At 40.2% G+C, this 123,931-nt stretch overlaps 2 protein-coding genes across 2 annotated transcripts; one reads left to right on the forward strand and one right to left on the reverse strand.

Moving 5' to 3' along the window:
* Window positions 1-18,874: 18,874 nt before the first annotated feature.
* Tsr2 (TSR2 ribosome maturation factor) lies at window positions 18,875-23,642 on the forward strand. Its single transcript, XM_003462336.5, has 5 exons — window positions 18,875-19,033; window positions 19,165-19,255; window positions 21,690-21,781; window positions 22,497-22,673; window positions 22,882-23,642. The coding sequence occupies exons 1-5, from the start codon at window positions 18,953-18,955 to the stop codon at window positions 22,999-23,001; spliced, it is 561 nt and encodes a 186-aa protein (XP_003462384.1). The 5' UTR covers window positions 18,875-18,952; the 3' UTR covers window positions 23,002-23,642.
* Window positions 23,643-23,760: 118 nt separating this feature from the next.
* Fgd1 (FYVE, RhoGEF and PH domain containing 1) lies at window positions 23,761-72,097 on the reverse strand. The gene is made up of 18 exons (XM_003462332.5): window positions 71,018-72,097; window positions 51,280-51,453; window positions 50,680-50,857; window positions 50,126-50,552; window positions 47,712-47,801; window positions 46,850-46,998; window positions 44,871-45,027; window positions 44,619-44,757; window positions 36,064-36,122; window positions 35,723-35,869; window positions 35,248-35,340; window positions 35,011-35,090; window positions 28,801-28,831; window positions 28,215-28,316; window positions 27,158-27,283; window positions 26,822-26,983; window positions 25,181-25,324; window positions 23,761-24,679 (listed from the first exon to the last, which is right to left on the reverse strand). The coding sequence occupies exons 1-18, from the start codon at window positions 71,322-71,324 to the stop codon at window positions 24,386-24,388; spliced, it is 2,859 nt and encodes a 952-aa protein (XP_003462380.2). The 5' UTR covers window positions 71,325-72,097; the 3' UTR covers window positions 23,761-24,385.
* Between the last annotated feature and the right edge of the window lie 51,834 nt (window positions 72,098-123,931).

Below are 123,931 nucleotides of genomic sequence, written 5' to 3' on the forward strand. Positions count from 1 at the left end.
TATAAAGTGGACATTAAAAAAAGTGGACATTCATACAGTGAGATTGCAGACAGTTCCATTCAATGATCCAAGAAGAGCTCAGTAATATGGTTTTCCATCCTACACACTCAAACATACATGCAGTTATATCCCTTAGTCCACTTTCCTTTCCTCTCTTTTTTACAATAACAATTACACTTTTTGTTTTTTTTTACTCCCACAGTTATTACTCTTTTTTTTTTTGAAGAGAATAAAACTTAATGTGACTACACAAAACAGAGTCGGTTAGAACAGAAGGATGAGCATAGTACATGATGCAAAAATAGAATATCAGGTGATCAAAAATGGTTACCATTGTGCCTCTTGCTATTTTTTTTAAAAAGTTGCCTATATCAGAGCTGGGGATTTAGCTCAGCGGCATAAGCACCTGCCTTGCAAGCAGGCAGTCGTGAGTTTGACCCCTGGTACCGATAAAAAGGAAAAAGACAAAAAAAAGTTGCCTATATCATCAGGTATAATAGAACTGATCAAAACAGTTCAGAACAGAACCAATAAAACCTACACTGGAGACCTTACAGGACTTCAAAAGAAGATAATAGTCAAGCCATAATGGGCATCACTGTAAATCTTATTGCCTTCAAAGTGGTTGCCTATACCCTCAAGCTTGATGCTATCAAACAAAATAGAATATTGTATAGTCAGACAGAATGAGATGGAGAGAGCAATACTGGAGTTCAAATCAGGTTAGTAGGAAAACAAAAAAGTTACTATAGTATATCCCACTGTATTTAATTTAGTTTTCCCTTAATTAAAAAAATGAGAAAAAATAGATTAATTAAAAAAGGGGGGAGATTGAGATAAAAGAGGACATTGTAACAGAACAATGCAGGTCAGAACTGAACAATTTAAGCATCATTGTGTTTCACCACCAGATAATCTAACATAATAGTAGTTACCATAGTGACTCTTTCCTTGAAATATTTGCGTATAACTTCATATACTATAGTATCAAGCATATCAAAACAGTGTGAAGCCATTCAAGAGAATGAAAGAATTACAGGTTATTTAGAATCAGTTAACAGAAAACGAACAACGGTTTCTATAATATCTCGTCTCCTATAAAAAATTTTGTTTATACTATCACATATAGTAAATTATAGTAAGATAGGACATGTTAAAACCAGTGGAAACTGATGTACTACAGCTTGATGGGACTTCAAAACAAGATGATATTAAATCAGCACTAGCTTTTATGACGTGTTGTTTTCTTCAAAATAGCTATTCGTACCATCACAGACACTAAAATTGAACAAAGCAGGTTAAAGCCATTGCAGTTAATGAGTGAAAACATTATATGGCTTCAAACCAATATGATTGGGAATCATGATTACCACATACTTTTATGTATTCTTATCATTTCTTACCCTAGGGAAATTATTTGGTATTTATACATGTGAGTTTGGTTTATTTCACTTATGAGTATGGTTTCAAGCTGCGTCCATTTATTTATAAATATCTCAATGTGATCATTCTTTATAGCTGAGTAGTACTGCATTGTATAAAAATACCACAACTTTTTTATCCATTCTTCAGGTGATGGACACTTACACTGTTTCCAAGATCTGACTATTACAAACTGTGCTGTTATAAACATGGATGGACATATATCACTGTGGTACGATGCTTTCAGTTCTTCTGGGAATATGCCTAGAAGTGGAATAGCTGGGTCAAATGGGGCTTCCAGTCCCAGCTTTCTGAGAAATCTCCAGATTGACCTCCACAATGGTTGCACTAGTCTACACTCCCACCAACAGTACAGGAGAGATCCTTTTTCCCCACAGCCTCTCCAGCATTTGTTGTTGTTGGTTTTCTTGATCTTGGCGATTCTTTCAGGAGTGAGATGAAATCTCAGTGTGGTTTTAATTTGCATTTCTCTAATGACTAATGACGCTGAACATTTTTTCATATATTTATTTGCTGTTTGTATTTCTTCATCTGAAAATTGTTTATTCATCTCAGATGCCCATTTTTGGGTTGGGTCTTTGAATTTTGGGGGTCTGAGTTTTAAAAATTCTTTATATGTTTTAGACAGAAGTCCTTTGTCTGAGGGGCAGTTCACTAAGATTTTTTTCCCATTTTGTGGGTTTTCTTTTCACTCTGCTGGAGATTTCTTTTGACGTGCAGAAACTTTTTAATAAGAGGCAATCCCAGTTATTGATTCTGGGAAGTATTTCCCGTGTGGTTTGAGTCCTGTTCATAAATTCTCTACCTACTCCTATATCTTCAAGGTTTTTACCCAATTTTTCTTCCAATAGATTTAGTGTTTTTGTTTTAATATTTAGATCTTTGATCCATTTAGATTTTATTTTAGTGCATGGAGATAGGCATGGGTCTAGTTTTAGTTTTCAGCATATGAAGAGTCAGTTTTTCCAACACCATTTATTAAAGAGACTGTCGTACTTCCAGTGAACATGTTTGGCCCCTTTATCAAAGATAAGGTGGCTGAGTGTGTTTGTAGTTGTGGTTGTATCTTCTAATCTATTCCATTGATCTTCGGCTCTGTTTTGTTGATTTTACTACAGTTGCTTTGTAGTATAACTTCAAGTCAGGGATTGTGATACCTCCTGCCTTGCCTTTGCTGCTTAGAACTGTCCTTGCTATTCTAGGTCTCTCATCGCTCCAGATGAATTTTAGGAGAGATTTCTCGAGTTCTATGAGGTATGTTGATGGTATTTTTATTGGGATTGCAGTGAATCTGTATAAGAGTTTTGGGAGAATGGCCATTTTCACAATATTTATTCTTCTTATCCATGAGCAAGGGATGTCTTTCTATTTTCTGAGATCATCTTCAGTTTCATTTTTCAGTATATTGTAATTTTTCCTGTATAGGTCTTTCACTTCTTTCGTGAGAGTAATTCCTAAATATTTCATTTTTTTGGTTGCTAGTGTGAAGGGTGTGTCTTCTCTTATTTCTCTCTCTGTGACTTTGTTGTTAGTGTATAGGAATGCTACTGATTTTTGAGTATTGATTTTGTATCCAGCTAAATTGCTGAATTTATTCATTATATCTAGGAGTCTTTCAATGGAGTTTTGGAGATATTCTATGTAGAGTAGCATGTCATCTGCAAATAATGATAATTTAAATTCTTCTTTTCCTATCTTTATGCCTTTTGTTTCTCTCTCGTCTAATTGCTCTGGCCAGTATTTCTAGAACTATATTAAATAGGATCGGTGGTAAGGGACATCCTTGTCCTGTGCCTGATTTTAAAGTATAGGGCTTCAATTTTTTGTCATTTAGTATGCTGTTGGCTGATCATATATCATAGATGGCCTTAATTATATTGAGGTAAAGACCATCTATTCCAATTTTCTGCAAGGTTCTTATCATAAATGAATGCTGGACCTCATCAAAACCTTTTTCTGCATCTATAGAAATCATCATGTGGTTCTTACTTTTGGTTCTATTGATATGGTGTATTATTACATTTATTGATTTACGTATATTGAACCATCCCTGAAGCCTGGGCTGAATCCCACTTGGCCATGCTGTATGATCATCTTGATGACTTGCTGTATCCTATTTGCCAATATTTAATTGAAGATTTTTGCATCTATGTTCATTAGGGAGATTGGCCTGTAGTTCTCTTTTTCGGATGGGTCCTTCTCTGGTTTTGGTATTAGAGTAATATTTGTTTCTAGGAAGGATTTAGGAAGAATTGCTTCACTTTCAATTTAATTGAAGAGTTTGAAGAGTGTTGGCATTAGGTCTTCTTTGTATTTCTTGTAGAATTCTGCAGTGAATCGGTCTGGGCCTGGGCTTTTCTTTATAGGTAAAGATTTAATTATGTTTTCAATTTCATTAATAGAAATTGGGTCCCTATACTTTTACATCTTCATGACTTAGCTTTGGTACTTCGTATGCTTCTAGGAATCTGTCTATTTCCTGTGTTATCAAACCTTTGAGAGTAGAGGTTTTGAAATAGGTGTTGATGATCTTCTGTATTTTTATAGGGTTTGCAGTAATTTTGCCTCTTTCATTCCTTATTGCATGAATTTGAGCTTTTTCACCCCTTTTTAAAATAAGGTTGGCTAGGGTCTTGTCAAGTTTATTTATTCTTTCAAGGAACCAACTCTTTGATTCATTGATTTTTTGGATTTTTTTTTTTTTAGTTTCTATTGCATTGATTTCTGCTGTGATTTTTATAATTTCTTCTCTTCTTTTGGCTTTTGGCTTGACTTGCTCTTCTTTTTCTAGATGTTTAACATCAGGTTATTTATTTGTATTCACTCTGTTTTCCTAATGTGAGAAGTCAGTGCAATAAATTTTCCTCTAAGGACAGCTTTCATTGCATCCCACAGATTCCGGTAAGTTGTATTTGTGTTTTAATTTGTTTGTACGTATTTTTTAATTTCTTCTTTAATTTCCTCCGTGACCCTCTGATTACTCAAGAGTGTGCTATTCAGTTTCCATGTGTTTCTGGGATTTTTGCAGTATCTTTTATCAATAATTTCTAATTTCTTAGCGCTATGGTCCTATAGCATGCAAGAGATAATTTCAACCCTTTTGCATTTATTTAAATGTTTTCTGTGAGTTAATATATAGTCTATTTTAGAGAATGACCCATGTACTGCTCAGAAGAATGAGAATTCTGTTGTTGTTGGGTGGAATACTCTGTATATGTCTATTAAGTCCATTTGTTCACAGGTGCAATTCAGTTCTTTTATTTCTTTGCTGATTTTCTGTCTGGTTGATCTGTCCATTAGTGTCAATGGTGTATTAAAATCTCCTGTTAGAATTGTGTTACTGCTAATGTGGCTTTTCATTTCTGTTAGTATTTGTTTTATATAACTGGGTGCTCCGGAATTTGGTGCATATATACTTAAGATAGTTATCTCTTCCTCTTGGAGTTTTCCCCTAACCAGTATGTAGTGATCTTCTTTATCCCTTCTGATCACTATTGGCTTGAAGTTCACTTTGTCTGCAAATAGAATAGCTACCCCTGCTTTTTTTGGGTTCCCGTTGCATGAAGTATTGTTTTCCATCCTTTGACTTTCAGTCTGTGAGTATCCTTTTGGGTTAGATGGGTTTCTTGTAGACAGCATATGGTTGGATTTTGTTTCTTGATCCATTCTGCCAGTCTGTTTCTTTTAATTGGTGCATTGAGACCAGTTACATTAATGGTTAGAACTGTTATGTATTGGTTTATTGTTGACATGTTATCTTTCTGCTGTTGTATCTTTATCTTTCTGCTTTGTTTAATTGTCTGCTTTGTTTAGTGGTTTTTTCCTAATTGTATCTAGGCTGTCTTTCTGTATTCTTTGCAGGGTTGGCTTGGTGATCACGAAGTTTTTCAGCTGATCTTTGTCATGTCAGTATCTTATTTCTCCATCCATTTTGAAGGACAGTTTTGCCCCTGCAAAACTACATCAGCCTAGGTTGGAAATCATTTTCCTTTAGGATCTGAAATACTTCACTCCATGCTCTTCTTGACTTTATTGTTTGTGCTGAGAAGTCTGCTGTGATTCTGATAGGTTTTCCTTTATATGTGATCCGTCTTTTCTCTCTGACAGCTTTAATATTCTATTCTTTTGTTCAATTTCTGTGATGGTCATTATTATATGTCTGGGTATAGATTTATTTTGGTTATGGCTATTTGTAATTCTGTAATATGCTTCATTGATGTTAATATCAGTTTCCAATCTTGTGTTTGGGAAATTTTCAGCTATTACATCTCTAAATATCCTCTTGACATCCTTTATGTTTTCCCCTTCTTTTTCATTTATCCCTACCTTATGTTGTTCCTCTTTGCGTCATCTTGCAGGTATTGAATTGTTATTTCCTGATTTCTTGTTATTTTTAAAAGATCTTTCCTTTCCTGTTCACTGCCTGCAATCTTGTCTTCAATGTCTGAGATTCTATCTTCACATTCATTGAGGTGGTTTTTACAACTTTCAATGGAGTTTTTGATTTCCCGTATATCTCTTTGCATCTCCTTTATGTATTCTGTTTGTTTCTTGTATTGTTCATACAGGGATTCTATCTTTTTGTTTAGTTCCTCCAATTTTTTACTGTGTCTTCTTTAGATATGTTCAGCATCTCCTTCATTTCTTTTATCATTTCTTCTTTTACCTGAGAGATTATTTCTAGGTTGAATTCTGTTAAGGCTTCCCAGAGTTGCTTCTTTATTTCAGTTACTATTATTTCAGGTATTTCAGTTATGTGCCATGTGTTTTCTTCTATGCACATGGTTCCTAGGCTTTCTTGCGATGGGCTGGATGTTTGAGATTGCATTTTGGTCTTTCATTTTGTCATTTTCCTATATTTTTGAGCTTCCAATGTTGTTCCAAGTGTGGGGGAGAGTTCCACCAGCCTGGGATGGGATTCCATGCGGCAGCCCCACTCACTGGACCCGGCAGGGAACCATGGCCTGGCCCCTAGGCGAGGAAGAGAGTTCCCCCAGACTGGGACAGGATTCGCACCTTGGCGCCCCACTTACTGGTCCTGGCAGGGAACTGTGGCCTGGCCCCAGGCGGGGAAGAGAGTTCCACCAGACTGGTATGGGATGCCGAGCCACTGCTCCACTCACCGCTCCCGGCAGGAAACCCAGGAAAGTGTTTCTTGCATGAGAATTGAATAAATATCATTCCAAGTATCTTAGTTTTTGTAATTATCTTTATAAAACAAGTCATCTGACAGCTGCCAGCTTTCAAATTTCACTGAGCATAGCAAAACATGGTAAGCTTCTCATTGGTGGGGATTTTATCAAAATGGAAGTGTTCTTGAAGTAATTTCCATTTTCATGATTTTTAAGAAATGATAGGGAAGACTTCCAGGAAGATGGAGCAAATCTTTGAGATTTGCTGTCAAAACACTGGAATATAGCAATGCAAGGAAGAGAAGGAGGGAAATATGTCCCCCATATCAAGGAAGGTTCTGAAATGAGAAATGAAGACCACAGAGAGAGCAAAGAGAGAAACTTCAACAGAGAACAAGAAGGTGGCAGGTGATGCCTTTTCTCTGAGACAGGGCTCACTGCATGGGTGAAGCAGTTAAAACTTTTAAGTACACAGTGACTGCTGGCAACCCCAGAGGCTTCTACATAGACATCCAGCAGTGCAAAGGAGGAGTGAATACCATTGGCCACTGAGTGAAGTAGATTTGGTTTCCTGTGGGTAAGAGTGATTGCCTGGGAGCCATCTTTAAGAGGGACCAATTGAGCTCAGAACTCAGAACAATCATTGAATTCATCTAGTGGCTCTCAGCTGACTTGAAGCCCACAGAAAGTGCACTAACCGCTGCATGCTGAACAGAGCTTGTTCCATCCTCATAGCTGGAAACTAACCTGAACTTCAGAGGAAATAAAGGAATAGCCTCACCGAGATTATCCACTACCCTGCCATAAAACTACTACTAGATTCTTGGGATAAATTGTCATGAATCTCAACTCTGTTTCCACATGTTGACTACCAGCGACAGCAGAGACAAGCCTTGAAGTGGACGTTTTCTCTCTTCCTCTTGTTCTTTTGTTGTTGTTTGGTTTTGGTGTTATTCCTCATTGCTTGATCTTGTTATTATGAGTGTGAATGTGGTCTCCAGTTGTTTTTTTGTTTGTTTGATGCTCTGTTCCTCCTTTTATTTCCTTTTTTATTTTAAAGAAGATAAAACCAAAGAAAATAAAACACAATAAAATCTATCAAAATGAACCAGTATAAGTGATACAGGGCTTCACATCCTTACAAAATCAACAATCGTTACCAAAGATGCCTTTTGTTTTCTTCAAAATAGCTGCAGATCCTTAGGACATAGTAAAAATTGAACAGAACAGAGTAGAATAGAAACAATAAAAACAATGCAATAAAGACTTCAAAACCAGCCAACAGTAAAACAAAAATGGCTACCATAATATGTCTTGCTATCTTTTAAACAGCTGCTCATGCCATCAGATTCAACATAATCAAACAAAACAAAAAGAGAATAAAACTCAACCAACCAAACAATGAAAATGATATGGTTTCCAGGTGGGGAGCGTTTCTTGATGAGACTTTGTTCTCCCCTTTGCAGAATATGAATGGCGCTGACTCATGGAGAGAGGCTTTGGTGTGGCTGTCTCCATTCTGGCAGCAGCCTGTGCATGGTGCTGATTTTGAAATGGGGATCACCTCCTGGTGAGGCCTTATTCTCTTCCCCTGCAGTCCACAAATGGCACTGACTCATGGAGAGAGACTCGGGTCTCACTGTTTCTACTCTGGCAGTAGGCTGCACATGGCACTGGTTTGTAGGCAGGGATCACCTCTTGGGAGGCCTGGTTCTTTCCTCTTGCAGTCTGCAAATGGCACTGACTCATAGAGAGAGGCTTGGGTCTGGCTGTCCCCACTCTGGCAGTGGCCTGTGCATTCTTCCTTTTATTTTTCTCTCTATTATTCCTGTTTTCTGTGCCAGCTTCCCAAAGTTTGTGGAATCTTCCTTTGTCCTCCAGCCTTGCTTGTAATCTCTTCCTCCTCTTCTATTTCTTTATTATTCCTCTAACCCCTTTAATATTTTCTCCTCTGAGGATAAAATAGGCAAAATGAGGGCTGATTTACTACACACAATTTTATGGTTTGTTTTAGATTTTGCTATATAACCACAGATCTATTTCATATGAATAAGGTGGCAAATTAATGGTCACCTCAGTTTTTCATTTTCTAGACTGTGTTTAATGGTATTAGTATTGCCAATTGGATTACTTTAACCAAAGTGACATAACTTTTCTAAATAGTTGTTCTTCTTAGTATACCAAGACTGAGACTGCCTAAGGTACATAGAAAATATAGTGAACCTGTGCCAAAGAACCACAGGTTGTGCTAAACAAGGAGGAACTTCTCATACTCAATAAATAGAAGAGGTAGGTTCTTGCAACACATTCAAAACCCAATAACAATAACCAGCTAAACCTCTAAGAAGTAGCTATTTCCTAAGGGTTTTTAATACGAGCAGTAAAACAACTCATCATAGCCAGTGTATAAGCATCAACTCAGGAATTAAACTAAAAAATAGAAAATGAAAAGACACTTAAACAAGATGCAATCACAACATCCAGTTCACCAAAGGCAAGCCAAGGGCACAATGAGGTGGATCAGTTCATTCACTTGGCTTCTTTGAAGTGGTAGCAACAAAGCAAATGGATGAGGCTCTATTAAAAAACCAAAGAATAAAAAGAAATAATTTCTCTTTCTAGGCATATTCCCCGAAGAAGTGAAAACATAATACCACAGTGATATATGTGCACCCATGTTTATAGCAACACAATATGTAATAGCCAGATCTTGGAAACAACCTAAGTGTCCATCAGCTGAGGAATGGATAAAAAAATTGTGGTATTTTTATACAATGGAGGACTACTCAGCTATAAAGAATGATCACATTGAGATATTTATAAATAAGTGGATGGATGCAACTTGAGACCATACTCATAAGCGAAATAAATCAAACTCACATGTATAAATACCATATAGTCTCCCTAGCATAAGAAATGGTAAGAGTACATAAGAGTTTATATTAATCATGATTCCCCATTACATTGCTTTGAAGCCTTATAATGTTTGCATTCATTAGTTAGAATGAATTTATCCTGGTTTACTTGATTTTATTATGTGGGATGGTATAAACAGCTATTTTGAAGAAAACAAGACATTATAATAGCCAGTGCTGATTTAATATCATCTTACTCTGAAGTCCTACCATGCTTTTGTTCTTCTGTTTCCATTGGTTCTATCATCTTATATCTTATTGGATTTTATTATGTGTGATAGTATAAACAAATTTTCTTTTGTTTTTAATTTTATTTAAGAGGAAAAAGAGAGAAACACAAAACAAAACAAAGCGGTATAAGGGTACACGTAATACAGAACTACAAAAAAATTTTTCTATGGAAAATTGAGATAATATAGTAGCCATTGTTCATTCTCTGTTATTTGGTTCTGAATGTCCTGTAATACTTTCATTCTCTTGAATGGCTTTATACTATTTTGTTATGTTTGATACTATTGTATATGAAGCTATGCTCAACTATTTCAAAGAAAAACACATTATGGTAGTTGCTGTTAATTATGGGTTGTCATGTGGTAAAATGCTGTGTTGCCTACATTGTTCTAATCTGATCTGCTGTTATGTCTCTTTTGTCTTAATCTCTTTAAAATAAAAAATAAAAAATAGAAAAAACAGAAATAATTTCTCAGATAACTACAGAGATGGGTACCATAATGAAAGATGTACTTAATGACTATAGAGCAGATCAAATAAAAATAGAGGAGCTTTGGTAAATGATATAAACCATGAATGTCCAACACAGAAAAGAAATGAAATCAGTAAAACAGATTGAAGCAGATATTAAAGAGACTAAAAATTCCACTGAAAGTATATGCAGTAGAATAAATCAACGTGAGCACAGAATCTAAAACATAGAAGACAGTTTTGCTGTTAATGATCATGTAAAGAAATATTCCTTTAAAAGCAAGGGACCATGACAAATCAATCCAGCAGCTTCTCAATGATGCAAATAACAATAACATAAGATTGATTGGATTGAATTAAGAAGCAGGGATAAGCACAAATGATATTTTTTTTAAAAAAAAAAAAAACCTGTTTACAGACATTGGTAGAAAACTTTAATGTCAGGGAAATATAATGTGACATACAGGTAAGTGAGGCATATAGATATCCAAGTAGCCATGATAAAACACACACACGCACACACACATACACACACACACACACACACACACAACTAGAGCAAGGCATATAATAGTCAGGATTCTAGAAACTCAATATAAGAACAGAATATTAAAGGCTGTTTGAGAAAAGAAAGAAATAGTCTATAAAGGAAAGTCCATCAGAATCACTGTTGACTTCTCAACACAAACCTTCAAGTCAAGGAGAGTTTGGAGTGAAGCATTTGAAGCCGTAGAAGAAAACAACTTCCAATCCAAATTATTGTAAACTGAAAAAATATCTTTCAGGCTGAGGCCATAGTTCAGCAGCCCAGTGAATGCCTGGCAAGTGTGAGGTCCCGAGTTTGATTCCCAGTACAAAAATATCTTTCAAAATTGATGGCAAAATATTCCATGACAAAGAACACCTGAAGTAATTCACGAACACCAAACCATCACTCCAATGTGTTCTGAAGGACATTATAGGAAAAGGTAACAAGGACTACTACTCCACATATCCCAACAGAATGAATCCACGTGGCAAGACAAACATTGAAACACAATTGGGAAAAAGGAAGCCAATGACAGGAAAATAACATAACAAGGATAAGCCAATACATATCAGTTATAGCCATCAGTGTTAATGGTCTCAATTCACCAATAGAAAAACCCAAACTGGCAGAATGGAGCAAGAAACAAGATTCAATAGTATGCTATATATAAGAAACATTTTTTAAATGAAAAAGAAATTCACAAACCAAAAAGGTACAAAATAATGTAACACATCTCTGAGATACTACATAGCAGAAATACTGTTAAAGTTCAAGTCATGTGCATAGCAGATGATGTTAGTAAGCAGGTTACCACTGACCTACAAAAGACAGCCTGTTACTTTATATGCTTGGATGAAAACACAGATGTAAATAATCATACAAAGCTAGTAGTAATTTTATGTTATGTTATTGGTGGCATCATGAGAGAAGAGCTGGTGAAACTGGTGTCTTTGCCTTGAAAAAGACAAAAATAGATATGTACAATACTGTGGATGTGGATTTTTATCAGAAGACAAAACCATAAATGACGTCTTTGATTACTAGTAATTGGGTACCTTACATAGTGGAGGCAATATCTAGTTTCATATCATTTTTGCTAATGAACCAAAACATTCAGTCATTCAGTTTCATTGTATTATACATCGAGAAGCTTATTTTGCCAGGTAAATTAGCAAAAGGTTAGATAGTATTTTTAAAGATGTCACAAAAATGGTGTGTTACATTATGGCTCATGGTCTTAATTTTTAACAGTTTCAGGCACTTGATGAAGTTCAGGCACAGGATAATATTTTACTTATATCTAGTGGCTCAGCAGAGGATGACCCTGAAGGGATTTGTATTCCACTTGGATGAAATTAGAATTTTATGAATAAAAAGGGTGGGAATATCCACAGCTATCTTATATGGTCTAGTTTAACATACTCATACTTTTTTCAGATTTTATATTACACTTCAATATAATGAATAAAAAAATTATAAGGTGCAGGGAAAACAGCAGAAAGGATGTTTTGTGATATCAAAACATTTGAGAGAAAAGTGCAGATTTTTTAAAGAGATCTTGAGAGCAGGCAGTTGAAATATTTTCAAAATCCAAAAATACATTTAGAAAATTCTACAACAGTTGCAGACAATCCTACATGCCACCAGAAAATCTACCAGAAATTTCTAGCATTGTAGCAACCACAAAGGAGAATTTTAGAAACAGATTTTTACAGTTCCATAAGATGGAGACAACCCTGGATTTTCTTACTTTTCTAGATAAAGAAAAATTTGAAGAACTTGTCCTTCCCTGATTACACTGGTTAGATATTGGAAGTAAGAGATTGAGCTATTCAAATTTCAAGAAAGCTCCATCTGGAAAAATAAATTCTAGAACCCATGTGCAACACTTAAGAATACAGAATGTGCAGGGATGACAAACGACATGACAGTTGGTAGTTCTGAACATGAAATCCTTAAAGTGTGGAATTCTCTGCCAAATAATTTTATGTTGATAAAAGCATTTGGTATTACTTTTCTTACTTTGTTTGGATCATCTCCTGTTTGTGAGTAGCTGTTTTCAGCTTTGAATTATATCAAATCTGATATAAGAAACTAACAGGTTATCTGAGAACTGCATGTGTTTTTCTCTAACTAACAAAGCATAAGCTGTGGTGTGACAAATTATTAGCATGCATAAAACAGTAGAGACCATATTAATTATGAAAAAGCATGTCAAATGCAAACTTCTACCTTTGGATAAAAAGTTTTGCATCATTGAAAACTCTGTTATTATGGTTTTTTTTCAAGACAAAAGATGTTCATGTTGTTTTTTCTAAACTAAGACCTCAGTATTCAGGTTTAACTGCAGTGTTGGCACTCTGCTATAAACACATGGGTTTTTGTGTTGCCCTTTGAGCACTTGGTCTCTAAAAGGGTCACAACCCCTGCTACAGAGGGTTCTAACCAATGAGAATAGAGTATATGTTTTTCTCAGAAGTACGTAAAACTTTCTCCAAAATAGACCACATAGTAGCCAATAAAGCATGCCTAACTAAATGTAAAACAATAGAAAATCTGCTATGCATATTATCAGATCACACATCAAGAAAACTAGAACTCAATGGTGTAATAAGCCACAGAGATTATGCAAATGAATGTAAATTAAACAATGCACTCTTGAATAATCAATGGGTCACAAAGAAATTGAAGACTAAGACAGTTCTCATAATTAAGTGATTAATGCCAGTACAATACACTAGAAGGTATGAAACACGATGAAACCAATCCTAAGACAGTAGTTTGTAGCTGAATGTCTAGATCAGAGAAATAGAATGAGCCCAAACAATTAACCTATTGATGCTCTTCTAAGTCCCAGAAAAATAAGAACAATCCAAACTCAAAGTTAGTACATAAAAAGAAATTATAAAGATCAGAACAGAAATCAGTGAAATCAAAGCTAAAAAATACAAAGAATTAATGAATTGAAAAGCTAAGTTTTCAAAAGAATCAGCAAAATGGACAAACCCTTAGCCACTCTCACAAAAAAGAAAAGACCCAAATAGATGTAATTAGAAATAAAAAAGTTGAAATCACAACAGACATTTCAGAAATTCAGAAGATTATTAGCAACTATTTCACAAATCTATACACCTTAAATTGGAGAATTAAGAAAAATAGATAGATTCCTGGATACATATGAATTCAAATCTAAAATTCAACCAAGAAGATATAAAAAGCCCACATAATCCAATAACAGGAAGTGAAATTGAAGCAGTAATGAAAACCTACCAACTAACAAAAATGCAGGTCTTGATGGGTTCACTGATAAACTGGGTAACAACATCAAGAAAGATCTAATGCAAATATTCCTCAAACTCTTAATTTTTTGAGATGGGGTGTCACTATGTAGTTCAGGTTGGGCTTGAATTCACTATATCGCCCAGGCTGGCCTCAAACTCAAGCTGATCCTCCTGTCTCAGTCTCCTGAGTTCTAGAGTTATAGGCATGCACCACCATGTGTGGCTGTCCTCAAAATTTTAAAGAAATCAAAAGGGAATGTGTATTCCCAAAGTCATTTTTTGAAGCTAGCATTATTCCAGTTCCAAAACTAGACAAGCATCCAACCAAAAAAGAGAACTATTGGTTGATCTCTTTAATATAAACATAGATGCAAAAATCTTCAACAAGGTACTGACAAACAGAATGCAACAAATTATTAAAGAGGTCATACATTATAAGCAAGGAGCCTTTATCCCAGAAGTGCAAGGATGGTTCAACATAAGCTACTCAGTAAACAGAAGCAAGAACAAAAATCACATGATCATCTCAATGGATACAAGAAAAAATCTTTGACAAATTCAACATCCATTTATGACAAAAACCCTGAAGAAAAAAGGTATAGAAAGAACTTATCTCAACTTGGTAAAAAGCCATTTATGTCAGAACTTTTAAAAACAGGAACAAAATCCCTGTCAAATCAGGAATAACACACAGATTTTCACTGTCAGCACTTCTGTTCAATATTGTACTCAAAACATTAACCAGAGCAATCAAGGTAGAGAAATAAATAAAAAGGATATATGTAGAGAAAGAAAAAAGTCAAAATACCATTATTTGCAAATGACATGATCCTCTACTGTCTCGGTTAATTTTCTCTCGCTGTTGAGACAAAATACCTCACACCTAACATGAAGGAAGGAAAGGCTTATTTCTTACAGTTTTTGGAGGTTTCAATCCTTACTCAGCTGGCTCCAAGGCAGAGTGGCATTGCTGAGGGGCAGTTATTCATGGCAGCTGCAAGCTGCAAGAGTGAAAGGGCAACAAGGAAAGTGTACCTCCTTCCTACCCTAACATTTTTTGTTGGCTCTCCACCTCTTGGCGGGTACAGCACTCACACCACCAATCCCAGTGCTAGAAAATGAACCAATCACAAATGTTGGATTCAGCACCCTCCAGGATTGCATGAGGCTTGTGGGGGTAGGGAGGGGGAAGTGCATCTGAATACAAACCATAACTTCTACATAGATGATCATAAATTCACTAGTGTAGCAAATACAAAGTCAACACACACAAAACATCATTGTTCCTATACACTAATAATGAACTCACTGAAAGAGAAATTAGGGAAATAATACCTTTCACAATAGCATCAAAAGAAAGAAAATACTTAGGAATTAACCTAACCAAGGAAGTGAAACACCTCTATAAGGAAAACTATAGTATTCTGAAAAAGGAGATCAAAGAGGAAATAAGAAAATGGAAAGATATAACATTTTCCTGGACAGATAGCACCAACAGAGGCAAAATAACCATAATTCTAAACCAGACATATAGAATTAATTCAATCTCAATCAAAATACCAACAGCACTCCTCACAGAACTGAAGAAAAGTATTCTAAAATTCATATGGAACCAGAAGAGACCCAGAATAGCAAAGGCAAGTCTAGATAATGAGAGCAAAACAGGAGGCATCACAATTCTCAGATCTGATGTTGTATTCCAAAGCTATGTGATACAATCAGCTGATCCTAGCACAAAAACATATATGAGAATCAATGGAATAGAACAAAAGATGCAGAAACAACCCCAAGTGCATTTGGCTATTTGATCTTTGACAAAGGGACCAGAAATATACACTGAAGAAAAGATAGCCTCCTTAATTAATGGCTCTGGGAAAACTGGCTATCTACAGGCAGAACAGTGAATATAGATGCATATATCCCCCATGTACTAGACTAAAAATGGATAAAAGTTCTAAATGTTAAAACAGAAACATCTACCGTACTAGAAGATAAAATTCTTGAAGACACACTGGCATATGGTTCTGAACAGAACCTCATATTGCACAAGAAATAGTACCAAGAATCAACAAATGGGATCATAATACTAACAAAATACCACACAGCAGAGCACAGCACAGCAATGGAAATAACCAACAGAGAGAGGAGACAATCTACAGAGTGAGAAAGTGTTTTTCCAGTTATTCCTCAGACATAAGACTAGTATCTAGAATACATAAATAACTCAAAAATTAAACCACCCGAAAATGAATAGGCAGTTTTAATAACAAATACAAATGGTTAATAAATGAAAAATATTCAACATCACTGGTTATCAGAGAGATGCAAATTACTACAACATTGGAAATCTATCCCATTCCAGAAATAATGGCCATCATCAAGAAATGAAATAATAACCAATATTTGTGAGGTTGCATGGAGAAAGAAACCTTTCTGCATTGTTTATGGAAATGTAAACTGATGGCAACCACTATAGAACTTAGTATGGAGATTCATCAAAAACCTAAAACAAGAAATTCCATTTGACCCAGGTATTTTCCTTCTAGGTATCTTCCTGAAAGAGATAAAGTATAATAATAGTTACATAGGCATACTCATGTTTATAGCAGAACAATTTATCTTAGATGCAGCCTATCTGTCCATAAACTGATGAATGGATAAAAATATGTTGTTATTTACACACAGTAGAGAATTACTTTGTCACAAAAGATAAATGTGAGTGGCTTGTAGGAAAATGGGTGCACCCTGAGACATTAATGTTAAATGAAATAAATTGGATCTGCAAGTTTAAATACTACATTCTCCTATACATGAGTATATGACAAACCCAAAATATAAATAGAGAGCAAAATAAATGATAGTAGGAAGGAGGGAGATAGACTTTGTTCAAATGGGAAGGGGATCAAGAGATGGAGGCAAGTGGGAGAGATGGGAAAGAGGATGAAAAAGATAATTGAGATCTTTATGTATATGCACCAGCTCCCAACAAGAAATGTAATCAGTATATAATGCAAACATGTACTACTAAAAACTCAAAACTGAAAAAAATTGACATTGTTTTGTAACTATTTTATAGCAAATAATCACATCTATAGTAATTGTAATTTCTGTGACAGTTTTTTTTTAAAGAAAAACTGTTTATTGGTTTTCAAACCATTTTTAAGGTGGAAAAGAAAGCTTATTGACTTTACAAGCACATGGTTTTCCACTATTGCATAACATAATTTAGCCAAGAATAGTGACACACTGCAATGGAATTCTTTGGGGGGGGGGACACAGGTGTACAAGATCTAGCCACATAGTTCAGACTTAAATTCACTGTGTAGTGCAGGCTGGCCTGGAATTCACAGCAACCTTTCTGCTTTAGCCTCCCAAGTGCAGGGATTATAGGTGTGCACCACCATGACCACCTTGCAATGCTTTTTATTATAGTAAAAATCTGGAAGCAGTTTAAGCATCCAAAATTTGGCCAAGTTTTAAAAAATCATGGCTTATTAGTACTAAAGAGACCATTAATTATATAGAAAACTTATACTATGTTTAGCGAAAAGAACATTACAAAATATACCTAAGATTCTATCTTGTTTAAAAATATTTATGTGATAGCTGGGCATAGTGGTACATATCTGTCATCACAATACTTTGAGAGTCTGAGGCCAGAAGATTGAAAACTGAGCACAACCTGGGCAACTTAGCAATTTAGTGAGAGTCTGTCTCAAACTAAAATAAATAAATAAATTAGTAAATGGCTGTGAATGTTGCTCAGTGCTTAGTGCTTAATGCAGAAGACCTTGAGTTCAATTCCCAGTACTGCGTAAAATAAAAATATAAATATAAATATAAAATGAGCTAGTTATGGCGGTACATGACTTCAGAGTACTCTGGGAGGTTGAGGCAGGAAGATCGAAAGTTCCAGCCCAGGCTGAGCAATTTTAGACTTAGGGAGACCCTGTCTCAAAACAAACAAACAAACAAACCAAACATCAAAAAACACATAATTTAACCTTTTCGTAAGAAGTATCCTTTACAGTTCTGTGAAAGGGCTTTTCATTTTATAATTATTAATTTAAAAATATGTTAATCTCATTTACAACAACTTATTTTAATTTTTAGTACATATGTTTTTATTTTTGAAAGGGAGATACTCTTTTGAATGGAGCTAAAGCTTTTAGACATATTCCAAAATATTTATAAAACTACTCACTGTTGAAATCACTTCAAAAATGGTGGTTAACAACTGTTAATTTTAAAGCAATGTATCACATATTCTGTTAATCTGTGAATTTAACTATGATCTTTAATTGAAGTATCAGAATTGGTTTTTTTTAAATATTAATTTTGCTGGGCGTGGTGGCACACACCTGCAATCCCAGCACTCAGGAGTCGGAGTAAGGAGGATCCTTGCGAGTTTGAGACCAGCCTGGACTAGAAAGACCTTCCCAAACTGCATAGCGAGTCCCTGTCTCAAATACGAAAGCTTCCATGGAATCTATAAATAGTTTAGTTGTGGAACAGCGTCTTATTTCTTTGATGAAGTTCAATAAATCATCTTTGCGACCAAAAGATATGTACTCTGTGGTTAGTTGCCATATTTTATAGATGTTAGCACTTTTGTTTAAAATTAGATTTTTTTTTAGGTTTATGCTCCTGCGTCCTCTGCCCTGCAACTGAAACCCGTATATATAATAAATTCCCCACATCTGTCTTGCCTAGCTTCCACGGATCCTGAAGTCACTGCCTCCCATGTCCTTCATGTATAGCGTCCTTGAAAGACAAGTAACTGTGGTGTCAATCGATCACTCTGATACACTTTTCTATTATTCTAGTCTTGCTGCCTGGTCTGCTGAAAAGCGAATCTGAGTTCTCAGGCTCGGCTTTTGTTTCATTATGCCTGAATCAGACTGCTGAGGGATTGGGTCGCCAGAATTGCACGTGGGTTTAGGCTGGATAATGGCGGGCGCTGGGGAGGATACGCTAGGGCTCTTTAGAGCTGGGGTTCGCGTGGCGCTGGAGGCCTGGCCCGCTTTGCAGGTGAGTGAAGCCTTGGTAGTATCAAGGTTAGGGCCCGGGGCAAAATAAAAATTGGGCGGTTTAAGCCACAGACACTCAGGCCACCCTCAGCCGCTTACCACACTGATATAGGTGCGGACCTATGTTTGTAGATCGCTGTGGAGAATGGTTTCGGAGGCGTACACAGCCGGGAGAAAGCCGAGTGGCTGGGGAGTGCAGTGGAGGATTACTTCATCCGCAATGGTGAGTGCGTGTGAGAAGTTGTGATCTGTGTGCATTGGGGCGTGGAGTGGAAAAACAATCTGGAGACATAGCGCTTCCGCCTGAGCAGTTTTGGTTGGTACCTGAAGGCCAGGTGAGTTGAAGACACACTTTGGAGTCATAATTCTGGCCTTAAAAACCATAAGGTTGGGCCACTATTTCATGCTATCGCCCTGGACAAGGCGTTTTATTTTCCCGAGATTCAGTTTCATAATTTCTAACGCGAACATTGAAGTGTCCACCTCAGTGCTGTACAGTAAAGTGTGTCATATCATGTAACTTAAAAATTGTTGGGGCAGGTTGTAGCTCGGGGGTAGAGTGTTTGCCTTAAAATGCTCAAGGCCGTGGGTTCCATCTCCTGCACCACAAAATAAATAGGAAGCATTCACTTTTAATAAAGTAAAAGTAAGCCAATGAGACTAATGTTATTGAACTCATAGCCAAATGTTTCAAGATGTCATACATGTAAAATATTGAAATATTTTACTTTAGTGTTTTCAAAATCTATCATTTTACAGTTTTAGCATATCTGAATTTGGCCTAGCCACAGTTCAGTTGCTCTGCAACCACATGTGGCTATTTGGGTAGTAAAGGTCTACACCTTATGCTTGTCTTGAAGGTTATTCAGAACAAGGAGTCAAGCGAGTACTATGGAAGGCCTGTTGCCTATTATGGTTTTTACAGTGTTCTTCATTTTCTGGCCTTGTAGATGTTACTTCTCAGTAACAGATTCAGAAAAAAAAAGGATAGTTACGACACTGGGTTATAAATATGATTAAAAGGACCTAAGAGTTCTTGAGGTAACCTGAGCTTGAGGAGGTGGCTTCTTAGAGGAAGTATTAGGGCTGGGTCTTAAGGGGTGAAAAGGAATTAACTGGATTGGGAGGCAGATAAAGCAACATTCAGTGACTTAGTGGTATGAAGAAATAATGTATTTGGAAAGTGGTGGAAGGCTGTATTGTAAGGGTGTCAAGGTGGGGGAGGAAGAGTAGTAGAGAATGTAGCTGGGGGAGTAGGGAGACCCTCCCCCAAAAAAGGTAAGACATGGAAGGCCTTATGTGCCTTTGATTTTATTCTTTGGGCCAGTCTTTGCCAAAATTCATACTATATAAGACTTGTATAGTTAGATGTTAAGTGAAGAAAAAGCTTTCTTCAGTTAAATTATGTAAGCTTTTTTTTTAGCTCCAACTTAAGAGTTACACAACACATGAACAAAGCATGAATAAGGATAAGAAGCAACAAAGAGAAACCTGTTTGTCTTTGTTTCTTTCTATGGATAGCTTCCCTTAAAACCCAGTAGAACACATATTTTCCAAAGCAAACTATGAAACACTACACTAAGTGATAAAAATTCATGGGTAGATTCTCGAGTGAGTAATAGGATGGAATTTGCTGACTAAAAGGTTCAGAGAGTAATCAGTGTAGAGCATGTAGTGAGGAGAGAAAAAGTGATGTGAAGACTGTTTTGGTGTTGAAAATGAAAACTAAAATAGGGCAATGGGTCATGGAAAAGAAGGTGGATTAAGGCATTGAAGAGTGCTTGGCTGTAGAGGAGGGAAGGAAAAAGAGGCCAGTTCCTGGTTTGAGTGGCTGTGTGAAGTGGTGCTTTTCATGGAATAGAAGAACTCTGAAGTGTAAGACGCAGGTTTTTAGTGTAAAGTGTTAATTGACTTTAGGTATGGTAAAAGGAAGGCTGAGGCCCTTGGGAAACATCTGGGCACACAAATAGTCTCACAATTAGCTGGAGACTGATTAGGTTTGAGTGGTAGGGAATAAGAAGTAGATGTATAAACTCTGTCAAGGAGAGAATATAGCAGGAAGAGAGGGTTAAAAATTTCATAGACTTTCTTGAGTTATTCTCTAATTCAGAAAAGGTCAAAACCATGGGACTACAAGGTAACTAAAGCTGAGGCAGGAGGTCTATACCAGAGCCACACAGTACAATGTTGGTGTCAAGGTTTGTGATGATTTCATTATTGGAAATAACCAATCTATTTCTTATCTATTCCATTCGTCTGTGGAAACCTATGTCAGTGGAACCATACTTGTAAATGGTCTTCAAAATGTCTCAGAACTTTCAGCCCAACGAAATTAACATGCATAAAGGATCTTCCTGTCCCAGGCACTGTGCTGGGTGACAGCTTGTAATAGACCTTCAAGGAAGCTATTATTAGTTCTACTTTACAAATAAGAAAACAGGACCAGAGATGTGTAAATAGCTTGTTCAAGATCACAAAGAGGGGCAGCCAGTCAGAATGGTCCAGATAAAAAAGAGTTCTCTAGTGAATAAAAGATTCATTGTTTGGGATTTTTACCACAAACCAGGTGGGGGCCCAAGTAGGTATTGAAGAGTAGTGGGCAGGAGTGATGAAATTTGCTGGTCTTTGACAAAAAGGTCCTGTTCTCTCCTACTCAGCTGACTTGGATCTAGATGAGATAGAAGACTTCCTTGGGGAGCTGATGACCACTGAGTTTGATACCGTTGTGGATGATGGGAGTCTGCCCCAGGTAAGCTTACATGGCCCAACTGCTATTTCCCTATTGTCTTTATTTTCTTTGGCTGTCTGTTTTAAACAAAGTCTCTTGGCTATACCAATGCTCTTGGGTCCCACAAAAGACTCTTCTAAGACTCCCTATTGCTAGAAGAAATCTAAACCTTTCCTTCCTTTTATTTCTGTCCATACATCCATCCCATCTAGACTTGTTACCTACTCCTTTCCCACTGGCAGTTTGGGCCAGGTATATTCGCCCACTTCTCTGGTTGACATTGTTTCCCCTGATGAAATCACTTTCCTTTTTACATTGTCTGTCTTTCAAAGCCAAGTTCTAGTGCCTTCCCTGCTAGGAGGCTCTCAGTCAATGCTTTAGGCCCTCAACTGAACCCTTCATATGTAGTTGCTTGACTGGTGAACTTTTTTTCTATTTCAGACTGTTATTTAGGAATGTTAATTTCAGACAGGGTCTCGCTGTGTGGTTCAGGCTGGCCTTGGGCTCACTTTATACCCCAGACTGGTCTTGAACTTGCAACAATCCTCCTACCTGAGCCTCTTGAGTGCTGGGATTATAGGAGTGTGCCACCACACCTGGTGTGATTGGTGAACTTCTTAGGAAAGAACTCCATATTCATCTGGAAAATTGCAGTTCCCTACTTGTGCTATAAATACAAGCTAGTTATATAGTAGATTCTATGGAAAATTCAAGTTTTTGAATGTTTTCTTGGTAGGTGAGCCAGCAGCTACAAACCATGTTTCACCACTTCCAGAGGGATGATGGGGCTGCTCTGAAGGAGATGGCCTCCCACATCACCCAACGAAAGTGCAAAGTCACAGCCACTGCACTTAAGACAGCCAGAGAGACTGATGAGGATGAAGATGATGCAGACAGTGTGGAAGAGATGGAGGTGAAGGGAATGCCCCTTGGTTGAGGGGATACAGATGTTTTCATTTCTTGGGAGAACAGCTAGATTCACAGGGAAATGATGAGTGGTTATTCTTGGTGGTATTATCTAAAGAAGAACAGGTCATATAGCCAATTTGGGAAGAGGTGGGAGCAGAGGCTGGGTCTCCACTGGCCAATGTACTTAGCAGTCTCCTGTATTTCCCCTCCAGGTTACAGCTACGAATGATGTGGCTGCTGTGCAGCCTGAAACTTGTGATCCAAACTCTCAGACTATTAAGGAAGAGGATATAGTAGAAGATGGCTGGACCATTGTCCGGAGAAAGAAATGAGTGGGGCCAGAAATGGTTTGGTCTCTTGTTGACTGATGTTCTAAGACTTATTTTAGGAGCTTTTTTGGAGGACTGTAGATGTCTGGACTGGTTATCCTACACCCATCTCCTGTCTTGTTCCTGTTTAGCTCCCTCCAGAGGAGAAAAAACCCTGCAGTCTTGGTTGTAGGGGTGTTCAGACCTGTCTACCACACCTTCTCAGGCCACTGGTTACCATAGGTTTCCCAGTACAGTCCTGTTGGATATAGTCAGTGTAAGAAGGAGGGATGAGTAAGTATGATGTGGCTGGAGGAGGAGCTAGAGTGCTAGGCAGTAGGTAGGGGCATATGTGGAGAAGCCCAGTATTTGGGCACTAGGAGGCTGGCTGGTTCAGGAATGGTGAGGCAGAATGCAGACATAAGAGAATATGTGAAGATGTAAACAAAAGTAGCTGTTCCTACCCCACCACACATATGCAGCAATTCCTTTCTCTGCCCAGAATTGGAAGCTCCAAGGAATGTTAAGAATCAGCTAGGTGGTGAGGTCAAGAGAGTTGAGCTATTTTTATGTTTCCTCCAAACTCTTTCTTCTTTCTTTCTCCCATCCCATTTAAGTCCAGGGATGAGGCTTATCATCTTAATAAATAATACCTTCTTGTTTAATCTGTAGTTTGACCTGTTGCATGGAATCAGTTTTCTGGAAGCTAAGTTCCAGTTACCCTAGTGGCCTGGCAGTTTGGACAAACACAGATGGACAAATGGAGCACAGTAGTGCTCTGAGTTACTGTAAGCCTGAAATAAACTGTATTTTTTTAAAAAACAAAACAAAGAGTATCCATTGTCCCCCATTCCCCTGTCCTGCCCAGTGGCCCTGCCATGGGTCTGGACAATAAAATACTGGGTAGCCTTGGGGCTGAGTAGAAGCTATAGACAGGCTCTAGTTACCACCCTGTGTGGGGTCATACATGGGAAGACACTGGCTGAGGAGACAGGGATAAGTCGGGGCCACAGGATCAGTGGCTTAGCTGGCACTTGAATCCAGGTCTTCTGCCTCTTTTGCTTTTGGGGAGAATTGGGTAGAGGCAGGATCTGTGGAGTGTTGGGGATGGGATAAAAAAGCCTAATTCAGGTGACTCTAGCAGTGGCTCCCACTTTCCCTAGGGACAGGATTTTTAAAAAGTTAACACCACTGTATGAGTACTTTTTAAAAGCCCACATTTTGTGAAAAGATGAATTAAAAAACCTAAGACCCAGCATTCAGGATTAAAAGTGCCTGTGATGGGAGTTCAAGTATTGTTTGAGTTGGGAGGGAGGGGTCTGGAACCCCCTTCTAGACAATGGGCAGCAAGAATGTGGAATTGGGGCTCCCAGTCCCCTTGCCCCCAGCCAGCCCTCTAGGTCTTATCTCAGGTCTGGGGGTTCTCAGGCTGCTCAGCAGTGACACCTGAAGCTGCCACTGTGGCTTCTTCCATCTCCTTGTCCTCAGACAGTGTGGGCCCTGGGCAGAACGTGTCCCCACGGCCTGCCCGGCCAAGCACAGCCATCCAGCGCCGCTGAAGCTCTTCTGTCTCAGGGCTGAAGTACCAGATGAGGTGGCTCTGGGTGATCTTAAAGACGTGCCTTCTGTCGGGTCTCTCCCCTGCCTCTGGAGGGCCCACCTCGAAGCCAATGAGGGGCAGGCTGCGCTGGGCTTTCACATCCTAAGAAGGAGGGAGAGTTGTCACTTTCCCTTCTGCCCCTGCTTCTAAATGATTTTGCATTTGCTCCCCTTTTTTCCTTTCTCTGCTTAAAAACATTCTTTGGCTTAATTAATAAGAAAATGTCTGAACTGGGGCTAGAATGCAGGCTGGTTCAAATCCCATCTCCTCCCATATCCAAAACTAGGTGAGCCAGTCTACTGTAATGCTTTCAGTCCTTTTCTCTAGGCTACTGCCCCTGTTCTTCCCTACTCAAAATTAGACCTAGCTGCGCCCTGCTTCCATCCTGTTTTCTTCAAAAAGTCAGCTCTCCCAACTCATATGTTTTCCCCTGAACAATTAGTACTTGTCTCTAGTCTTTATCATACAAAGGTAGTGGTTCTAATTTCCCTTGAGTTAGAGCTAGGCTATCCCTGTCCCCCAGAGTCAAGAAAGGATCAAGGACTGGAGAGAAATGAGGCTTTGCCAAGTGGCTGAAAGGACCCAAAGGAGTAGAATCCATACCTGAGGGGCACCATAGATGTACAGCACCAAAGGTTCATTCTCGGGGACCACAAACCATGCCTTGTGCCATCCTTTCCCGCCCTTCTCCATGTAGTGTAGGAAGCTGCAGATGATGCTGTTCTCTGCAGCCACAGAGGCCTGTTTCTGTGGCCAGAGACATAGAGAAGGTCAATACTGAGAGAAGGCTAGCCTACCTCCTCTTGGCTTAACTAGTATCTTCATATATGCATAGCTATTTCCATGTCTCAGGTGAAAACAATGAAATTGAGGTTGCAGGAATGATCTGCACAGGGTATTATGGTAGAGTCGAGATTCAAAGCTAGGCTTGTCTGTTTGACTTGGGCCATGGCTGCTGCCTCTACAAGCCAGAGAAAGTGGTGTACAGATTTCAGTGGGAGCATCCAATTATAGCCAGACATCTTCAGTCAGCCTATTTCTCAGGTCATTCACCCTTCACCTTTTTTCATCTTTCATCACACATCCATTGCCTACACCCAGTGAAAGGCAATGTAGCATTGTTTTAAAGGGTAGGGTGGTAGTTAATGCAGTCTAGTTCAGAACCCCAGTTATAAGTGAAAATGTGAAAACTTGGAGAGCACAGAAGGCTGCTGTGAAGATAAAATGAATTATATCCAAAGCATTTAGAATAGTTTTTGGCACAGAGTAAGCACTCTTAAAGAGTTAAATAAATATCTACATTTATTGAAAATAAACCTCAAATTGTGTGCATGCACATGTTCCTGGAAAGAGGAAGGAAACCTGTTACAGTGGTAACTTCTAGGCAGAAGGAATATAAAGTTGTATTATTTTTTGTTTGTTATCCTACTTAGCCTACTTGGTAATAAAAAAGCAATTTGTTAATTTAAAAATAGCCAAGGCAGTGTAGTCCCCGCTACTAGGGGGCTGCAGTAGGAGGACTGCTGAAGCCCGGGAATTGAAGACCAATCTGGGAAACCTAGCAAGACCTGGTATCAAAAATAAACTAGTTGAGCATAGTGGTGTATGCCTATAATCCTAGTGCTCTGAGAAGTTGAGGTAGGAGTTTCCAAGTTTGAGCCCAGCCTGGACAACTTAGTGAGACCCTGTGTCAAAGTAAGAACAATTTTTTTTCAAGTGCTGGGGCATAGCTCAATACAGAGGCCCTGGGTTCATTCTCCAGCACTAGTGGGGGCATTTTTAGGGTTTTTTTGAGGCCAGGTCTCACTGTGTAGTTCAGGTGGGCTTTGAACTTGTGGCAATTTTGCCTCAGTCTCTTGAGTGCTGGGATTTATAGCCATGTGCCACCATGCACAGCAAATAAAAGTTAAAAAACAAAAAACCCTTAACTTTGTCACTCATTGACTGCGTAACTTAGGCAAATAACCTCTCTGAACATCATTTTCCTGACTGATAAACTATGGAAAATAATAACATGGGTATAGTACTTACTGTGAAGATTACCGGAGGAAAGCACTTAAATTAAATTATTACCTTTCATTCTTACACTCATTACACTTACACTCTTTCACTCTTACACTCATTTTACTCCCAAGTCTGGTTCAAAGCATCAATCAGTGGACATACATAGTATCCCAGGTTTCCTCACAGTAGGTAGGCGGCTTGGGTAGGTGTGGGGTAGTTGGTTGGGGGTCTGGCTCTTACCTCCAGGATGGATCTCCGGCGTTGGGGTGTATGCTGGCTGCAGGCTGGACTGCTTCCGGGTACCCCATGCAAGGCCACGTAGCAGTCAGTACATACACGGTTGGATCGATTGTTGTCATAGACGAGGCGGGCCCGGAACTCGGAGCACTTCCCACAAACCACCTGGGGTGGCAAGTGGGCAAGAACACCCTGATTCTAGCAGGCATTTCCCTTCAGTGTACCAACTCCCACAACAGACTTGCAGCCTCCTCCTCTTAGGGGTTCACCACTTAGAAATAGGCCTTTGGGCTGTCAGCCTGTCCCCTCCTTGGCTGTGACCCACCTCCCAACACTCACATGCCCACAGGCCTTGCAGTGGTGTCTGCGTTTGGTGATGGAATTGAAGGGCTCCTGGCAGCGCATGCACATGGTGACTTCCTTTTCCCGGATGGGTGTAGGTGCCCGCTTCCCAAGATCCACGTTCTAGGGAAAGAGCCACATCCCAGGTCAAAGACAGCTCCTTAGCCCAGTTCAGGCTGCCCTTCCATCTGCCCAAAGGCTTAGATTATCCTTGGTGTTTGTGGGGCAGCAGACACATTCAGAAAACATGCCTTTGAATCTGGCTCTGCTCCTACCTCGATGTGTTAACACTGGCTTTTAAAATACTAATCATCATTAGTACAGTACTGGGGATTTCAATCAGGGCCTTTACACTAAGCTATTTATATCCTTAGCCCTATCTTCCATTTTTTTGGTTGTTGTTTTTAGGGACAGGGTCTTACTGTGGAGCCCAGGCTGGCCTCGAATTCATAGCAGTCCTCCTACCTCAGCCTCCCAAGTGCTGTGATTTGAAGCATGCGCCACCATGCTCAGCTCTCAGACATTTATTGATTTATTTGTTTATGAGACAGGGCTAAGTCACTGTGTTTCGCAGGCTGTACTTGAACTTGTCATCCTCCTGCCTCAGCCTTCTGGAGTGCTAGGGTTACAGGCATGGACTGCCATATCAAGCCTAACTCTGCGGAGGAGGGAATATGTTTATTTTCAGTTTTTTGAGACTGGGTCTTGCTATATAGTCCAGGCTGGTGTTGGACTCACTAGCCCAAGCTGGCCTCGAACTCATGACAATCCTCCTGCCTTAGCCTTCTAGAGTGCTGGGGTTACAGGAAGTACAGGCGTGTGCCATCATGCCCACCAACTCTGTGTTATTGAAGATAAGTCATTTCTGCTTTTTTGGTCTTGGTTCCCCAATGATTTTTCTGTGACCTCACCAACAAAAGATTGTGGTTCAGAGGGCAAGCATTGCCCCTCTCATCTTAATTTTCCACAAAGCAGAGAGGATCATTTCTTAGAAAGGTGAGAACTTAAGAGGCCTGGAAGGGGTCCCACTGCAAAAGATGATGGGGATACTTACTGGAGAGTTAGGAGGGGTTTCTTCATCTTCTCTGTTTGTTGAGTTCAACAGTTTGAAGGTCTCCAGCGTCTGTTCATGTTTCAGGAGGGTAGAGTTGATGGCCTGGTTCAAGTTGTAAGAAATGAGAGGTCAGATCACCCTACAAACCACCCATTTCCACCCTCACCTCATCTTCCTATGCCCTATTCTGGAGTCAGAAAAGTTGAGTTCTTGGCCCCTGCAGGACATATGACCTTGAGCAAGTTCCTCTCATACCAGGCTTGAAATGGTAACACGAAGTAGGGGAAAATGTTGGAAAAATCTCAGGCAGCCTTCCTTGTGGCAGTCAGAGCTTATTACAGGGCTTGACTCACTGGGATTATACCTTCACAGAAACCACCTTTCTAAAAGAACTTGTGAGTTTTCATGTAAACTTTGGACCTCAGTTTGCTTTGCTTATCTATAAAATGGAGATGTTAAAGTTTGTTGGAAGGTAGGTGTCCAGGCTCATTCAGGTCATACATGTTTTGAGGGGCAGTTCACCAACCCCTAGAAGACCCGTTTATACTTTTCCAGCCCTCTACCACAAAGTTGTCTTTGATGTTACCTGGACCCAGTCTTTCTTCTCCTCCTCAGTCCTTGGTGTGGGGAAAAAAAAGAAAGATATTAGGTTAGGCAGGCCAACAAAAAGCCATTGGCATGGTAAAGAGCAGGTGCTTTAGAATTAAGACAGATTTGAATTTAACATTCTGCTTCTTCATTTATTACTTGTGACCTTTGATACATCATTTAATCTATCTGGGCTTATTTATTCAGCAATTACTAATACCTTCCAGACTCTGCTAGGAACGTGGGCCTCAGAGAAGACTTTCCCTCAAGGGGCTCATGGTCCAGCAGAGACAGGGACAATTCAGGGAGATCAGTGGTGTGACAAGGTGACAGTAGGGCTGAGAAACCCAAAGGAGGAGACCTGCTCCAACATGAAGTTTGGGTAGGGGTTTCAAGGAAGGTTTCCTCTGGGCGATGCTAGGCCTCAGGTATAAGAGTAAGGGTATGGTGTATGTGGGAATAAGAAACCGTATCAATAAATTTCCAGCTACTAGGATGTCAAGTTTGAGAAAAAAGGGCAGTTCATTTTTAAAATTTATATTATGGAGATGATGATTATCTTTCTCTGGGTTATTCTGAGCTTTGCAGAGGTGACACATATAGAATGCCCAGCACAATGTCTGGTACATGAGATGCTCAAATCAATGTGATTTCTCCTTCCTTTTGCTTTTTTCCCCCTGACCCTTCTGTCTATCCTACATTTTCTAAGACCTTTACCTCATCAGCTATTCAACTGAGAATAGGACCTCAGCTTCTCTGCTGCCTCCTATTTAGCATTTTTGTTGAGATAGGAGCTCCTTGTTTAGTCCAGACTTGCCTTGAACTTGTGATTTTCCTGCCTCAGCTTCATGAATAGCTGGTATTACACATGTGTGCTATCATGCCAGATGCAATCTGGCCTCTTCTATTTGCCTTCTATATCCATAATCCAGACATCAGAAGTATTTCTCTAATATGAAAGTATAACTATATCCTTAGAACTACTGAATGAAAAAAGCAGGGATGTGAGTCATTATTTAGCTGTAAAACTGTCCACTACAGTGGGGCCTAGATATAATTCAGTGGTAGAGCACTTGCCTTGCATGCATATGGTTTTGAGTTCAATTCCCAGAAATTTAAAAGTAAATGTGGATAATTTATAATATATGCCAGGTGTGGTGGCACATGCCTGTAATCCTAGCACTTGGGAGGCCAAGTCAAGAGGATCATGAGTTCAAGGCCACCCCAAACTATATAGCAATAGTATACAGAACTCAGGAGGCTCAGGTAGGAAGATGTGAATTTGAGGCCAGCTTGGTCTACAAAGTGAGTTCAAGGCCAATCTGAACTGCATAGTGAAACTCTGTCTCAAAAAAGATAAAAATTTTAAATAAAACACCAAAAAATTCCTATAGCAATGCTTTTTATTATAGTGAAAAACTGGAAGCAGCTTAAGTATCCAACAATAGGCCAGGTTAAAAAAATCATGGTATATTATTACTATGAGAGAACACTAACAATATAGGAGGTTTATAATGTTTAGAGAAAAATATATATGTGTGTATTACACTATATATATATATAATACACTATATATATATATAATTATATATATATATAATATATAATATATATATATTACACTATATATATATATATATATATTAGTCTAATAGTCTTATTTAAAAATATAGATATGATAGATGGGCATAGTGGCACACATCTGTATTTTGGGTGACTGAGTCCAGAAGATTAAAAAGTTTGAGCCCAGCCTGGCCAACTTAACAATTTATTGAGACCCTGTCTCAAAATAATCAATGAATCAATATATAAATAAAGGGCTATGGATGTAGCTTAGTGCATAAGCCTCTGTGTTCAGGTCCCAGTACTACCCTATATACATGAAAAAATAAGCCAGTTTATGGTGGTGCATGCCTTTACAAAGAGCACTCTGAGAGGCTAAGGCAGGATCAAAACGTTCCAGCCTGGACAATTTTAGACCTAGGAAGACCCTCTCTCAAAGGCGGCACCGGGGATTGAACTCGTGAACTCACACTTGCCAGATAGGCCCTTATGCCACTGAGCTAAATCCCTGGCCCCCTCTCAAAGTTTTAAAAAAGTGCTTGGATATAACAGTGTGAAGGTTCTGGGTTCAATCACCAGTACCTAAAAGGTATAAACAAATAAATAAATGTGACACAGATATTTACATTTGTCAGAATTCATCCATGATACATTTAAGACCTGAGCACTTTACTATGCACATTTTTCCCCAAGAAAAAGGAAGGGAGGTTTAAATAAATATTGAAGTTTAGTTAATGATTTGCATGCCACACTCTTAAAGGATGATATGTAGGGATTTTTGCAACTTAGTATGAAATATTATAAAAATCACTTAGTTTCATGGATGGATGAAAGTAAATATAGAATAATGCTAACATTTGTAGAATCTAAATCATGGGTTTATGAGTGTTCACTCCATAATTCTTTCAACTTTTCTTTTTTCTGGAAATCTTTCATAACAAAACATGGAAATAAAAGGCCCCAAAGGTGTTCTGACAATACAGTAGCATAAATTATTTCTGGGATTTTACTTTATTCTAATTGTGTTATTTTGAAAATTATTTCCTATTTTCTGATTTATAATTTATTTGTAGTAAACAAGTGTTGCTTTTGATGTTTAAGAATCACAATAGAAGCCAGGCTTGGTGATCCATGCCTGTGATCCCAGCACTCTGGGAGGCTAAGGCAAGAGTATTGCAAACTTGAGCCCAATCTGGGAAATTTAGCAAAATGCTCAAACTAAAAGATAAAAAGGGCTTGGGATATACAGCTCAGTGTGAAGACCCTTAGTTCAATCTCCAGTATTGAAAGATAACAAGAAAGGGGAGAGGGAGGGAGGGAAGGAGGAAGACAAGCAGAAAGGAAAGAAAGATAGCAATAGTGTTTTTGGCTCTTCATATTGAAATACATAGGAATGAAGTGTCATATTTGTAATTTACTTTAAAATGGTTCCACAAAAGACATGTAACAGGCTGGCCATAGTGCATGTGCCTGTTGTCCTGACTACTTAGTAAGCTTAGGCAGGAGGATCACTTGAGCCCAAGAGCTTCAAGCCAGCCTGGGCAATGTAGTGAGATTCTGATTCAAAAAACAATTCAAAACCAAACCAAAAGAGACATAATATGGCAAAATGTCAATAGCTTTCAACTTTCTCTTTTTTTTATGGTGTATGGGATGGAATTTAGGGCTTCACATGTGCTAGGCAAGTGCTCTGCACATTCCGGCCCTAGCTGTTGACTCCTAAATCAGTGATTCTAAATGCTGGTCTATGCATTAAGATCACCTGGAAAGGTGCTCTTAAAACTGTCCATGATAGATGGGTTTGGTTGTGCATGCCTGTAATCCTAGAACTCTGGGAGGCTGAGGCAGGATCACTGCAAATTCCAGCCCAGCCTGGGCAATTTAGCAAGATCTCGTCTGAAAATATAAAAATTAAAAAAGAGCTAGGATGCAGCTCAGTGGGAAAGCCATAGTTTCAATGCCCAACAGAATTTTAGATTTTTTTTTAAATGAAACAAAACTCCCCATGTTGAAACTCTACCCCAGATCAATTAATTCAGAATCTCTGATAGTGGGGTCCAGGCATCATTGTGTTTTAGAAGCTCCCCAGTTGATTCCAAGGGTTATCAAGTTTTCAAACTTGTCTGCATTGTGGGAATATGGCTGTTTGTGCTACTACTTTTCTAGATATTTGATGATTTTCATTAAAAATATTTTAAGATGGATGTGGTGGTGCATGCTTATAATCCTAGCACTCAGGAGCTGGGGCACAGCTTCAAGTTCAAAGCCAGCCTGTCTCAAAAAAGAAAAAGGAAAACAAATTAAGGGCAGCAAAAGTGACTGCAAAACAAAATATCCATGCCTTTCAGCTGCAACTAGAAGGGAACCCTACACTGCTTAACAAGTCCCTTCTAGACCCATAATTCTGTAGCCACCTTCCTCTCTGCAGACTATAAGATCACGAATTCAAAGCCAGCATGGAAAACTCAGCAAGAACCTCTTTCTTTTCTTTTCTCTTTTTCTCTATTTCTCTCTTTGTGTCTCTGTCTTTGTCTCTCTATCTGCTCTCTTTCAGTACTGGGAATTGAACCCAGAGCCTTCACAATGAGCTACCTCCCCAGCACCATCCCCTTTTAATTTTAAGATATGGTCTTTCTAAGCTGCTAAAGTGACTTAAACTTGTAATGCCTTAGCCTTTCAGTATGCTCAGATTATAGGCACATACTATCACATCTGGCTTGAGAGACCCCATTTCAAAAAAAAAATTTCAAAACAGCTGGGGACACAATTCAGTGCAAAGATCCTAGGCTCAATGCCTAATAGCACAAAAAAAGTTAAAATAGTACCTGGCACAAGCAAAAGTTTTTATGATACATGATTTACTATAATTGTCCAAATAGATAGATATGAAAGCCCCTCTGTTAAATGGATGAGCATTTTATCCATCCTATAATTTTTTTGAGCCAGGGTCTCTCTGTGGAGTCTAGGCTGGCCTCAAAATCAAGGATCCTCCTGCCTTGGCCACTCGAGTGCTAGAATTACAGACATGTGCCACCACGTCTGGTTCCATGCTATACTTTTTAAAAAAGTTTTATTTGTAGTACTAGATATCGAAACCAGGGACAATCTACTACTGAGCTACACATCAGACTTTTTTTTACCCTGAGACAGAGTCTTGCTATGTATAGCACAAGCTGACCCTAACTTGCAATCCTCCTCTCTCAGCCTTGAAAGTGTTGGGATTACAGGTGTGCCCCAGCATATCCAACATACAATACCAACTCTTTTAAAATGTTTCTTTTTATTTTAAGATCGGATCTTGTGCTGGGGTATAGTGGCAGACACTTGTAGTTTCAGCACTCAGGAGGCAGAGGCAGGAGGATCATCAAGAGTTTGAAGCTGGCTAGACTACATAGTGAGATCTGGTCTTAAAAAAAGACAAGAGATCTTGCTTACTTGCTCATTTCGGACTCAAACTTAAGAAGTTCCTGCTTCAGCCTCCTAAGTGGCTGAGATTACTGGTGTGTGCCATCGTGGTCAACATTTAAAATTTTTTTATTGTGAAAAATTTTACGCATACGGAAAAGTAGACAGGCTAACACAAGATGACCAAGTATCTATATGTCCATTATATATATGCAATTTCTGGGGCTCAGCAGCATAAGCGCCTGCCTTGTAAGCACGCAGTCATGAGTTTGATCCCCGGTACAAAAAAAAAATCTGTATATGCAATTTCAAAAAATATTTGTTAAGCCAGGAATGTAATTCAGTGGTAGAACACTTGTGTAGTATGTATGAAGCCCTAGGTTCAATCCCCAGCACTGAAAAAAAGCCATAATTAATGCATATGTGTATATAAACCATACTTAATGCATGTTTATATATAACATAGATGTGTGTGTTGAGTAATGAGCCATTTTAAGATAAATTACAGAAGTGGGTGCAGTTGTGTACATCTGTAGTCCCAGCTACTTGGGAGGCTGAAGCATAAGGATCATTTGAGCCCAGCAGTTCAAGACCAGCCTGGGCAACACAGTGAGATTGCATCTCAAGAAAATAAAATTTAAAAATATATTTTTAAAAAAACTGAATTAAACTGCAGACACCATGATACTAAATCCTTAGCATGTATCTCTGAAAAGGCCATTCTTCCTATTCAATTATCATACCATTATTGTACCTCATAAGTTAGCAAAGATTCCCTGAAATGTGATGTTCAATTCAATTCATATTTTTCCTATCTTCCACCAAATGCCTTTTATGGCTGTTTTTTCCCCAAGTCAGGCTCCTATCATGGACTAACCATTGTATTTACTGTCATTTCTCTTAAACCTCCAGATCTACTTGTGGTACTGTTACTCAGGTTAGGATTAGTATCCTACTCTTTCCTTTTCCTATGGCGAAATCTACTAGAAGAAACTCTGGTTTTAATAAGGGAGATATTTATTCTCCAAGTTCCTCCTAGCAGGAGTACTACCTTTTCACACACCATGAAGTACTTACCCTGCGTCCAAATGGCATGTAGCCCTCAGGGATCACCCCCACTGCTGAAGCCTGCATCTTTGGGAAAAGGTGTCCACACTTTCTTTGGACCAATCTCAGCCTGAAATGTCTAAGCATATCTGAAGAAAACGGGAGGGGAGGTGTTCTAGGCAAGGGCAGGTACCTGGCCTGGAGCTCCAGCGAGCGTTGTTTTCCTGACACCAGGAAGGTCCGAGGCAGATTGAGGTTGGAACTCTCCTTTAGCTGAACAGAAAGAGAAAGGGTTATAATAAGGCCTGTTGAGCTCTACAGGCCCTAGTCCTCTGCACACAGAGATTTAGGATCAAAGCCAACATGGCTTTGTTTCTCCCAGTATCAATCCCCCACTGCAAGTTCCCATTTCCCACCTCCTGGTGCTCACCTCCATGCCATCTACATCAATGCGTGCCCGCACACTAAACTTCTGGCCAAGGAGCCGCAGTCTGGGCACACAGTAAAGGAGGCGGTCATTGAACTAGAAAGGAAAAAGTTTGGGATGTATGAGGACCTATGAGGATATGGCCTGGCTTCCTATCCTTATGGGACTCCTGAAGCTTTCTTTCTGAGGACTCAAGGCAACAAATGGAAGAAAAACAGCCCAGATTGGACACAGGGGTTTGTAAGGAAAGAGTCTAGAGATGGGAGTCACTTCCTAGTGGGTAACTTTGGACAAGTCTCTTAGTTACAACATAAGTAAAGAAGGGAAAAATTCATAGTACAGATAGTTAAAATACAGCCAATCAGTTACTAGAAGAAAGAGAGGCTGGCATCAGGTATAGCCTTGAAATAGTACCAGGTCAATGTGTGTGTGGAGAGTTTGGGACATGCCCACTCATGGCCCCACACCTGGAACTTACTAGTATGAGGTATCGGTCTTGAGTGGTCCCGTTCTTCGCTGATAGCTTAAGGATGTGGCCTTCTTTTATGAGCTCTTTGGTGGGGCTAACAATGTCCTCCTCACCTCCTAGCAGCTCATATACCTTCAAAAGTTTGTGCATTCGCTCCTGGAAGGAGACAATGAGTAAAAGGCAGCGTTTGGGATGTCAACCTCAGGGGCTGGGGATTTAGCTCAGTGGCATAAGCACCTGCCTAGGGTACCAACCTCCCCTCAGATGTCCATTAGTTTCAAGCCCCCCAATTATAGGACAGAGACACTACAGGTAGTAAAGAAAGGGCAGCAGCTAAAAAGGCCACTCACCATTTTGCGGATGGCAGCATTAGAGTGCTCTGCTGCTGTGGCTATCAGCTCCAGAGACTCTGTGGCAGAGAGTTCAGATGGGGGGTTAGCAAAGAGTAAGTTCTTGGGGGTTTATTTCCTCCTGAATACTTCCTCCTGACCTGACCACACCCTCCTCATTCCAGAAAGGGCAACCTCAAGTGTCCATAGCAACACCATTGGAAATGAGAAACTCTCAACTAATGCAAAAACAGCAGAGTCATGGTATACAGCATAGCTGTATAAAATACAAGCTTGGCAAGACCACTATCATTAATAAGAATAATATTTACATATGCTACTATTATGTAATTGGAAGGAAACATATCTATATTTAGCAAGCTTTCTCTGGATGGTGGAACTGTGGGTGAGTTTTTGTTTTGTTTTTGTCTTTTTGAGACAGGGTTTCACTATGCAGTTTAGGCTGGCCTTGAACTCACTTTGTAGCCCAGGATGGCATGGAACTCTCAGGATCCTCTTGCCTCAGCCTCCTGAATGCTGGGATTATAGGCGTATGCCACCACACCCAGCCTGCGTGAGTTTTTGTTGTTTTTTCAGACAGGGTCTCACTATATATGTAGTTCAATTTTTCCCTGAACTGACTATGTAGCACCAGGCTGGCCTTGAACTTGTGGTGATCTTCCTGCCTCAGGATCCTGGGTACTGGGGTTACAGGCAGGGGCTACCAGGCCTGGCTTTATTTTCTTTTAAGTTTTTCTGTATTTTCCATATTATTGAGACAAGCTCTGGCTATATTATGTCACTGTAACTGGCTCTTTCATATTTTTTTGAGATAGGGTTATACTATGTAGTGTAGGCTGGCCTAGAACTCACTTGTATAGCCCAGGCTGGCCTTGAACTCATGGTGATCCTCCTGCCTCAGCCTCCAGAGTGCTGCAATTACCTGTGTGAGCCACCACTCCTGGCTCTTCTGTATGTTTGACAAAGAACATGTATTACTTTTATAATTGAAAAAATATAAACAAACAAATAAGGACTGGAGGTGTAGCTAATTGCTAGAGCACTTGTCTAAGATATGTGAAGTATTGAGTTCCATCCCTAGCAAAAATGAGAGAAAAAGAGAGGAAGGAGGAGGGGAAAGAGGGAGAGAGGAAAGAGGAGGATGAGGAGGAGAAAGAAACAGAAGAAAAAAGGAGGAGGAGGAAAAAATAGAAGAGAAGAAAATAGATGATCTTGGTGTATGTTGTATGGGGGTGATTCTGGAAATTAAACCCATAGCCTTAGCCCTGAGCACTGAGATAAGGTCTAAAGTGTCCAGACTGGGTATAAACTTGTGATCCTCCTGAATTAGCCTCTCAGAATGCTAAAATTACAAGTTTGTACCACCATCTCCAGTATGCTTCTATTTTTTGTTTCAATAATTCTGATTATAGATATACATTCTATGCACAAATACATTTTCATTGCAGTGGTGTTTACAACAGTGCGAAATTGGACACAAAAATGTCCAATATAGGGGTTCAGTTAAATATATTATGGTGCACTCATGTAATGGAATATCAAATAATCTTTACAAATTACTTATGGAGGATTTTTAATAATCTGAGAAATACTCAAGGTACTTTAAAAATACAAACTGGTATATACAGAACAATCTCATTTTTGAAATATACATGCTTAAAATAACACCAGGAAGAATATATGCTGAAATGTTTATTCTGTGGGAGTTGACATCACTGGTGGTCTCCCACCTACTTTTTTCTTTCATCTTTTCTATAATTTTATAACCATGTATTATCAAGGAAAAAAATTGAAGTAAGTCACCCTAGACTGCTACATACTAAATAAATCCTACCCCTACCTACAGCCTGGCCCCAGCTTCACTGGCCCTCACTCTGCATTCTAGGTTTCCCCATTGAGAATATATGCCTGTACTGGAGTAGCACAGGTGTTTCTGAAAAGTGTCCATGTGGTTGGAAAACCAATCTTGTTCTCCTAGGCCAATGATGGTGAACCTTGTAGAGCTTTCAATGATGATGGCTGGATGTGGCACATGTGCCATAGGTTTGCCACTTCTGTCCTAATCTCCATGATTAAGTTTTTTTTGTATTTTTGTATTTTTACCAGTACCAGGGATCGAACTCATGACTGCCTGCTTGCAAAGGCAGGTGCTTATGCCGCTAAGCTAAATCCCCAGCCCCCATGATTAAGTTTTGATGCTTAGGCAGCTCTCTGGCCCCCATCCGGGCTTAGGCCTCCATATACCTTTCAGGTGCTGGGCTATCTCTAACCCCCTTTCCACTCTGGCTGCCACAAACAGTTTTCTTACACACAGGTCCATGTCAATTTCTGCTCAGATCTATCATTTACTGTCATGTGTCTGTAGGACAAAGGTCCAGCCTTTTGGCCTGGGAGTCAAAGTTCTTAATGATTTGGCTTCTTCTGACTGATATAACTTCCTCCCCTGCATCTCTTTGAACATGTCCTGTCTTGCTTCATCCAGCCATTCAGTCTTCCAGATTCATATTACCACCTCTGGTAAGCCTGCCCAGAGTTCCCAGGCTGGGTTAGGACTCTGTCTGATTTCCACTATCCCCTTTTCCCCCTTCTGTCCCACATCTATGTCTATGTCCCTCAGTAGAGTGGGAGCTCCTTAGGATAGAGTCAATGTCCCACTAGCCTCTCTAGGGCTCTCCAACCTGCATAAACTGGCTACTTAAACCTTCATAGCAACCCTGCCAAATAGGTGTGACTGGGCCCTATTTGTCCAGTGACAAAACCAAGGCTCAAAGAGAAGACAATCACCTTAAATTTCTAACTAGAAGGTAGCAGTTGGCATCAAAGCCGGGGCTTATCCTCTAGGTATCTCTTCTACATATTTGGCATCTCCCACATCCCAAGGCAGGGGGCAGGCAAACAGAGGTAGGGGGAGCCCAGGAAAAGCCACAGGAAGACGACTCTGGCAAGCTGTGTGTACATAAGCTTAGGCCTATATAGGCTGTTGGGTGCAGATTAGAGGCTTTGCTTGCTATTAGGAAGGAGTACAGATTAACTTTTCCAGGAGTCCAACATGTGAAGACTACGTCTAGGGCTTCAGTGTCGTGATGTCAGTCTAGGATTTCACCTGGGGGTTCAGGCTAGGGAGTAATAATTTATGGTATTTGATGTATGAGCTTGGTCTGGAAGATCTAGTATGGCCTGGTCTGGGCTTGAAAGATTGGGCTCTTATTTTGAAGTTCATCTTAGGTTAATGTAGGTAGCTGACATCAGCAGTTTCCAGCTATCTTGGTTTGGAAGTTCAATCTAGGTTCCAAGTGCCAAGAGTTCAGTATGGCATCTAGAAAGCAGGCAAATCTATGTGTGAAACCAGAGAGATGATTCAGTGGCTCAGCTTGGAGATTTTAGTCTGAGGGGTAAAAAATGAGGAGCTCATTTTGGCTGGCTCTCTGAGATTCTCATTCTGAGCAGCTCAGAAAATCAGACGGGGAAGTTCTTTCTGGGACTTTTATTTTTAAACTCAGTGGGAGTTGGCCAAAATCTAGCTGTGAGGTTCATGCTGGGGACTCATGGGATTGGGATTGGTATAAAACAAGAAGCTAAACTTGATAAACTCAATCTGGAACTAATTTTAATTATTGTTTATTTATTTGTTTGCTTTTTGAGAAGGGGTCTTAATATTTATTTTATGCTGGCCTTGAACTCACTATGTAGTCGAGGCTGGCTTTGAACTTGCAGTGACCCTCCTGCCTTGGCCTCCGAGTACTGAGATTACAGGCATGCCCAATTGGGGCTGATTTTACCAGGATTTGTTATGGATGACATTAGCTGGGGCACTTAATAATAAAAGCAGTTAACATTTATTGAGCCTTTAACATGTGCCAGACACTTGTGAAATATCTTTTTTTCCTTAAAACAACCCTATGAGGTGGGTATATTTATCATTGCCATTTTATGTGAGAAAACAAACTTAGGGGCTTCAGTAGTGAGCCAAAGAATACACTTGATGAAACGGATTCAACTTAGGTCAAGTCTAGGGAGCTTAAATTGGCAGCTCATTTTGAGAATTCAGTTTAGTGAGTTCATTTAGGCATTTCCACCTTGGACTGTCATGCTAGAGGTTCAGTTTAGAAGTAAAATTACGGAAATGACTCCTGGATACTTGTAACAGTTAAGGTGAAATATCAACTTGATTGACTTGGGAGCTTCCCAGGAGATTGGTAGGTATGTCTGGATAAATCATGGAAATGTGTGTGTGACCATATGGTATATATCTGGTCCCTGGCTCCTTCCACCCTGGCACTGCTCCTCTCATTTCCTGATCCTCATAAACTGAGCAGTTTTGCTCTGCCACACCCTTCCACCATGTTTCTGCCATAAAGGCAGGTGACCATGGACAGAATTCTCTGAAATCATGAGTCAAATTAAACTTCTCCTCCTTTAAATTGTGGGTGTTAGGTATTGTGTTCCAGTGATAGAAAATCTAATACATGAAACTAATACCAGAAGTGTGGTTGTTGTTATGAGTATACCTGACCATAGAGTTCAGAAGTCTTTGGAACTACTTTATAGGAGAAAATTGTTTTGTTTGTGTTGGGTTTTTTATTCAGGGTGTCACTATGCAGTTCAGATTAGCTTTGAACTCACTGTGTAGCCCAGGCTGGCCTCAAACTCACAGTGATCCTCCTGCCTCAGCCCCCCAAATGCCGGGATTACAGGCATGTACTACCATGGCTGGCTACAGGAGGAATGTGGAAAGGTTTGGAGATATATGCTAGATATCCTAGAATGCTATAAGCAGAGTTTTAGTGGGAAATACTGGTGAGAGTTTAGAAGACCCAAATGGTGATAGCAAAGTTGATAGTAAAGGCTAGGTTCAGGAGACTTTAAGGGGGAATAAGAGTTCATTTATGATTTAACCATGCATGTTACACTCTGGCAAAAAATGTATCTACATTTTACCCATGTCCTAAGACTTTGCAGGAGGCTGAGTCTAAGGGGTATGGACGAATTGATCTGGCGAGAGAAAGTTCAAGGCAGCCTAACATTGAGGCTGGGGCATGAATACTGCTGGTACTTTCAGATAAATTTATAATGAGAATCGGGGGTAAAAAGCAGAGCAGAAAAACTTCAATAACTTAAATTTTGGCCCTGAAGGAACCATGTGTAAAACTGGGGCTAAAGAAGGTATGGCTGTTGAAGATAGAAGCATAATTAGAAAGAAACCAAGTCCTTTGACAGGGACAAAAAAGATTCCTCAAGAGCATCTCAGGAATCGGCAAGACCCCACCCATCATAGGCTCAAAGATGCAAAAAAGTATAAACTTTTTATTCCAGAAGCTGGGGTCCCTGCTTGGGAAGGGGGAATTGGTTCTCTAGGATTCATTTCACCATTCTTGGTCATTCAGACATTCAGAGGCTGCTGCTGTCATGGTCCGGGAGGCCTTGTTACTGCTTATACCGGTGGCAGAACTTGGTGTTGTCCAAGTCAAGCTGGCCACATCTTTCCACCATGTTTTTGCATTGCAGCCAGCTGACCTTGGACCAAATCCCCTGAAGCGATGAGCTAAATTGAGCCTGAACTGCTTTAAATTGTGTCAAGTATTATGTCCTAGTGATGGGAAAGCTAATGCAAGTATCATTGTAAACATATAATTCCATGATGCTCGGGGGAGAAATAAGATGGGGAGGGGCCTTCTTCTGGGGACCCCAGTTGGATGGGTATGGAATATGCAGTCAATATGGCAGTGGCCCTTCTTGGGTGCTGATACAGAGACCTGTCTGGAGATGAGGGAATCTCAATCCATGATTCTAAGTCTGGAGGGGAAAAAATAGAGAGCTCAGTCTAGAAGAAAAGTCATTTTGGAAGTTGAGAGTAAAGATGAGAACAAGTGCTTAGCCTAATTGGCTTAATTTGGGGGACAACTTAGGGCATTAACCTGAGCAGTCTGTAAGGAACTCTCAATCCGGTTGATGAAAAACAAGAGTCAAGTCAAAAGATTAGGGAAGACACAGTCTCCCAATATTTGGAGCTCAGAGCCACTATGTATTAGGGTTCTGGGTTTTACCCTGGGGAACTGTGGGAATCCAGTCTGAAGCTCTGTGAGGTTTCAGTGTGTTGGGGTGAACTAGGAGAATCTTTTGGGCTTGGAGAGGAAGTTTCAGCCTAAAAGATAGTAAATGGGAAATTACTGTGTAGAGAATGGTGGCTAAGGAGATGAGATATGGGAGGCTGTTTTGGGAAAATATAACTCTGGGACGTCATGTTGAAGGCTCCAAGAACCCACTCTTAGGGATCTGGGTGGAGAGTACATTCCTGAGGCCCAGTCTGGGAATCTTAGTTTGAGAAAACAGCACAGGAATCTAAAACTGGGACCTTAGACTGAGTCTAGCCTCAAGGCTCATATTAAGTCCATAGGGCTCATACCAGGGAACCAGTCTGGAAAGTTCTCTCTGGGGCCTTAGGTTATGTAGCTCATCCTCAGTGGGGCTTCTATTTGGTGGGGTTGGAATGAGGTATTTAGTATATATATGACTGTTTGGAGAGCTCAGCTACTAAACATTCCAGAGGTTTAGGGTTGATAGCAAAATACTGTATATGTTGGGGTGAAGAGAGCCTAGTTTGGGAAGTGAACATTAACACAGGGCTCACCTGTCCACTTTCTATTCTTGTAGGTTCCACACTCCTTTTTTCCCTCCTAGTTTCATGGCTGCAACTTTTAAGTCTCCTTTAGTGATCCTGCTTCTCTGAGCTTTGTCTTTAACCTTCTTTCTTTTCTCTTTATACTCACTACATTTGGTGATCTTGGCCAGTCCTGTGGCTTTTACTACTATCTGTATACTAATGACATCCAAATCTCTCCTGGATTCTAGCCTCATTTAATTGCCTAAACTGGCAGCTAACATTGAACATGTCCAAAATCAAACTCTTGAGCTCATCTCAACAGCCATCATTCTTGACTTCTCCCCAGTTCCACATTCACTCCATCCTAGGCTTTTAAGTGCTACTTCCAAATACAGTATGTCCTAAATCAAACCATTTCTCACCATTTCCACTGCTACTGTCCTTATTCAAGTCATTTTTTTCTCATGTTCTAACTTAGGTTATCATAAAAGTCTTCTAATTAATTTCTTGGTTCCCTTTCTTGCTCCCAATATAATCCAAATCAAAAACTTGCCATGACTCTGAATAAATACTTTCCCTTATCTTGGCCTTTAAATTTTTGCTTCTCTCTTACACCCAAATTCTATAATCCCACACTCCCTTACAATGGAATCACAGTGGCATTTTTTTTTTTTTTTTGGTCTGAGACAGGATCTCACTATGTAGTCCAGGCTGGCCTGGAACTCATGATCCTTTTGCCTCAGTCTCCTGAGTGCTGGGATTACAGGTGTGTGCCACCATGCATGGTTTAGAGTGACCCTCTTATTGGTCCAGATATATACAAACTACTCACCTTCCTCCTCCAGCTTCCTCAATAACACACGCCTTAGGGGGTTTCTGTACCTGTTACCTCTGCCAGTTATATGTTCCTCCCATTGGCCTGTAGCTACCTTTTTGTTATTTGGGAACTGACTCAAATATCTTCCACTTAGAGAAGATACCTAATCTAAATTAGATTACTCAGTTACTGTTACTTCATTCTCTTCTAATTCTCTGAATTACACTTATATTATCTAATATTCCCTTGTTTATTACTTAAGGACTTTGTTTATCTCTATATCTCCAGTACCTAGAAAAATGCATGGAACATTGAGGTGCTCAGTGAATAGCTATTAAATTAATGTATAAATAGAAAACAATCTGGCAAGAGAAACTGTGGTAGACATTGGGGAGCTTTATCTGGGTATGACCCCATGGGGTCAGGCAGAAACTGGGAAAATTAGAAATAAATACTTGTCTAGTACTACAGGGTATAGGGACATAGTCTGGAAAGGAGATATCTCAGCCTAGAGCTCTAAATCTGAGAGGTAGAAAATATGGGGACCAGTTAAGGGGACTTAGTTTTAGAGAGATGATTCTGTAGAGTTCTCAGACTTGGAGGTTTGGGGGGAAGTTCATTCTGGGGAATGGGCAGTGGACATGGAGTGGAGCTTTAACTCTGGAAGATAGAAAATCAACAGCTTGATGATACAGGGCTTTTTCTGGAGAGGTTACCATGGAGACTTAGGCCTTGGTCTGTGGGGTGGCTGAGTCTCTGGGAGTTGAGGCTCAGTTTAATTTGGCACTTGGTACAACTTCACCTGGGGACAAATATGGGGGCTAGCCTAAGAAATGTATGGCTTCATTCAGGGGATCATTCTGTGCATGCCTCTCAAACTCTGGTGCTCTAGTTTGGAAGTTCTAACTGAGGGACTCTTTCTGAGTACCCAAGCAGTGATTTCAACTTGGAGGTTCAGCATGAATTTTCACATTAGATCCTCAATGTGGATCTTTTAGCTTGGAAGCCCTATTCTGAGATCAGTCATGTGTCTATGGAAAGCTGATTCTGAATTAAGTTTTGGGTTCCTGCCTCAAACGTCTGACCTAAGATTATCAATGTCAGAGAACAAGGCAGGACCTGGGTGTACACACTCACTTTGGGCATCCTTGCTGTCCGGGGAGCCATGAGGCAGCTTTAACAGATAGTCCTTGAGAAGTAGCTCATAGCGGGGGATGCGCTGCACAGGCTCCAGCATGTGGTGCTGCAATGTCAGGTTGCCACAGGCTTCCTCTTTCTGTGACAGGCAGAAGCAGAGGAACTCAGGTCTTGTTGCTGACCACTCCCGTACTCCCAGGTATCTGTAGCCCTCTCCTCCCCTAGTCTGTTCCATCCAGCTTCACCACTTACTTGCACCTCATGGATGATGACTTTAAACTGGGTAGAGCGCTCTGTCCAGGTGTTGACCAGCTCAACAGCCCGGTCAAAGTTCTTCACATACTCGCCATACATCTTGAGGAAGGGTGCCAGCTTCTGCAGAATGTCCCCAATGCGAGGGTAGCGGTCCCTGAGTTTGAAGTAGGGGCTGAAGTGGTCATAATGATCCTTACCCATCAGGATCCTCCCCCATAGGTCTCCAGCCCCAAGCAGACCACTCTCATTTTGGTGCTGGAAACCCCTTCTCAGCCAGTCTGATTCTTTGGAAATGTTGCTTACTTATAGGCCAATTAGGCTCAGAGGCTTGGTTTGACATGAGACCATGGCCCAGGATGCCACCAGCTCCAAATCTGTCCTGCTCAAGGATCAAGAACATGTCCTGGAACACCCTCCCTGACCTTACTCCAAGGGCTACTTCATATACTAAAAACTGATTCTGTGCCCAGCCTTGTGCTAGGTCATGCTGGGGAAAGAAGCCATACCTAGTCAAGCCCTGAAAGCCTCACTGTCTAGTAGGGCCAAAAAGAAATCAGACCTAGACACACTCTTCATTAATCACAACTGGGTGCAGGAAACAAACCAGGCTTGCATTTACAGGCTGATTGTAGACATCAGAGCTAGGCTTCACACCAGCCCTCTGTGTTCATAGTCTAGAATGAGGGACACATTTTATCCTGTGAGTGTGGGGAACCTGGACATGATTTTGGGATGGGACTGACATAGACTTATTGTTGTTTAAAGACACTCAGCCAGATAGTGTAGTCCCTAAAGGCTGAATTAGAATAGGAGAATCTGCCGATAAACTCACCTTCTCAGGCATTAATTCTTCCCTGAATCCTCTGATGCCCAGACTAGGAATAGTCCATTTGTCTAGATACTTACACCCTCCCATTCTTACCTTTATAATAGCACTGATAAAAATAACAGCTTATACCAAAAGAATAAAATAAATTAAAAAATAACAGCTTAGAATCACTGAGAACTCATATACTGGGTACCATTCTAAGGTCTCTACATGTATCAATCCTTAAAACAGTACAAAGTAGGTCATTATTATTATCCTCATCTTGAAGATGAAGAAACTGAGGTGCAGCAATTTAAGAAATTTGCTCAAGCTGAGTGTGTGAGACCCTGTCTCCAAAAAATCAGAACAAAACAAAACCAAAAAAGAAACCCAGCTAATTTAACTCTTCACTTCATTTTTTATTCCCCTACTTCATACTCTTTTTATACTTATTTTTATTAGTATATGTTTGCATACATAATGAATATATTCATCATGGGAGATTTGTACATGTACATAAAACATGTCAATTCTTCTCCCACCTCATACTTTTTTGTCTTTTTGAGACAGGGTCTCATTGTGTAGTTCAGGCTGGGTTTGAGCTCATTTTGTAGCCCAGGCTGGTCTCAAACTTGCAACGGTCCTTCTGCCTCAGACTCCTGAGAGCTGGGATTACAGCCATGTGCCACTGTGCCTGGAACCTTTTTATTTTTGAAACAGGGTCTCACAATGTAGTTTAGGCTGTCCTTGAACTCACTATATGGCCCAGGCTGGCCTTGAACTCACAGTGATATTCCTGCCTCAGCCTCCAAAGTGCTGGGATTACAGGCATATGCCACAATGCCCACCCCACCTCATACTTTTAAGGGCTCTACTATTCTGTTGTAATTTTCCCAGTCCTGGTCTGGATTCCACATTAGATTGGGAGGGCCTGGAAGATGGAGCTTAGGCTTGATTGTTTTTCAGAAGTCCGTAAGAGGAAAGGAAAGACAGACTGAACTTTTTGGGATGCTGGGGATGGAATGGGGAGAGGCTTGTGTATGCTAGGCAAGTGTTCTAACACTGGGCCACACCCCAAGTCCAGAAATAAACATGTATGTATATCTGGGTCTGAACTCCAAAAGCAAGTGGACAGGAGAGCACAGAGCCTGGGTTTGGAGTCCCTTACCATTCCTCCATACGCTTCTCTAGTTCTGGCAGTAGGAACTGCTGGTGGAAGCAATAGATGGAACAGATGTTAGAGAAGATGCCATGGACAACATCAGCTGGGAAGGAACTGCGGTTCCGAGCTTCTTCCAGCAGCCGAGCACAGAATACCTGTGAAGCAGGACAAAAGAACTCAGCCTCACTAGGCCTAAGGCTTCACCTGGAAGGGGAAGCTTGCAGGTGAGGGCAGTATTTACAGGCAGTTTTGTGGAGCTTTGGGATCAGCACTGGTCCAGTGAGAGGGAACAGGGTTAGGTTTATATATGGAGAATAGTTTGGATTATATGCTTCAGGTTGCCAAGGTTAGGATCTGGAGTTAGGAATCACAACAATGTAGAGAGAGGAAAAGATTCAAGGTCAATGTCAGAAGTGGATTAGTTGGAATTAGATCCATTCATTTTACAAATATTTCTGAGTCCTTACTATGTGCCAGGCACTGTACTGCAGGCTGGGATGGAGCAGTGAACAAAGCAGACAAAAATCCCTACCCTTGGGGATTCTAGTGGATTTGAGGTCCTGAACAGGGCCAGAGTTAGAATGAGATTCACAGTGAGGGGTAAATTTATAGAGTCTGAGGAAAGTAGGCATTAGTGTTAGTGCTTTAATCAAGGCTGGTATACCTATCCAGGATTAGGATTAAAGGTTGGTAAGAAGATCAAACTTGAGATCATAATCAGAGTTAGCTTCAGGGACAAGTTGGTTTCAAGTTCAGAAAGGGGCTTTACCACCTCTAGATTTTAGCCCCAATGGTAGGCCCTACCATTTCCTCTTATGAACCCATCTTCTAGGTCCTAGGAGCCCAGGACCCCTAAGGGGCCATTCACCTGATCTAGGAGATGCAGTCTGGAAACATAGGCCTTCTCAGTTTGTAGGAGCTCATTGGCAATGTGGAATACCTTCTGTTGCACGGTCAACTGGAAAGGAAAAGAGGTGACCCAAGATATATCATCTTCTACCTTAAGCCAAGCCCCTAGCCCAAGCCCCTAGGTTTTTTTTTTCTTCTTTTTTTTTTGTCTCTTTCTCTCTTTCTTTCTTATTTAGCAGTTTTGAAATGGGGTCTTGCTGTGTTGCCTGTGCTGGCCTTGAACTCCTGGGCTCAAGCGATCCTCCTGCTTCAGCCTCAGAAGAAGCTGGGACTATAGGTGTGCATCACTTTGTCTGACTTCCCTGGAATTCTAACAATAGCTCAAATATTGTTTTAAGCCTAGGGCCACTGAGATAATTCTGACTCCCTTCTCTATCCCAACTTCATACCTGACCCCCAGTCAATCTTAAAGCCTACCCCTTAATTCTAATGACACCTATCCCCTCATTTAGCCACTTAACTCACTCATTCATCTGCTGTCACTCTGCACTGAGAATAGTGAGATGATCAAATATGGGACGGGGAAGTCAGATTTCCTGGGTTCATATCCTAGCTCTGCCATTCATAAACTTCTGTAAGTTCTTTAACTGCTCTGTATTTAAAATTCCTCATCTATAAACACCACTAATATAGAACCTAGGACCATTTGTATTGGACAATTAAATGACTTCTTATAAATAAAATAACAGACTACAGATCAAATGATATATAAATGTTTTTTGTTCATCCACTCAGTTCATTATCATCAAAAGGCTTTCTGAGTACCTGTGGTGTGAGAAAAACATAAAAATGTACAAACGTCTAAAACTTATTGCCTATGAGTATCCTATTTATTAGACATGTTTTCTGAGTACCATTCATCACAGCAGTACCTAACAGCCCCCCATTTAAGTTTGGTCCTGGTAGAACAGATATTCTGACTGAAACCTAGCTGAAGTGCAAGGATATCTTTTGAAGAAATGTTTGGCTGCCAGAGCACACAAAGGGTCCCTGTTGCCAAAAGGCTTTATCTCCAGTCTTAGGTTCCTGAGGGGCTCTAGCTCTTGTGCCTCTCCTCCAGCTGTTGGGAAGTTTTTGGGATGTGAGAGACTTTATACAAATAAGGAAACCTTGAGGCTCTATGTAGGGGAGTAGAGAGGGAAGAGACGTGCCCATTGTCACACAACTGCTAAGTCATGGGACTTTTTTTCCCCTCACTTTACTTTTGTTGTGGTTCTGGGGATTGAACCCATGGCCTCAAACATGCTAGATAAACATGCTACCACTGAGCTCTATCCCTAGCCCTGTTTTACTTTTAATATTGTGATGCCCATAGTGAATAAAAAGTTGGCACATATTTAAAAATTAAAATTTTGAGACAGACTGACCTTAAACTTGTAATTATCCTACCTCAGCTTCCCAAATAACTGGAATTACAGGTGGATACCACCATGGTTAGCTCATGGGATTGTCCTGTTGCACAAGATTTTAAAATTTCCCAACAAGGCATAGTGGCATACAGCTTCAATCTCAGCAATCTGGGAAGCTAAGACAGGAAGATTACAAGTTCCAGCTTAGTCTGGGAAACTCAGCAACTTAGTATGACCCTGCCTCAAAGATTTATAAAAAAATTCCAGATGTGGTGGCATATACCTGTAATCATGTGTGGCACATCAGAGACTGAGGTAGTAGGATCATCACAAGTTCGAGGCCAGCCTATGCTACATAGTGAGTTCAAGGCCAAATGAGTTCCTGTCTCAAAAAACAAAAACAAAAAAAGCAAAAAAAAAAAAAAAAATAGGGCTCGGGATGCAGCTCAGTGCAAGGACTCTGGGTTTGATCTCTAGTACCACAAACATGAACAAATGACTGAATGAATCCATCCATCTATAACCAGGATGCCCGTTTTCAAGATGGAAAAACAGGTGGTTTTCTGGTGAGGGTAGGAGCACATTCCTAGTGGGCATTTGGAGTAGTGCATAATTATTTTGGTGGTCACAATGACTGTGGGTTGAGCCAGGTGTGGTAGCACACTTCTGTAATCCCCAGTGCTCTGGAGGCTGAGGCAGTAGGATCACTGTAAGTTTGAGGCCACCCTGGGCTCCGTACTGAATTCAAGACCAGCTTGGACTCCATAGTGAGACCTTGTCTCAAAAGAAAAAAAAAAGGGAAGGAAAGGAAAGGAAAGGAAAGGAAAGGAAAGAGAAAGATTGAGGGGAGAAGCAGCATTTGCTACTGGTACTATATTTAGTACCAGGAGATCAGGGAAGATAAATATCCCAAATGGAAACAATGTCCTATTTTGAGAAATATGGTATGGGAAGAATCAAGCACAAAAGCCAGGCTCTTGATTTCTCCATAAGGTCCTGCTTCTTGGTGAACATGGGTCAGTACCTCCATAGACTCCTGTCTCTCCATCGGGGGAACTGGGATTTCTCTGTCCTTCTCATCCTCCTCCTCATCGTCTTCCTCCTCCAGGTCACTGTCAACTTCCTGGGAGACGGGCCGGTGGGAGTCGGCCAAAGCCACAGGTACACTGGCCAGGGCAGGAGGCCCAAGACAGAGGCTGTGGCTGGGGGGACCATCATCACTGACGAAACAGGTCTCTTCACTGTTGGATGGCGAGCTGATGCTGTCAATACCGCTGTCCCGGTTGGGGACCTTCTCACCATCCCGAGGCCCAGGAGCCAGCAGGAACAGGCAGCGGGAGGCCTCACCCTCTGGGAGCTGGGATACTGGTGGCTGTAGCAACATGGCTGGCTCTGGGGGACCTGGACAGGGGCCAGGGGCTGGCCTATCCGAGGCGACAATCACAGGCTCTCTGAGGTGGGTGGTGGATACACATGGAGGCAGGATATGAGCTTGACTGAGAAGCCTCTCCTACAACTATCCCTTCCTGTCCCAGATCCATCCTTCCCTCCATAGGGTTCTAGAGGGACCAGACTCACCTTTCAAACTTCTCAATCAGTGAGGATACTGCTGCAGTACTAGGGCTGGCCTCTACCCTGGGAGCCAGACCCTTAGCCACGCGGGGGTCAGCAGGCAGTGGGCGTGATGGTGGAGGAGGGATAGGCTCAGGTGGGGGGGGCATCCGGGGCATCTGCAGATAGCTGGGCTTTGGTGGGACTACAGAGACAGATAGGAGAGAAAAGAGACCTTAATGAGCTGGGTTTAGAAGTGGCTATCATGGCCAGGCTATACCCACCCCACAAACTCCAGCTTTTTGGTATTGTTTTATTTTTTGATTGATTAATTGATTGATTGTTGCGGTACCAAGGATTGAACTCACAACCTTACGCTTGTCAGGCAGGCACTTATGCTGCTGAGCTAAATCCCTGGCCCTATTTATTATTTATTTATTTGCACAGGCCAGCCTGAGTTGAGACCCCAAGTCACAACCTGCAGTCTAGGTAGCACAGCTTCTGAGACCATGGAGCCTTACTGTTCTTCTAATAAGCCCACTCCTCTACCACCAGTTAACTTCTCCCTTTTCCTCTTCTCTGTCCCCTCCCCTGGGCTGCTTCTCTATTCTTTCTGGAATCACTTACCCTGTGGCTTTGGGCCTGGTGCCCGCTTCAGTGGTGAAGGACGCTGGCTGGGGGTTTCAGTGGGGGAACCTGGGTCTGAGCGAAGCCACTGGGGGCCTTCTGGATGAGGCTCAAGGCTCTGGCCAGGGTCAAGGGACAAACTTTTAATCAGGATCCGATTTCCCTGTTGCAGCCCTGCAGAAAGGGAGAAACTGTGAAGTTACTGACTTTCCTCAAAGGAGACTAGAGAAATGTGTGTCTTCATGGGGTATCTGGATTGTTGCGCTTCCCTGAGCCCCTTTATTGGCCACATTGCTTTTCTGGGAAGCATCTACCCCACACCTCAGATGAGGAGGTAGGCTCAGATGAGACTGGCGGTTTTCATAAGAGTTCTTGGTGATTAATACATTGAATCCATGTACATCTGCAGGTATTATTACTATGGAGTTTACCCAGGATAGGGGTGGAAGCACTGTGAAGTTTGTGTATGTATTTGCAGCCTTTGTTTACATAGCCACAATGGAAATGTTCAGCACAAACCATTCTTCATCTTACTTTTTAAGGCCCTGAGAATATATGAAATTTCCTATCTGTAATTTTATACAGTGGACTATAATTAAAAATAATGAAACAGGTTGAGTGCAGAGTAGTATACCTGTTATCCCAGCTACTTGGGAGACAAAGGCAGGAGAATTGAAAGTTCCAGGCCAAGGATCAAGAAAACTACCAACAACAAATGCTGAAAAGTCTGTGGGGATAAAGGAAGTCTCCTGCACTGTTGGTGGGAGTGGAGATTGGTGCAACCAATGTGGAGGTCAGTCTGGAAATTTCTCAGAAAGCTGGAATTGGAAGCCCCATTTGATCCAGCTGTTCTTATTTTAGGCATATTCCCAGAAGAACTGAAAACTCATACCACAGTGATATATGTGTACCTATGTTTATAGCAGTACAATTTGTAATAGCCAGATCATGGAAACAACCTAAGTGTCCATCAGCTGAGGAATGGATAAAAAAGTCGTAGTATTTTTATACAGTGGAGTACTACTCAGCTATAAAGAATGATCACATTGAGATATTTATAAATAAATGGATGCAACTTGAGACCATACTCATAAGCGAAATAAATCAAACTCATATGTATAAATACCATATAGTATCCCTAGTGTAAGAAATGGTAAGAGTACATAAGAGTTTATGGTAATCATGATATTCCATTACATTGCTTTGAAGCCTTATAATTTTTGCATTCATTAGTTGGAATGATTTTATCCTGGTTTGTTTGATTTTATTATTTGTGATAGTGTGAACAACTATTTTGAAGAAAACAAGACATTATAATAGCCAGTGCTGACTTAATATCATCTTACTCTGAAGTCCTACCATGTTTTTGTTCTTCTGTTTCCACTGGTTCTATCATATTGTTATCTATTTGGATTTTATTATGTGTGATAGTATAAACAAATTTTCTATGGAAAATGAGATAATATAGTAGCCATTATTCATTCTCTGTTATTTGGTTCTGAATGCCCTGTAATACTTTCATTCTCTTTAATGGCTTTATACTATTTTGTTATGTTTGATACTATTGTATATGAAGTTATGCTCAACTATTTCAAAGAAAGAGACATTATGGTAGTTACTGTTAATTACGGGTTGTCTTGTGGTGAAATACTGTGTTGCTTACGTTGTTCTGTTCTGATCTGCTTTGTTATGTCCTCTTTTGTCTTAATTGCTTTAAAATTAAAAAAAAAAATTAAAAAAAGAAAGTTCCAGGCCAGCTTGGGAAATTTAGTGGAAACCTAATTCAAAATAAAAAGTAAAAAGGGGTGGGGATGTAGCTTAAGTGCAAAGGCCCTGGGTTCAACCTACAGTAAAAAAAAATGATAAAACTCATAATTCACAAGTTTTCTTTCTCTCTTTCTCTCTTTCTCTCTTTCTTTCTTTCTTTCTCTTTCTTTGTTTTACTTCTTAACATATCAACTTATTGAACATGGTAGCACATGCCTATAATCCCAGAACTCTGAGAGGCCGACGCAGAATTGCAAGTTTGAGGCCAGCCAGAGCAAGACTCTGTCTCAAATTAAAAATTAAAAAGGGATGGGGATGTAGATCAGTGTAAAAGCCCCAAATTCAATCTCTAGTACACCCCACACACACACCTAAATCCCACCTTCTCACCAATCCATACTACCCTCCTCTACTTCCACATCCATATTCTGTACACCCACCCACGAGCAAATCACTCTTAACGCACACACTCAGAATTCCATAGTTAATTAACAGAAACAACCTTAAAATAGCAACAGTAAACTCAGAAAAACAAGAAAAGCCTATTGGTACTGTCCCTCTTCCCTTATTATAAGTCCCATGTAAAGCCACCCATTTTGGGTCCTTGAGGAGGTTATGGTGACTATTAGGAGAGAAGATTCAGTCTAGGAGGCAGTGAGGGAAGCCCCCTAAGAGTTGACATGTGAGGAAAATGGGACAGGGCTTAGATGGCGCACGCTGGGATAGGGCTGTAGGAGTGCCTTAGGTGACATGGAAGTCATGTAAAGAGAGAGAAAGAGAAGAAAGAAAACTTTGAATTCCAGGTTGAGGAGTTGGATATCCATCCTGTGGCAGAAGAAAACCACAAAATCCCTTGTTTAGGGTGGGATGCAGGCAAGCAAGCTTGAGGACAAGAGAGTGAGCATTACTTAAAGAGTTCTCAGAGTCACCAATGGTCCATGCTGTCAATTATACTGTGCTGCAGCCACATGGCCTCTGATAACCACAAAGGGTCTGTTACCTTCTGTCATAGTTTCATAAATAACCAATCCTAAATGGCACCACTCAGTTACAAAAGCACATGGTGTAATTTACAGTTTCATACAACAGCATGCAAAGACTACACAAATTCAAACATCCAAATATATGTCATAACACCCCTGAAAGTAAAGTCACAAAGGCCTGCAATACAACCTTACATATAATCACAGTGCTGTGGTATCACACGTACCCTCAAATATGGTCACAAACAGTCATGAAAATACACATAGTAACACAACAAGATTTCTGTCATCTTATACACAAATCACATACCCATACACCATCATATATCTTGTTAATATATATCTCTTAAATGTGGTTCCACTGAGTTACAGAGATATACAGTGTAATTTACACTGTATCTCAAATTGCAGAATCATGGAGTATCATACACACTATAATGTACTTTTTGAGGGGGGAGGTTGAGATAGAGTCTTGGTATATAGTTAGGGCTAGCCACAAACTTGAGATCCTCCAGCCTCAGCCACTTTCAGGGGGGTTATGACATGTATTTGGATGTTTGACTTTGTGTGGCCTTGTACACAGTTGTGTGAAACAGTATAAATTGTGCTTTTATAACTGAGTGGACCATTTATGGTTGTGTACACCTGCAAACATGGTTACACCCAAAGACTTGAGCCAGAGAGGGTTAATTATACCAGGTCAGACACAACCTCACACAATAGCAAAACATAATAAAGTCACATGTTGTCATCTAATCAGAAGCACAGAGACAGAGTCAGACAGGTAGCATAATTTAATGTCATACTCATGAAAGAAACATGTTTATGATAAAAAAAAACTCTAACCAATCAACCAACCAAACAAAAAAACAAACAAAAAACATGGCCACAGTATCACAGGATCTTGGTTCAGAGATACACAGACATAGCACACTTATCTCCTAATCTAAATAGTCACAGTGTCACATGCTGCCTCTGTTGCAAAAACATACAGTATACACAGAGACATCTGTACTCTCTCTTACACAGTCACACAGGCATAAAAAGTCCAAGGGAATTGTAAATCTTCCTGTCTTAGAAGAAAGGAATAACTCTAGTCTTGGAGTTCTAGAAGCTTCCCGAGGCCTCTCACCTGACCCGCTCTAAGGCCAGTTGGGCAGGGTCAGGAAACTCAAATCAGGGGCTTTGCCCAGCCCCAAGAGAACATGGTGCCCCAGATCCTAGGGCAAGTACTCCTCTCTTTATATATACCTTACTTTGGGTGCAGTTTTGTCACTTCCCCACCTGAGCCGTCGAGGCCTGGCTAGGATGGAGGAGGTACTTCTCTTTGCTTCGCTGGGCTACTCACCCTGCCTTGCTCAGCACATTCTGGCTGGTTCTGCCCTGGGCTTGAGGTTTGGGAGGATGAATCACCTGGAGGCAGCACAGGTGGAGACACAGTTGGAAAGACACACAGCCAGAAAAGTTAAGAGACACAGAGAGTAACTGATAGGCCAAAGAGGCAGTGAGAAGAGCCAGCCACCCTGCCTGCCATGCAAACACAGCACTCCCTCAGACATACACACAGGTGCCAGAAGCCCCTTGTCAACTGTCTGGGCCTGTGGCACCTACCTGACCCTTCTCACTCCTGAAAGCAGGCAGGACCCGCCACAGTCTATAGCAGGGCAAAAGGGTTCCCATGTGCCTTCTTTGCTTCTGCTCCACTACTGATCCTCAGGGTAAAGTGACCAAACCATCTTCCATGGCCTTGTGCTAACACCCTCTGCTACCTCACCTAGAAGTCCAGAGGTGGGCCTAGCTCTCCATTCTTTCTGCCTCCCTGAAGGTAGTCTTACAGGATAGTAGGCTGAATGAAATTCCCAGATAGTGGGACACCCATAATGTCCCACATGAGGGGTTCAGGCACTGTCACTTCAGCTTTAGTGTGGAAATGAAATCAGAGAGAGAAAGAGGCAGTGACTAGCCCAAAGATTCAAGGCAAGTCAATGGCAGATAATCAGGCAGACTGGTTCTGGACACTGGCATCTTTTCTTAACTCTGCTCTCCAAAGGGAAGCTGAAAAGCGAGAAACCAGGGGGGACAAGTATGGACCCTAATGCTTTAGAAAATCATATAAAACCCTGCAGTGTGGCTAGTAAGAGGGATATCCCCAACACTGCCTATAGGGAGATGAACAATGGGTTCTAGTTTAGGAGTCTAGCTCTGACCAAGAACCAAGCTAGTTTCTACCTAGGGGGAAAAGATTCAAGATCATTCCTCTAACTCCTATTTCAGTTTCTATCCCTTCCCTTTGCCTACACTTCCTGGTTTCCTCCAGGAAAGTTTTCCAGTATTGGTTCCCTTCTCCCAGGGCTTGCTCCCTCAGAGTGACTGATTGTATTTTATCATAATAGGTTTTTTTGGGAGGGGTGATGATGGTGATACTGGAGATCGAATACATGCTAGGCAAGTACTCTATCACTGAGCTGTATCCTCAGCCCTTTGTATAGTCAAGCTCAATCATAATGATTTACCTGGATGAGAACTCTCCACAGCTCCATAGCTCTCTGTTGCCCATTGGAAAACAAAAACTCATGCAGGCCTTAGTGGCCTCTCAGGGCCCTACTGAACTCTCTGGTTTTCCTCAGTTTAGTTTGGTCCCACAAATATTTCTGAGCCTCGTAGACTCAGTGTTAGGGTATAAGAAAATTCCATTCCTGCCCTCAGGGAGCTCTCAGAGTAGAAGAATTCCCTTTCCCCTTTCTAGAAGCCACAGCTTTTCCTACTGACACAAACTATTCACTCCCCCAGAACTACCACAAAACTACCAGGTCTTGCACTAGTTTTTTCCAGTCCATTTTCCTTATGTTTGATTATCTATAACTTTCTTTCACACACATATACCTTTATTCACATCCCTTGATAAGATCCTTCACCAGCACTGCTCCTTCCACCACTGGGCTTACCAGAGCAAAGGCCACCAAGGAAGCTTCCTCATACACACAGTCACACCACCAAATTCTACAACATTACAACCACATACCAACTGTGCACATCACTCAAAGACCCAGAGATAACATCACAGCTATCCCATATGTCCATATGCAATGCAGTTGGCACACTGGTGTATACACACAAGTATTACCACCACTCAGACAACTCCCAGCACTGACAGAAAGCACACACTGGGAAATTCAGAAATGTCTGAGAACTCCCCAGTTCTGTTGTAAGGGTGGAGAAGAGGAGTTCCCTCTCCTTGCTCCACCTCTAACCTCTGTAGTCCCTCAGCAGGCCAGAAGAGCAGTCTTTTTAGGACACAGCACAGGGGCTTGCATGCTAGGCAAGCACTCTTACCCCTGAGCTACACCCCAGCATAAGGAAGGGCAATGTTGATCCCTACTTTCAGAAACCTCCCAATCTAAAAGACAATAGATACCCATTCAGGAAAAGCTAAGTGGTAACTCAGGAGGTTCCCACTGGGTGGGGGATGGGAAGTAGCTTGTTGGGATGGGTAAGTTCAGGTGAGGGAAAGGTCAGAGAAAGGGAATTCGTATAAAATACAAGACACTCAGTGTTATGGCTTAGATTTAAAATGGACCCAAAGCCCCACCTGTTTGGAAGATGACTAGATTATGGGGTAATATAGGTGACTCACTGTTAGAAGGTAGGATCTGGTTGAAGAGGTGGGCTACTGTGGGCATGACCTGGAATAATATACCTTCCTTCCCAGCTCCTCCCTTCACTGTTTCCTGTCTGCCAAGCTTGAGCAGCTCTTTGCCAAGCCCTTCTGCCATGCTGTCCTGTTTTGAAGTCTGCAACTATGGTCTGAAATGTGAGCCAAAATAAACCTCTTTTTCCTTAAGTTGTGACTGTCAGGTATTTTGTTCCAATGATGAGGCAAGTAACTAAGATAACCAGTTATATTTGAAATTTCAGATAAACAATCTCCCACCCAGGGTCTCATACAGGGTAGAACTGGGTTATATCCCCCGCCCTTTTTTATTTTGATAATGAAGTCTCCTGCTTCATAACAACATTTTTTAAAAGACTAGGAGCCAGGCATAGTGGATGCTATGGCTTATGTTTAGATGTCCCCTCGAAGCCTTATGTGGTCACATAGGTGGGGCTTTTTCAGAGGTGGCTGGATCTAAAGTGTGGGATTGATTCATAATGCAATGCTGGGAATAAAAGTGGTGATTACTAAACCAGTCCACTGATTGGTTTGGCACTGCCCTAATCTTGGTAGCCTAGACAGAATATAAAAGGGACAGAAAAAAAACATACTAAGGTCCTTTCCTTGTTTTTGCTCTCTTCTGCCTGCAATGAACTCTTTCTCCTCTGTGATACTTTTTACCATGAACCACTCTGCCTTGGAGCCAGCCCACCAAGAACTGAAAACTCTATGAAACATAAGCCAAATAACCCTCTCCTTCTCCTTTAAGTGTTTTGTCTCAGCAATGAGAAAAGTAAAGATAATAACTCATGACTGTAATCACAGCATTCTGGGAGGAGAGGCAGGAGGACTGCAAGTTCCAGTCTTCCAGGCCAACTTAATGAGGCTGCATCTCAAAACAAAAAACATCTTTTTAAAAGGGCTGGGATGTAGCTTAGTGATAGAGTACTTGGATTCAATCCCCATTACCACAAACCCACACAAAACTTATTTGGAAACAGGGTCTCACTAAATTGCCCAGGCAGGCCACAAACTTATGATCTTTCTGCCTCAGCTTTATGAGTAACTGTGAGTACAAGTGTGTGCCACTAAACCTAACTAATGAATAATTTGTTTATGTATAACTATGTCTTATGCATATTTATACTAAGAAGTTATTATGCTACACAGATTGAGTGTTCCTTTATCTAAAATGCTTTGGAGCAGAAATGTTTTATTTATTTTTCTTCCAAATTCATTGTATTTCAAGAATAAAAACAAAAAAAGAAGAAGAAAATGAACAACAACAACTACAACAACATTTCAAGACACATCAATCAGAAAGTGTTTTAGATTTTGTGAATTTTTGGACTTTAGAACATTTGTATAGATTTTATCATTTGAGCATCCCAAATCTGCAAGTTGAAAACCCAAATTTCAGAGCATTTTGGATTTCAGATTAGAGATGCTCTACCTGTACTAAAAAAGTATTTGTTATATATCTTAAATCCAAATCTAATTGTACCTTTTGGGAACAAATTTTAGAAACTCTATTGAGGGATGGCTTCTGAGTGCAGAAGGCAGAGGCAGGCCTACAAAGCATACCTGGCAACCAAGACCCACCAGACTCCCCACCCATTTAAGCTTTGGGCAGGCTGGATGCTTTACCCAGTTTTCCCTACAGTGGGCACCTGAATGTTTTGACAGTGACATTAGTTCAGTGATATCTTTGCATCTAGTCTCATTTGTTTAAAAATAGAGTTGGGACTGGAGGTGTAACTCAGTGTAGCACACTTCCTTAGCATGTGTCAGGCCCTAGGTTCTATCCCTGGCATTGTGAAAGATGAAGGAGTGAACAGCAGAGGAAGGGAGTAATTTAAAAATCAGGATGATTGACTATTTCAAACAAGACTGATATCATCATAATCACCGACTGCACTGCCTGGATTAAAGTATTACCCATGTATGGTGGCACATACCTGTAATCCCTTGGGAGGCTGAGGCAGGAAGGTCATTTCGAGTTTGAGGCCAACCTGAGCTACACAGTAAATTTTAATTGCATGCACAAAAAAAGGAAAAACAAAACAAAGAAAAGGAATGGCTGGTTTTGGAGTCATACAGATCCCAGGTTAAACCCAATACCACCATTCACTAGTGATTTGACCCTGTGTCCTTATCTTATCTGAGCCTCAGTTCCCTTGTCTAAAATCAAAATATTTTTTTAAAAAATTCAGATGTGGTGGCACATGTCTGTAATCCTAGCACTCAGAAGGCTGACACAGGAGGATCACCACAAGTTTGAGGCCAGTCTGGGCTACACAGTGAACTCAAGGCCAACCCGTATTACACAGTGAGATCTTATCTCAAAAAAAAAAAAAAAAGAACAAACCAAAATAATAATTTTAGCTCGCTGATTTGGTGGTGTCTATGAGACAATGAAAAACAATGCAGTGCCCCCAACATATACACATATACATATATGGTGATATGGGATAAACTTAAACAAGAATCATATAACCATAAAGCACAAAACTTCACATAGAGATACATAAACACACAGGCTACAGGCTACAGCTTGACATAAAATTACTATTAAAGCTGGGCATGGTGGCACATGTCTGTAATCCCAGCCCTCTGGATAGCTGAGGCAGGAGGATTATAAATTTGAGCCGAGCCTGGCAATTTAGTAAGACCCTGTCTTAAAAGAATAATATAAATAAATAAATAGAAAGGGCTGGGGATGTAGCTCAGGGTAAAGACCCGAGGTTCTCCTAGTACCACACGCACAAAATACTGCTGAGAGACTGAGAAACATAAGCAAATTCAGCCTGTGAGAATCCATCCTCACTCATCAGGAGAGCTCTGGAGATCAGGACCAGATTCCTACTAGAAGTGGCTGGACAGTGAAAAGACAATGGTCTCATCTCCCCTATTCAAATACAAACCATACAAAAGTGAAAATGTATGTCAAGAAGTATAGCTGAGTTTCGAATTTTCTTATAATTTATTGTTATTGAAATAGAAAAATCATTCCAAAAATTGTTTCTGGTTGCTGCACGCCCCTGCTTGGCAGGTGCTCTGAGTACATGCTTCCGAGTTTACTGGCAGAGCAAGTCCAGCTTCTAGCTGAGTTTTAGGACAAGGACTCCTCCTTTGGACCATTCCCACTGGAACTGGATCCTGTTTCTCCCTTACTTCTTTTTGGAAATTTCAGCTGCCAGCCTTCCCACTCCCTGGCTGGGTGTAGCCTTGGCTTAATCTCAACCCAGCTATTAGGACCCCAGACTGGATGTTGGCCATTAACTCCCTGGTGACCTGAGGCAAGTGGCTTCATGTATCTGGACCCCAGTTTCCCTACATGAAAAAAGGAGAAAATACGTATATGCTTCTCATTTTGACAACTGTTGAGATGCTAGGGTGGGCAGAAGATGGCCCTAGGATTCAGGCCTACTCACAACTTATGCAAATTTCTGGTAACAGGCCCCACATGTTGGCCTTTCCTGGCTGAGAGGTAGGCAGGAGCAGGTGGTATACCTGGGGTTGGGGTGGGGTAGGGAAAGGAAACAGAGAGAGTGGAGAAGAAAGAACATCATCAGAAAGTGCCTTGTGAGACCAGGCATGGTGGTGCATGCCTGTAATCCCAGCACTCAGGAGACTGAGGTAGGAGAATCACCATGTTTGAGGTCAGCCCTAGCTACAGAGTGAATTAGCCCACCCTGCACTACAAAGTAAGATCCTATCATAAAACAAAACAAAACAAAAGTGCCTTTTGGAAAGTCAGCTGCAGAAGAATCTCTTAGGTTGGAAAAAAAAAAGGAGATAAAGCCATAACTGCCCCACCTCTTCCCATGTACCCCTTGAAGTTAAGCTTCAGCCCAGCTTTCCTAGTCCATCTTCAAGGCCAGACTGCATCCAGGCCTTGCTTGGCCTGGCAGATGTTCTTTATGGAAATTTAAACACAAAACTGTGTCAAATCTGGAATGTGCAGGAGGACCTGTTTACAGGACCCCTGGGTGGTAGTCAGGTGGTTCTTCCCTAAAATCTATTGGGCTTCTGAATATAAGGATTACAAAACTGGGTGTGATGGTACACACCTATAATTCCAGCGCTCCAGGTCATGAGGTAGGTGAATGTGAATTTGAGCCCAGCCTAAGGCACTTAATGATTTAGCAAAATGGGCTCAAAAAAAAAGGCTGGGGATGTAGCTCAATGCAAAGGTCCTGGCTTCAATCCAATTCCACTACCACAAAGAAGGGGAAAGCAAGCAAGCAAACAAACAAACAAACAAACAAACACAATAGTGAGCAGACTAAGTGAAATTTCTGAGTCAAATTCAACTTGTCAGCTTTCACGTTGCAATATGCAAATTAAGTGGCCAGTAAAGCCCCTTTTACCCTTTTATCTCACTATTTACATTTTTTTGCCCCATACAACATGCTCTGACAGCCTTGGAGGTCCTATGTCCCAACCTGTGGAAGGACTGTGTCCTCTGGGCCTGAGAAAACTCAGGAAGCTAGCTCATGTAATACTTGTCAGGAATTCTCAGACCGAAACCTGCCTTTTGTTTTATCTGGCCCAGTTCATCTTCTGCCCTATGCAGGATGTCTAGAGAAGAGAACAGAGAATTGTAAGAATATTGAAAATTCTCTGGAATTCAAACTGTTAATTATTTAGTATATAAGGATATAAGGTATAGGAATTCAAGTGTTTGTTGAACACCTATCTAGGCCAGGCATTGTGTGGATACTTTTCTGTGTGGCATTCTCCTAACAATTCTGTGTGAACTATTGGTTCTATTTTGCATATAAGGAACTGAGGCACAAGGAAGCAAAATGACTAGCTTGAGTATACATAGCTTGATCCCAAGAATGTTGGTGTTCAAAGTTACAGAGCACATCTTCACTGAATGTTTGCTGACTTGGAAAAGGAATCACAGTTGGAGGAGGGAAGGAAGAAGGGAGAAGACTTTCTAATGGAGGTGGGATTTAGTCAACCATTTGACTGTGTTTTTTTATATATGGAACTAGGGATGATCCTTCAGACAAGAGCAAGGTATCTGTGTGGTGGGATGAAGTGTATGTCTGAAGACAATGGCGTGCCTTTTGAGGGGCACAGCAGTCCACCCAGGGTGGCACATTTTTAGGGTGGTATTTAAATAGGTTAACATATTCTGATATGTTAGAGAGTGGCACGAACTCTAGCTATGCCACTGTCTGAACAATAGAGCTCTGCGTTTGCAAGAAGGTTCCAGAGCAGGAAAAAGAGGTGGTGAAGGACACAGAAGCAGGAGGCCACCTCCACCCCTCAAACACCATTATCAAGATATAGACCTAGGGGTCATAGAAACAAATACAGGCATGGAAACAGACACATTCAGAAATAGGAAGGTACACAAAATCTACAGAACACCCTATGTAGAAACATCTCAAAACCTCCACGGGCTTAGATACAGCGTGATATGTAATCTGGAATACATACACAGACACACATGCAAACATACACAAGGACATACAGAAACAAGAACATTTAACACACATAGAACAGATGCATGAGAAGAAAAACAGCCAGGCAGATGCACATGTGTGTATACACACACACACATACAAACTACACAGCCACATGAGAGCCTAAGCAGTTCATTTCCCTTATTTGATTGCTGGAAAGGTCTGGTCACCTTCTCCCACTTTCTCCAGACTAGAGGCCAGAGAAAGATGGGGCGGGGTGGTGGTGGTGGTAACTCCACCCCAGGGAGGAGCTGGGGACTTCAGAGGACAGGAAGAAAAGGGAGTGGAATTGCAGCTGGGAGCATTGGGGGCAGTAATTACCCAGTGTCTGGGCTGCCACGCTGGCTGGGATTCCCCTCCCTATAAGGACAAAGCCACTAGAGAGATGGTCCCTTTGACTTCTGCCTCATTCCAGGGACCCCAGCATCCATGCATATCCCCTCCCATCTAGCAGAAGTTTGGTCAAATCTGAGAGCCGAAGACAGAGCAATTATGAAAGAAAAAGACTTGATAAAGACTCTGGGACAAGACAAGGAGGGAAAAGACAGGAAAACTTCATATATATATATATTATATATATATATATATATATATTATATATATATAATATATATATATATATATATTCCCCCCCCCCTTTTCAGAAGGGAGAGAAAAATGTCCACATAGGGAATGGGAGTCAGTAAGGTATGCAGGCCCAGAGAGACAAAGGGGCAGAATAGAAAGGGCAGGAGGCTAGGGCCATTTGTTGAATGGCTACAGTGTGCTATGCCAAGGGCTCTGGGCTTTGCCTGTAGTGTTTAATCCTCCTAACAGGCCTAGGAGGTGAGACTTACAGCCCCATTTTACAGATGACAAAGCCAAGCCTCAGAGAAGTGAAGTGACTTGCCCAAGGTTAGAGAAAACTGGTAGAACTGAGTCTGAGGGCTCTCCCTATTGCCAGATCCTGCCAGAGACAGGGACCTAAAAGACCCTTTAAGAGTTCTGCAGAAAGGGAAGTGATCAATAAAACTGAGCGACTCACCCCAAGAAATCCTTAGTAAAAGAAAGACCTAAGCCTTCCCTGCCCTCCTTGGGTGGGGGCGGGGCCACGTCTACACCTGGAATAAATTAGGTGGCCTGGCAAGGAGGAGCCAGGACAAAGCTGGAGGGGGAGCAGAAAAGAAGACAAACACTAAAGCAAAGGCAGTGGCGTGATCGCCAGCGGCTGCTTAACGGACCTAACTGGCCAGGGGCGGAAGGGTTTCTATGCCAGCTGTAGCTCCCAGGGACTAGCTCTGCCAGTCCCGCCGCCTTTCCCGCTTTCCACCAGTGACTTCCCTCGATGATTTAACCCTTTCCCTCCAGAGGGCCATTGGGAAGCTGTACTGAGGACTTAAAAGTCACTGGCATCAGAAAGAGTCTACTGTTCCCTAGAAGCTTCATCCACACACTTGTGTCCCACAGCTTCCTGTCCTAACTCCGGGGCCCAGACAGACACAGCTCATTCATTTGGGGCACTGTCGCCTAGAAATCCAGTATAGAAACACTGTTTTCCTGCTCTGAGTCAGTGTATCTTAAACAAACCACACCTCCCCATTCCAGCTGATCTGCTCCTTGGCCTGCCTTCCAAAATCATACCAGGAACAGTGCCTCCATGCAGTAATTCACCTTAGTCTGAGACCGGGCTTTCTCCACCACTCTTCCTTTGCCCTCAACTCACACATGCAGACTGTCCTTAAGACCAGAAGACCAAGATTCTTAATAGCTCTGTAATTCATATACTACCCTCCATCTCCTATCTTCAAGGCCCTCTCCAAGGCCATTCTCCACATCACAGCAAGGTTTTGGAAAACAGAGTCACCTTCAATCCTTCAGCTTTGTGCAGAGCTCCCCTTGCCTTTGGGGTGAACTCCAATTCCTGAGCACAGAGACTAGGAAAGCCTAAAGAACACTTCCCTGCCCCCACTATCCAGCCACAATGGCCTCTTGTCTGTTCCTCAAAAGTGCTCTCTTTCTCCTAGGACTTTGGCACATGTCATTCCCACAGCTTGATTCACTTTTCTGCTTCTCCTTACCTCAAGACTCCTGTTTATCCTTCAGGTCTTATCCCAAGTATCCTCTTTTCCCTACCTCTTCCCCATGTATTCCTGCAGCATCTGTGTTGGAATTACTTGTAGTGTCTTTCCTGCTAGATGTGAGCTCCATGAGAACAGGGACACCCAGCACCTAGCCCAGAGTCCAGCACATAGTAGGCACTCAATACACACATTAACACTCTCCTTCTTTTCCTCTCTCCCTTATTTTCTGACCAAGTATTTGTGGCTGCCATATTATATGCCAGACAAATGCCACTAGTAGGTCTGTGATGTTACAAATGGGGTCACTAAAGCCCTGTGTGGGGAAAGGAAGCCTGGAGGCACAAAGAACCAATGGCAGAACTATAAGTGCTTAAGCTCCTTTAGCTGCTGCCCTGCAGCCTTGTCTCCAGTCCTCTGTGTCCTTTGGAGGTGTGATGCCTTCCAGGTTCAAGGAAATAGATACTGGATCCCAAAGAAGTTGGTTTTGCTGCTCCAAAGATGTGTGTTCTTTTCAGATGAGGTAAATTTATATCTGAAGGGCTAGTCAGTAGCAGAATGCTCTTTCTGCCCTCATTCCAGACAGGTCCTAGCCCCACCCAGCCAAGTGTCTGGCCAGCTTCACATCTGCCTAAGGCATTTAGCTAACTGGTCCCCCAAAAGACATAGCTTATGGCTTTTTGGGGTATTATTAGCTGAGATTGAACTTTGAGAGAACAGGTAGCTCCAGATGGCCTCTCCCCTAGAGACAGGACACCTGAAAAGGCCACGGAGTAGAACTGCCAACAATCCTCACTTGAAAACTTCAGTAATTTAAGTCTTATCTGAAGAAGTCCTTTGTCCACCTACCCAGAGGGTGTACATTTTGTTGTGTTTGTTTGGAAGGCCCTAACTGACTAGGAACCACATCTGGGTCTTTCCCTAAACGCTTTAGAAATCTCAACTACTGCTTTCCAAAAAAATCCTCACACAGCTCGCCAGAGCCTCTTGTACTCAGCCTCCTCTTCTGCATTCCATGAATAAACCTCCTCTGGGGCCTCTTAGATGCCCTGAGCAGGAACAGCATTGAAAGAGCCACATGAATTCACCAATGTTTGATTTGGCTTTTAGGAGTACTACCTCAGTTCTTGTAAAAGTCAGCTACCCTGCATGGATATATGTGAAGTGAGTCTCAACACTGCACAAATATACTTTAAAAACTACTGTACTCTCCCCAAAATAGCGGCATTTCTAAGGCAAATAATCCATTTGAATGTGACTGTGCTGACCTCAAGGATAGAACTGTCTCTCAGAAACATGCACACTTTCCATATGAGCTACACACAGGCCATGGCATGTGTTGGTGGTGAAAAATGCTCAACATCTCTGGCCCACAACTATTTCCTGAAATTTCTAATCCCACATCCAAATGCCTGCTAGCTATCTCTGCCTTGATGTTTTCCCATGCCTCTCAAATCCATGTCTCAAAAATGACTCACTATTTTTCTCTAAAACTGCTCCTTCTGTTGCATGTAGATGGCCCCACTCTCATCCATCAGATCACTCTAGTTGGTATCAGAAAACCCACAATGATCTGGACATTTTACTCTTTCTTGGTCTCTATATCTAAGCCACTACCAAAGTCTGTCCATATTAGCACTGCAGTATCTCTCAGACCTTCTTTTCCCTACCAGCCACCACTCTAACCTGAGCTACCATCACCTCTTACTAGAATGACTGCTATACCTGCCTGCCTGTTTCTCTGCTTCCACTCCAGTACCCTTTCCATCCATTCTTCATATGTAGCTATAGGGAACACATCTGAACACACACATCATTCCTCCGTTGATAACCCCTCCCCTCAATGGTTCCTATTTGCAATCAGGAGAAAGTCCTTCGCCACTCATGCATATACCAGCTCCATGCTCCATATCTCCATGCCTTTGCTTCCACTAAACTTACCCGAACTGCCTGGTGTCACTATAGAGCCCTTCCTTTATGTTAGGGTCATGTTGGTGCCAGGATTTACTCTGCTTAATGTTCCAGGGCTGTAGCTGCCTTCTAACTTAGAACTACTAAGTGGCAGCCGTTTACTAGCTAGGGCTAGAGGCAAAATGAGGCAGTCAATGTTTGGGTGCATATGGATGAGAGACTAACTCCCTTTTTCTTAGATCCCATACCTCTCTTCTGGGCTGAGACTGACTAGAGAATCTTACACAGGGCTCTGGGGAGAGAACCTCACAGGAGAAGGCAGGTGCATTCTGCTGGCCCTAATGATACTGACTCATTGTAAGATGATGGCTAAATCACTGCCTCTTGAAAATCAGTTAGTCGATCAATCATCAGCTTTCTGGCTCTCTACTACCTCAACTCAAAAATCGGTTTTTCCAGTAGCTTCCATTCTAGGATATGTAACAGGGTTACTTGGAACCTTTTAAAACTTGATATCTGGGTTCTGACCTCGAGATTCTGGAACTTCAAGTATAACCTGGGAGTAATATTTTTTAAGGTCAATAAGTGTTTCTGATGTTCATTCAGTTTGGGAAACTCTAAACAAGACAGCATCTAGGGACTCCCACCTTCCAACTTAGAAAGCATTTTTAACTCTTATTTTAGAGTGTTTGAAGATGCTCCACGGTCCAAATCAGGAGACAGCCCATCCTACTATCGCCCAAATTGGCTCAGTTTCTCCCACTACCACACAAAAAGGCTCTAATATCAGGTACAATTCCTTTGACTGAGTTAGGGTCAGGTCTCAACCCCTACCCCAACTCCCAGTATCTGGCCTCAATCCTGGGGAATAAGGTAGGGTAAAATCAAATCCCTGTGTGCTAATTTGTACTTTGAAACCCCTTTCCAACCTTCTCAAAGCCCTCTCTGATACCTCACTGGGTATTCCCAGTAACCCAATAAAAGCCTTAGGTTTCATCAACTTGGAAAATGGGCATAATAGCAATGGTCCTTCCCTTTACCAGGAAGTTGATAGGACAACTAAAAAAGAAAGGAGTTGGAAGCCACTCAAGGCTCTTTACGCGAATAAGATATAATTATTATTCTGAAAAATCTCCCCTCAAGCAAAGGCAACTAGGTCCTAAGGATGATGATTCAATAAAGGCTTCAACAGTCTTGAAAATCTTAACATGAAGACTAAAATGTTTCAACCCTTTAATTGAAGTTCAGGAAATCCTCCCTCCCTGTTTCTTTCCCTTTAGTGTATGCATGTACACACACACACACACACACACACACACACACACACACACAACACACACACACACACCCTACAACCACCAACCCTGCCTTGTTTGGGCCAATTATAGGTAAATCCTTTGGAGAGAAGCAAGTCACTTGTGCCTATCCCTAGGCTGATTGGGTAGTGGGGAAAGTAGGCCTCTCACAACCCAAGCTGCTGTGAATCACATGGCCCACTGCCCGCCTTGCCAAGGCTTGAGTAATTCTTCCGCCTCCTCTTCAGGTTTTTCTCTCTTCTCTTTTATTTTTTAAACTCCTAGTTGTTGAAGGTTTTATACTATGCCATAGGCTTTGTATCCAATACTATATCTCATAGACTCCTCATAGCATTCTCTAGATCAGGAACTTGGCACTCAGAAGTCATTCACTCACCTGGAGTCATAGTGAGTCAGTTACAAATGGGCAAGAGGAGACCAGGTCCTTCCCTGACACACTTATTTCCAATTCTCATTTTGGATTTTAAAAAAAGATATCTACCATGCAATTACAGAGACACAAGATTCACTGGGGAAATGTATCCTGGAAATATTTTCTGGGAGAGAAGGGAGCAGTTTGGGAAGGATGTTGTGATTTATAATTTGGAAGGACTGGTGGAGGAGGAGGGAATACTGAGAAACACCACCATGTATTGACCAGAGAAGGCAGAGACCAGAGGTCTAGACACTCCTGGGTACTGACTCTCAGATCAAGAATATCTGAAGGGCAGGAATTCAGAGTCTCTCAGGCAACAGTTACTAAGGACCTACATTTGCTTCCTTAGTATCTGTTCAGGCATTTGTTCAACAAGGATTTATTGAGTACCTACTTTGTGCCAGATAGTATGCTATTGACTGGGAATACAACAGTAAAAAAAAAACCAGACACAACCATGCTTTCAAGGCGCTCATATTCTATTGAAGGAAGATGGACAATAAACAAGTAGACACATACAACAAGGTAATTTCAGATTGTATTAAATGCAAAGATGGAAGCACACTGGCAGCTGTGATAAAGATTCACAAGTGGCCCTACTTAATGTGGTCAGGGAAGGTCTCTGAGAAGTGACATTTGAGCTAAGACCTGAAAGATGAGGAGCAAGCCAGGTGGAGGGCTAAGGGAAGAGCTACCAGACAAAAGGCTAAACAAATGCAAAGACCCTGTGATGGAAGTGTTTGTGGGTGTCTTAGGATACAAAAGAAGGCACTATAGGTAAAACAAGTATAAGTAGCCCCCTCTACAGAGTGTATGTCAAGGGAAGTTTGGCAACCCAGCAGAAGAAACAAGAAGAATAGGGCGTTAAGGATCAGTTAGCTATCTCCTGCCCGCAGGGGAGCTCCTTGAAATCTTTCAGAAGTTCCACAACTAGCCCAAGGTCACAACAGCAGCAATGGACACATCTTGCCCATGTTTATGTTTCACTATTGCTACCTAGTGCTAGACCATAGTCCCAAAGACCTGTAGAGCCTGAAATGTGAGCCCAAAAAGTCCTCAGAGGCTTAAACAACTCCTTTGGTACCAGTAGAAGGAGGGCACATGTGTATTGGTCTTCTTCCATGGCTCACATAAAAATGTGCCCAGATGGAGGTGTACTGCTGCGCTTCTGAGACATTCAGGGCTATGCAGTGCAAAAGGTTCTCCGACAGTGGTCTCTGGCTTGTCTTAAATAGAAGCAGGATTTGAGCTATCCTGATTTATCCTCACAAACCATCTTTGAGGTCCTTGAAGCACTTCTGCTCTGCTACAATTGGCTTTTATGCCCCCTCTGATCTTTCTGCTCTCTTCCCTCTCTACTGGCCACTCAAGCCTGATTCTCACCTTTCTCTCTCATCAGCACCTATGACTCTTTCCTTCTCTTGTCCTCCTGCCACATCCACCTGGCGAAATCCCAATCTTGGATCAATCTACCATCCCACTATTTTTTTTTTTCTATTCATACTGCAGGGCTGATGAATAGGACAGGAGAAAATCACATAAGCAGAAGGTTTGGCATTACTTTCATGGTCTCCAGTCTCAGTTTGGGGAAGTGGAAAGACCACAGACTTTTGGACTCAAATAGGTCTAGTTTTGAATCTAGGCTCCACATTGAACATATGACCTTGGTCAAGTTACTTAACTTCGCTCAGCCACAGTTTCCTCACCTGCAAAATGTGATTAGTAATATCTACTTCACTGAGGAATACTGAACCTGAAATGAGAATCCATGTAAAACACTGAGTAGAGGGCCTTGCACAGTATAGGTACTCGGCTAATGTGAGACTCCTTTCTCCTGTTCCCACCAGTTACACATCCTATTCTCCCAAACATCCCCACGGATGCTTTGCAAGCCTACTCCTTTTTCTCAGTGCTTCCTCTCCCATTAGCCTCAGCAGATAGAAGAGGGTCTGAAAGGCTGAGGGACACGGGACAGAGAAAGGGTAAAGGGGACAGAGGCTAAAAGGACTGGACAGCAGGCAGAGGGATGAGTGAGAGGAGAGGCTAGGGTGAGCGGGCCGGCCCCAAGGTGGGGTTAAGAGGGCCCTAGAACAAGAACCCCCTCCCAGTTCCAGTCCCGGGGCCCAAGCTCCCATGCTGTCTCAAATAACTCACCAAGCCGAGGCTGTGAGCCCTCCAGGTGGTAGGAAAAGCGCAAGGCCCGGTGGTGCTGTGGACTGGGGCCGCAGGGCAAGACCCGGGGGCCTGCAGCAGCACCCAGGCTGGTGTCCGAGTGTCCGGCAAACTGGAGCTCCGGGGGGCCGCTGAGAGCAGAGCCTGAGCCCCTGCGCACCGGCAGTCCCGGCTCGGAGACTGCAGGGTCTGAGTCGGCACAGGCCGGTGGAGCGGCACCAGAGGGGTTCGTGGTCGGGTGTTCAGGATCAGAAGGCCCGGCGTTCCCCGGGATTCTGTGGCCATGCATGGTGTGGGCCTGGGTGCGGGGCCCGGGCTCCCTGCTTGGCTCCAGCTCCTGGGGCGGAGGCGCAGACGGAGGAGGCCCGGCGCCCGGTGGAGCAGCGGCCTCAGGCTTAGGGGGGGCGGGGCTGCGGACTCAGCCCGACTGAGGAGACTCGTGCCCCAGGCCCGGGCCGGGACCAACAGCCGTGGCAGTAGCAGCAGCAGCCGCGGCCACCAAAGCTGCTGTGCCAGGCATCGCCGGCCCTGGCCCCAGGCGGGGAGTAGGCTCGGCCGAGCCAGGGGCCGGCTGGAGAGCGCTGTCTATGCGGCTGCGGTTGACCAGCTGCACTCGGTGCTGGCTCTGCGGTGGACGGCGAGTCACTTCCGTGGCCTCGAGGCGAGCGCCCAGTCGGATCCCAGTACAGAGTCTGTTCTTTCTCTCGGAATGGGAACCTATCTAGGCTGGTCCGAAAGGGTTCTTCCTCCCTCCGCAACAGAGGCTGGGGGTGGAGGAGAGGGAGGGGAGGGGAAGGGAGGGAATAGAGGAAGGCGCTGGCCTGGGGGAGCGCGTGTATGCCGCGCCCTCGGGCTGCGGGGCTAGCCTTTTAGCTTGTCCTCCTAGATGAGTCTCCAGCCACTGGAGCAAGGGAATCGCCTGGGCCGGACTCAGCCATCCTCCAAGCTCAGCCTGGGTCTCCGCCGCTGCGAGCGGGAAGAAACCTTGGGAAAAGGAGGGGCAGGGAAATGGGAGCCGCCGTTAAGTCTGCCGCAGCCACAGCGGCGCTGGGACCCAGTTACCCGGGGCTCCGCCCCTTTGCCCGGGATTTGTGCTTGACCACGCCCCCTCGCTTTGACCCGCCTCACTACTCCCTGAGGTCGCCCTCCAGGGCCTCTTTCTGCCTCATAAAATTTGTCTCTGTGTTGCAGGACGTGATGGCACTTGCCCATAAATCCCAGCACTCAGGAAGGCTGAGGCAGGAGGATCGCCTTGAGCAAGAGGCAAATCGGAACTACATAGCGAGACCCTGACTCATAAAACAAACAAACAAATCGCTCAGCCTACCTTCCCAATCCCTTCCTGGTTCCACACAGGCACATCTCTGAACTCAATTCTCCAAGTCTGCCTTAATCTCATCTCAAAATTTTCTTTCCTTTCCCTGCTTGCCCATCGCCTCTTTTTTCCCAGAAGACTTTCCACACATTTCTGAGTTTCCCTAGGGCTTGGGTAATGGCAGACCTGTATTTGATATCTAGGAGTTTGCTCAGACCAGACCTCCTGCTCCTTTACTTTTCCACTCTCTTACCAATAGCTTCAGTTCTCTGGTTTGTCTCATCCCCCTGGCAACATCCCAACCTTGGATCAGTTCTACTATCTACCTTTTCCCTGCTTGTGCAGAGGCTGTTAAACATTGCAGAAGAAAACTATTCAACTTCATAGATTTGTGTCGTGTAAACCCATGTTTCTCAGCTCCTATGGGGCTCAGAATGCTAATCTACAACCCTATAGTCTGCTCTCTCCTGTTCTCCCCATCCCTCACTAATCAGTCCTCTTTCCCTCTCCTATTCTCCGCAGTGGCCATTTTAAACTTTCTTCCCTCCAGTCCAACTCCATGTGCCTCCTAATCCTCAGCAGATGACTCCACCTCCTACTTCACAAAGTAAACAGAACCCACCACAGGTAGCACTTGATTTCTTTTCACCAAGCCTAGGAATTTGTCCCTTGCTCTTTCCCATCCAACTCTAAATATACTCAGATCCCTTCCATCTAAAAACAATTGCCTCCCCCCCAAATTTACCCTCTCCAAACACCTCTTTTTTTTACTACAAACTTTCCCTAAGTATTGCCTATACTAAGCTGTGTTCATTTTCTTACTCCCACTTGTTTTTCGATCCACTCCAACTTGCCTCCACTACTTAAACTTGCCTGAAACTGCTCTGCTATCAAGGTTCACCATGACTTATGTTACCAAGTCCAATAGAATCTTTTCAGAGGTTATCCTACTTGGATTCTGAATAGCATTTTGCACTGGTGAACACTCTCCTCCTTAAGCCACTTCCAAGACATCCCATTCTCATTTTTTTTTTCTCATTTCATTGGTAATTCCTTTTTACTTTCCAGGCTCCTTCTTGACCATTCTCTAATATTGTGGCTTGGGTAGTGGGGAGGCTGTACTGGGGGTTGAACCACCCAGGGCTTTTTCACTGAGCTACATTTCCAGCCTGTTTTGTTTTGGGGCAAGGGCTTACTAAATTGCCCAGGTGCGGCTTAAAATTTGAATCCTGCTTCAGCCTCCCATAGTGCTGGGATGACAGGAGTGTGTCAGAGATGTGGCCTGAACTCTTGTCTTCTTTCTTTGCTTTGTGCTTTCCTTCAGTGATCTCATTTACTCCCATGGCTTTGGTTATCATTTCTTTGCTAAAGACAAACTGACACCCTGCGGTGGATTGAAAACTGATGGTCAACTTAAACACCACCTGGACTGAATCACCGTAGTGCTAAGTGTAGATGGCCCACCTGAGGATTGTTGCCAGCATACCTGTGGAGGAAGAGTTAGTGTTGTTGTTTGGTGCTGTTGGTTCTGTTGCTGTAAGTTCTGTTGGAGGAGCTTGTCAAACTTCTTTACTGATATGACCTCGGCTGTTCTAATTGTCAGAGGAGCTCAGAACCTTGTTGTCACTAAGAATGACTGGGGTTCGCTTTGGGAGAGGTCTTTACCTCTTCCTTGCTCAATAGGGTAAGATGGTGTGCTGTTCACTCTCCTGGAGAAGCTTGTTACACAGATGTCCTGATATGAACATGGCTGTTCTCACCATTGGAGGAGCTCAGGACCTTGTTGTCACTGAGGATGGCTGTGGTACTTTTCAGGGGAGCTTTGGTCCTTACTTTGCGTGTTGCTTCTTGGCTTCAGTGCAGAACCCTTGACCTACTGGCACAGACTTTCTAGCTTCCACCATTGACCTTTGGGTCTTCCCAGTGCAGATCCATGAAACAGACTTGCATGAGTCATTGTCGTGGGCTCTAGGCCTCCAGTTGAACTCATGAGAGGTATTGTCACAGGCTCTAGGTCTTCAGCTGGACACATGCAGAACATTTCTGTGGGATCCAGGCCCTCATCTGGATTTTTGGGGATCTTTAGTGTGTTTTTCCTGCACTTTATTTGTATTTGACTCCTTGAGTGACCATTATAAATAATACTACAAATTATGTGTCTTGTATGTAATTGTTTTCCTAGGGTACCCCGACTGCAACACACCCCAAGTTCATGTTCCTCTTGACCCATATATACAGCTGGTTATTTGACAGCTTTACCTTAATACCTAAGCCAGGGACATCCTAAATGTCTCTGCTCTCCTCCAACTCAAGCCATTCTCTTCCCAACTAATTTGTCCTTTACACCTTACCTTAGTGAATGACTCCAGTCAACTCGAGTTATACCCCTGGCTCTTTTCTCTTCTCCATCTCACAGGCAATTACCAAATGCTGTCACCTCCTGAATATCTCCCAAATCTATTGTTGTCTTTTGTTACTACAGCTACTTCTTTAGCTTAGTTTATCATAGTTTTCCCTCTTCCTTTCTTCCTCTCTCTCTTTCTTTCTTTCTTTCTTTCTTTTTTTCATTTTGCTTTTTGAGACAGTCTCACTATGTAGTCCAGGCTGACTTTGAACTCCCAATCATCCAGCCTCAACATCCCTGTTCTGGATTTAAAGGCTGATGTCACCACACCCAGCTGGCCAGCACCTTTCCTAAACTGCAGTACTTTCAACTTCCTCATTTCATTCTTGTTCCTTGGAATCTATTCTCTACACTGTAGGCAGGCAGTGTGTATCTCTTGAAAAGGCAAATCAAATCACATTCTCTTGTTTAGAATCCTTCAATGAATCCCCACTGCCTCAAAAGGAAAATGACCTTCCTTTACAGCGATGGTTAAGCAGGCCTGTTCATAATTTGGCTCCCTGCCAGCATTTCCAGATTTATGGATGAGTTAAAACTGAAATTCTTAGGCTGTTCCTTAGTCTCTGTAGCCTCTGATTGTTTGCATATGCTGATGCTTCTACATGCAGCTTTCTCCATCTTTCCCTAATTCCATTTTATTTGTTCTCCAAATCTCAGCTCATTCAATGAATGTCTTTTGAGCACACGCTGTGGTCTAGGCTCCAGGTGAAGCACTAGCTATCTAATACTAAGACCTGGATAAGACAGTAGTGAACAAACTGCCCTAAAGTTTACAGTCTAGTATCAAAGAGAATGTGCATAAACACAGAAGTACAATACATAGATACATAATTACAAATTGTGATAAGTCTATAAAAGGACAGAAGAATGATAGAAAAATAATGAGTCTGTAAATTATTTAGCCTCAGGGGCCAGGCAAAACTGACATTTAAGATGAGACTGGAGGAATGAAAGTCCATGGATGAAGAATGGAGGCAAAAGTGCTCGGGGTAGGAGACAAAGAAAGTGGGAAGACCCTAAGAAGGGAAATGGTATAGCTACCCTTCTGTCACATCCACTGATTCAATCAATTTTAGATCAAAAAAATATTTGAAAAAATCATACCTATTCTGAACATGTACAGACTTTTTGATTGTCATTAGCCCTTTATGACAACCATTTCTATGTTATTTGCAAATATTCTGCCTTTTTTCTTGGCAGTACTGGGAATTGAACCCAGGGAGTTCACACTGACCTATATCCCCAATGCTTTATTTCTTTATTTTGAAACAACATCTGCCTAAATTGCTAAACTGTCTAGGCTGGACTGGAATTTGCAGTCTTTTTGCCTCAGCCTTCCAGAGTATGGGAATTATAAGTGTGTACCATCTAACCTTGCCAATATAGTACACGTATTTTTTAAAATATGTTTTTCCTGGGTGTGGTACTACATGCCTATAATCCCAGAACTCGAGGTTGAAGCAGGAGGGTAGATATGAATTCAAGGCCAGCCTGAACTACGTAGTGAAACCCTGTCTCAAAAACACTAAAATTGGGGGCTAGGGATTTAGCTCAGTGGCATAAGCGCCTGCCTTGCAAGCAGGCAGTCGTGAGTTTGATCCCCAGTAACTGATAAAAAAGAAAAAGACAAAAAACAAAAACACTAAAATAAATAAAAAGATGAGGTCTCACCATATTGACTTGATTGTGCCATTTTGTATAAAGGACTGTAAGCATTTGTGGATTTGGGTGTCCATTTCTGCCTCTGGGTCTTGGAACCAGTAATTTCAAGGACACCAAGGGACAACTGTGTTTAGGAGCTATAGGAAGACTAATGTGACTGGAGCATAGTAAGCAAATGGCAAGTGGGGTGACATACACAGTTGGAGAGGCAGGTAGGAACCAGATTGTATAGGACTTTCTAGGCAACTGTAAACATAATAGATTTTATTTTACAAACAATGCAAAGGTATTGAAGAAGTGATTTTAAGTGTAGATCAAATTGGAAAAGGTACTGAAGTCAATCTGAGAAAAGGATAGAAAATGTAACAGTGTTTCAGAGGATCATGTACAAAATATGTTGCCTAAAATTTTTCAATTTGTATCATATGTGAACTATATCATAATGAAAAAGTGTGTCTTTTGCAGATACTTCCTGTTCAAAAAATGTTGAAGTATTAAACGATTTTAGGTTTGAACTGATGTGTAATATTTAACATTTAAAAATGACAACTTCGGTTGCATAGATTGGATTGGACGTGGACAAGATTGGAACCTACTGCAGTCAGAGATGATGAGGTGACTGAAATGAAAGCAGTGGAGATTGAGAGAGGTAGACAGATTTAAGAGATAATGTAGAATTGAAAGAGTTTAGTGTGCAGGCCTTGAAAGGGGGAAAAAGGGAAGAATCAAGGATGACCTTAATGGATCTAGTCATGGTGGAACCAGTTGATTCACTGAGATGAGAAAGATAGAAAGAGGATCAGGTTTTATTTAGGAAAGATCAGGAGTTCAATTTTTGATATGTTAAACTGAATATACTCTCTTCAAGTAGAGAATTCTAGTAAGTGATGGGATATATACTCAAGGGGAGATATTTGGGTTTCATTAGCACAGAAATGGCATTAAGTCACAAGACATAGATATGGTGGCCCACGGTAATCTAAGCACTCTTGGAGACTGAGGCAAGAGGATCACAAGTTTGAACCCTGCCTAAGCAACTTAGCAAGACTATGGCTCAAAAACAAAACAAAACAAAAACAAAAAAAAACTTTTATGCTAATAAAATGAAAATAATTTGAGAGAGGTTTTGTTTTGTTTTGTTTGAGACAGGGTCTTGCTATGCAGTTCAGACTGGCCTTAAACTCACGGTGGTACTCCTCCCTCACCCTCCCAAGTGCTGGGAAAAATAAAATTTAAAAGAAATACAAGTAAGGACTGGCAATATAGCTCAGTACAAAGATCACAGGTTCAATCCCTAATACTAGAAAAAAAGAAAAAGTCACAAGAGTAGAAAAGATCAGCTTGAAGCACAGCAAAGCAATGACTGAGGATGGAAGAGCACTGATCTTTAAGAAACTCCAAATTTATATGTTGGTTGAAGGTGTATATATGAGTTGGTAAACAGAAAAATAAAAGGTAAAGAAATAGGTAGAGATAGCAGAGGTGGAGGCAACATCCTTACTAGGAGTGTGTCTCATCTCAGATGTTTGAAGAATGCTGAGAACATGAGTAAATCAAGGATTGAAATGGGTCCAATGGGGATGGCAACATGGATACTGTCAGTAACCTTAATGTTAGTTTTGGAGTGGTGAAGGCAAATGCCAGAATGGATTAATTATGAATGGATATACCATTGATGAGTGTGTAAATTGATACAAGTACTCTAGAAAAATTTGGGCATTTTCTAGTAAACCTGCATGATACACATACATATTCGATGACCCTGCAATTCCAGGTATAGACCCCAGAGTAGTAGTTCTAACAATGTGGCCTGGGAATACTGTGGACTTGGAAGGGGCCAGAACCATAATATTGGTAATATTTTTTTAAACTCTTATTCTCTCAGGAATGTAGAGTGGAGTTTTCCAGAGGCTATATGATATGTGATATCATAACAGATTGAATATAGAAGTAGATATGAGACTCCAGCTATTTTCTATTAAGCCACACAGTAAAGAGAGTTACAAAAATGTAAAACAGTGCCACTCTTCTCACTATTTGTGTTCTGAAAATATACCTATTTTTAATAAAAATATGCTGCTTATACAACTGTTAAAGTAACTGTTGTTACTTTAAAATTGATACAAACTTTTGTTTATTTGAGACAAGATCTTACTAATATAGTCTAAACTGGCCATGAACTATGCAGTCCATACAATCTTCTTGCCTTGACTGAGTGCAAGGATTACAGTCCTGTACCATCACACCCAGTCTGTCAATTTGTTATGTGTGTGGATTTTTTGTTTGTTTTGATTTTTCCATCTATCCCTGGATAGGAACCCAAGGGAATTCCACCATGAAATACATCTGCAGCCCTTTTTATTTTTTGAGAGGGGCTTTCATTACATTGTCCAGGCAGGTTTCAAACTCAATCCTCCTACCTCTACATCCTGAGTAGCTGAGATTACAAGTATGGGCTACTATATCCAGCCAGTTTTAATTTCTAATACAGCAAATATCAGTTGATATATTCCACATAAACCCAAGTTCTTTGGGGCCTGCACTACTTTTAAGAATGTAAGTCAGTATAGTGCCACACACTTATTATAGTCCCAGCTACTTGAGAGGTTGAGGCAGGAGGATTGCTTCAGTCCAGAAGTTCAAGGCCAGCCTGGACAACACAGTGAGTGAGACCTTGTTTAAAAAAAAGTTTAGAGCAATCCTTGTATGTGAATACTGAAAGACACTATAGAAATGTTCACAAAAGCCTGTTTATAATAGCTAGAAGCTGGAAACAGAAGGATGGGATGACTATATTGAGCCATTTATACAATAGAGTATTATAAGAAAATTTTTAAAAATGAACTCATACTTACTTGGAATCTCAGCACTTGCACAGGCAGGAAGATTGCAAATTAAGGTCCAGCCTGAGAAATTTATCAAGACCCTATCTAAAAATATAAAGGAGGGAATGGGGACTGGGGTTTAATCCCTCATGTATGGGTGGGAGGGGTTGATAAAACAATTGTAGGTATACATATCAACATTGATAAGATTCAGAAAACCTATTGCTAATTCAAAAAAGTCACTGGAATCATGTTTCTATAAATCTGAAAAAAGATGTAAAATTAAACAATAAATGGATGCAGTAATATGTTGTAAAATCATGTAGAAAAGCAATGAAAAAGGAAAAACTCAGGACAGTGGTTCCTTTCAGGTAGGGGAAGAGATATGACTGGGGAAACTTCCATGAGGGCTTTGTCATTAGTAAATTATTTTTTTCTAGTTTTTTTGCAGTAGGATCTCACTATAAATGATCTTTTTTTGGAAGCTAAGTGATAGAGTACACATTTCATTTTATTAAATAATAAGTGTATGAGTTAATACTGAATAAATAGTAAATGTTTTATTTTATTATATAATAAATACTTTTATTTTATTAAATAATAAATACTGAATAAACATTTAAAATTTGTACAATTTATATTCTAAAATTTATAATATATATCATGAAAACTAATACATTAATTTTTAGCAAACAGGACTAGTTGGCTAGAGTGCTAGCGGGCATGCAGATTGTTAAAGGATCTTTACTGAGGTCAGAAGGAACAGAACACCTTCTTTCACCCCATTAAAGTGGGGCTAGGTGTATAGACAATTTCCTTGAGTCACTTCTTTTCAAGGAGAACAGAGCTCAGAGAGACAATTTGATAGTAGGGGAAGGGTAAAAAATAAATTTTAAAGGTGGGAGATACTGGAATATGTTGCTTGGACAGATGTGATAGTGAGGAGGAGCAAGGAGGAAGGGAGCAAAAGGAAGGGTGAAGTGGGGTGAGGCAGGGTAGGGAGGGGAGGACAAGGTAAGAGAAAGGAAGGGAAGGGAAGAGGGAGAAGGAAAAAAAGGAGGAAGGGGGAGAGGAAGAAGGGAGAGAGGGAGGGAGGAAGAGAGGGGAGAGAATAATAGGAGGGAAAAGAGGGGTGTGCATTAAGATCTGTAGCATCAGGAAGCTGGGGATTTAGCTCAGCGGCATAAGTACCTGCCTTACAAACAGCAGTCGTGAGTTCGATCCCCGGTACCGATAAGAAAGGAAAAAAAAAAAAGATCTGTGGCATCTTGTCTTGCCCGGGTCCTCTCATTTAATAGGAAAAGACAAGAAAAGGATGAACACAGACACTACTGGTAGGTTGAGAAATTTATGGTGGGAAAATGAGGCTCCTGTAACAATTTTTAATGACTTATGTCTTCTGTTTTGTCACTGAAGCATGAGATAAGGTCGTTGTCTACATAAATCTCTCCTCATTAGAAAAAAAAAGCCAGGTGTGGTGGTACATGCCTGTAATTCCAGCATTTGGGAGACTGGGCAGGTGGATTACTGTGAGTTTGAGGCCAGTTTGGGCTACAAGTGAGTTCAAGGCCAGCCTGAACTGTATAGTGAGACCATGTCTCAAAAAGGCCAAGATAAATAAAATAAACAGGAGGAGGGAAATTTTTCTGTAGAGAAAATAGGAAAATGAGTTAAGTCTTTCTTAATGGTATGGTTGACAGAAGTTTGCTTCTTACTATTGGTATTTTAGAAAAGTTTTAACTTCTTAATAATAATATCTTACATATTTTTAGGACTCCTGTCAAATTTAGGGGAACTTTTATCTAGTTTCTTTCACATGCATTGTAAAATTTCAGAATATTTCAGTTTTCTTACAGAATGGCAAAATTTCAGAACCAGGGGTGTGGCGGACACCTATTATTCCATATTTGGATGGCTGAGGCAGGAGAATCACCACAAATTTGAGGCTAGCCTGGGCTACACAGTGAGCTCAAGTCCAGCCTGAACTACTAACCAAGACCTGTATCAAAATAAAACAAAGACAAATTTTCATTATGAGCAAGGCCCTGAAGGGACCTATGCAAAAGAGCCTTCTGAAGCTTGAGATTCATCGATTTTGTTTTTTGGGTTTTTTTGAGACAAGGTCCTATCGGATCCCATCATCCATTTCTATTTTGCTTTTACTTGTCTGTTTGCATCTGGCTATTTCTTTTTCCTGTCTCTCCCAGTCTCTTTCCCAAATTTCCCTTCTTGCTGTTGTTTTCTTACCCTCTGTATGTGAGTTATGTTGGGGGCCACCTGGTTTTCATTCTGCACCTAATTTATAGATCTCATCTCAGTTTGTGTCTAAGTTCTTATGTATGTGACCATGTTTCTCTACCTGTTCTATCTGAAGTGTTTTATGCTCTAAAATTTCTGTCTTTTTGTTTCTTTTTCATTTTCCCTTGGACTTTTTTTGTCTGTCTGTCCCTGTTACTCTGTATTATTTATCTTATCCATGGCTGTATCCCATTCCTCATCTTTCTAATTGTATTGCTGCATTTATTTGTCCTTTTTTCCTACTTGTCATTCCTTGTTCTTGCTGTTCCAATCCATATCTCTGTCTCCATGTTCATTCTACCCCATGCTCACTCTTTGTCTCTATCACTCTGATACTGGCAGAATTAGTTTACAGTATGGTCTCTGGTGCCAGAGTATTTGGATTCCAGTCCTAGCAGTGCTATTGAATTTCTGTGCCTCAGTGTCCTTGTCTGTAGAATAGGGCTAGCTACAGTACCTATACTTCATTGTATTACTGTAAGGATTGAATAAGTTAGCATATGAACAGTTCATAAAATGATACCTTAGATGAACAAATGCTCAGCAGTGTTTCAGCATCAACATCTTCTCCCCTGACATCATTGTGTCTATTTCCATTTTATCTAATCCTCTCGTTGCTCCTCCTGATATCCTTGGTTTGTTATTATGCTTGTGTGTTTCTCTTTGCTTTCATTTTGTTGTTGCTGTTGTTTGTTTTTTTGAGACAGGATCTCATTATGTATTCCAGGCTGGCTTTGAACTCACTATGTAGCCCAGGCTCGCCTTGAACTGAAGGTGATCCTTTTGTCTCAGTCTCCTGAGTGCCGGGGTTATAATCATGCATCACTATGCCTGGCTCTGCCTTCATTTTTTAATGTAGCTGCTCCTGTGATCCCAAAATCTTTCCATCTCTGCCTCCATTTCTCTATTACTCTCCTATTCTTGCCTCATTTTGGCTAGACTTTTTCCCACCCAGCTTACTTCATCATTCTGTGTATCTTATCCAACCTCTGCTCCTTTAATTTGATTTTTGACTGTCTTCTCCGTCCTTTCAAACTCTCTCTCTCTCTCTCTCTCTCTCTCTCTCTCTCTCTCTCTCTTTCTCTTTCCAGCACTGGAGATTGAACCAGGGCTACTTGAATGCTTGGTAAGTGCTCAACCACTGAGCTACATCCCTAGGCTTTTTTAAAAAATATTTTGAACCAGAAATGGTGTCACACACTTGTTAACCCAGCCCTTGAGAGGTTGAGCCAGGAGGATCACCATGAATTTCAAGCCATTCAAAATACATAGTGAGTTCAAGGCCAGTCTAAACTACCTAGTAAGGCCCTGTCTCATGATCCCCCCCACCAATTTATTTTGCAACAGTGTCTTGCTAAATTGCCTAGGTTGGCCCTGAATTTGGTGATCCTCCTACCTCAGCTTCCAGAATAGCTGAGATTATTGGCATGTGCCACCAAACCCAGTATCTCTCTTTGTCTTTATCTGTTCCTGTCTCTGTGTCTATCTTTATTTATTGATTTACTTTAAAAATTTCATGCAGTTTCTTTGTCCCCATATCCCTGTGTCTTCCTCTAGCCTCTTGGAACAAGTTAGATTGAAATTGGTCTAGTAGATAGTATGGAGCTATAAAAGGGTTCAGGAGGAAGAAGTAAGCCTGGCAAGAGGCGAGCAGGAGGGTGTGGAATTTCATGGCTCTGCCAAAGCCTCCTGAAAGACTTGGCCTCCGGGGTCAAGGTTAACATAAACCCCTCAACTCAGCCACTTGAAGAAGGACAAAGAATGCTGCATTTATTGGGAGGACCAGGAAGGGGTATTTTTCTGAGTGAAATTCCATCCGGAAACTGGAATCCAGAGCATTTCCTGTTGTAATGTTTCTTCCAGATTTGGAGAGTCTGAACTTGCCACGTAGCATGTGCACTCCACACATATATTTCTACAATGAAACACACAGATGCATATATAATCCTCCCCTTGGAGACCTAGACACATGCAGAAACAAAGAAAGATACACAGAGAACTACAGACTCTCACAAATGTAGATATTGAAAGATGTGGAAAAGCACAAAAAATGAATCACGCACTGGCAGAGATGTAGGCATACACAGTGATATCAAGAGGCCCACAGAGTTATACCCATGCAGTTTAGGACCCATGTAAATAGATAGAGAATAGCTGCACAGAGAATCATCCAGCCTATTTCCCTTTGAAATCTGTTCTCTTTCAGGCTTATATTTTCATATAAACAGTAACATAGCAGACTATCATTATAAACACAATCACACATACATTTTTAAAAAAATTTTGCTGGAAGAGCAAAGGGAGCTAAATTCCTTTTTACCCCCAAATGACAGGCATGCTGCTCTTCTGGCACTCTCCTCTCTGTGGAGGCACTGCCAGGTATTCAAGCCAGAAATCTGACTGTTAGGAACTATACAAAAATAATCTGAAAATTTGGGTAAGACATTTTCCTAGAGATGTATAAAATGATAAAAATGATATCTGAAGAAGTATAAAACTTGAATAGACCACGAAGTGTTAAAATGGTAGTCAAAGGCCTCCCTTTCCCATGCCATAGTTAAGGCTCAGATGATTTTGTAGGTACATTGTACTAGCCTTTCAAGAAACAGTTACTACCCCCTTCGTTCTCTTCCTCCTCCCTGTCCTTTTTCTCTTCTTTTTTATGGTGCTAGGGATCAAACTCAGGGCTACCACTGAGCTATACTCCTGGCCATTTCTCTTTTTATATAACTTATCCCAGAAAATAGGAACATAAAGAAAGATACTCAGCTCATTTTATTAGTCTAGTACAATCCTGAAATCTTTGCTTGTTTTGAGACAGGGTCTTTCTATATAGTTCAGACTGGCATGGAAATCACTATAATCACTACATAGTCCAGGATGGCCTCAAACTCATGCTCATCCTCTTGCCTCAGTTTCTCAAGTGGGAGGATTAAAGAAGTGCACCATCACACTCAGCACAATTTTAAAATTTCGACTCTAAAACCAGATAAAGATAATACAAGAAAAGAAAATTATGGGCTCATTTTATTTAAAAGTATAGAAGCAAAATTTCAAGTTAAGTATTAGTTAATAAAATCCAACAGTATATTAAAACACACTGTGATCAAATGAAACTTATTCCAAGAATAGAATATATAGAGAATTAGTTTAATCTCAGAAAATCTATCAATGAAATTCATGACATTAAGACTAAAGGAGAGTAATAATATGATTATTTCAATGTAAAAAAAGCATATTACACACCTCCAAACATCTCTTAGCAAACTAGAAATAGGAAGAAAATTTCTTAACTTAGTTAAGGTTACATACCAAAAGTTTACATCATGATTTATACTAAACAGAGAAATAAGCTGAGCAAAGTGTCAAGCCTGTGTAATCTCAGCACTTGGGAAGCTAAGGCAGGAGGATTTCTGTGAGTCTGAGGCCCACCTGGGCTATATAGCAAGTTCAAGTTCAGCTTGAACTACATAGTGAAACCCTATCTCAAAAACAAAACAAAAAATAGAAAAATATAACATATATTTCCTTTGTTATGACTGTGTCTAGATTTCCCCCCAAAGCTTCATGCAGTCATAGATGTGTGCTTTCCAGAGGGAGCTAGATTTAGAGTGTGTGGTGCTGGGATCAAGGTGACTGTTTATTCAATCAGTCCACTGATCACTGTGGCATAGTTCTGGCTAGGATTAAGGGTGTGAGTGCTACATCCACCCTAGTGTGCATAGCCTCTATAAAATATAATGGACAGAAAAAGGGCTAATGGGCTCCCCTGCCTGCTCCTGTGGACTATCTCTTCTATGTTGTGCTTATCTGCAATGCCATCCTTCCTGGGAACCAGCCAACTGTGGACTAGAACCTCTATAAACTGAGCTAAATAAACCTTTTCTCCTTTAACTTAAGGAGTCAGGTATTTTGCCTTAGCAATGAGAAAAGTAAGATATCCTTTAAGGTTAAGAATAGGACTATATATTTTCAACAACTACTACTTAATATAAAACTGCAAATCTTGGTTAAGACTATAAAGGGATGAAAAGAAATGAGACAGACAACAAACTCTTTCATAAAACTGTTGGATAACTATATTTTACAGAGGTATAGAAAGTTTACAAAACATTATCTAAATCTAGTTATCATTAGTTACATTTGATTGAATGTGATGTTATATTTTTTTTGCTTTTTTATTTTATTTTTTTATCGGTACCGGGGATCGAACTCACAACTGCCTGCTTGCAAGGCAGGCACTGAGCTAAATCCCCAGCCCCGATGTTATACTTTTTGCAATTTATTCTGTAAATAAAATGATTACAATAAAATATTTGTATTAAAAAGAATGAAAATATACTTGTAACCTTTAGATAACGTACTGGTACTTTACTGGAATGAATCCTTCCAGCCCAGTCAGATTTGAAATGAGTCTAGGAAAATGGAAAGGATTAAGAAGAGGTTAAACATACTGGCCTTAGACGATATGTCAACCCACTGCAATTATTTTCCTTTGGCTAATGCCTACATACTGAGTATTCATGTTTTCTTATCCACAGATAATTTTCTTCCCCCAAGCAAAAGAAAAGAAAAATTAACCTTTCACTCTATTTTCTACTTAGTCAATTACTTGCACTGTGTTACAAATCTGAAAAATATTGGTGATCTGAGGTTTTTGTTCAATGAACAGAACAACAGAACATGATGTTTCAGTGGAGTTCAGGACTCCTCATTTGCAGTAGAGAAGAATTATTGCAGCATTTGGTTTGGAATTTCTGAAGGGGCAGTGGGATCAAGAAGAGGAAAAAAGGAGAAAGTAAAGAGTAAGTAAAAGTAAGAAAGCAAAATGAGGAAGAGGAAAGATATATTTTCCACTTGTTCAATTCATCAGCTGATTTGTACACTTGTACATCAGTGTCAATTGCTATGAGAAAATTTTAGTTGAACTGAATTGGTTCTTCTGTAAAATCATGCTGGGCTATCTTTAAGCTTATTGGTTGTTCAATTTAAATACTTCACTAGTATTTAGTCCAGGTTGTACAGATGGTGTATTTGGCTTATTGTCATTTTTCATTTATAGACTCAAAATATAACCATTTTAAAGTACCTTGGGAGTGTGTAAATCTAACTATAACAGCCTTATTATTTTGATATTTTTTAAAAATAATAATGTTGGATCTTCAATGTTTGCTATGATCCACACAGCTCTCAAACTTCCCAGGGTAAGGATCATGAAGGGCAGTGAGAAGGTAAAGAAATAAAGACAAGTCACAGAAAGCTGGATTCAGGTGGAGCCCTCTCTCTGGATGGGAGGAAAGGAACTGGTTAACCATCATGGGGGTGTTTATTTATACATTTAGCATGTTAATGTCACATGACATCCCTTTGCCTAGCAACCCATTGTTTGGATTATTTTGGGGGTTAGTGTTCCTATCGGTTTACCTCAGGTGCTCTTTGTTCCCTGAATAGCCTTGCTCCAGCCCTGCACATGTGATTGATCTCCAGCTTCAGTGGCTCCCAAAACATGTTATAACAAAAAAAAAATTTAAAAGTGGAAAAATATTAAAATATTATGGAAAAAAGGTAATAAAAGATGTAAGGATTAGAAGAAAGTAAAGTTACAAACAAGTGTATGATTAGAATTAAAGAAGATTGCTAGATAAGAAACTAACATAAATATCAATAATAGTGGCACAGTGGCACTTGAAATCCCAGCAGTCTGGGAGGATAAGGCAGGTGGGTTGCAAGTGTGAGCCCAGCCTGGGTAACTTGGCAACTTAGTTCTTGAGTTTAGACTCAAGAACTAAATATGGGGTATGGATGTTGCAGAGTGCAAAGGCCCTGTGTTCAATCTCAAGTGCTCAAGAACAAAAAGTCAGTAACAAGGATCAGTCTGTTTGGTCCATAGCACCATAAAACATACAAATGAACAAATCAGAAACCAAAACCAAAAAAAAATCCCAATAACATTTCTTTACCTTAGTAATTAGAAATTAGGAAAAGCTGGATGTGGTAGAGGATGTCTGTAATCCAAGCACTCAGGAAGCTGAGGCACTATGGTTGCCACAAATTTGAGGCCAGCCTGGGGCTGCATAATCGAGTGCAAGGGCAGCCTGCATTACATAGTGAGATGCTGTCTCAAAACAAAAAGGATGTTATCTAAATTGGACCTGGAGATTAAAAAATCGATACTGATGAAAAAAAAACCTAGTAAAATCTGAAAAAAATGTCTGAAGTTTAGTAAAGAATAATATACCAATATTATGATCCAGGCATTGTGGCACACCCAGTGGCAAAGACAAGAGGACAGACAAGAGTTCAAGGCCAGCTTGGTGATACCCTGACTCCAAAACCAAAATCAAAATAAACCTATATATATATATATATATATATATATATATATATATATATAAAATATCAATATTGATGATATATATATTTTTGTTTTTTAAATTTTATTTAAAGAAAAAAAGAAAAAAACAGTATAAGGATACAAGTAATACAGAATTACAAACAAAAGGTAAGAAATCACTAGTTAATAGATTACATATTGTCATCTTAGAAATAGTTGTTCAAGTTACAGGATTAGAGCATACAAAGTGGACATTCAAACAGTGAGACTGCAAACAGTTGTGTTCAATGATCCAACAAAAACTCAGTAGTATGGTAATCTGTCTTAACACACCTAAATACACTTGCAGTTATATCCTTTAGAGCACTTCTTTTTCCTCTCTTTTTTACAACAAAACTTACACATTTTGGGTTTTATTACTCCCATAATTCTTACTACTTTTTTTGGAAGAGAATAAAACCAAATGTGACAAAACAAAGCAGTCAGTCAAAACAAAGGATAGACATAGCACATGATGTAAAAACAGAATACAGGGTTATCAACAATGGTTACCATAATGCCTCTGCTTCCTTAAAAAGAATTGTCTATCTCATTAGGTACTATAAAGTTGAACAAAACAGTAGAGAACAAGACCAATAAAACCTAAACATTGGAGACATTACAGGACTTCAAAAGAAGATAATAGTCAAACCGGAATGGGCATCATAGTGAATCTTATCACCTTCAAAGTAGTTGCCTATACCCTAAAACTTGATACTATCAAACAGAGCTAAACAGAGTCTAATCAGTCAAAATAAGATAGTGGGAGTAATACAGGGCTTCAAATCATGTTAATAGGAAATCAAAAAAGTTACTATAATATATCCTGCTAATTTTGTTTGACATTTTTCCCTTAATTAAAAAAATACAAGGGGCTGGGGATTTAGCTCGGCGGCATAAGTGCCTGCCTTGCAAGCAGGCAGTTGTGACTTCGATCCCTGGTACCGATAAAAAAGGAAAAAGACATATATATATATAATAAAAATAAATAAACAAATAATTTTTTAACGAATAAGGGGGAGATTGAGATAAAAGAGGACATAACAACGTAACAATACAGGTCAAAGCATGACAATTTCCGCAACCTAGTGCTTCAACCAATTAACCTGACCTAATAGCAGTTACCATAGTGTCTCTTTCCTTGAAATATTTGAATATAACTTCGTATACTATAGCATCAAACATATCGAGGCAGTGTAAAACCATTCAAGGGGATGAAAGTATCACAGGGTATTTAGAACCAGCTAACGGAAAACGAACAATGGTTTCTATATTATCTCTTTGCCCATAAAAACTTTTGTTTATACTATCACATATAATAAAATCCAGTATGATACAACATGATAAAACCAATGGAGACAGTAGAGCAACAGTTTGGTGGGACTTCAAAACAAGATGATATTAAATCAGCACTAGCTATTATGATGTCTTGTTTTCTTCAAAATAGCTGTTCACTTCATCACAGGTAATAATATCAAGCAGCCCAGAATAAAGCCATTTTAATTAATGAGTGAAAACTTTATAAGGCTTCAAAGCCACATAATGGGGAATTATGATTACCACATATTTTTATATATTTGAATCATTTCTTACAATAGGGAAACTATTGGATATTCATACATGTGAGTTAGATTTATTTCACTTATGAGTATGGTCTCAAGCTGCGCCCATTTATTTATAAATATCTCAATGTGATCCTTCTTTATAGCTGAGTAATACTCCATTATATCAAAATACCACAACTTTTTTATCCATTCCTCATTTGATGGACACTTGGGTTGTTTCCAAGATCGGGCGATTACAAATTGTGCTGCTATAAACATAGGTGCACATATAACACTGTGGTATGATGCTTTCAGTTCTTCTGGGAATATGCCTAGAAGTGGAATATCTGGAACAGATGGGACTTCCAATCCTAGCTTTTTGAGAAATCTCCAGACTGACTTCCACAATGGTTGTACCACTCTACACTCCCACCCACTGTGCAGGAGAGTTCCTTTTTCCCCACAGCCTCTCAAGCATTTGTTGTTGTTGGTTTTCTTGATCCTGGCCATTCTTTGAGGAGTGAGATGAAATCTCAGTGTGGTTTTAATTTGCATTTCTCTAATGACCAATGATGATGAACATTTTTTCATGTATTTATTTGCCATTTGTATTTCTTCATCTGAGAATTGTGTATTCACCACAGATGCCCAGTTTTAGATTGGATCTTTGAATTTTGGGGGTCTGATTTTTTAAAATTATTTATGTTTTAGACAGAAGTCCCTTGTCTGAGAGAGAGAGTTCACTAAGATTTTTTCCCAGTTTGTGGGTTTTCTTTTCATTATTGGCATGGCTTATGTGTGTGGCCCCCAGGCCTCATGTGTTTGCATTGTGCATTTGTGATTAGTTCATTGTCTAGTGCTTGGATTGATGGTTTCAGTGCTACACCCACATAGGGGTGGAGCCAGGATGTGATGTAATGGCAGGAAGAAGGTGTGTCTTGCTCTTTGCTGGTTCCTGCTTGCTGTTTGCAGCCGCCATGAACTGTGGCCCAGCCATGCCTGCCTGCCTTGGAGCCAACTGAGTGTGGACTGAAACCTCCAAAAACTGTAAGAAATAACCTTTCCTTTACCAGCTTTGGGCTTCGGGTATTTTGTCTCAGCGATGAGTAAAGAGTAACTAAGACAATTATGCTGGATATTTCTTTTGATATGCAGAAACTTTTTAATAAGAGGTGGTCCCAATTATTGATTCTGGGAAGTATTTCCCATGTGGTTTGAGTCCTGTTCATGAATACCCTACCTACCCCTATGTCTTCAAGGTTTCTACCGAATTTGTCTTCTAATAGATTTAGTGTTTCTGTTTTAATATTCAGATCTTTGATCCATTTAGATTTTAATTTAGTACATGGTGATAGGCATGGGTCTAGTTTTAGTTTTCAGCAAATGGAGAGCCAGTTTTTCCAACAACATTTATTAAAGAGACTGTCATTCCTCCAGTGAACCTGTTTGGCTCCTTTATCAAAGATAAGGTGGTTGAATGTGTTTGTAGTTATGGTTGTATCTTCTAATCTATTCCATTAATCTTTGGCTCTGTTTTGATTCCAGTACCATGTTGATTTTACTACCATTGCTTTGTAGTATAACTTCAAGTCAGGGATTGTGATGCCTCCTGCCTTGCCTTTGTTGCTTAAAACTGTCTTTGCTATTCTAGGTCTCTTCTCACTCTAGACGAATTTTAGGAGTGATTTTTCTAGATCTATGAAGTATGTTGATGGTATTTTTATTGAGGTTGCATTAAATCTGTATAAGAGTTTTGGGAGAATGGCCATTTTCACAATATTTATTCTTGATTTCCATGAGCAAGGGGTATCTTTCTATTTTCTGAGATCCTCTTGAATTTCTTTTTCCAGTATATTATAATTTTCCTTGTATAGGTCTTTCACTCCTTTCATAAGAGTAATTCCTAAATATTTCATTTTTTTGGTTGCTAGTATGAAGGGTGTGACTTCTCTTATTTCTCTCTCTGTGATTTGTTGTTAGTGTATAAGAATGCTATTGATTTCTGAGTATTGATTTTTATCCAGCTACATTACTAAATTTATTTATTATATCTAAGAATCTTTCAATGGAGTTTAGGGGGTCTTCTATGTAGAGTATCATGTCATCTGCAAACAATGATAATTTAACTTCTTCTTTTCCTATCTTTACCCCTTTTATTTCTCTTTATTGTCTAATTGCTCTGGAGAGTATTTCCAGCATTATATTAAATAGAGTGGTGATAAAGGACATCCTTGTCTTGTGCCTGATTTTAAAGTAAAGCCCTTCAATTTTTGGCCATTTCGTACGATACAGGCTGTTGGTTTGTCATAGATGCCTTTATTATATTGAGGTAAAGACCATCTATTCCAATTTTCTGTAAAGTTCTTATCATGAATGAATGTTGGACCTTATCAAAAGCTTTTCCTGCATCTATAGAAATGATCATGTGATTCTTACATTTGGCTTTATTGATATGGTAGATTACATTTGTTGATTTTCGTATGTTGAACCATCCCTGCATGCCTGGGATGAATCCCACTTGGTCATGGTGTATAATCTTCTTGATGATTTGCTGGATCCTATTTGCCAATATTTTATTGAGGATTTTTGCATCTGTGTTCATTAGGGAGATTGGTCTATAGTTCTCTTTTTTAGTTGGGTCTTTCTCAGGTTTTGGTACTAGAGTAATATTTCCTTCCAGGAATGGCTTAGGAAGGATTGCTTCCCTTTAAATTTCATTGAATAGTTTGAGGAGTGTCGGCATTAGGTCTTCTTTGTATTTCTTGTAGAATTCTTCAGTGAATCCTTCTGGGCCTGGCCTCTTGTTTGTAGGTAAGGACTTACTTACATTTTCAATTTCATTAATAGAAATTGGGTTATTCAGCAGTTTTACATCCTCTTGACCATATGTTTCTAGGAATATGTCTATTTCTTCTGTATTATCAAACCTTTGAGAGTAGAGGTTTTTGAAATAGGTGTTGATGATCTGTATTTCTATAGAGTCAGTAGTGATTTCACCTTTTTCATTTCTTATTGCATGAATTTGAGCTTTTTCTTCTCTTTTTTAATTAAGGTTGGCTAGGGGCTTATCAATTTTATTTATTCTTTGAAAGAACCAATTCTTTGTTTCATTGATTTTTTGGATTGTTTTCTTAATCTCTATTGCATTGATTTCTGGTCTGGGTTTTATAATTTCCTCTCTTCTTTTGGCTTTTGGCTTGACTTCCTCCTCTTCTTTTCCTAGATGTTTGAGGTGTAGCATCAGGTTATGTATTTGTATTCATTCTGTTTTCCTGATATGGGAACTCAGTGCAATAAATTTTCCTCTGAGGACAGCTTTCATTGCATCCCACAGATTCCGGTAAGTTCTATCTGTATTTTCATTTTCTTGTAGGTATTGTTTAATTTCCTCTTTAATTTCCCTTGTGACCCACTGATTACTCAAGAGTGTGTTATTCAGCTTCCATGTGTTTGTGAGATTTGTGCAGTGTCTTTTATTCTTAATTTCTAATTTCAAAGCGCTATCATCTGATAACATGCAAGGGATAATTTCAACTCTTTTGCATTTATTTAAATATGTTCTGTGAGCTAATATATGGTCTATTTTAGAAAATGACCCATGTACTGCTGAGAAGAATGTGTATTCTGATGTTGTTGGATGAAACACTCTGTATAAGTCTATCAAGTCCATTTGTTCACAGTGTGATTCAGTTCTGTTATTTCTTTGCTGATTTTCTGTCTGGTTGATCTGTCCCTTGGTGTCAATGGTGTGTTAAGGTCTCCTGTTACAATTCTGTTACTGAAAATTTGATTTTTCATTTCTGTTAATACTTGTTTGATATAACTGGGTGCTTTGGAATTTGGTGCATATATGTTTAGGATAGTTTTCTCTTCTTTTTGGTGTTTTCCCCTAACGAGTATGTATTGACCTTCTTTGTCCTTTATGGTCATTATTGGTTTAAAGTTCACATTGTCTGCAAACAGAATGGCTACTCCTGCTTTTTTTTTGATTCCGTTGCATTAAGTATTATTTTCCATCCTTTGACTTTCAGTCTGTGAGTATCCTGGGTTAGATGGGTTTCCTGTAAACAGCATATGGTTGGATTTTGTTTCTTGATCCATTCTTCCAGTCTGTTTCTTTTGATTGGTGCATTGAGACCATTTACATTAATGGTTAAAACTGTTATATGCTGGTTTATTGTTGACATGCTATCTTTCTGCTGTTGCATTTTTATCTTTCTGTTCTGTTTAATTATCTGCTTTGCTTGGTGGCTTTTTCGTTTGTGTATCTAAACTGTCTTTCAGTATTTTTTGCAGTTTTGTCTTGGTTATCATGAAATTCTTCACCTATTCTTTGTCATGGAAATATCTTATTTCACCATCGATTTTGAATGATAGTTTTGCAGAGTACATAAGTCTAGGTTGGAAATCATTTTCCTTTAGGATCTGAAATACTTCACTCCATGCTCTTCTTGACTTTATTGTTTGTGCCTAGAAGTCTGCTGTGATTCTGATAGGTTTTCCTTTAGAAGTGATCTGTCTTTTCTCTCTGACAGCTTTTAACAATCTATTCTTGTGTTGGATTTCTGGGATGGTGATTATTATATGTCTGGGTGTAGTTTGGAGTGAAGTATCCCGGATCCTAAAGCAAAATGATTTCCAACCTAGAGTGATATATCCTGCAAAACTATCATTCAAAATAGATGGTGAAATACGATACTTCCATGACAAAGAACAGCTGAAGAACTTCATGAACACCAAACCAACCCTGCAAAAAATATTGAAAGACAGTTTAGATACACAAAGGAAAAAACCACTAAGCAAAGCAAATAATTAAACAGAACAGAAAGATAAAGATGCAACAGCAGAGAGATAACATTCCTACAATTAACCAGCATTTAACAGTAATAACCATTAATGTAAATGGTCTCAATGCACCAATCAAAAGAAACAGACTAGCAGAATGGATCAAGAAACAAAATCCAACCATATGCTGTTTACAGGAAACCCATCTAACCCAGAAGGATACTCACAGACTGAAAGTCAAAGGATGGAAAACAATTCTTCATGCAGCAGCAATCCAAAAAAAGGCAGGAGTAGCCATTCTGTTTGCAGACAATGTGAACTTTAAACCAACAATGACCATAAAGGACAAAGAAGGTCACTACATACTCGTAAGGGGAAAACTCCAAGAGGAAGAGATAACTATCTTAAATATATCCGCACCAAACTCCAGAGCACCCTGTTATATAAAACAATTATTAACAGAAATGAAAACTCAAATTATCAGTAACACAATTGTAACAGGAGACCTTAATACTCCATTGACACCAAGGGACAGATCAACCAGACAGAAAATGAGCAAAGAAATAACAGAACTGAATCACACCTGTGAACAAATGGGTTTGATAGACATATACACAATGTTCCAACCAACAACATCAGAATACACATTCTTCTCAGCAGTACATGGATCATTTTCTAAAATAGACCATATATTAGCTCACAGAACACATTTAAACAAATGCAAAAGAGTTGAAATCATCCCTTGCATGTTATCGGATCATAGAGCTCTGAAATTAGAACTTAATGATAAAAGATACTGCAAAAATCCCGCAAACACATGGAAACTGAATAACACAGTCTTGAGTAATCAGTGGGTCACAGAAGAAATTAAAGAAGAAATTAAACAATACCTAAAAGAAAATGAAAATGCAGATACAACTTACCGGAATCTGTGGGATGCAATGAAAGCCGTCCTGAGAGGAAAATTTATTGCACTGAGTTCCCACATCAGGAAAACAGAACGAATACAAATAAATAACTTGATGCTACACCTCAAACAGCTAGAAAAAGAAGAGCAAGTCAAGCCCAAAGCCAAAAGAAGAGAGGAAATTATAAAAATCAGAGCAGAAATCAATGCAATAGAGACTAAGAAAACAATCCAAAGAATCAACGAATCAAAGAATTGGTTCTTTGAAAGAATAAATAAAATTGATAAGCCCCTAGCCAACCTTATTAAAAAAAAGGGAAGAAAAAGCTCAAATTCATGCAATAAGAAATGAAAAAGGTGAAATCACTACAGACCCAATAGAAATACAGAAGATCATCAACACCTATTTCGAAAACCTCTACTCTCAAAAGTTTGATAACACAGAAGAAATAGACAGATTCTTAGAAGCACATGAAGTACCAAAGCTAGATCAAGTGGATGTAAACTGTTGAATAACCCAATCTCTGTTAATGAAATTGAAAATGTAATTAAGTCCTTACCCACCAAGAAGAGCCCAGGCCCAGATGGATTCACTGCAGAATTCTACAAGAAATACAAAGAAGACCTAATGCCGACACTCCTCAAACTATTCAATGAAATTGAAAGGGAAGCAATCCTTCCTAAGTCATTCCTGGAAGCAAATATTACTCTAGTACCAAAACCTGAGAAAGACCCAACTAAAAAAGAGAACTGTAGACCAATCTCCCTAATGAACACAGATGCAAAAATCCTCAATAAAATATTGGCAAATAGGATCCAGCAAATCATCAAGAAGATTATATACCATGACCAAGTGGGATTCATCCCAGGAATGCAAGGATGGTTCAACATATGCAAATCAATAAATGTAATCCACCATATCAATAAAGCCAAAAATAAGAATCACATGATCATTTCTATAGATGCAGAAAAAGCCTTCGATAAGGTCCAACATTTATTCATGATAAGAACTTTACAGAAAATTGGAATAGATGGTCTTTACCTCAATATAATAAAGGCATCTATGACAAACCAACAGCCAGCATCATACTAAATGGCCAAAAATTGAAAGCCTTTACTTTAAAATCGGGCACAAGACAAGGATGTCCTTTATCACCACTCCTATTTAATATAGTACTGGAAGTACTAGCCGGAGCAATTAGGCAAGAAAGAGAAATAAAAGGGGTAAAGATAGGAAAAGAAGTTAAATTATCATTGTTTGTAGATGACATGATACTCTACATAGAAGACCCCTTAAACTCCATTGAAAGACTGTTAGATACAATAAATAAATTCAGTAATGTGGCTGGATACAAAATCAATACTCAGAAATCAATAGCATTCCTATACATGAACAACAAAATCACAGAGAGGGAAATAAGATAAACTGCACTCTTCACATTAGCAAGCAAAAAAATGAAATATTTAGGAATTACTCTTACGAAAGAAGTGAAAGACTTATACAGTGAAAATTATAATACACTGAAAAAGGAAACTGAAGATGATCTCAGAAAATGGAAAGATATCCCTTGCTCATGGATAGGAAGAACAAACATTGTGAAGATGGCCATTCTCCCAAAACTGTTATACAGATTCAATGCAATCCGAATAGAAATACCATCAACATACCTTATAGATCTAGAGAAATCACTCCTAAATTTCATCTGGAACCAGAAGAGACCTAGAATCGCAAAGGCAATTCTAAGCAGCAAAGACAAAGCAGGAGGCATCACAATCCCTGACTTGAAGTTATACTACAAAGCAACAGTAGTAAAATCAACATGGTATTGGGATCAAAACAGAGCTGAAGATCAATGGAATAGATTAGAAGATACAACCACAACTACAAACACACTCAACCACCTTATCTTTGATAAAGGAGCCAAGCAGGTTCACTGGAAGAACGACAGTCTCTTTAATAAATGGTGCTGGAAAAACTGGCTCTCCCTTTGCCGAAAACTAAAGCTAGACCCATGTCTATCACCATGTACTAAATTAAAATCTAAATGGGTTAAAGATCTGAATATTAAAACAGAAACACTAAATCTATTGGAAGACAAATTGGGTAGAAAACTTGGAGACATAGGAGTAGGTAAAGAATTCATGAACAGGACTCAAACCGCACAGGAAATACTTCCCAGAATCCTTAACTGGGACCACTTCTTATTAAAAAGTTTCTGCATGTCAAAAGAAATCTCCAGCATAGTGAAAAGAAAAGCCACAAACTGGGAAAAGATTTTAGTGAACTCTCTCTCAGACAAGGGACTCTTGTCTAAAACATATAAAGAATTAAAAAAACTCAGACCTCCAAAATTCAAAGATCCAATCCAAAAATGGGCATCTGAGATGAATACACAATTCTCAGATGAAGAAATGCAAATGGCAAATAAATACATGAAAAAATGTTCATCATCATTGGTCATTAGAGAAATGCAAATTAAAACCACACAGAGATACCATCTCACTCCTGAAAGAATGGCCAGGATCAAGAAAACCAACAACAACAAATGCTGGAGAGGCTGTGGGGAAAAAGGAATTCTCCTGCACTGTTGGTGGGAGTGTAGACTGGTACAGCCTTTGTGGAGGTCTGTCTGGAGATTTCTCAAAAAGTTGGGATTGGAAATCCCATTTATTCCAGCTATTCCACTTCTAGGCATATTCCCAGAAGAACTGAAAGCATCATACCACTGTGATATATGTGCACCTATGTTTATAGCAGCACAATTTGTAATCGCCAGATCTTGGAAACAACCCAAGTGTCCATCAACTGAGGAATGGATAAAAAAGTTGTGGTATTTCTATACAATGGAGTATTACTCAGCTATAAAGAAGGATCACATTGAGATATTTATCAATAAATGGGCGCAGCTTGAGACCATACTCATAAGTGAAATAAATCAATCTCGTATGTGTGAATACCGAATAGTTTCCCTAATGTAAGTAATGATTCAAATATATAAAAATATGTGGTAATCATGATTCCCCATTATGTGGCCTTGAAGCCTTATAAAGTTTTCACTTATTAACTAGAAAGGCTTTATTCTGGGCTTCTTGATATGGAAATATTTGAAGCTATAGTATATGAAGTTTTATCCAAATATTTCAAGGAAAAAGACAGACACTTTGGTAACTACTATTAAGTCGGGCTATTTGGTGGTGAAGCACTAGGTTGTTGAAACAGTCATGCTTTGACCTCTATTGTTATATTGTTATGTCCTGTTTTATCTCAATCTCTCCCTTATTCTTTAAAAAAATTATTTAGTTATTTCTTATGTTTGTTTTAATTAAGGGGAAAAATTAAAAAAATTAGGATATATAATAGTAACTCTTTTTGACTTCCTATTAACTTGTTTTGAAGTCCTGTAATACTCCCACGATCTTGTTCTGACTGATTAGACTCTGTTCCATTCTGTATGATAGTATCAAGTTTGAGGGTATAGGCAACTACTTTGAAGGCAATAAGATTCACTAAGATGCCCATTCTGGTTTGACTATTGTCTCCTTTGGAAATCCTGTAATGTTTACAATGCCTAAGTTTTATTGGTCTTGTTCTCTACTGTTTTGTCCAACTTTATAATATCTAATAAGATAGACAATTCTTTTTAAGGAAACAAGAGACATCGTTGATAACCATTGTTGATAACCTTGTACTCTGTTCTACATCATGTGCTATGTCTATCCTTGGTTTTGACTGACAGCTTTGTTTTGCCATATTTGACTTTATCCTCTCCCCCCCCAAAAGACGTAATAAGAACTAAGGAGTAATAAAATCCAAAATGTGTAAATTTTGTTGTAAAAAAGAGAGGGGAAAAAAAGAGCTGTAACGGATATAACAGCAAGTGTGTTTGGGTGTGTTAAATGGCTGACTATATTAATGTTTTTGGATCATTGAACGCAGCTGTTTGCAGTCTCTCTGTTTGAATGTCCACTTTGTATTCTTTGATACTGTGATTTGAGCAACTATTTCCAAGATGATAATATGTAATCTATTAACAGGTGATTTCTTACTGTTATGTTTTTTTTTTTTTTTTTGTAGTTCTGTATTACGTGTACCCTTACACCGCTTTGTTTTGTTTTGTGTTTTTCTCTTTTTCCTCTTAAATAAAATTAAAAAAAAAAGATTGTAATTTGATCTTTCGTTTTGTCATTTTCCTATATTTCTATGTTTCAAGTGTTATTCAAAAGCTTCCTCAGGTTCTGTTGGAAATCCATGTCTATGCCTGCAGCTCCTGGGACTGTGGCACCCAGTTCCCCCAGGCTGCTGGGCCTCTGGAAATGGTGGTGCTCCCCTGCTTTCTTAGAACTCCACAGTTCCAAACAAGCTGGGCTCCCCACCCGCCTGTTTGCTTAGAACTCCACAGTTCTCCAAGCACAGCCAGAGCAGGGAGGTGGATGCAGGCACGTCAGACTTGCCTAGCTGTTCCAGTGCACCAGGAAGGCTCCAGAGTCCCAAACAAGCTCAGCTGGGGGGGAAAGTGCACGGGGCCCTTACCCCAGGATTCCACGGCTCTGGAACCAGTGTTGCTCACCTGCTTGCTTAGAATGCTGCAGTCCTGCAGACACACGGGTGGGTGGATGCATGCGCCCCAGACCCGCCTAGCTGTGCCACTGCACCCAGACAGTGTGAGGGTCCCAAACAGGCTAGGCTCCGGGGAAAGTAGGCACCCACCTGCTTGCTTAGAACTCCACAGTTCTCCAAGCACATCAGAACTCAGAGGTGGATGCAGGTGCCTCAGACCCGCCTAGATGTTTCAGTGCACCCGGAAGGCTCCAGAGTCCCAAACAAGCTGGGCTTGGAGGAAAGTGTGTGGGGCCCTTACCCCAGGATGCCAGGCCTCTGGAACCGGTGGTTCTCTCCTGCTTGCTTAGAACTCCACAGTCCTCCAGACACATGGGGAGGCGGATGCAGGCGCCCCAGACCTGTCACTACACCCAGACGGTGTGAGGGTCCCAAACAGGCTAGGCTCCATGGAAAGTGGGTGCCCGCTTGCTTGCTTAGGACTCCACAGTTCTCCAAGCACAGCCGGAATGAGGAGGTGGATGCAGGCACCTCAGACCCGCCTCTCTATATATATCATATGCCAATATCAATCTTTTATTTTTGAGAAATGTAGCTATCCAATGTGTTAACACAAGTTGACAACTAGGTGAAAGCTGTATGGTAACTTACTTTCTTTTTAAATTTTTTATATGGTAACTTTCATTTTTGTAACTTCTCTATAAATTAAAAGTATTTTGAAATAAATAGCTTATTACAAAAAAGCATTGAGATAAAGCTAATTCATAATTCATAGTGAAGATATAAAACTTTCAATGTTTTTGTATCAAGTAATATAGCAACTTTCACAAATCTGAAATGATGAGATACAAGGAGCAATGGATAATAGATTGAAACACACTAAAACACTTGAAGAGAAATTTAACTCTCCTTTTTCATTCTGCAACAGCAAGCAGAAACACTGAAATGACAGCCACGATTTGGAGGAAGATATATTTTAACATCAGTGGGCAGTAATTGGGATCATTCCCAAAATATTAGACCTGAAGGCTCAAGGAGATTGGTTTTATGGGGTTGCAAGTAAGAAGCAGAGTACTTGGCTGTCTTTGGCTCTTATAATATAAATCATAGTGTTTGCAAGAGATAGAAGTTACAGGAACTTGTAACAGGAACTGCTACCTGGGCAACTTCCAGACCAGTTTGGGGGGCCATTTTCTGCTAAATCCCCTTCCTTTTAGTTTCTCTGGCAAATCTTTGCTGGGTACGTTACACATGACCTTTTGAGCTAAGGCCCAACTAGAAGTAGCAACATTAGGGCTGTCAGTGGTCCTAGGATGGGCTGGAACCAAGATCCCCAAAGAAGAAAAGTTTTCTCACCAGAAGATTGTGATTTGTTTCCCTTATTATAGGGTTTCTTCCTAAGTTGACTTTGACAAAGGAGTGAAGGAGTTAATTTGATTTAAGAGTGTCCAAAGTGCCTTGGATTTTTGTCAAATCCTTATCATTTGTAAAAGCCTTCCTGGTTATTTTTTATTCTCCCAGGCAATCACCCATAGAACAAAAGTACAGTACAATATCAAATACATATGTAAGCTTAAGCAAGGACTGGGGTAAACAGCCTGAAACGGCACAAAAAATCCAAGGGAATAATGCATTTAGGTATGGGGTAATCCTGTGAATGGTGTCCTCAAAATTAAGGTGTGCATAAACTGGTCAGCATATGGAATGACCAGGGTAGGGCTTGAGTGCATCCTCTCTTCAGAATGAGCTTCAGAGGAGATGTCTGGTCCAAGTAAACTTCAGCAATACTCTGGATGGGCTCTTTTAACTCTTGAAGGATCTAAAGCTAGATTTCTGAAACTTTAAGAGGTAGTTAGTATGCACCTGGATTGTATGTGTGTGCAGAGGTGTCTACAGGTATAGCTGGTCTTTCAGCTAAACTGGTTACAAGCTGTTCCCATAGGGTTGTTTTATTTCTTTATCTTTTTCAGAACTTTGTGGCTTGCATGCTATATGTAGTTTCTCTTTAGTTATCTTTGCTACAAATGCAGGCCTGTTGTCACTGGAAATGGTCAAGTGTAGGCTGTATCTAGCAATGATATTTTTACAGCAGGGCCTTACAGACTTCTGTTATCCTCTCAGCTCAGGTAGAGAATGCCTCAGGCTAGCCTGAAGGTGCATATAAGCACTAACAGATATCTGTTAGCCCTTATAAAGTTTTACTTTAGTGAGGTCCATCTGTATGCCTGGTGGAGGTTGGGGCTGGTGATACAGACACTGAAGCCTGAACTGGCTACAAAGATATGGATGCTAGCACTGTGACTTGAACTTGCAGAACATGCAGTAGGGGCAATTCTGGATCTGATTAACATGAGTCTTCTGGAAGTACCAGGTAAGTTTTTTCTGGCTGAGGTTGATGTTTCAGTCAATTGGATCCTTAAAGGGAGCTTATGCCTCTGGATCAGATTATTTTGAGCATGAGTTTGGTGTCATTGGTGGCAGGTTTCCAAATATCAGCAGGAAACAATAGTAGGAGAGCTTGGACCAAAATAAACTTGTCCAAGGTGATCATAGCTTTTTTAGCCTATTGGACTCCATTCCAGAGTTACTTCCATCTGTAAACAGGGGTACTCAGCATCTGCCATGGGATTCATTTTTAAGTCTGGTTGACTAGAGAACAGTTCATCAGTCAGTGTCAGGCAGTCATGATCTGGTGGGCCCAGTTTGGTGGGCAGTTCATGGCAGGATTGAGTACTTTTCAGTTATTTAGGAGATCCAGTACAACATGTGGCATCTAGACAGTTAGGTCTTGGCCTAAGGAGAACTTGTCAGCTTTCTAACAATGGTTATTATAGTACAAAGGCAAGCAGGGAGAAAGGAATCCCTTAGTAACTTGACTCAAGTATCTGCACAGGTAGGCCACTGGGCACTACCAGGGGCTGACAGTCTGAGTAAGTGTTATTGTTTTTGTGAACTCAATGATCTAGATTCTTTAGAAGTGAGCAGCTTCAAGAGGTTTGTGGAGTTTTGTGTAACCTGTTTCTGCCAGATACTGCACTGGAGCTTTTGTGTCTTTCCAGAAGGCAGCTTAGGTGTCATTAATCAGAAGTGCAGTGATATTTTTTATTGAACAACTAGTGAGGTGATCTATGAAGGCTTCTCCAAAGAGAATAAACAAGTTTTTTTTTTTTTTTTTGTCTTTTTCGTTTTTATCGGTACCAGGGATCGAACTCACGACTGCCTGCTTGCAAGGCAGGTGCTTATGCCGCTGAGCTAAATCTCCAGCCCCAAGTTTTTGAACCTCTAGGAGATTTAGTCCAGGTCAGTTAACCTTTGAGTTCATACCTTGGGTCTTTGCTAAGAGAAGCTGGCTGACAGGAACCAATTAAAGGCAGAAGAAGCATTTTTTTAGGTCCAGGAAGGTGTACTAATAGGCTGCGGGTGGCAGAAGACTGAGGCTATGTATATGGGGGGCATTTTCTGCAGTATTGGCAGAGATCTTCAACTGGCTTTATAGGCAGGAGAGGTATGTTTTAGCAGTTTGACAGTCTATTATTTTTTCCCCGGGTATCATGACATAAAGCAAGAGAGGACAGAGAAAAAGACTATTTCAGAAAAAAAGGTGATGCTGGCTTGGCCAAATCTGTTGTTAGAGCCTCTCCCCAAATAGTGAGAAAGATCTTAAGCCCTTGTGGCAGTTCAGTCAAAGTGACCTGCTTCTTGTCTCAGGATATTGCCAATTTAAGGTGTTATGGGAGCAGCTTGCAAGAGAAAAAGACATCTTTTAAATCTAGACATGTAAAACAGGTGGCATCTGGAGATAATAGTCCAAAAACGGTATATGGGTTGGGAACTTCAGAGTACAAGGTGATTAACAGTCCATTGGGATCTTGAACTGTTTGGTGACTGAGGTGTTGCTGGATGCTGGATTTCTGTGACATCAACTGGGATCATGTTGAGGTGGCATGGTTAATGGCTAGGCCCAGAGGTGAGTTTTTAGCCCATACCTCTGGGAGTAGAGTTCTTAGAATTTCAAGATTGTAGTTAATATGTTTGAGGCTGATTTAGGTATCATCTTCCTCTTGGGACAAGTGTAGGATTAAATGAGAGGCAGGCTGACTGGCTTGGTGACAGAAATAAATATCTTCATAGGTTGCAAGTTTGTGCCTGGCAGAAGGAGTGAGAGGCAAGGTCCTGGTTGCCTTGGTGATGATAAATCTTTGACAGGAAACTTTTGAAGGCAGAGACTTCTGTTCTATTGTCTGCCAGGAAAGTTTGCTCCCAATTTTTGGAATGACTGTAGGATCTCCAGGGCCCAATTTGATAGAGCTCAATCTGTCCTACCCAACCAGGCCCAACAGGGTGAGGAGAGGCTCAGGTTGAGGTGAGCCTGAATAGTCACATTTCTTTGTGTCATACAGATGGAGGGGGCATTTATTTTTTGTGTCCATAGCCCTTATAACTTATAGTCAGAGGATATGTCATCTATTAGACTGGATTTTGTTATGGACAGTGGGTGCTTTTATCAGGTTTCTAGGAAATAGTGGTTGAGCTTTTTGCTTCCTTTTTTGATGTCTTTGAGGAGTGCTTGACGGGTTGCTTTGTTTAACGGTCATAGCAACCCAATTGCTAGAGTTGACAGTCCAATGTTTGCTCAGTCAAAATATGGACATTTCTGTGCTGAATAGACTTAGAAGGAATTGCTGATAGTAACCTTTGTTGGGCATTAGATTATCCCATCTGATGAGCACAGGTATGTAAGCAGAAGGCTCTGGAGGTAGGGCCTCTGTGGCTGAATGTAGGCAATGGATATCTGGAACTGGTTCAATTGGCTGGAAATAGATGAATTGGGAATGGAGAATGGAGCTACAGGTGTTGGCAGCAATTATGGCAGCTGATGAGTGTGCCAAGGCAGAATTCTCAGGAATAAGAGCCTTTTTTTTCCTCCTTAGATTGATTTGGTTTCATTTTTAAATCTGTAATCTCAGAAAAGCCCTTTTTTGCATCAGGAACTGTGGGTTTTGACTAACCATTTCCCATCTCTGACTTCCTACGTGTGTGTTGTGTACCCTTGCATGATGGCACACCAGACAAAGGGTGGATGCCCCATGTCAGTTGCCATGGAACTTCAGGTAAGGGCCCAATCAGGCACTGTGACCAGTGCTTCCCATTCTTGGTGCACAGATGGAGCCAGCCTATGGCTTACACTGCCCATTCCATTCACACATTTATTCAACAGGCACTCAGAGGTTAAACATTCCAATTCCTTCCCTCAAGTGTGGTCCTCACTAATGAGAGTTGATCAGACTCTCCTGCTCAAGCTGAACAGGATTGACAGCTACTGACTAGGGTGTCACTGGGGGCTTACTGGAATCAGGCAGGCAGACAGACAGACAAATAAACTCTATCCTCCTTTTTGGGGAGGTCCAATATGAGTCCTCCCTTTGGGGTCCAATGTGAGCAGGGAGCCAGAAATCCTCTTCCAGACCTCCAAGTAGACTCAAGAAATATTGAACGCATGCCTTCCTCTTGGGACCTGGAGAAGTCTTTGCTCCATCTGTTTAATGGTTGATACATAGTGTCAACTTGAGAAGTCTAGAAGGTTAACTAAGTAACTCAGCAGTTCTACATCCTTGGGTGTTGAGGACATGCCTTTACTACTCTAGGATGTTTAGAAGTTTAACTAGAGTTTTAACTAAGAGACTCAGCAGAGAGCTGGGGCCCTCACTTTGTAAAAATCTTGAACCTGTTCAAGAGGGCACAGAGATGGTGTGAATGCCTGTTGTAGTCAGCGTTTGTGTGGAGAACAATTAGAATCAGGACATGGAGTTTATAATATTTTATGATGGTCACCTAGAGTTAACACAAACAAATGCAGGAAATCTATCCACAACACTAAAGGCATAGAGTATTTAGCCAATGGCCTGAATCCCACAGCAATGTCCCACATGAATCCAGATGAAGACCCAGAGCTCATGGCAATGCCTCCCACGAGTCCAACTGCAGGTCTGGAGCCCACAAGAAGGACTGATGCTAGTCTTTTTTACAGATCCGTGCTGGGAAGGCCCAAAGGTCAGCGGTGGAAGATAGAAAGTCTATGCTAGCAGGGTGAAGGAGCTGTGCTGGTAGGTTGAGGGTTCTATGCTGGAGCCGAGCTGTCACACTCACAACAAAGACCAGGGCTGTCCTGAAAAGCACCACTGTCATCCTCAACAGCATGAAGGCCCTGAGCTCCTCCTTCAACAAACATAGTGTGACGAGTTCATCTTGGAGACCAAGCAGCACATGTCTTCCCCTTACACTGCCCATTCCATTCACACATTCATTCAACAGGCACTCAGAGGTTAAACATTCCAACTCCTTGTAAGGACCAGAGCCTCTCCAGGAGAAACAACAGCTCAAACAGCAACACTTAGTGAAACCCACAATGCCTCAATGCATTAACGCACCTTAATGCCTCACTTCTCCTTCTCCACATCTTTATTTATGCTGGCAGCTCTCCTCAGATAGGACATCTACACTCAGCACTATGCTGATATAATATAGCTGGAGTTAAGTTGCCACCAGTTTTTAATCCATAATAATGCCACACCGACTCAATGGTGAGTAGCCTGCATAAAATATAAGGGAGGAAAAGGGGCTATTAACTTTTTGCTCTTGCTGCTTTTTGTGTCTTTCACCACCATGAATGATTGTCTTTCAACCACACCACCTTGCCTTGGAGACAGCTGATAGTGGACTGAAACTTCCACAAACTGTGAGCTAAATAAACCTTTCCTTTCTTAACTTTGGGCATCAGGTATTTTGTCTCACCAGTAAGAGAACAGTAACTAACACAGTTCATGAGGGCCATGACTGGTAACCAAAGAGGTCAGCATGGTAAGTCTTCCCAGCCAATGCACCAGATCCAATGGCAAGCAGAAACACCAAAACAACACCCAGGATTTGGAGGCAATTTTACATCATTGGGCAGTTATTGAGATCATTTCCAAGATATCAGGCCCCAAAGGCTCAGTGAGGGAGGTTTTCATGGGGTTGCAAGCAAGAAGCAGAGTACTTGTCTGTCTTTGATTGGTTCTTACAATATGCATTGTAGTGACCAGCTATGCATCACAATGATCAGCTGTTTCTAAGAGACAGAAGTAACAGGAACTTTTAACAGGGACTGTTACCTGAATGACTAACAGAATGGCTGGGGGAGGCATTTTCTATTACAATTCCAGGACAAATTAAAGAAACAAGAACCCCAGTAACAATATAGAAATCGATATTAGGAGCTGGGCACACACTAGTAATCCTGGCACCCTTGTAGGTTGTGGCAGGAGGATTGCAATTTCAAGCCTAGCCTGCACAATTTAGACCCTGCTTCAGAATAAAAAGCAAAGGAATGGTGATATAACTCAGTGCCAAGGCCCAGCTTTCAATCCTTAGTACCACAAAAATTGTAAAGTAAAATAAATCATGTTAGGCCCAAAGGAAGTCTCAATAAATTCCCCAAAGTAAAACTAATGTAAACAATTTTTTCTGATCACAACTACATAAAATTAGAAATCAATATAAAATGGATGTCTTAAAATGCAAAAACTGTCAACTCATGGGCTAAAAGAGAAATGCAAACCAAAATGTCTGTTTCTAGATAATGATAGTGAAAACATCACATATCACAATGTATGGATATAACTAAAGCAGTATTCAGACAAAAGTTCATAGATTTAAAATATGTTAAATATCGCTGGGTATGGTGGTGCATGCCTATAATCCCAGCACTCAGGAGGCTGAGGCAGGAGGATTGTTGTGAGTTGGAGGCCAACCTGGACTACATAGTGAGATCAAGGCCAGCCTGAACTGCAAAGCAAGATCCTGTCTCAAAAAAAAAAAAAAACTAGGCTGGTTATAATTATTACTATAATTCTAGCTATTCAGGAAGCTGAGGCATGAGGATTGCAAACGGGAAGCCAGTCTGGGCAACTGAGACCCTGTACCAAAGTAAAAAAAAATAAGAAAATGCAGGGGATATAGATTGGTGCAAGGCCCTGGATTCAATCCTTAATTAAAAAAAAAAAGTCATTGAGCAAACACTGGATTCAAAAGATGAAAGAAAAGCAAAATAAATTCAAGGGGAACAGAAATAACAAAGACAAAAATTTTCTCACAATGCATGTGGTAGAATGAATAAATGAACTGACAATGTAAAAAAGATAGTTGAGAAGTGGAAAATATATAAATATACCAAATAAGACACGAAAAGTTGACATAACTATAGTAAGAGAACACTTTATTTTTATTTATTTTTATTGGGTTTTTTTTTTTTGAGATAGTATCTCACTATGTAGTTCAGGCTGACCGTAGAATTCCTGGTGATTCTCCTGTCTCAGGCTCCCTACTGCTGGAGTTACAGGCATGTATCACCACACCTGGTTTTAAGAGGACATTTTAAATATTGTAAAATATTTCTTTTTTTTTAGAATTTATTTTTATTTAAGGAGAAAAAGAAAAAACAGAAAAAAGGGTACAAGTTATACAGAATTTCAGAAAAAATAAACAGTAGAAAATCATGAGTTAATAGATTACATATTGTTATCTTAGAAATAGTTGTTCAAGTTACAAAATTAAAGCATATAAAGTGGACTTTCAGACAGTGAGACTGCAAACAGTTCTGTTCAATGATTCAACAAAACTCAGTAATATGGTTATCTATCTTATACACTTAAATATATATGCAGTTATATTCTTTAGAGCACTTTCTTTTCCTTTCTTTTGTACAGTGACAATTACACATTTTGGGTTTTATTACTCCCACAGTTCTTATTAGTTTTTTTTTTTTTTTTTGAAGAGAGTAAAACCAAATGTGACATAATAGAACAGAGTCAGTCAAATCAAAAGGATGGACATAATAGATAATGTAAAAACAAAATGCTAGGTGATCAACAATGGTTACCATACTGCCTCTTGCTATCTTAAAAAGAATTGCCTATATCATTAGTTATAATAAAATTGAACAAAACAGTAAAGAATAAAACCAAAACATTGGAGACATTACAGGACTTTAAAAGAAGATAATAGTCAACCGGAATGGGTGTCATAATGAATCTTATTGCCTTCACAGTTTTGCCTATACTTTCGAATTTGGTACTATCAAGCAAAGCAGAATAGAGGAAAATCAGTCAAAGCAAGACGGTGAGGGCTATACAGGGTTTCAAATCAAGTTAATAGGAAATCAAAGTAGGTTACTATAATGTATCCTGCTATTTTTATTTTTCCCTTAATTAAAAAGATAAAAATAAAAAAAGTAAATAATTTAAAAAAAGGAGATTTAGATAAAAGAGGGCATACCAACAAAACAGCGCAGGTCAAAGCATAACCATTTAAGCAAAGTAGTGTTTCACCACAAGATATCCTGACATTTACCATAGTGTCTCTTTCCTTGAAATCTTTGAGTATAACTTCGTATACTGTAGCACCAAACATATCAAGACAATGTAAAACCATTCAAGAGAATGACAGTATTATAGGGTATTTAGAACCAACTATCAGAAAATGAAAAATGGTTTCTGTATAATCTCCTTATCTATAAAAGTTTTTGTTTATATTATCACATATAATAAAATCTAGTAAGATACAACCTGTTAAGACCATTGGAGACAGAAGAATAAAAGCTTGATGGGACTTCAAAGCAAGATGATACTAAATCAGCACTAGCCATTATGATGTCTTGTTTTCTCCAAAATAGCTGTTCCTACCATCCAATCTCTCTGCCTCATTTCTGTTGAGCTCCTTTTCTGTCGTTTGTTGTCAGTTTGTCTTCTTCATTTTGCTTTCTGCTCCATTCATTGTGGCCTCTCTGCCACTGTTTCTGAAGTCTTGATATTTTCCTTTTTTAGAATATCCTGTAGTGTTCTCTGTAGAGTTGAATTGGTGGTTGCAAATTCCCCTAGTTCCTCTTTATCCTGGAAGCACCTTGTTTTTCCATCAATTTCTAAGGACAGTTGTGCAGGATATATCAGTCTTGGCTGGAGGTTGTTATCTTTCAAAGCTTGAATTATTTCCCCCCACGCTCTTCATGATTTGATGGTTTGTGCCGAGAAGTCTGCTGTAATTCTGATGGGTGTTCCCTTGTAAGTGATCTATTTCGTGTCTCTAATGGCTTTTAGTATTCTGTTCTTATATTGGATTTCTGGAATTTTGATTATTATATACCTGGGTGTAGCTCTGTTTGGGTTGTAGATGGCTGGGATCTTGTATGCCTCATACATCTGAGTATCCTTACCTTTTGCTAAATTAGGAAAATTCTCTTGGATTATTTCTGTGAATAGCTTTTGTAGTCCATTTGTTTGTGTCCCTACTTCTTCTTTTATGTTCTTAGTTCTTAGGTTATAGATCCTCTTATTGTCTTGTAGCCTTTGTATTATTGCTGTTTGTTTCTTGTTATTTTTAAGAAGTTTTTCACTTCATGCTCCCAAATTACAAATCTGCCCTGCAATTCAGATAATCTGTCCTTAGTTTCTTTCAAGCTGTTATGTCAGCTTTCAATAGAGTTTTTAATTTCCTGGTAATCTCTTTGAACCTGCTTCACATATTCTATGATTTCTCTATTTTCTCCATCAAACAATTCTCCCCTTTTTTTCTGTTCTTCCATTTTACCACCTGTTTTTTCTTGGGCTGTGCTTAGCATTTCTCTAACTATTCTACTTATATCTTGCTTTATTTCATTAAATACTTCATTTTTAAAGTTGTCTATGAGGCTCTAGAGATAGCGCTTTATGTCTATTGGTGCTGTGTCTGATATTGCATGTTTTCTGTCTTCCTTTGCGTTTCCCTTTCCTGGATCAGTGTTCTCAGGATTGGGGACTGAAGACCCTTTCTTGTTGCTTACTCTTCCCATACTTTTTGTTCTTTCCATACAAGTGAATGTAGGAGGCCCAATTTTTTCTTTTTTTCGGTTACGGTTTGTTTGAATTGCGCCTGCTAGGTGTTCCCGCCCACTGCAGTGTACTAGGGAGACACAGACCTGGACAGCCTTTGCTGGGCCTGCCCCTCCAGGTCAACCTACCAAAGGCTTCACCACTAGGGTTCACCTCCAGGCACTGGGACCTGGTTTGTGCTAGCCTACTGGGTCTTAGTCAGTGGCGTCATGCGGGCCAGGCACTCCCCACCAATCCCACTTGAGAGGGGGATATGAGACTAATGTCACTGCAGGGCCCTGTTCTGGCAAGTCTGCCCAGTCCCAGTATGTCCTTTGCTGGCACCTCCTACTCTATGAAAAGGTACCCATCTGCTCACTCACCGCAAGTCGATGTAGGGCTCCCTGCTAGTCCCGCTCTCAACTCCGTTCACAGATTCCCACTCTCAGAGCTTTCACATGTCTCTCTCCCTGCCCAGCAGTTTTGGATGCAGCAGCGGCAGCAGGAAATTCAAATCGAAGCTTCCAATGGCACGGGTTCTTGCTTCCACACTGAGATTTTATCTGTTCCTGTTATAGCACCAGGATTGAATTTCCAGTTAGTTTCTCTTAGCTTAGTTCATTCCTGGGTCGGCAGGGTGTATCTCCCCTTGCTTAGGACTCCTCATACTGCACCATTCCTGGATTTTAAGTGGGGTATCTCAGAGAGCCTCCATAACTACTGCTATCTGTCTGCCATGTTCTTTCGGAAGTCTGTAACATGCAAATAGCTCCATGCAAATAGCTTAAAGACCTAAAAGAAATGGATGACTCATAGGAAACATAATTGACTAAAACTGATGCTAAAAGAAAAAATTCTATATTTTACAATTTCCTTAGAAGAAATAGAGAAAGTTACAAAGAGCTATCTATTTCTCCAAAATATGAGAACAAGATTCTTCACAAGGGGTCATCCACTACCACTAAAAAAAGATATAATCATTCCAGTGTTATTTTTATTTTTCTGAACCTAAATAAGAAATGCTTTTTTTATGGTGCCAGAAGTCATACCCAGGGCCTGGTGCATGCTAGGAAAGCTCTGTATGATTTGGCTACACCCTCTAGTCTAAGGAACATTTTTCAATCTGGTTTTTTGTGAGGTACTAGTGAGACATGAGATTAGACCATGATGAGGCTGAGTGGTAAAATAGGTGAGACATGTTAATTACAAAATTACAGGACATGTATGTTGAGCAATTCCCATAGCCTTGCACATGAATTTCTCATGAGACCTCAAGCCGATTTTCCATAGGATGGCCTAGACCTAACATTAGCCAGAGGGGTGGGTGAAATAAAAACAGTCCATATTGAGTATTTGCCTCTCTGTTTGTTCTTGCATAGTGGTCCACTCTCACGCTGTAGGGTATATTTTTTCCCTACTTTTACTTGGTAAAAACTCACTCTTTGAAGCCTGTTACTTTTCCTGCCTTTAATAAAACTTCACTATCATTGGTGCTTATCTTGACCAATTCTTTTTTCAGGGCAGAAAGAACCTAGAAAGCTCCTCCAGAAAGATACCCGAGCACCCTAAAAGTCTGTAACACTAAAGCTTGAATACAGGGCTTTTATACTAAGATATATCCCAAGCCCTTTAAAAATTTGTTTTATTTTAGGGGCCAATGTGTTTTGTTCTATACTGTTTTGCAATGCTGGAGATTAAACCCAAAGCCTTGTACGTGCTAGACTAGTGGTCTGCCACTAAGCCCAATCCACAGCCCTTATATTGTTTATTTTTTAAGACCAGAATCCCATTAAATTGCTAAATTGCCTAGAATGCAGTTGAGTTTGGTGGCACACATCTGTAGTCTCAGCACACAGGATGCTGAGGCAGGAGGTCATCCTGAGCTATACAGTGAGTTCAAGGTCAGCCTAAACTACATAGCAAGAGCCTATCTCAAAAAAACAAACCCAGAATAAATTGCCTAGACTGTGTTGAACTTGTGATCTTCCTGCCTTTGCCTCACAGAGTACTGGGACTATAGGCAAGTGCAACCATGGCCAGTTCACTTTTTTTGATGCAGGGTCTTGTTATATATAGTAATTCAGGCTGGCCTTGAACTCATTGACTGGCCTAAAATTTGAAGGAACCCTCTTTCTTGGCCTCCCAAATGCTGAGATTGCAAGTGTACACTATTACATCTGGCTCCAACTTACTTTCTTTTTTGGTTATTTATTTATTACCAGGGATTGAATTCATGACATTCCACTTGCCAGGCAGGCACTTATGCCACTGAGGTAATTCCCCGGCCCCAACTTTTTTGTTTTTAGAGCCAGGGTCTCACTCTGAAATTCAGACTGGCTTTGATCTCACTATATAGCCCAGGATAGCCTCAAATTCATGATGATTCTTCTGCCTCAGCCTCCTAAGTGCTGGAATTACAGGCATGTACCATCATGCCGGACTCCAGTCCACTTTTAAATCTTGTTCATGAAGTGAGTATAGCACTGACATCAAGATTTGATAAAAGTTCTATGAATAAAAGAAAACTTACAGACTAATCCTCATTTATGAATATTAATGCAAAATTCAAAATAAACACATCAAACGAAGCCCATGATTGTGTGGGATTTATTCTAGGAATACAAGAAACGTTTAATACTAGGAAACCCACTAATTGAATGTATTATTTAAAGTAGAAAAATCCTGTCATCTTCAGAGATATGAAAGAGTAATTTGAAAAAACTCAACATCTGCTTTTTATTTTTAAAAATTCAAGAAAAATAGATGATATTATGTTTTATCTCTTTACATCAGTGATGATGAACCTTTTAGAGATTTCAAACATACAAAGAGCCCATTGTGGCATACATGCCATAGGTCTGCTACCACTGACCTAGCTACATGCATACATACCCCCCAAAGATCATTTTACTTAAACAGGATAAACCAGTAGCATTTATATGTTAAATCAGAAATCAGGTAAGAGGGGCTGGGGATTTAGCTCAGCGGCATAAGCGCCTGCCTTGCAAGCAGGCAGTCGTGAGTTCGATTCCCTGGTACTGATAAAAAAGAAAAAAGAAAAGAAAAAAAAATAAAAGAAATCAGGTAAGGGTCTGTACTTTCTTAACTATAACTGAATATTGTATTAGAGATAGCAACCATTGCAATTAGAAAAGGGAAATAAAGCTGGGCATGGTAATACACACGTATTCCATTTCAGGCCTACCCTGGACAATCAAAGAGGCTTTGTGAGATTCTGTCTCAAAATAAAAAATTAAAAAGGGAGGAGGCAATAGCTCACCAGTACTACAGAGAGAGACACAAGCACACACACACACACACACACACACACACACACACACACATAGAGAGAGAGAGAAAGAGAGAGAGAGTAGAAGCATTAAAATAAATTGGAATGGGTAAAACTATCACTATTTATAGATAATAAGATTTTATTGCTAGAAAACCCAAACAGGTCAACAGAAAAACTACTTAAGAGAAAATTCAGTAAGATAGCAGGATATAAAATTGATATATATAGGGCAACCCACTTGGGACCCCTTCTCTCTCTCTCTCAGACAGAAGCTTTCTTTCTTTCAATAAATATGTCTGCTCTTAAAAAATTGACATATATAAATCACTCAGAAGATACATAGAAGGCTCCACATGATACTAACAAAAACATAAAATATTTAGGAAAAAAAACTTCAAAAAACTGGGCATGGTGGCACACACCTCTAATTCCAGCACTCAGGATACTGAGGCAGGAAGATCTCTGCGAGTTCAAGGCCAGCCTGAACTGCATAGTAAAACATGGTCTCAAAAAGACAAAAAAACTAAACCAAACCAAACCAAACCAAACCAAACCCCTTCAAAAACTGTCTAAAACTAGTTGGGTGTGGTGGTATATACCTATAATCTCAATACTCATGAAGCTAAAGCAGGAGGATCACTGAGATTTAAATGCTAGTTTGGGTTACAGAGTGAACTACATGTACACACCTTTCCCCACCAACAAACAAACAAACAAACAACAAAAACATGAAGAAAAAACCAAAATATGTCCAAAACCTTCAAGGGAAACATTTATAACATCCTTAAGGCACAAATGGAAAGGCATTCCATGATCTTATTACGTAGGAACATTAAGACTCATAAACATGTCAAACTGATGTTTTTTGGTACTGGGGATCAAACTCACAACCTTGCACTTGCCAAGCAGGCGCTTACACCCCTGAGCTAAATCCCTGGACCTGTCAAAGTGATTTTTAAAGGGTAGCATAAATATTTTTCATTGCCATTTATATTCAGAGGACAGTTGGGTATTTTCCAGAATTTGTAATTTTCATGAATAAAATATTAAAAGTTTTAAATAGTTGAAGTCTGACTTTGTTCTTCAGAAAACACAATTAGACTAATACATTAATGCTGGTTTCAAGCTTTTATTTATTTAGTTAATTAATGAGATAGGTTCTTGCTCTGGTATCAGGTAATGCTTGCTTTCAGAAATGAACTTGGGAGTATTGCTTCTTTTTTCTTTTCTTTTTTTGTACTGGGAATCAAACTCAGGACCTCATGCCTGCCAGGCAGGTGCTGTGCCACTGAGCTATATCCTCAGGTTTCCCTCCCAATTTCATTAAAGAGTTTGAGAAGTAGCAGTAATAGGTCTTCTACAAATTTCTTGCAGAATTTAGTGGTGAATCTGTCAGGGCCTGGAATTTTCTTTGTTGATAAGATTTTAATTATATCTTCAATTTTATTGACTGATACTGGTTTATTTAGAATGTTTATATCTTCTAGATTGAGCTTTGGTAATTCATATGTATCTAGAAATCTGTTCATTCCTTCTGCATTTTCCATCTTATTATAATACAAGTTCCTGAAGTGGGTATAGATGATCTTCTGGATTTCTGTGGGATCTGTTGTGATTTCACCCTTTTCATTCCTAATTGTGTGGATTGAGTCTATAATCTTTCCTTTTTAAGGTGGGATAAGGGTTTGTTGATTTTATTTAATCTTTCAAGTAACCAAATTTTTATTCATTGATTCTCTGTATTGATTTCTTAGTTTCTGATGCATTGATTTTTGCTGTGATCTATATAATTTCCTCCCTGTTATAATGTTGGGCTTGACTTGTTCTTCATTTTTTTTTAAGAAGTTTGAAGTTCAACATTAAGTTGTTTAGTTGAGCTCACTCAGTTTTACTGATGTGAGTATTCACTACTATAGATTTTCCTTTTAGGACTGCTTTCATTTTGTCCCATAATTTTTGGTATGTTGTATTGGCATCATCATTTAATTGTAGAAACTGTCTAACTGCTTCTTTAATGTCATGTGTAACCCATTGGTTGTTCAGGAGGATGTTATTTAATTTCTATGTTTTTATGAAGTTCTTGTGATTTCTCTTACCATTGATTTCCAATTACATTTCAGTGTGGTCTGATAATGTGCATAGGATAATTTCAATTCCTTTGCATTTAAGCACATTCTATGAGTTAGTATGTAGTCTGTTTTGGAGAATGTCCCATGAACACCTGGGAAGAAAGTGTATTCTGATGTTGTGAGATGGAACACTGTAGACTTTTACTAAGCCCATTTGTTCAAAAGTTTAGTTCACTTCTAATATTTCATTGTTGATTTTTTATCTAGTTGATCTGCATATTTGTGATATTGGGGTGCTGAGGTCCCCCATTACCATTGTGTTAGTGCTCATTTCATTTTTATGTCTGTTAATATTTGTTGCATTTTTATTCATGATTGTTATCTCTTTATAAGGACATATGACCATATTTGTCTCTCTCAATCACCTTGTCTCTTAATCATCTTTGTCTCTCTTAACTACCTTGAAATCTACTTTGTCTGCAAATACAATAGCAACCTTTGCTTTTTTCCAGGTTCCTGTAGTATGGAGTATTTTTCCACATTTTGAATTTCAGTCTATGGATTTCTTTTTGAATTAAATGTGTTTCTTATATGTAGTATGTTGTAGGATCTTGCTTCTCAATCCATTCTGCTAGTCTATTTTGTTTGATTGATGAATTGAGATAATTAATGTTGATGATTATCACTGACATATATTGACTTATTCTGGTTATTTTCCTGTTGTTGCCCCCCCATCTGTTTAACTGCTTGCTTTGCCAGTATATTTATTCTGTTGGGTTCATGGTGTTGTAGTCTGAAGTCTGCTGTGATTCTGATAGGATTTCCTTTATAGATGATTTGTTTCTTTTCTCTCACAGTTTTTAATATTCTATTCTTGTGTTGAGTTTCTGGAGTCTTGACTATGATATGCTTGGCTGTAGATTTTTTTGAATTGTGGCTAATTGGAGTTCTAAGTGAGGCATACTCACTTATCTGATGTCAAATTGTTTTTGACACAAAGGGAAGTTTGTTGCCATGACATCTGTGAACAGGTTTTTAAATATCATTTTTGCCATTTCCTGATTTTTCATTCACTCTAATGAATCTTAAGTCATTATTCTTTTCCTCATCTAGCAGCTGCTAGATTGATTTCTCATGTTTCCTTGCTATTTTTAAGAAATCTTTCTTGTTATGATTGCTAACTGCAAGCCTGTCTTCTACATCTCAGATTCTGTCCTCATAGTGACCCATTCTGCCACTTTCAAAATAGTCCATTGACTCTGTTATGGTTTCAATTTATTTCCTATGTTGGGCATTTATGGTTTCCATCATTTTCCTAAGCTCCTCTGTGTTTTAAATCTGTATCTGCTCTAGATTTACTAAGCATGTTTTTCTTCCCTGTAGTTATGTAAGAAATTATTTCTGATTGGACTTTTTTCTAGAGCCTCATTCATTTGCTTCATTGTTACCACTTCAGTGAGGCTATGTGGGTAGTTGTTGGATTAGTCCTTGTCGTTGCCACCTGGGTTTGCCTTTGGTTAAGTGGATGTCTGGGGTTGCATCTTATTAAGTGTTTTCTCATTTGCTGGTTTTAAGTTTAATTCCTGTGTTGACACTTGTAAATTGCCTATGGTGAGTAGCTATATTGTGAGTATTTAGAAGCTTTAGGAAATGACTACACAGAGGTGTCTTCTAGGTGTGTATCTGGTTTTTGAGTTTTGAGTCTATTGGAAGATTCTACCTCTTCAATATATTTGGGATGAAAAGGTGTTGCCTACTTGCCCCATCCCCTGGTTTTTTGGCACTGGTCCACAGTGTTGTCTATGACCTCTGAACAATCTTAATCTTGGTATGCCAGGAAGAACAGCTGGTTAGAAACATTATGTCACTTTGGCTAAAGTGGTACAATCAGCAATAACAATAGCATCAAATACAGCCTAGAGAATGACAAACTGAGATAACCATTAATTTACATCTTTAACCATATGAACTAGATTTGTGGTTACATAAAAATTCTAAAACTAATTCAAAAATTTCATGCAGAAAATAAGCCCTCAATATGCCAACCCTCATGAGAGATAATTTAAAAGGAGTTAGTGGAAAAATACAAAAATAGAAGAAAGGAAATGTAGAAGTAAGGCTAAAGGAAAAAGGAGGGTCATGCAAACTTTGGGAAACTGGTGCAGAAGACAGGAGGGAAACACAGAAGGAAGAAATTAAAGATAGAACATAATGGAACAACAAACACAAACTAGAAGCCACATTCACACTTACACAATAACAACATTAAACAATGAAAGAGAAAACAAAAAGAAAAGACAGAAATATCCATTTCTAGGTTTGTCTCTGTTGTCACTGATAGACAACATGTGGAGACAGAGTCCAGCTCCATGTTGATGCATCCCAGTAAGCCATAAGTAGTTTTATGGCAGGGTAGTGGATAATCTCAGGGAGCCTGCACTTTTATTTTCCTTCAAGTTCAGGCTGGACTCAGGTGGCAAGGCTGGAACCTGACTCACACAGCCTGCTGCCTTCCCTGTGCCTGCTATCAGTTTGAATTCAACTGGGAGCCACTAGGTGGAGCTAGAAGTCACTCTGAGTCCCAAGTTCAGTTGGCCTCTATCAAAGATGGCCCCTGACCAATCACTTTCTTTTGCAGGAAGTCCAAAAGGGACAACTTACCTGCCACTGCTGTCCACTGTGTCCATTCCAGTCCTCTGCATCCACTGTTCACCTGCACTAGTGTGATTCTCTGTGGAGGCTTCTGGAATCGCTAGGAATTACTGTGGGTCTGCAGTTTCATGCTATCCCTCCCATGCAGTGAGTTCTGGTTCAAGGAGAAAGTGCTGCCCACCTCCACCTTTTTTTTGAAGTTTCTCTTTCTGCTGTTTCCATGGGCTTCAATTATCACTTCAGATCCTTCCTGGGGTAAGGGGATTCACTCCCTCCTTCTCCTCCTTGCAATGCTCTATTTCAGTGTTGGTATGCTAAATCTTGGAAAAGCTGTTTGTCTGCTGCTTACCACTGTGCCATCTTCCCAGAAGGGAGGATCTCACTATGTAATTCAGGCTGACCTTAAACTATGTAGTTCAGGGTGCTCTCAAATAAATGGCAATCCTCCTGCCTCAGTCTCCTGAGTGCTGGCATTACAAGTGTGTGTTAACTACATTCTGCCAAATCTTTTCTTTATTAGTTCCAGAAAATCTACCCACCTTTTGATCTTTCATAAAAAACTGAGAGGTTGGCATGCATTTGACTTACACTCTGCAGCAAAGTCCTGATAGTTATCCACATGTATATCAAGGAACAACACTTTGTAATATTTTTCAGTGAATGAAAGGCTTGATCATTTTGCAAGGTCTGCACCACACAGCTGAGAAGTTGGCTACTACAGGTTTATTTTGTGCAGCAGCCATGGATTCCTGGCAAGGATCCTTGCTCTTGATTTATGCATCGTTTTGACTACTGGGGGGTTCTGATGAGCAACTGCAGAAACTGGTTTAAATAGATTCAAAGTGTCAGATTGAGCTAGAAATTAAAGTTTGGGGAAATGGAATAAGGTCTTACTATGTTATTCAGGCTTCTCTCAAAGTCTTAGACTCAAGTGATCCTCCTATCTCAGTCTCTTGAGTAGCTTGGATGGCATGTGCCATCATGCCTGGCTTTCAAAATAATTTATAAATTTAGTATATGCTGATTAAAAATACCATTTTTTCTTTTTTCCTAACTAAACAGGCTAATTCTAAAGTTTGTAAGGAAAAACAATAATCAAATATTTCCAGGATATCTTTGGAAAGGAAAAACAATTATAGGAGATTCCCACCACAACGATTCTTTGTAAAAAACTGAATTTTTATGTATCACTGGAATTTTCTATGATTAGGACCACCAGGCTCTGTTGAAGTCACTTGGACTAACTCATGTGTCTGTACTCATATGATAGTATTGAAGGTTGTACTCATGATAGCTGGAGGTTGGCTGCTATAGGACACATCAGATGAGACAAACACGGTCATTTCTATATGTTTTCACATCCTTTCGCCAGGCTAATTTACATATGTTCTCACAACTTTGGCAGAAGTCCAAGAAAGAAAGCAGAGCTTTTTAAAGTCAATGGTTACATAATTACTGTGTGCTGATTGTGCTACTGGAGCTCTTTAAATCAATGGTTATATCAAGTTTGCTATTATCTTGTTTGTGTGAGATGGTACTTCCAAATGCTATAGAAACAGAGAAACATAAAAAAAAAAGCTGGGGTCATTAATGCAACACAAAATCATGGCTCAAAATCTAGTAGATATGGTGGCACAAGCCTTTAGTCCCAGATATTCAAGTGACTGAGGCAGGGGGATTACTTGAGCTCAGGAGTTGAAGACCAGCCTGGACAATACAGCAAGACTTCAACTAAAAATATAGATAAATTAGTTTACATAAATACAAAATTTGCTTGAAAGAAATACATTTACATAGTCAAAATTTGACAACCTAGAAAAATATAGTTAACATGAACATTGACAACATTGTGATGTCAAAAAAAAAAAAACACCAGGCATGGTGGCACATACCTATAATCCTGCCATTCTGGAGTCTGTGGCAGGAGTATTCCTGTGAGTTTCAGGCCAGCCTGGGCTACATAGCAAGAACCTATCTCAAAATAAGAAAGTGTGATATCTATAATTATTCTCAAAATTTCTATTTTTATTAGTACATGTTTGTAGTGCATAATGATTGCATTTATCATGGGGAGTTGGTACATGCCCATAACACATTTTAATTCTTTTTACTCTCCCTTATCCCACCCACACATCTTGTTGATATTTCTAATTAAATAACAAGGTTTGAAAAATCAAAAAAGGCCAGCATCTCAACAGAAAAAGAGACAGAGAATATAAGTTAACTCATAGAAAAAGACACAAAAATAGCTCTGAAAAAAATCTCTTGACTTCATTCACAATAAGATGAATATAAGCCAACATGGAGATGCAAACCTGTAGTCCCAGCACTTAGGAGGCTGAGGCATGAGGACTGCTACAAGTTCAAGGCCAGCATGGACTACACAGTAAGTTCAAGTCCAGTGAATTACATAGCAAGATCCTGTCCCAATAAGCAAACCAAAAAGAGGGAGAGAAATATATATGAAAACTACATTGGCATACCATTTCTCACTTATTACATTGTCAAATATCTGAAAATCTAAGAAAACATTTCATTGCTTGTAAGGTGATAGTGAAATAGAAACATTCACATATTGCTGGTAGAAATGCAAAGTGATACAACACACAGGGTATTTTTGGGAATATCTGCCAGTGTTACAAGTGAAATTCTTTGAATTTATCCTATATGTATGAAATATGTATTTGTTCTGGCATCATTTGTAACAGATTAGATTAAATATATCCAAAGTGCCCAGCAATATGGAACTACATTCATTAAATAAGATTGTATATCCACATAATTTACCACTTTGCTGCAGAACTCTATGTTCTTTCATATAATGGTTTTCTAAGTATTAGACACTCTCTAATGTTCTGATTTGGAATAATCTCCAGGATATGTTATTAAAAGTAAAAAAAAAAACAACATGTGTAAGAGTTTACATAATATAGTACCTCTTTCATATTAAAGGGATGGGGTGGCTAAACATTTACATGGGGCTGTGAAAGCACATGAAGGCCAGGCTATACATTTACATACTGATGTGCGAGAGATATCAGTGTGCATAGGGCCTAGTATGAAGGCCCTGAGTTCAAACCCTACTCCTGCAAAAAAAGACAGAAACAAACAAACAAACAAAAAGCAAGGTACATAGGAAGGTGTGGGGGTACACATCTGTATTCTCAGAACTTGGGAAACTGAGGTAGAAAGCTCAAGTTTTCAAGGGCAGCCTAGGCTATATAGCTAGAACCCATGTTGAAGAAAAAAAAAAGATCACAAATAGAGGTATACTGAACAAATATGACATTCCAAGATCTTAAATGGTATAATTTATTAAGTGTCAATTTTTCCAGTGTAATCACGATCAAAATCTCAGTTGGATTTATTTTGTTTTTTGGTATTTTTGCTATGCAGTTTGGTCTGGCCTTTACTTCACAATGTAGTCCAGGTTGGCCTTGAACTCATGGTGATCCTCCTGGCCAGCTTTCTAAGTGATGAGATTATAGGTTTGTGCCAGTATGGCTGGCACCCCAGTTGGATTTTTGAAGACTTTGTTAAATTGATTTTCAAATTTTTATGGGAGACATCTGGGAAAATGGCAGAACAGTAAACAACAGCAAATGAGCCTCTCTGAGATTTGGAACCCAGATACTGGAATATGACAACTTGGGGGAAAAAGGGAGGGAGATGGATTACCAAGACCCAGGAAGTATCTGAAGAGAAAATTGGAGCCCACAGGAAAAGTGAAGTGATGGAACTAAATGGAGAAAAACAAAGCAGCAGACTGCACTTCCTCCCTGACTCCTGGAAGAGAGGAGGCACGGTGAGGATGGGTAACTCCAAAAGCCTCTAAGTAGAAACACGCCAGTTAAATGGAGCAGTGGATGATGTGAACTACATCAGCTGGTGAGAAACCCAAGTCCAAATGTCTCCCAAGTCCCCTGGAGAGGGCCTTGCCCAGAGGGCATTTTAAGTGAAAGTAACAAAACAAATAAATAAAGTACTAGAAAAACAGAAATCAGAAGTAATTACACAGAAAACTAAAGATGTGATGACCATAATGAAGAACATGGTTAGTGAATTTAGAGTAGATACGGATGGAAAAAAACAGAAGAACTTAGGAAAGTTATGAAAACCATGAATGCCTAACATATGAAGGAACTGGATTCAATGAAACACATTCAAAGAGATATCAAAAACAATAGCAACAACAACAAAAACATATTCCAGGAGATTAAAAATTCTATTGAAAGTATATGAAGCAGAATCAACCAATGTGCAGGTAGAATATCAGATCTAGAGGACAGGGTTGCAGTTATCAACCATCAAATGAAAGATTTCTTAAAAGTAGGAAGGGATCATGAAAAATCAATCCAACAGCTGCTAGATGATGGAAAGAATAACATGAGGTTGATTTGAATGAATGAAAAAAACCAGAAGATAGCACAAAGAATAGAAAAAAGAAAACATGTTCCCAAAAGTAATGTAAGAAAATTTCTGAAGAAAGTTTCTGAAGAACTTGACATAAAAATTAGTGAAGGATATAGTACCTCAATTAGTCATGATTAGAAAAAATGTGTATAGCAGTCAAGATTCCAGAAATTCAATATACGCCCTATGTGCCCCGCAGGCTGCCACTGGAGACTCTTGCTTCCTTCAGGCAGCCAGTGTCCACCTGGAGAATCATACATACCCTTGTGTGCCTGACATCATTGGGGGAGTCCTGATGTAGACACAAAGACTGAGAGAAGAAGCAGCCCTGCCAACACACAACTCTGTCCTTCAAGGAAACCTTGGTGTAGCTGCAAGGGGCTGGAGAAGCCTTTCCCATGCCCTACTACCTCCCAGGGAACCTGGGTTGAGAGAAACCCATGTTTCTGTCCCATTCCCCTATACTGTGGAGGGGCAGCCAACATGAGAAGTGCCTGGGAACCCATAATGGGCTTGTTGGGAGGAACCCAGGAGAATGTCAAGACAAAAAAGCAAAAGGCAATCTCAGAACTTCAGCCCACATGGAACAAGTCTGGGAGATACAGTCATGGAAGAAAATAGAAGTCATGCACCTGAAATCTCTGAGAGGATAGGAACTGAAGTAAAGAAACAATTTCACGAGACTTTAAAAGTAATCAGATCAGAAATAATGTCTCAGATAAAAGAAAAATCACAAACATAATGAAAGAATTGTTGAGTATATCTAAAGAAGACATAAATAAAAAAAGAGAAGCATGGGAAAATGATGGAAACCTTGAACTATCAGTATAGAAAGGATTACATACAGATTCAAAGAAATATCCTAGAAATTCAAAAGTCAGTGAAAAGCTAGCAAAAGACTGAAGATAGACATGAAAAA

The sequence above is a fragment of the Cavia porcellus genome, unplaced genomic scaffold (assembly GCF_034190915.1).
Source record: "Cavia porcellus strain 051 isolate PalLab524CR breed Dunkin Hartley unplaced genomic scaffold, mCavPor4.1 scaffold_3, whole genome shotgun sequence".
In the NCBI taxonomy this organism is placed as follows: Eukaryota; Metazoa; Chordata; class Mammalia; order Rodentia; family Caviidae; genus Cavia; species Cavia porcellus.

Coding starts and splice junctions, on each gene's coding strand:
- Tsr2 (XM_003462336.5), top strand. CDS start 18,953: ATGGCGGGCGCTGGGGAGGATACGCTAGGGCTCTTTAGAGCTGGGGTT. Junction 21,782..22,496: donor ATGATGGGAGTCTGCCCCAG/GTAAGCTTACAT, acceptor TTTTCTTGGTAG/GTGAGCCAGCAGCTACAAAC. Junction 22,674..22,881: donor ACAGTGTGGAAGAGATGGAG/GTGAAGGGAATG, acceptor TTTCCCCTCCAG/GTTACAGCTACGAATGATGT.
- Fgd1 (XM_003462332.5), bottom strand. CDS start 71,324: ATGCATGGCCACAGAATCCCGGGGAACGCCGGGCCTTCTGATCCTGAA. Junction 35,870..36,063: donor ATGCTGCCATCCGCAAAATG/GTGAGTGGCCTT, acceptor GTCTCCTTCCAG/GAGCGAATGCACAAACTTTT. Junction 35,091..35,247: donor TTGATGTAGATGGCATGGAG/GTGAGCACCAGG, acceptor CTTTCTGTTCAG/CTAAAGGAGAGTTCCAACCT.